At 23.9% G+C, this 124,200-nt stretch overlaps 2 protein-coding genes across 4 annotated transcripts; one reads left to right on the top strand and one right to left on the bottom strand.

Annotated features, from left to right (window-relative positions):
- Window positions 1-6,761: 6,761 nt before the first annotated feature.
- On the top strand, window positions 6,762-9,345 carry LOC132917970 (uncharacterized). Its single transcript, XM_060978995.1, has 7 exons — window positions 6,762-6,882; window positions 6,975-7,034; window positions 7,114-7,191; window positions 7,380-7,451; window positions 7,522-7,551; window positions 7,618-7,701; window positions 8,959-9,345. Exons 1-7 carry the CDS (start codon window positions 6,813-6,815, stop codon window positions 9,024-9,026), a joined length of 462 nt encoding a protein of 153 aa, XP_060834978.1. The 5' UTR covers window positions 6,762-6,812; the 3' UTR covers window positions 9,027-9,345.
- Window positions 8,881-118,761, bottom strand: LOC132917969 (tachykinin-like peptides receptor 86C). Of its 3 annotated transcripts, XM_060978994.1 has the most exons (13): window positions 118,630-118,761; window positions 114,791-114,910; window positions 114,652-114,717; window positions 93,811-93,900; window positions 67,435-67,768; window positions 40,420-40,633; window positions 22,495-22,629; window positions 21,827-21,907; window positions 15,567-15,717; window positions 11,322-11,518; window positions 11,128-11,258; window positions 10,336-10,471; window positions 8,881-9,142 (listed from the first exon to the last, which is right to left on the bottom strand). In XM_060978994.1, the coding sequence occupies exons 5-13, from the start codon at window positions 67,754-67,756 to the stop codon at window positions 9,076-9,078; spliced, it is 1,434 nt and encodes a 477-aa protein (XP_060834977.1). In that variant the 5' UTR covers window positions 67,757-67,768; window positions 93,811-93,900; window positions 114,652-114,717; window positions 114,791-114,910; window positions 118,630-118,761; the 3' UTR covers window positions 8,881-9,075. The 3 variants fall into 3 exon arrangements, with proteins under 3 accessions (XP_060834977.1, XP_060834975.1, XP_060834976.1); XM_060978992.1 differs by lacking the exons at window positions 114,652-114,717; window positions 114,791-114,910; XM_060978993.1 differs by lacking the exons at window positions 114,652-114,717; window positions 114,791-114,910 and having other exon boundaries at window positions 67,435-67,765.
- Between the last annotated feature and the right edge of the window lie 5,439 nt (window positions 118,762-124,200).

Below are 124,200 nucleotides of genomic sequence, written 5' to 3'. Positions count from 1 at the left end.
CACCAATTTTCACGTTACGACTTTTTAGGCTTAAAACACATATTTCTCGTATATAATTAATCCCCACAGCAATGCTAATAATAACCACCATTCAATACGTCTCGCTAGGTAGTCGCGATAACCGATAAGTACCTTAATTTATTTTAAGATATCATTATCTATTTATATCTACTATGAATTGATTTTTACTGTTTTATGGTATTTACAGAAAGATGTTATTTCGTTTTGAGCTATATAAGTCTATATAATGTTGTATAAATTATTATAATAATTAAATAATAATAATATAATAAATGCAATATTTATGGATAAAATTAACCATTCTACCGTAATTACTAAAAGCAAAGTAAGTATAGCTTTATCAAAAAAAAGATAAAATGAAATTAACTTAGTGATATATGCTGATATACCGTCTTCGTTCAGAATCGTTTTTCGTATGTAATGATATTATATCTTTGAATTTTAATTTAACACACACACACACACACACATAGTAACCCATTCGAAATCCGATGTACGGCGAAGGGGTACTCACTTGTCTACTTTTTTACTCGTAATTTTATCGTGAGCTTAAACAATTCGTATAGGAATTATAAATTATGCAGTAGGTACCATAAGAAGGTTATTGAGATTATTTCTACTCGTAAAAACATTACATAACGTATGAATGTATGATTCTAACACACTTATAAGTGTTATAACTATTAACCATGACATTGTAGTAATTTGTTATATTGCTTTAAATATATTGTATATTATTTCAACTAAATGATTCGTTTTATTCAAAAAATCAAGTTTAAAAAGTATAGTTAATGGAGTAATACGGATATAATTAGATTGGTCACGGTCATACATATTCATATCGCGGTTTATTACCTCGAGTGGTAATGATTCGCTGACAAGCATACTGAATAATATATCGTTATTAGGTTTGCAAGAAATAGTATAATTACTCTAAACGCGTAACGTTTTGTTATTATATAATTATCGTTTTATATTTTCATTTTACAGGTATAAGCATTAAATATATTAATAACGAAAATACGGTCGATTTAACGTGCTTAAGTCACCGTAAGTATATTTCCTTGAGTTAAAATCTATATAAACCGCGACGACAGAAACATTAACGATTACTACAGGGCATACGTAGGCTCGGTTTACTACAGTTGATTTATAATATCTCTACTCTCTATGGACCACGGTGCATATGAACGAATATAAGAAATCCATTACGATTTACGAGCTATTATTTGTAGGTACATTTGTAATACAACGAGCTCTAAATTCTAAGATAATAAATATTAATATATTTTATTGAAATTTACTTCAAAATGCCGAGGAAAGCGCCTGCGATTTCCAACAACGTCTCATTCGTCTCAATATTATATGTAACGGTTCGCGGTCTTCATTCCCTGTTGTAATCGGATGATCTTGGAATATTGCTGGAAAGCACTCCTACACACCGCGACTACATCTGATCACGTAAATAATATATATTATATTATATAGAATACTGGCAAAAACTATACGAGGTTCGGACCCCGGACGTGACCGACGACACGGTCTGCTCGAGAACCAGCATTTCGGTAATCCCATTCACATCCATTATAAAACGCATTCGTCGCAATTCGTTTGCCACTTTTTTACGTGCTCGTCCGCAACGGATGTACACATATACATTTAGGATATTATTGTATGTTGTCCCGGACAACTTTTCCGGACCGACCCGTACGACGGTCGACGATCATCATTCCAGCCGTCTTTCTAATAGTCGTCTGACACGAAATCCGTTTAGTTTTGATCGGCTGTAAAAATGAAAAAAAGAAAAAAAGTGTAACCGTGGTAACCGCGCTCTACTGTACAGTCCAGTGCACCTCGTCGATCTTAATTTAGTAAGTCACTATATAATGCACGATGTGTTCAATTTGAATTTAATAATACGAAAAACGTTTCTGAACGAAGACTGTTGTCAGCCTACACCACTAAGAAAATTTGATGATAAATGTAAATTTCAATTACAGAAATTTATTTTTCTTTTAATTATGCATTAGGTTGAATTAATTTTTGCCGAAAACATAACTTTAAAAATGTAATTATGTGTATATAAAATATAATGATATAGATACGGTAAAAGTTTCTAATTCCTATGATTGATATTTTTTAATTACAACAAAATAAATAAAATAGTAATTATTTGTTCAAATATCTATAATCTTACAAAATTTGAACTTAAAATGTCTATAAAAAAATTCTGTGTTTATAAATTGTTTTTGGTTACATAATGGAGTAGGTGCATAAGAAGAAATTTGTATTATATTTTCAAGCTTTAGCTTTAAAAATTGAATTTAGTAATATTTAATAAATTAAGTTATTATAAGATTCCATGTCAGTGCAAATTAAAAAAATAGTCCAAGTCAACACTTTCATCAAATCCACCACTGGTTATCCGTCATGCTCTTAAGTCTCGACAAAAAGCGCATGAGGTGAACTCAAGTTATGTAGTTACTTGCACCTGTAGCAGTATAGCAGCTGCGTTTCGATCGATTGACAGATGTGCTGGGGAAGGGTAGGAGGGAGGGAATTTATGAGAATATTTTTCAACCCCCCTCAATATAATATTTATGAATAATGAGGTTTTTTTGTTGTTTTTTTTTGCAACTGACACGTAATATAGTTATAAAAAACGACCTACGTTATAAACATTGCAAACCTACGCTGAACAATAATTAAAAACGAAAAAAAAAAACCACTTAATTTATTTTAAACGTGCACATAACATCAGCCACTATTTCCAATTATTCGTTACCGCGTATTATCTACAATGTTTATATTGAAGTTAAAATATTCATAAATATATACAATATTCAATGCATTATTTGCACGTATTTTTAATAGATAATGTAATAAAAATAGTGACTATAATATTGTATGTGTGAATAATACATTTTAGATACACTTATTACAACAAGAGTTTCATAATATAAAATATTGCGTATTTCCTTATGTACACGGAATTTTATGAAGGTGTAACATATTTCACAGATATAATAATAATTATTATAAGCACATTAGGTATAGTGAATTTATATTATTTGACAACAAAATAAATTAGTCTGCTGTTTTTTTTAATCGACGACCAATCTGTATCGGCCAATGCCATAGCTCATATTATGTCCATTAAACTCACGTTGACATTTGCGTTTACCTACGTTTACCACCAAAGCTAAAACGAGTCTAATGGTTACAGCGTGTAGCACCTTTTTAATTACTTTTCGGTTTGACAGAAATGTATGTATACGTGTATAAAATAGTCATAATATGAATACTTATAAAATACAATATTATCAGCCGATGTTGTTCATCTGATGTCAATATGTTTTTTTTGCGATCTCTGCTGATCTTAAAGTCTGCAGTAGTGGTGTAATTAGATTATTTGTTCTAATACTAATATTTTTATACAGGCCTACAGGGTAACCTAATTCTGTTTGGAATTATCAGCCCAACCGATTTGAGAAGCGGGCGAAATTACCATAATATTTAATTATTAATACGCAAATGTATACCTTGCCTGCTTTAAATAACACCACTGTTTAACGTCCTAAGCAAACTCTTTGAGATTTTAATGTTGTTTATCTTAGTAAATAGTCACTTTTAAGGGATTTGGTTCTGACTATTTTTGTCTTTGTCTAGCTTTGTCTAATACACATGGAACATGAAATTTAAACGTGCTCTTTACCAAATGTACCGATATATTTAGTACAGTGATAATAATTTGAAAACTGATTTAAATTTGTCGTTAGGTATACTGGACATATATTTTCTCACATTTTTTATTTTATCTCCTTAAATTCAAAAAAAGTTACATTAAAAAATTATCATGTTTAAATTTTCGACAAAATTAAAATGAAAATAAAAGAAAAAAACGCGGGAAAGACGATCTCAAGTAAACTTAACAACAAATTTCACTAGGTGGATACATTTAAAAAAAAAAAAACTTTTAACTTTCTATGTTCCACGTCTATTATACAAAGATAGAAATAGTTGTTGTTGAGTTCTCTTAATTTATTATGATGGTAAACCTATAAAAATCAATCGGTAATAAAATATTAAAATTGTATCGTATATACTTGCACTTTTTTCACCTATTTATTTCAACTGAATTTTTGTATTATATCGATATGGAATATATTTAAAATTGTGTTTAAGTATAGGTTATAGAATCTCTGATGACTGGTATGCGTATTTGATATTTTAATCTTTTTTATTTTAGCAACATTTTTATTATTAACTATTATTATTATTATTATCATTTGCATTTTGCACTATACCAATTAGATATAGGTAATTGATCTATTTAAGTTTTTAATTTTAGTTTCAATATTTAAACGTTAATATTATTTATTAGCGTGTAGTTTATTTAAGGTATAAGCTTTAAAATTTAAACGAATAGGTAAATAGTAGTTTGATTGTATTTTAGTTATTTAATGTCCGATAAAATTGATAGTATGTTTTGACAGTTAATTTATTTAAGACGTTTAGTAAAATGTTCAAGTTGATGAAACTTGTTATGTAAACATTTTTTAAATATTTTTTCATTGTTCCTGTCATGAACAGAATTATTATACGATTTTAAAATGTGGATGTTTTTATAAGAATAATATTGTTTATTTTATTTAGAATTCAGATGATTCGATACACCAATATAGTTAATACATTTTTTTTTTACATTTCTTAAGATTTTAATTATTGAAAATTTAGTACACATTAATGTCTCCAATAGACATTTAAATATAATACTTTTTTCATAGTACCTATTTGAAACCGGACTTTGTATTGTAAAGAGTTATGACTTATGAGTTAATGATGATTTTAGCATTGGTTTTTATTTCCTCATGTTATTTGTGTTAGGTAAATATTAATGTTGTGTTGTAAGTCTATTGCAGGATAATAGTATAATGTTGCTTATTATTTTATTGATTTTATAGATAACTACTAATGATATGTACTATTGAAAATATATGAATAAAATGTCAATATTGTAATCTATACATAAAAGTTCAAACAGAAAAAATTGTAAAATAATATGAAATACTTATAAAAATATTATCTTATGATCAACATTCAATTTTTATAATTATTTAATAGGATATCGATGCATTATTTGTTTTCTCTCTCCGACCCACGTGTGATATATATTTTTTTTTTTTGGTTAAACATTCTGAGAAAAGCTAATAGTGCATTGCCATCCTCTTAAAAAAGTATATTAATTGTACTTAGACAAATATATTTGTTGAGATTGTGTTAATTTTATTACTTGTATGGTTCTTATTAATTGTAAAATGTTCACATAAAGATGTAAAATGTACGTGACACGTGTTACTAATTATTATTTGTAAATGTATTCCTAATATAATGTAATGGTCGTAATAAAAATATGTATATGTTTCTAACGAAGAAAGGATAAAACGTAATGCTGAATTATTCTGCAGGTTAGCTAGTGTAAATAAACAAACATTGATCATATCATTTGTAAAATGTTTTAGCTTTGGAGCACGTACACAAAGAGGTTTTATATATAATATATTCTAAATCATTTTGTTTGCTTTAATAATAATAATAATATGCTGTTATACACTTATACTTATACACGTAGCTTAAGCCAATTTCCATTTTGCAAATGAAACAAAACTGGAAATCCTACAATAAACATATTGTAGTGGGCTTTAGGAATATAAAACACCTAATATCGATATAATTTTATAATAAACAAACACGTTAACACCAATTGTAATAGAAATAAGATATATTTAGTACATATGCTTGTATAGGGTATATAAATTTGTCTTGAAAGGGAAAATGTAACTAATATTATTTCAGCCGAATTAAGATGACTAGGTAATTAAAGTGTGATTGCATAAAATGGTACATACCTATATAAACATTAAACACAGCAATTTGCCGAGTGCGTTAAATAATGTTGCGAGAATGTAGAGTTAAATATAATATTATGCTAAACTACGAATATGAATATAATTTCTTGTTAACAATTAGAATTATACTGTTTTATGGGTTGAAAAGTACAAATTTAATTAAATCATAGTTTTATTTATAGAATGATTTAATTTGTTTTACTCAATTAGAAGCTCTCCTTGTTGATTATGCTTTTTGTATTGAATACCTATAATAACAATAATTATATATTTTGACATGCGAGTTTAGCTAATAAAAACTTAAAAGTTCTAAAGTTCACTAAGTCATGCATTATAGTTTAATAATAAAGTTACTTATTATACATATAATTGATATATATATATATACCAAAGTATATTGTTATTTTAAAGTTTAAAATTTAAACCTCTCTGCCCCACTGTTGTTACAGCTTGTTTACAGTTTGATGTTAATTAATAAACATAAATAATTTAAATGATCTATAATAATAAGGGCGTATACCACTTAGAATTTCTTCAAAGTTACGATTTGCATTACTTTAAGTAAAAATCGTATGCACATTTTGTATATCCTATAGAATTCAACGTTTTAATTTTACGGGTAAGGTCTTGGAATTGATATAATATATAGGCAAAATGGCTATACTTACGTCATCTGAATGTAAAAGACAATCCAATCGAAGCGGAAATAATGAGTAAATACTCAAAAACAATACGAGATAGAACTTGAATCGCGTAACTCTCTCGAGTATAATAAACTTTTTGCCTGTGTTTGATCGCTATGCGTATATATATTTATGTTTTGGTTCTTTGTAATATTCCTATAAATTGCAAAGTATCCTACTGAAATCTTCCATTTGAAAAATGAAGCCGTTTAGAGTGTGTTTTCTGTTCATTTGCTATTTGACTATTATAATCATAACATTCGTAACAGGTAACAATAACTATAATGATATGTATCCGTGTAAATGTAATGTATGCTACTATGCCATATTAATCTAACCATTTTATTTTTTATTTTACAAGAATCCGTCCAAGAAAAAAATGTTCAACAATATAGCGACACGTTTCTAAAAGACTTACCACGTAAGTTTTATTTGCTCAGTACTGATATAAATTAAAAAATATACCTATACAAATTTTATCAGTTCATATATTTTTATAGTTTACTACTGTCATCCTTCTCTTATCACCGATGACGGTGTCGTTGAACGAACCTGCAAAATTACATTTTCTGCAGATAGTAAGCCATTTTAGACATTAGTTATTAATAATAGTGTTAAATTTACCGTAGATAATATAGCTGCATAGTTAATGTTTTTATTTCAAACGAGTTTATTACTGCTACTTTTAATTCATACATTTTCTCCGAAAAACTATGTGAAACTTTCTGAGGTCAAACATTTTTTTTTTTGATTTTATGTAATACAGTACCTCAGTCAGCAAAAGCTAGAGCAAGAACAGCCTCTAGTATTGTTACAAAAAGAGGAAATCAATTTAAAAGTGAGTGGTTTCATTAGGATGTCATTATTATTGATTAATTATATTGCTTTCATAATTTGTGTTATTATAGATTTTATGTTGGGTAAGGACACTTCCAAAGGTAGGTACTTACAATATTTGCTTACATTTAAACAGTTATTAAATGATAAAATAATATAAATTGCAGATGCGAGTAATCGAGGTCAGAAAGGATCATATATACCAGTAAAATCGAACGGGAAAAGAGACGATTCGACTTCTACTGTTTATGGTGAGTTTGTAAAAAAAATAAAAATAAAATAACTGGGAAATAGGTAACTAGTGTGTTATACAGTAGGCGTTAAGTGTAAGAAAAATGATTCTAAGCGAAGACGCTTTGTCAACACATATCGTAAAGTATATTTCATGATATTTCAATTAAAGTAATTTATTTTACTATTAGAATTACGGTAGGTTTGCTTAAATTTTTCTGAAAATATTGTATTTATTTTACTATAAATATTTTATAATTATAATAGTAAATATTTTTATAATTTATTATTGATATTAACTTTTGGTTCAATATTGCCTACCGTAGAACGATGTGAATAGGTTCGTGGTATTAATTGACATTAGCTTAAAAATAATCTAAATATGTTTTGAAAATTTCATTGTGTACCTATTATAAAATGTTATAATAATATACGTAAAAATCTGTCCCCAACAATAATATTTTTGAACTACAACAAAATAATTAAAATTGTTATTGTTCAATTAAATATTTCATTTCGTCTAAATTTTAACTTCAAACGTTCGTAAAAAAATATTGTGGATATACACTCAATATTGTTAGTAAAAATAAAATAATGTCTATGTACATTTAATATTTTTAAATAGCATTAATAATAACTTATGAAGAATTTTCTATTACATTTTTAAGGCTTTTGACCCTGCGAAAATTTTTATATTGACATTTATAGAAATAAATTTTAAATTATCTATAAATATCTAAAAAAAAGTCAACATATTTTGAAAATACACCATTAGGTACATTACATTACATACATTTGGTGCAAATTTCAAGCATTTGTTTGTTTTTAATTACTACAAAATAAGAAAATATTTTTATGAAAAATTGTTAATAAAAACCCACGAAGAATCTTGTACCTATTTAATTTTCAAATCTTAGATATAATACTATAATGTATAAATATATATTAAATATCTTAGAAAATTTCAATTAAAAAATAATTTGAAAATATTTGTGAATTTAACAATACTTGTCAAAATTCTAACTTAAAACGTTTATAAAAAAATTATTGTGGACTTACTCGTATGGCCATTTTTTTTAATTCCTATAAAAACAATTTGTGGGGAATATAACCAACATATGTTTAATTTATCTATTTTATACTGTCATCTGGCTAGAAGTATTTTTCAAAATATGTCATGAAAGTGTATGTACAATAAATAAATAAATATATATATTTATATTTTTTACCGACATAACATTATTATTTAACAGAATTATTTTTTTAATATTTTATAGGTATTTACACGGGACCGAGTGACATGGACATTTTTCAAAAATGGCTGTCGTCGTATTATTTACAATAGGTCTTGAATTTTCAAAAATAGGATCTTCATACAATATTCATCATCGACGTCATTGATTATAGATAAGCTTCTGTGTAGAAAGTTTTCTAGTCTTCTGTAGTTTCTGAAGCCTAGAACTAATAGTAAAATATGTATTAATTGATTTATATTTGAATTGAAATAAAAATAGTAAAAAAAAGTTTGTTTTATTATAGTCGTAGTATCTTTAGTTATCTATACATATTTACAATATAATATAATATACTCTCAAAAGTACGGAGTTAATAGTTCTACTAAAAATAATAATATATATATTTGGAATAAATGGTAATGATCATTATTTTGTCTTGGTAATTATTTATAAAATCACAATTATTTAAAAAAAAAAGGTAATAAATGTAATAGGTGTTTATAATACTCATATTACCATATGGTTGGTGACAACTTGTTGTCGTAAAATGTTAGATATAACTGTATAAACATTAAATGTAAAGTTAGTTATTTAACAACATAATTGCCTATAAAGATTTAATTTTTTGGTTTTTTAAATAATTGTGTTATACAATATTCAAACATATTTCACTCGATTGTTCAATAAATAAAAAGATTCGATTTAATTTTTATATAAATATATATTTCATTTTTTTTTTGAGAGTTAATTTATTTCAGATCATTATTTCCGTTTTATATTTTAACTAAAAAAAAACCACACTATTGTAGTAGAAACCATTGTTTTCGAAGCATCTTAGATAATTAAAAAAAAATATTTTTCATGAAAAGTGTGGGTATTTACTACTTACTACTTATGGTATAAAATATGAAATATAAAATATAATGTAATAATAATATTTTATAGAAAAGACTAAAACATACGGACTTGAGGATATTATATATTAGAGTTGTATACCTGACGAAAAATGTAATAATACGGATTTGTCTACATAATTACATATTATTATGTTGTATCTCAATGAATATAAAAGTTAATACGTTATTTAATGTTCTATTTTCAGGTTTGTTGAATGTAATACAGTTGTCAACCAAAACACTTGATATAAAAATGATAACATTTTAATTGATCATTATTTATGTAATAAGAAAGTTGATGGTCACTGGCCAGTGTTATACTAATACTGTTTCTAGTGTCTAATTTATTATTACAAAGACATAGTTTCTACCAATAAAAAATATTACAATAATGTAATTCGTTTTTATTGAGTTCCGACAGGCATTAAATTTAATAATACATTTTTGTTATGTTTTGCATTTTTAGTAATGACGTGATTACTTTATAAACTTTGAAGTGTATTATTCACATTTTGTGTTTTACCTTTGAATCAACGTCGTTTCTTGATTATTTCGTGATTTTGGAGGATGACGTACTACTTCGCTGTAGCCTCTGGGTAGACATAATACTTGGGTTTCTGGTGGACGCCGTAAGTGTTGGACTCCCAATGATACTGGACCTGGTTAATCGTTCCACTATAGAATTTCAAAAGCTACTTAACTACAAAAGCTCGTGTGTATATATAGAACGCCAATGGCAAAAAACGAAGAATAAGTAAAAATACATTTAATTAAATTAAATAAATTATATAATTTTTTTGAATAATGTCCTACAAATATCTACGCTAAGAAATTGTGTAAGTTATGTCATAATATTGCGTTCTAGAATTCATAATTTGATCAATATTTAATTTTTAATTGATTTATGCAATACATTAAGAGTAATACACGGGTAATAAATTTATAGTGAATTGCTTATTAATTTGTGTTGTTTTTGAAAATAAGTATAATATTATTTATTTTAAAACTTTTAAATTTATGCATACAGTCAACAATTTTTCCTTCTATAATTTTATATTTATGAAATTGTCTATCCTTATGCATTTATAAATTGATTAACATAATTTATCTCCTGTTATATATAGTAATCGTTTAACATATAATCCCTCATGCGTTCGAGAGGTATTTTTTATTAGTAATAAATTATTACCATAAACAATTTTGTATTACCTATCTACCTTTTAATTTTGTGCTGTGTTATTTAATGAGTAAGGACTGAATTCTACAATATACTAATCTATTATATTACTTTTTTCATTTATTTTAAATAAGTTACCTGATTTGGTCCGGGTCAAATAATATTGAGATTCACCGTTCATTCGAATCACGTTCAGATCAATAGAAGCTTTGTCGCTGTTTCTTAAGCCTCCGCAGTAACATATGATTAACTTGAAATAAGCTCTGAATCTGTTTTCAAAATATTTATCGGTTATTCAAAAATACCGTGACAATTAGACAATTACCACACACCTAGGATTCATCCAGTAATAAATTATCGGATTCACCATCGAATTTGACATTGCTAACCAGTAGAAACTCAGAAATAGATCTTGCACATACGTTTTGATTACTATGCTTTTGTTGTGGTATGCGTATACGAAATACGAGTGATAAGGTAACCAACAAATTAAAAAAATTGTCACTACTACAGCGAACATTCGGACAACCTGGAAAACAAAATCAAACATTGTTTTTATTATCGTGTCACATTTTCCCCTAAATAGCAATTAATAATTTTATTGTTGATTTAATTGTGTTATACACTTATAATACTATTGTACATAATATGTATGCGCTTAGTCTTTGAATTAAATTAAAACTTAGTTTGCACTGCTCGTAGGATATGGATCAGCCAACCAAGAAAAAAAAATGTTAAGATACAAAAAAAAAACATTAGTATTGTGTCTTTTAACAATGGTTTTACATGGCAAAGTTACGACTTATATTTTTTGCCATATTAGGTACATTGTACATACGTGGATTAATAAAATGTAACATCGAGTGGAGGATCCTGTTGAGCTCATAAAGTTTTTTTTTTCTATTCCGAAATACAGGAATTATTGACCACGGAAAAGCATGGATTACATTTCGACCGTATCATAAACCAACTGAACCCTTTGTCCTGCAAACACCCCAGTGCCTTCGACCGGAATCAAGTGCGTCATAATATACTTGCGTCATTGATTTTTAAATCATATTTATGACTGTGGTTAACGTCTTGCACCGAGAGTGATGTTACCGGGGTATACTATGTTGGGATGAAAATAAATCACATTCAATCATGGAAACATGAGCCGATTAAAATTCACTGTCTTAGTTCAATTTAGAACTCCAAATAAAAGATTTATCAGTATTAGATCTTATGTTTCGATATTGTTTACATTCATAATATAACGAGAAAAATACCATAATATAACATACATTTCGAATGTACTTTTCGTATATATATGTAGTGTACTTTCATATCTATGATCGCAGTTAATGTAAAATTTAAATCAAAATAGGTAGAACAATTTTGATAGTAAATTATTTTCTAATAGAATTCCTATTTAATTATTAAGTATATTTATTGTTGTGATTACCCACGGCGTCATACATACCAATTAAAAAATCGAAATAGTTTTATTATAGGTTAAATTTACGGCAAAATACGTATTAATCTTTGCATAGTACCTATTGGTAAATTATTAATAATTTTATTAAATTAAAAATATTTTTCTTTAATGGATATCGTTAAATAAAATTTTAGGTATTAATTTTTGTATGCGCAAAAATACAAACTATAAAAATAAAAAATAATAGTTTTACTTGAAATACAAAAAAGGAGTGTTAATGTATGTACTTTTATTTATGTAAAAGTATCTTAACAGTTATTAATGGGTTTGTAATAAAAACATGGCAGAATACCAAAAACAAAAAAGTGATTTAGTAGTTGAATCTGTTATTTTGATTCTCGCAAAAAAAAAACCTAATTGTTTGAGGGCATTCTTTATCACTACTTTAAGAAAATAAATAAAGTACGTAGTAACTGAAGTATGAAAGTGAAGAAATTGTGATCAATGAAAAATATTGTAAACCATCATATTTTATATTATATAGATTATTTATACAAAAAGTTATAATATTATACTATACATATTATACACTAATTTGTACACTGTTATTTTGTTTTCCAGATTTTAAGTATAACATAAAATATAATGACGTATTATTCATATAAAAATTAATTTTATAAGTATGTTTTTAAGACGTAATTTAATATCATTTGATTTTAATCTTAACATGAAATAATAATCATTTATTCAATTTATATGCTGTTATTACAATACTTGCTGCTTTAAAAAACTTGAATTCTAATTTTTTTAAATAAACTTTTCTTCGATATGTGTTAAATTAGTAAAACTAATAAAATTTAAAAACTTTTAGTATGGATTTTTGAAGCGATATATTTTTATTATTTGGTTTGGTTTTAATTTTTAAGTTTGAAAACAACATACACATTAGAGCTGTAGGCGCAAAATTAGAGTTTTGTTTATTCTTTTGAGTGTTAAATTTACAACATTACACAAATTTACACTAATAATATGAATAACAAGGGTGATTTATGTTTTGAATTTAGAATAATTGGTTGTTGAATGAAGACTTTCACGATGATTGCAAAAACTTGAAACATGCCAAAAAAAGAATTTTTTTTTTATTCATGCAAATTGATTCAATTGTGATATATTTACATTAAAATTAGTGAAAAATTCTTTGGTAATTTTTTGGTCATTGCAATTTGCAATAAACATTAAGCATTAACTCTATTAATTTAAAATTATGTAAATAAGTTTTGTCTGAATGATAAAGTATAAACCCACTTTTATTAAAGGAGCAGCTAAACAAAATTAAAAGGGAAATATTACGATTTAAAATTCTTGCATAATATATCTAATATAAATATTTTCAAAATTAAATAACATAACGTACGGTCAAATTATATGGTCTATAATAAAAATACTATATTATTATATTTTTCTATTTTTTTTCATAATAATGTTTAATGATCACCGAAAACAATTTGTTTGCTTTAATATAATTCTTACATTATTTATACTTTAATAATAAATTCGTCAAATTAAAAAAATAAAAATAAAAATAAAAATTGAAATATTTCGAGTTTCGTGTCCTTTTTTCTAATCACTAAAATTCTAAAAACGACATATTTGATATTATTTATTTCGTCGAAAATTATGCCGATAAGTAGCCGATGTTTGTCAGCAACTATAGTTTTATCAGCCATAATCAGTATTTATAAAATTAATATAATTACAAAAAGAAGAATAAATAATAATTATGAATATTAGTTATGTCCAATTGATCACCAATAAGGCAATAACACATTAATGTACTACTTTTGACTGTATAGTACGCCGTATTTTGTGTATAAAGATATCAAATTGTTTTAAATACACAAAATTCATACGTTGGGTAGATAACAGGGGCTTATTAACATATTACGTTTGAGAGTTGCTTTTATCAAATTTATGTAAATATTCTTTAGTGATAATTAAGTTAGATTGTTGTGCTTATGTTGTTTTCACTTTTTTGGTTTAAATGTATCACAAATAAAATAGATAAAAGTTATAAAATTGATTAAAGTATAGTAAAAAATGTATTATTTAGTATTTGAATATCTAAATTTGAAGTTGTAATAGCACTTGGTGTGCTGAAACATTTTTCGAGAATAAAAAAAAAAAAAAAATTTAAAGTTTTTAATACAAAAAAATAGGTACGAAATAAATAAAACAATTAATTCATCATGACGAAAATTTCTAACTGATTAAGACACATGAAATATTTCGAATTTTGTCTACAACTAAACATTGAAAAATACACTTTTTAGAAAAACAGTTGTTCAATTTAGCTCTACTAGTATTCAACTCAGTTTCTAAAAAACATCTACTCAGTAAAGAATTTTTAAAATTATACATTTTTTAGAATGTAATTTATCTTTGAAAAATGTTTTTAACATATTGGATAAAATATAGTAGTGAGAATGGAAAAAGACTGTTGTATACATTTGTATTCAGATAACCTGATTATATAGTAAAAATGTAAATCAACTTTATACATTAAATATTTTTAATTTAAGATTTTTTCATTGAAAAAAAGTGCTTATGTTTCCTGATAACTGTGGGCTATTACGTCATTGAAACTAAATTTATAAAAAAGTGTTTGAAACTGTCTTAACCCAAAATCAATTTACATAATATAACACGCAAGTGATAAAGAAACTGCTCATTTACAAGGTTCAACTTAGTTTTTTCTTGCTTGTCATTATACGAATTCCAAAATAATTTATTTCCCCTTAGGAATTCGATAAAATACGTTAATTATATTAACGTGCGCGCGCGCGCACACACACACACACACACAAATATATATATATATATATATATATATAATATACATAAACTTGTACCTATTTCATTAGTATATTGTATTATTATTACAAATTATTTCATATTATAATTATTACTATCATTATTAATCACTGTATCAAACTTTTTTTGTACATTGGACTACCATCCATTTTTAATAATGGATAAATTAATTATTTATAAAAATTGTTTTTATCACTTGGTTGTGATGTGTATAAATCGGTTCTAATAGCACGTATTTTTAAAATAATATTACGTTTGTATCGTTAAAACAGCGGTGGGTAGTACTCACTTTTCTCTTTGATTTGATTGACTCCACATGTCTCTGTGTCATCTGTCCAATGGTTTTACTTCCCCATAGTTCTCTACCCATAATCGTGTAGCATACAGCCATCACAGCCAATGGTATTATATAAGTGACACACAGAAATAATATGTTATATCTGTAAAGTGAAAATGCATTGTATCATTAACGTTAAATTGCTAGTCATATATGCAATTTATTTTGTATAATATGCAATTGTGAGTTTAAAAATTAAATCTAAAAATCAAAATCTAAAATTATTTATGCATTTCGTGATTTACTTAATATAATGAAACTGTTATTTTTAAGTGATTTAGTGTCTATATTGTATACCTACTCGGATAGCGTATTTGTTCAACCAAATTAATATATACGTACATTGCGAATGTTAATAGATTGAATAATTTTATTGGCTTTAATTTGCTTTAAATGTCACATTATTTTTATGAAACACAATAGTTTAGCTTGTTTATTGTATAAAATAGAAAAAATAAAAAAACATAATGAATTATTCAAACATTTAATCTATTGTAAGTAATGGCGAATCAATATAGTTAGGTATTTCATTGTTTTATTCATGTGAAAAACACCATTAGGCTTTGTGTAAACATAAAGTTTTCAACATGTACAATAATGTATAAACATTAAAAATATATTGAGTTTTGTTTTGAGATTAGACATATACATTACTAAAATTCAGATTTAGTTATATACTTATATGTAGAGCATAAGATACTCAAATTTATTTATTAGAAATGCAAGTATAAATAAGATTGAGTATACTAGTTTTATAATTATATCGTATTCGTTTGATGTTAGCTACTGTATGTTTAAGATTTATTATTTTAATGATTTTATTAGAATCAATAAACTGATTTCATTATTTCTATGAATCTACAATATTTTAAGTAGTTATCTTACTTCACACGTTTAGAACATTTATTTATTGAATAATATCTAAATTATTTTTATTTTGCTTGATTTTAAAACTGTAATGATATATTGTCCTCTAAAACTATTATACACTAACTAAATAGTCATATTTATATTTTATTTTGTCATAGGTATATGTATTTATATTATCATAAACTGATGTACATATTTTTATCTCGTCATAAGTTACAAATATTTATAAATTATAACTAATTTTTATGTTTTTATGTACTATACTTAAAAAAGAATTGTGATATTTCTTTCAGTATTAATTATATAATACTTATTTTTATTAAAGACACAGTAGGTAATATTGTTTATTTAATAGATATTTTAATATTATAGTATATATGTATTATACTATATAATTGTGGTGTTAGAAGTAATGTTAAGTTGTTTCTGTAAATACATATAATAAACATGTGTACATTAATTATTATTTCAATGGAATATAACCTGAATATTTTGTATACATAATATATTATATTTATTGTGAACAATTTATAATATCTAGTTCTGAGAAATTCTAAAGCCACTTAGGCGTATATCGAAACAAAAGTTCTCAAAATGTATACCTATAAGGATGAATACATCACATTATAAGCGGATTCCTACTATGTGTTTAGTGGTAAGACACAAATAGTTTTAGCTAAGTTGTTTACTTTAAAATTTTTTAAATATTATATTATGGTATACAATAGTGTGCGTGCTGAAAGAGCTTAAGCAAGAGTTTGAGCTGTACCAAAAAATGGATTAATTTATTTAGAGTATTATATATTTTTATATATAACTAAGTTATATCTATACATATAATCATTAGGTAAAGGATAGGTTTTTTTTTTCATTTCAGTTCACTTAATTCGGTGTCTAGAACAATTTTAGCTCTTTGTAATATTTAAAACTTTTCCACCTACAAGGGTTATAATTACAACGTATTAAAATTATTAAATTATGCGTACTTTACGTTTTTACTCTTTGCTACTAAGTACTATTTAATAGCCTAACTTATTTTTAAACTAAAGAATATACTACAAAAATTTCTCAGGAGTGTTTTACTTTTCAATTTTGTTGATTTTATACCTATTAGAAGATTTCCAACATAAAATGTACCTTAAAGTGATGCTTATGTGTTCACTCATTAATTCTATAGTAAATATAAGTAAGTGTAATGTAACAAGAATAATTTGATGTTAAAATAAAATAATTTAGATGAAAATAAGATAACGATTAAAATTCGCTTTTAGAATAGTAACATTTATTTGAAACTATAATGTTCAATATGTTACTTATATTCGTAAAGACAATTTTGCTAAAAGAAAAAATAAATCGAAATTTAGACGAGAAGTATATGAGTTATAAGTATTTAAAGTTTTGGTGAGCTGAGTAGTATACCAACATTTTGTGGGGTACCCCGTACAACTTTACTCCGCTCATTTAAACTTTAAATATATCTACTTGGCTACTTATAAATCACAGACTAGGTACTCATCAAATTTCGATTTGTATACATCGGAATGCTCCGAAAAAATTCTTCACAATATGATTGCAAAACAAGTATGGGGTTCTATTTGAATTTCTTTAAGTTGGCCCCAACCCCCCTCCCTAAAATGTATAAAAATTACTGATCATTTTAAATATTTCTAAATAAAAAAACTTTCTTATTAAACAATTTTTTCTATCATCAATAATTTTTATAATATAATGTCTGTAACATAAATTTTCAATCACTCTATATATAGCATGTTATATAGGTACTTAAATGCTTTTTATTAAAATTTGTATTGTAAGTTGTGTGTTTCATTACAGTAAGAAAGTCGTGTTGAATCGTTTATTTATCAAAGTCGGGTACTATTGTTCTGTTTAAAAAAAAAGGTCACAGTTGTTTTTGTACATCGACCAATTTGGTTTTGAATTTTAAAATATAATTCGGTTTTAGACAGGTAAAAGATTGAATTTCCAAATTAATGTGTCATCCCTTTTCAGTACTGTCCAGTATTCGGAAACAAAACATTTGTTTATGTCAATATATATATTATAAAATTCAAAAACTTTCCACATCAAAATATAGGTTTTACCTTTCTAAAAATAATACAATAGGAATAATTTATTATATGTTTTTATTGAACAAATAAAAAAGAAGAAAATATATTATGTATCTAATATGAATATAAAACAAAATTAGTCGAATCAGTCAAATGCATAAAAATATATTTGTACATTTCAATTTCTAATGCCGTACATTTTATTACTCATTTGAAATTTAATTTGGAGTGTTAAACTAAATTTTAAAAAAGTTAACGAAAAAATATCTTAAATGTCTAATATATTCGGTAAAAGTTTTTAAATTGTAAAGATAGTTTTTAAAGTCAATACAAATACTGTGATAATGTAATAGATAAATTAGAACTAATAAATAATTAAATCGTTGTAATTTGTTTGTCTTGATATGTTTATAATGATAACGAAACGATAATGGTAAAACACATATATCTAAAAATATATTGATTTTATTTTGTCTTTCATAAATAGGGTAAAACAGTGAAACTGTAAATTTTAAAAATAGGGTTTCTCGATAAATGATAAAAATGCTCACTAAATATCTTATCTTAAGTTTAAAAACAATATTGCATTTAGTCACCATGTAATAGTTGAGTGGATAACAACATGCTTTTGCGATAAAATAACTAAAAAAAAAATTTGAGAAGAAATCGCTAATACACCTTTGAAGTGATAGTACAGACGTAGAAAATATTGGATGAAGATTAGAAGAAACGAGCCGGTTATCTGTAGAAAATCATTTTATTTTAAATAAAATATTATTATGCACTTCATTTGAATAATTAATATTCATTCGGTTTCTATGTTATAATAATTTAAATTTTTATAGTGCCTATACATGTAAATTTATACATTTTGAGTGTTATGCTATAATATTTGATGTATACAGGCTTTTATTTATAATAATACAATTTTAATTACATACAATTTTTCAACATTTCCTCAAAAAAATAGCCTCGCATGTCCTTTAATGTTACGTATTAAATATTTAATCCATTAGATAACACGAGGAACGTGTTCCTACGAGTAAGCAATTACTGTGGTAAATCGATTACGGACCATATTTGATATCAATGATATCTATTCTATCGTGATATATTACACTTTCACCGTTTTACATTTCTAATATCCTTTATTATAACCTCCTATAACTTACTGAAGTCATACGAAACGTTTGGTTAACCAATAATGGTATTCGAATTACTGCCAAAACTTTGCACCCTGATATAATGGAATATTATTACCTACAAATTACTTTCTAGCCTTAGTTCTGTAATCTTGTAATACTGAGCAATATCAGCTTACGGTGGATTTTTCATTATTACGATTACGTCAAAAGTCATAATAATGGTTTCAGAAACGTTCTCGCATTCTTACATTGTTCAATTTTTATTTTTTCTTCATTCTACAACAAGAAGTTATAATTTTTATTTTTATCAAGTTATTTTAGATTTCCCTCATCACTCCATTTAGAGAAAATATATTATGTTCTTGTTTCGGATAAACTTTTATTAAACTTTTACTTACTGTTAGTAACCACTCTTTTAACAATGGTTTTTATTTTATTTTATTGATATAATATACTAATTTCTGACAAAAGTATTGTCGTAAAATATAATCACTAAAAAAAATAACAATACATTTTGTACACTAACGATGTGCATAATATAAAACAGATCGTGCGTGGCACTACTGTAGGGTAGTAATAGCGGCGATGGCGTAAGCACAAATGCTCGAAATCGTATCCGACACCACAAAGGCACAAAAGCGTCGTTTTTATTTTAAAAAAAACACCCGGGTACGTTGTGATAATAAATCGAATGCACAGAAGTCAGTATTGCCTGAGAGACGACGTGGCGTTACTTTTTTAAAAACTATTCTTATCCTTTCCTATTTAATTCCGGCCGGATAATGTTCCCTTCCCTATACCTTGTTTGTTTAACCGCGCTCTCCCGTCGCCGATAAATGACGACGACCGTCTACCATAACCATTACCGCTCGTTCGTGTTGAGTCTCTCTCGGCCCGCGTATTCGTTAAAATCTCATTAATATCATGCGAATCCACCGGCAACCCGTAACATGGTGTTCAGGTGGTTATTTACTCGAAAATACTACGACGAGTGACGTATTTAAAAGACGTCGTCGTGCGGCGACCAGTCGACGGTCGTTTGTCTATGTCGTCAACACCCATCACCGTCCCACCCAGAACGTTTTTTCCCGTCATCCACTCCAATTCGTTGTAGTTGGTTCAATTGGCACCCGAAATAAATATGCGTTTTTTTATAGGTTCACGTTGGACTGACGTACACCACGATCGTTTATATAATACACAATATAATATATTAACGGTCACAACGATATTTTATTTTAATGGCACGCTGACGCAGTATAATGTAGGTACAGGACTGACAGGATTTTTTTTTGCAATTTAACCGTGTTATACCACATTGTTTGTGCCGCGGGGAAAATTTCTCGCGTTTCAAAAATTAATTAAAACAACAAAACAATATATACACAAAATATCACGGAAGTTTCAGAGAAATATATTTATCTAGCTTTGAAAAAGCTTTCTGGTTTCTGCTGTTGAGCGGTTTGGTCGCAGCAATTGAAAAATAAATAATTTCAAACCATTGAAATAAAATTATTGATAAAAATTATTATTATAGTTTGTAGTAATCGTTGGAAATATTTCCATTAAAAAGTTACGATCATTAAACTTAAATATTTATCCGCTTACTATCAAATAAAAGTACATAATATAATATTATGTATATTGTATAAATTATTTATAATAAAAGCATATCTTTTCTCTGTATGAATTGATAATTTATCAACTTTACTCAAGATATTTAAATATTGATAATTATTTCTTTATTTATTAAACATTCGAAAGAGTCATTTTTAATTAACGAAGTTTGATAAAAAAAAAAGCGAATACTAGTAATAATAATGTTTGTTGTGTTTGTTTTGATTTAAAATGTCTGATACAATTCATTAATGGTATTTTGCTGTTTATTGTAAGGGCTGATATTTAAATATTAATTAATTACATTCTGTTTTGTTATTGTGATCATAATTAAAAAAATGATTTGTATTTAAACGAACGGGTTTACTGATTACAGCGTTGAATTTTCCTGAATCGTATCAGTACCCAGTAATCGTTATAAATCATTTTAAATGAATCCGAATTGTGTCGTTAGGACAGATGACAGTGTAGTATAGATAAATATGTCGTGATTTATATGAATGGTACTAACATGTATTCAGTTTTAGAATTCGGATACCTTCCGTCTGGCCAGAGTACGTAACACGCCCTTCTCAGTTCTCCATTCATGTACCTAAAATAAGTCACAAAATGATATTAGAAAAACATTAAATAAAGAATGTTTACTTAATATAATACGTAGGTTTTCAGCGTTATGAAATATATAATTAATATTTGAAATAGGTGTATTTCGTGGAATACAATAAAATATTAATTTGGTATTAGTAGGTAGTTGTTTATATGGCGTGTATGAACTAATATTATGGTAAATATTGGTAATATACACTAATTTATTATTAAGCCAAAGGCTGTTGAACCAAAAATAAAAAGTAATTCGGGTTTATTGGAACCTCAGTACGTTATACACTACAATTGTTGATACAATAATACTACAAACTATTTTGAAATTCTAATATGTACTTAAAAATATTAAAAGTATGGTAATGTTTAAAAATCATAAGTAGTAAGCAAACTTTGGTTAAGTTTCTAGATTCCAAAATAGTTACTGTTCAGGTATACTATAAACTGTAAAGGATGATTCAATCCAATTTGTTAATTATCTATATTATTATATTATGCTAAGTATATTATACAGACTAAATATATGTATATACAAAATAAGTAATGAATATGTTAAATATATTAAAATTAAATTCAAACCTTTTTGTTTTAATGTCAGAGTATAAAATGCACGGCATTGCTAGAAAAACACTTATTAGCCAAATGAGAATAAGCACCGTTTGTGTTCTCGTCTTTGACCTCCTATGTCGAAGTGGATGCACAATGGCCATGTACCTGATAAAAGGTTTATTAAAATTTTAGTTCCAAAAAACAAATTATGTAAAAATTAAATAAGTTGTATTTTATTTAAAAAAGTAATGTCGTTTAGTAAATTGATAAATATATAACAATAAATAGATTACATACATTTTATTACTTAAAGAACTTAATTTTTAGTTATGAAATACTTAGATATAAGTATAGATGACTTATAAAAAATGTTTTGAGAGATAACTTTAAACCGTTCATATTGCATGACTGTAGATATAGCTATGTAAAAATATTCTATTTAATATTTTTTAGAGAAAAATATAATAAAAATTACTAAAGTCAAAAAAGTTTTTTTTAATAATCTCTATTCTTCAACATTTCTTGATTTTTAAAACTTCTAAAAACTTTTAAATTCAATATTTTAAAATTCTGTCTAAGAATTTACTGCAAGAACCATTGTTTTATGATAGTAAAACACTAGAGCAATTAGTGGCTCTTATGACAGGTTGTAAATTAAAGTAAAACTCCACTAGAATTTGTCCATTAGCAGAACTTTATTAAACTTGGTAAAATCTTCATATTGTTTAATATACTTTAAGTTGTTACGTTTAAAAATCACTGAAATGTATTGTTTGAAAAATAATAATTAATTTAAAACAATTGTTCAAGGTTTTAAGTTTGATAATATCGAACATGAAAACAATCAAAGCATAAAATTCACTAATAATTAAATATAGTAGTTATAGGTAGGTATATAGATCACAATTGAAATAGTATAGAACGTTGGGTTAACTAAAGGATTTGTGGATATAGTATTTTCTTTGGGTAAATATAAGAAAGTACTAAAATAGTATATTTATTTAATATTTATGTATCTACATGTCAGATCGAGCCCTACAAGAATACAATATGAATACAAGTTCCATAATTTAATATTTAAGACAAACGAATAAAAATGTGCAATAAATAATAATATAAAAAATAACACTAAACATTAAATGTTACCTGTTGAAATAATATGTAATGACTAATGAACTATATATATACATGGATTTAGAAATCGTACTTTACAATAAATTATTATGTCATTAGATTCATAAAAATGTTAGTTATATTTAATTATAATTTTTAAAAATGTGTCCGTACTATATGATTCATGTTTGTTTAATGTATAGAAATAATAAGAAAATAACAATTATTCCTTATAATTTTAATGTAATTTAGTTTAATTTCCGCTAGCTAGTATAATATTTTTAAGTTTTATTCGTCAATTTTAAATTATGAAATTTTAAAACGTTTTGTAAACTGTTTGTTTATATAGTTTTTAAATATTTTTTAATTATTGTATTAACATACATTGTAGTTGCTTGTCTTATGTATTCATTTTATAAATTGATTATAAAAGCAAACGACTATGGAACGATTCTCCTATGAGTAATATTGTATTGGATATTTATGTTGTGTCGAGACGATTTTAGATTATTTTCCTACCCAACATTGACAAAATTATTTGTATTTTCTAAACACGGTAAAATCGAACGCTAATTAGTAATTTATTATTTATTTTATATGGGTGGTTAAAAGGTAAATATCTGTCGAAAATAGTGCGTAGGATTCTTGAAGCGAACCATTAATAACATTAATTCCCAAATATTTACTGTTGTTTACAAACACTCTTGATGCTTTGTGGATATATGATTGGTTCAAATTTATTATTATTATTAATTTATTTACAAAAAGGAAATCGGGTGGAAAATTCAATAGAGTAATGATGAGAAACATTGTGTGAAAGGATTTTTCCACTCGGGAAAGTATATAGTTCGGTGGTAAATACCGAGTTCAATAGCCTGACGTCACTTGTTCAAGAAAATTGATGATCTAGCGCACGTTGTCGAATAAGCATATTCATAAAGTTTAAAGTTATGATGGGTCATAAAATGGTAATAAGATTCTCAGAGGTGAAATAAATAAAGCTCACGCATATAACATATTATCATGGCCACAATATCACATGGAACACGGATTTTGGTTGTTGTTCTGCGATAGGTTAAAATAATTTATGATTGATTTCTAAATAGGTATTTTAATAATTTAATATGAATTCGATAATTATTTGTACAAATTTAATATATTTAATTAATTGTTCAATTTCAATAATAATTTAATTTGTACGCTCGGAAAAATGTACATTATTTTTCACCAATAACTTACAGTGGATACGGAGTAGATTCAAGTGTAATCTATTTATTTTGGATTTTATTTGTTATATTTGTAACGAGTTATTATTAATTGCTATAAAACATAAAAGTATAGATTGAAATCTTGGTGCTTTAATAATACTGTCGAAAATTATTATTTATAAAAAATATGTTCATTAAAATACAAATTATTTGTAAAGCACTAATATAATATATTTTATGTAAGTACGTTATAATATTATATTAATATGTAATATCTAATAGGTTTTAAATGGGATGAAACAGTTAACTACCACCAATAAAAGCACATACAGCTGTCACACACTAATTTAAAAGTCAAAATTCGTTACTAGGATAAGACAGGGAACCCACACACGCCGCTCACACAGTACGCGTTCAAGTAGCAATAATATAACTCGATAAATTGGAGATAAACCATAATCGAAGTATTTATTGGAGGTCCTTATACAGGGCCCGATTAAAGGTTTTGCCATCCATAGGTTATAATTAATACATTTGTCATCTAATTCTATGTAGTATATACTGATATTTTACTCTAATAATACACTATTAAAATGTTGTGCCAAAAATAGGTCAAATTCAGATATTTATTCTAATGATTCATGACATAATAAAACATCTATTTTATTAACATAATATTAACTAATAATATTTGGCCCGTTATTGTCACTTATCATCATGTATATTTTCACAGCTCGCATATAAAATAATACTTGTTATAAAGTTAAATTCAGATACGGGTTCTAGTGTTCATTTTGGAGTGTGACTAAGTATGAATACACACACATACGTGTTTATATATATAATATTTACATAACTACGACTGTAATTTATTTTGAACATTTAATATTGATATTGTTTCATAATATCATAATGCATTCAAATTACTTGTGCTTATACATATTTTTAAATAATGTTTTACCATAAAAAACACGCTATCTTGTTGCCGTCGTAGGCTGCGGCCTAAACAGCCTAAGCTGTAATACGGTCTTGGTCTTATAACCATTTATCGGCATCTAAACGTGCGCTTTTCATGTTCTTGATTCTCGATTCTATTTGTTTTTTTTCATCAGCTTTCTTAACAAGTAGCACAGTCTTCTATAGATTTATTAAGTCGTACACAGTCATATAATGTATAATATTATACGATGCGTTTAAATTGTTTGTCAGTGTTCTCCCAAAGATTGGTTTCTTAATAAAGTATTTTACTGTTTTATCCTGTGTAAATTTCTATGTAGTTTGGTGAGTCTAGATAAACATTTTGATTATTGTTATATGATATTAACAGTATTTTAGAATGTCTTGATTTTTTTTTATTAGTTTTTGAATTTTTTTATCATTTGTATACATTTTTAAGAGAAGGAGTGTTCATAAAATTAAATTAATATAAAATATAACCGTTGGAAAATAATTTTTTGAAATTAAATTAATTTTATCATAGTAAGAAGTAAAGATTGTGATGTTCATAATTATGTGATTTTTTAAAATATTTTTATTCTTATAGATAATGGATAAAACTTAATATATAGCTCTTTCCTGCTATTTATTTAAACATAATAATGGGACCTCACTGAGCATCGTGTATGTAGTTCTCATATGCTTAGGGCTCGAGTCCAAAGGGTTTCGAGAAAAAAAGGTGGGAGATTCATCTTCCACCCACATCATATACGCAATTGTATTTAATATTTATTATTTATTTTGATAAATAAAATACTATCACTTATCAGTTATATTTATGTTTGGACGACACAGTGTAATTGTACCAGCACACACACATTTTTATACGCGTATATAAAATAAATATTAGGACGATGATGGATTTCATCCAAACGTAGCGGTACTCGGTGCAGCAGGTCGTTTTTTTTAAATTACTAACTATTTATAAATTATCACGAACCATTAACTGTTTATAAAACATTAAAACGAAAATCAATGAAAACCCATCAACATATTATTACTGTTATAATATGTATAGCTATTATTATTGGTTATCATTGATAATTTATTAATATTGATTATACGTTATGTAATTTACTTTAGTAAATATTACCTATACATTAAAATGAAGTAATATACTATCATAAGAAGAGCTTAAGATGGCTGAAGAATAGCTAAGCTCTCCCCCTATTTACGCCCATGCTGAGTATGCTCGTGTGGGATCCTACAAAGACTTATCTAACAAATGGTTTTCTTAATATTAATATGATATTTACACAGATCTTGAAAAACAAACAATAATTTGAATATTAATTCAAAACGAATTTAATATTAATATGATTAACATACAGTTAAAATAATATAGCATTAAACATTGGTAATAAACTAAAATCATGATAATATTTTTATAGGGTTTACTGTTTTTGAAGTAACCATTTATTTAAGCATATCTTAAGGTTTAGAAATTTTTCGTTTTGAATTTCTGTGGGCAGATAATTAAATGTATAGGTCCTTACGTATGAGTACGACGATTGAGTGGTAGTTTTTATTGTTCTAGGAATGATATTATTGTTAGTATTTACCATGTGTTTATTGTGTGATTAGGTGCTTTTGTTAAATTATTTTTGATTATAAAATTAATTATTGTTTTATAAAAAAGATTTTTGATTGATAATGCATTAAATTCCATAAACATATTATTTGTATGAAATAGTAGTCTTTATTAAAAATAATCAAATTATGTTGTTTTGTACTATTTGTAGATGGTGTAGGTTTTTTGAGGCTGAATAGATATTTTTATAATACTAAAGCATATTTTTCCTATTTGATATTCAGTAGGAGTTAGTCATTGATTTATATTATTCCTCGTAACACGTTATTTTATATCGCATCATTATACTCATTGTTAATATATTTATATATCCAAACCTATTATTATTATTTACCTTAAGCTTCTGTGTACTTCAACAATAATATTAAGGTAGGAATATAATATAATATATATCAAGGCCAATGTTTATTACGACCGATGCCAATAATTGTTTTTCTATATAATAATTGTATTTTAAATTTCTCAGGCATCATACATTTCATTTCTTCGATAAGTTATTCGCTTAATAGAATTTTATACAATTTATTTTACGACTGATATAATTTTATTATTTATAACTTTTTTAGCGATACTCAAACACGTTTGGTGTTAAATTTCAATAAATTGAAATTAATGATTTTTTGATTGATTTTTTTTCTCATAAATATGCTCTTTTGGCTTCTTTGAAATACAGTTATATATTTTGAATACAAATCAACGACAAACAAATATTAATAAAACTGAAAATAGTAAAAAATAATCAAGAGGTTACAACTTACAATTAAAACTAGAATTATAGTGTCATGATATATATTTTTATAATGACGACCCTTATGTATTGTGAGCTTAAAAAAATTATACTAAAAAGTTTACACCATCAAGCAATAACTATTATAATAATATTAATGTTGGAATGTATGTAGTTAATTAATATTATTTACCAACTTTATAAAATACAACGTCCCCAATGTAAAATGTTCCCTCGAGAACACTTCATTTGGTTACTGAACAGAGAGATTTCAGAGTTGGAAAGTTATTGAGAACATTTTTGGCTATTCAGTAGAATATTTTAATGATAATAAGATCCAGGAAAACTTTTCTATTCGAAACTTTGAGATGGCTAAGATAACAATGAAAGTAAATCGGCAATTTTATATTAACTAATTGAAATTCAAAATAGTTTTTTTAGCAGATTTAATCAATACATTTTTAGCGATTTGGTAGCTAAAATTTTAGCCATAGATCTAACCTAAATAAAATCTGAGAATTGATCAAATTGTAAATACTACGCTTAGGTTTATAGCATATTTCAATATGTAATATTCGCATAAAGAGCGAATAAATTTAATTAAATTACTTTTGGTACTATTTTATTGTTGATATTTAGTAGGTTATATACACTGTTTTAATTTTAAATATTTTTTTTTCTTAAAATTGACTATTTAATTATTAGTTTTTATTTGATAATTTATAAAATACACTTTTTATAACTTTTTATTATAACTTATTAATTAATAACTATTTGGTGAAAACTTTTGTCTAGAATTAAATTTTTATGCACGAATTCTTAAATTATTTCAATTAAAATAATAATATATAAAGAAATAAGAAGATTTTTATTTTTATTAACAAATATATTAATTATTAATAATTAATCAATATTATATTAAAATCTTTAATTACAGATTTAGTTAACCTGTATTTTATAACAAGACTTTTTTTTTTAAGTACGATAATTATTTTAATAATATTGTATACTATTTAAAAGAAGAAAAATATTTCCTTATTATTTATGATAAAAAAAAAAAACTAAGAGTTTATAAATAGAAATACTTATGTGTTAAGTCCATCATTTGCTCAAATTTTAAATTTTAATAGTATGTATGGCTTATTTTTAAACGTCAATTTTTTTTTCAATTTGAATTCTTATTCAATAAATATTTTACTATATTATTTTAAAACTAATAATTACATATTATTTTTTACATTATTTAAGTATACTTTATTGTATAGCGATCATCCAGGAGCATTCAACGCATATACTGTAAGACGGCGTAATGTATAGGCAAAATTAGTGTAATTACTTCCTGGATGACATTATTTACGTAGGAGAATTTTTATAATTTTTAATGTTTTTAATAGTTAATTCTTTTTTTTTTGTTAGTTTCAAGATTCTTAATTTGGTATGTTATTATTAATATGTTCAATGCAATACAGTATACGGTTTAATTTAGTCAAATAATATTATGATCAACGTACCAACGTTGATGCATTAGTAACTTATGTAAATTAGTTTTTTTTCTTTTATATCGTTAGTATTTAGAAATATTGTTTTGGTCCAGTTCTAGTAAATAATCTAACAATTTCATTCATTTTTTCTTGAATCTTATACTAATAAAAATGATAGATCAGATTATGTTTCAAAACAGGTAATTTTAATTTCTCAGTAGTCAAAGAACATTTGCTAAAATGGACATAGAGATTCAATTGCTTTCGTGCTTTCATTTTTTAAATACTATTGTTTAATATAACGTAAAAAATTATTTGTATTTTTAAAATAAAATCATTATTAACAATCATTATATAATTATATTTTTAAAAATATAAATGGCACTTAGTATAATTCAATAAAATAATAGAGATTAGAAAGATATTAGATATAATATAATTCACCTATAACTTTATGTTGTAGTATTGTTAAACTGATGTAATATTGTATATTATATTATAATATCAAGTGGTTTTTTTAATTTTATTATTACTAAAATATTTTTATTTTATCATTGTTTGAATATTATATTACGTGAAATTTGAATATTTTATTATGTTTAAATATCCATTTTGATTATTATATTTATATATAGTCCTAAATTATGATATTCTTAAATTTTATCGTGTTCTTATTAGAAATATAAATAATGGAAATATCAAAATATACAACCTTAATGTTAATACTACTTATATTTATTATGATCATTGATGTAAAATTCATTTGATTCGTAATGTAATATTTAGATTTACAAAGAAAAGTTAGGTAATAAATTGTTTGATATGTTTATTATTAAATCATGAATTTTATTCAAGATATTATATTATATATATGTACTACGATTCTGATTAAACGATTTTGATGTGGTTTCGACTGATTGGTTGGAATAATATTAACTTCTATAATTAAATTAAAATGTGTTTGCTTCATTGTTACGATACATTCATAACAGTAACTAGTAAGTGACTTTGATCAATTTTAATCATTAGTATATAAATTTTCACATAATTAAACTTCCTTTATGTTTTAAATATATTTTACAAACCTAAACTTGTATTACAATAAAATAAAATAATATTATTTGTCAGTATTCAATTAATTTTAAATAAATATATGATAAGTAACGGTTTTATGAAATACTCTTGTTCAAACTTAATCATTTTTAATCAACTAACTCTTTAAAAGAATATAATATTTAGTTGGAACTTATAAGACGTATATTGGAAAAGTACTCGTGTAAACACTGATTACTTTATTAATTTAAATTAAAATGTATTGCTAAAATAATATCGTAGGATTTTCATGCGTGTTCTTGAAATCATTAATATAATCTTTCTTTAAATATTTATACTAATATTTAAAAAACTTTTCTTGAGATTTATGTTATATTTATTAAATGATATATCAAAATACAATAGATAACTAATTAGTTATAAGAAGTTATATCAATTATTTTAAAAGTAGTTTGAAGAATACCAAATATTTTTAATTATTGATTACCTCTATGAGTTGAGAAATTTAATTTAAGTATGATAATTCATAACTTAGTGTAATATAAAAACAATACGAGTACCTACAATAATAGTATTATTATGACAAATAGCAAATTTAGCAATAATAATGTTTGAAAAAAAACGTAATATTTATTTAGCAATGGATATTTTATTTATTTTATTTTATGTGCACATTTGACATTTTTATTAGCTATTTAAATAGATTTATATATGGAAATTCAATCTCATGTGCTAATCGTTATGTATACAATATTATATGAACATAACGGACAATAGTTATAATATAAACAGTTACTACAATAGTGAATAAAGGTAATGGCATATTGTTAAAATGTTCAACTGTAACTTTAATCCTAAAATAACTTTGTTCAAAATAAAATTATATTATATCTACTCAGTAAAAATAAAAAAAAAGCTATTGAATTACGTATTCTAAGGTTTGCTGGAGACATTTGTCGTACAAATATTTTATTTTCGAACAAATTCTCTTTACACTTACTCCAGTTTACAATAAAATGTAATATGTATGGTATTTATTTATTTATTTTTTAACAATAATAATACAATGTACGCTCAAACTTCAAAACATGTTATTAGACATAAAATGTAGTGGGTAGTAAATATGGATTAAATATTGAAAGTATTAGGTATAACGTAAAAAAGAAACACACTTTTACATAATAACAACCTTAGTAATATGATGCAGATGAAAACGGTTTAGTCATGGCGTGACGTAATGACACATGGCGACAAATATAAAATGGATAAAGTATGAAAATGGGATTGGGTAGTAAAATTATTTTTGATACCCATTGATCACGAGAGAAAAATATGTCACGGAGTATAATAAGAGTAGGCTGATTGTAAGGCACGGGCAGCTATAATAATATGAATATTGTTATTTATTGTTGACTTATTGAGAACCTAATAATATGTGCGTGCAAGATGAGATAAACAATAATATCAGTTGAAAACCATATATTGAACTTTTTATCAAAAAAGGTACTAATATTTAACAAAATGTTATTTCAGTAATATTTTTTTAATTTTTGAACATAGAAAATAATTTAAAAATATATAAAATATGTGGTAACATATTGTGAAACATTCATAATTTTATGTAAATAATGAAAAATTGACAATATTTGGCTTATATGAATTTGATATAAAAAACATAGTACATAATTAAAAAGGTAGGAAAGTGCCTACTATTCTGTTGTACATTAGGTATCGAGTGGGTCACTATTATGGGTTTGTTAAATTTGAATTTTATGATATATCATTGTATAGCGTATACGAAAATCGATTTTGAGCGGAGACGGTCTGTCAGCCTATATCATTAAGTACATTTTGTGATGTATTTTGTTATGATGCAGCTATTAAAGCCATTTATTTTACTTTTAGTATTATGGTAGGTTGATATAATTTTTTTTCCGAAAATATTGCATTTATTATATTATTAGTATTAATTATTGTTGTGGACTGTAACGTTTATTTTAATGTTGGTTCTCGAATAGGAGTAATTAGTTTTAAAATGTAACGCACCTTATTTCAATCGCAAAATATACTTTATTCTTTATTACAATTCCGCAAGACGGTGCCGATTACATCGATCGTACGTGACTGACACAAAAGTCATACAATACAATATTATAAGTAATATAATAATAATAATGTGTTACCGGGATCGTTCCGCATTGCGTCTTTATCAAGACCGAACGAAACCGACACAAATTACAAATTATAAATACAAAATAATAATAAAATAAATTAATATAATACCATGCGTCAACAATTATTATAATCATATATATATTTATACTGTTATGTGGTACCTAAGTAAAAATAAAAACTTCGTCTATTCTCTGATACGGTGAAGCAGTGACAGTAGCAAACAGAGGAATATTAGAAAGTTTAGATGTTAATTATATTAGATAACACACTTAGTTATACTGAGTACAGTTTAATGTACATCGAAATAAAATGTTAATATAATATACTTGTGTATTTACTTCACCGATGACCTATAGTAGCAATACAGAAGCAAGTTATGATACGATATTGCTCTGGTACCTACATGCAATTGTAGCAGGCCGAAAGATTATATTTTTATGATTATTATTTATTATACATTTCATTAAGCTATCAAAATGTAAATAGTTTTACTTATAGGGCGGGACTTCGTGTTAATACAGAACGAATGTAAGATGACACCGGAATGACACACTTGTTAAACTGTCTTGGATATACATATGTGTATTAGAATAATAAAATATAAATACTGCAATGGTATTTCATATTATTTCAATACCGTATAATACCAGCTTACATACTCGTATTATGTTTGTTTGTTTTTCCTGATAATAAAAGAAAGTACTTACTGGAGATTTTTAATTATGACCTGTTTAAAATACAAACTAGGTACAATTTTCTATCCAAAAACCACACCCTATTTTGAAAATTGAAGTATTTTTTACTTCCTTAAAAAGGGTTTACAGATACTAAAAAATAAATACAGACATTATGAAATCAATATATTCATCAAACTGCACAGAATTTAAAAGTACTTATAAGTTAATATTATAACTTATCTATAATTATTAGATAGTTGAATTTTAATAAACTAATTTTAAATTATATACTTATTCCATGTACAGTGTAAAATAAGTATTTTTTAGTATTTTGAAATATTTAAAAATTAACTCTTTTCGCCACTGTACCTACATAATATATGGCGGTAACCCAATATTGGTTAAGATATATTTGAAAACATCATACCTAATGAAAAAATATATAGTATGACGTGTACAACTGTCGTCGTATGTACCGATTTAAAATGGATAATATTGACATGTACGATGAACACGTGTGTGTTCGTACAACTTTTAAAGTAATAAGCTGAAATAGCCGTTTGCGATGAAAATCTGTTAGACATGCTTAATATTATCAAATTAGTTGATAGTAAACAGTTGTAACTGAGGTAATAAGTCGTAAGTAGCTGGCAATAGTTCTGTTGCAAGTCCTCGCGGGTACTAGCGTTCCCATTGCAAGACTGGTTGCAATAAAAAACGTGATTGTCGCAGGGCCGAAAAGTTGTGTAACAGTAAATGTCACAGAAGAACAACATGTACAAATAAATAAATAATAATAATATTGTTGCTCTTTTAAACAAATTTTACATCATCTTTCAATAAATGTTATTTAGGAATTTAGGATTCACGTACATATATTATGCTCTAAAACAATAGTTACTCGTGTATTTGATTATTAACGTTAATAACGATAATTTCCACATTTATAGGTTAATAACGTTAATAACCGTCGAATAATGTTATTTTTTGTTTAACGTCATTTGTCGTAACATATATTAACTGCAATTATTAACAATGGATTAGGTCCTATACAAATAATTTATACATGGTAATTGCAGGAAAATGTTATTTGTCAAGTTAAATAATACACGTTTAAAGAGCTCTTCAGTTATCTACGAAATAAAATACTGATTTATTATGTAATTTATTCTGTTTTATATAAATTATGAATATAAAATAAATATATGTTATGTTATTTTGATATTATTGATGCTACTCTGAAATATGTCGATTTAAAGCATTATATCAAGTAATAGATTTTAATGTTGTGTTTTCGGCTAATTCTCTGTAACCGGATTTTCAGATTTATTTATTCATCGTGTATCTACACAGTATACACTATACATCTGGAATGTACAACTCTCGATTTTTTGTATTTGGCCCATTCTACAATTTCAATTTATTTTATATTATTTAAGTGTTTATCTGTATTTTATTTTATTATGTTTTTTAACATTAAAACATGTTATAAATATAAAAAATAAATGTTAAACTTCATTGACTTTGTTTTTGTTTCCTATAATTTTTTCGCTTGCTATAGATTTTAAAGTTATAACAATTGACCCTTAAGGCCTTAAATAACTTCGAATTGCGCATCCCAGCTATATAATATACATAATTGCATAAGATTTAAAATATATTTCTCTCAATAATAATAACAATAATGAAATATTAATGAATAAATAAAATTCTTAAACTGAATTGATAGTAGTCGAAAAAATTGAAATTTAATGATTAGTTTTTAATTTTCATATCCACGATAAGTATATTATTTGCTCATATTTACTATTTTTATAATTTACTCGTATTTTCAAAAATAAATTGAAAGTATTACATTTAACACTGACATAAAATGCACAGATATAAATAAATATTAAGGAGCATTAGTTTCATAGGTTATAGTTTATATAAGATGAATATTACATAAACATTTTTTTTTTATTATTATTAAATATTATTACTTTAAAACAGCGATATTTATAATTTGTATTGTAATAATGTTAGGTTTTGTAAGGTATAAAGAGTTTGTGAACATTATTTTTATTGACGAAAACATCACATCCGTAAATGTTTTAAAATGTATACGATTTTATTCTCAGAACGTGCATTAAGTAATATACAATATCAAAAATGTACTTTGCAATTTTTTGTTGCACTTGTATTAAGATAATAATTTATTTATAAAACATTTTACATTCAAGTAAAAATGTTATCTTATTATTTATCTTTAATAATATTAAATTATTAATAGCTTAGAAATTTTATTGATCTCAATATGCATCTCAAATGACAAATACGAGTATATATAATTTATGTTTCAAGAAAATAATAAGATAATGGTCCCTATTGAATATGTTTGTCGTTTGTGTGGGTGTATTATTATTTTAACGTTATGATGATCGATAAAAATTCTTTTTCGGTTTGTTTGGACTTACACAGAAATACAATTTCAAAATTTAAACTATTTTATATTTTTATAACTTTGTATTCGTTAAAAAAATTATTTAATTGTAGTTTTCATATACTTAAATTGAAAACATTTTTATTATTATACTTTAATGTAAAAAACAACAGTTATCCACTCTCTTAATGTATATTTATTGTACATTAGGATATTTAAGGTACTAAACACTTTTAAACACAATTTTAATGACAGACTTGTTAGAATCTGAATTTTTGTTATATCTGGAATTTTATTAATTTAAAATAAAATCCAAAACAACAGGCTATTCGTTTTTTCTCATTTTCTTCTTTCTTTTCAGGAAAAAAATGTTAAAAAAATGGAACATTCCAATATTGCAAATGCAAATGTTTTCTCCGGCTTTCACTGATATGGGTAAGCCTATAAAGAATAAATAATGCTGATTCACTACTAGAGGAGATCTGTTAGAGTTGCATCAGTTTTAAAATTAAATTTGAAAGTAATGAAATATCGGTTGTTTTATGCTATAAATAACAACATTGAGTAGGGTTTTTCATTCTTTTATTCGTGAACATTAGCAGTGAAAATTTAATGATTTTTCAATAACAGTATAAACAAATAGAAATATTTAAACTTTATTGAGCATAATAAATATTAATTTAAAGAATAGTCCATTATAGAATATAAAATTTAAATGATTATTAGTAGAACATAAGATAGGTATTAAATTTGATTGAAAATAAAATATGATGACTTTGTTATATAGCAATCATAAAAAATAATAAATCTAAATTAAAATCGTTATCTCTAATTTTAATCTATTTCAGCTATTAACAAAACTATTATTATTAAGTTATTTTAACGAAATGTATTATAAATTTATGTTTCAAAAATGTAAATAAAAACACTATATTTATAGTCTAAATAATATTATATGCATTAATTGTTATGTCGATATGACACAATTTATATTGCCCAAATTGAGTGGATTTTATTCATGGAATGTTTTGAAACTATATTTTAAATGTATGTTAATGATAAGTATATTGTGCACAATTATATAAGTTTAAAAAAATAATCAAAAATTTAGTTTTTTTCTAATTTCATTTTGGCTATTATGTGCGTGCTTCTCCATTTGGTATTTGTCTTTGAAATGATTACTTAATTCTTTGCATAATTTGGGTATATAAATATGCATATTTTAGTATATGAATTCGTGAAATTATGTTTGTATTATGCAATTTTCAAATTTTATTAAATAATAATAATAATAAATAAAAAAATATCTTAATTACATTATAATATGTAAGTATAAATAAATATAAAATTTAAATATTTGTAAGAAATACAAGACTTAAAAGAAACAACTAATTTTATGTATTATTATGTATACTTTTGTGTGGAGAATCAATATTTATTCTAAAACTATATCTAACATATTTTTTTTATATAAAGCTCGTAGAAAGCATAGCCTCCTTACCACTTTTCTATTATACAATTTAAAAACAATATGTTTCGTACTCAAAAAATAATTTGTTTCCGGTAAATAAATTGATTTTAATGTAACAAAGCCGTAGCCAAAAGACTAAAAAAAATTGTTTTAGTTAAATTTATTATTTTATTATATTCATGTATTTGTGAAAAAATTAATTGACTTGTCTATAGGTTAATGTTAAATCATTATCAAGAGTTATCGACCTTTTCATTTGAACAAAAACAATCTCAAACGCAATGATACAAAATCTCACTTGACAGTCAGTTTATTTATACTCAAAAGAATTCTTCGTGTGCTTTCGCCAAGGCCGAGGTATACTTAGGATAGTTACAAACAGTATTGTTTTTATTGTTTTGCATTTTATGTTAAACAGTAAAGTTATTACAAAAAATACACACTTATTTAATTAAATTCGTATTTATATTTAATCGAATTCCAACAATAAAAATTATGCACATACGTATTCAATATACTTCAATGTGTCATGAAAACTAAAATGTCTTGTTATTTTGTGTTCCAATTGACTATCGAGTCAATATTTACTAATAATTATCCATTTATAAGTATAAATATTATATATTGTGTTATGGGTCATTAAATGGATACGTATTTAAATTAACAATATTTATATTCACATAGAAGTAGGTACCTCCGATGGGAGGCCTCTTCCTTCTGTTTTTTCTGTCTGTTGTTTCTTCTTATCTCTCATAACTTAAGCTTATTGTTCTAATAACAGTAAAATATGGCATATTATAGAATTTTGTTAAAAAAAAAAAAATTAATATTATTAATTTTTGACGGAATTCAAATCGTTTATATGAGTACGTTTATATGATATTAAAATTGATTAAAATATTTATAATCAATGATATAAGTTTTTTATTAAATTACTAATTTGTAAATATTTGTTGAAAAAATTGGCTTTTAAGTAGACAAACAGCAATTGACATTTAAGTAAAAGTATTATGTAAATTTACTACCTGCCAAATTACTAAAACATATACAAATAATATTAAATAAAAAAAAAGGTGCAACTCGATGGTTTCTTTTATTGAGCTGCAGTTCACTGCTTATATTTATATTAATTTACCACAAGTATTATTATTGTACCTTATTCTTTGGTGTAAATTGTTTATTTATTTTAAAAACTTAGTTAAATTAAATAATACATTTCATTTTTAAAAATAATGTGATTTTAGAATACATAAATAAGTCTTTTAATTTACTGTTATACATAATTATTCTTTTTTTTTTAAATTGTATTACTTCCCTGGTCTGGATAAAACATTGGCTATTATAATATAGTATTATGGATATAAATTGTCTAAATGTTTAATAAAGTTTTTAATTGATGTAATTTGTTCTTTTTTGTGTGTATTTTAGATGTCTGATTAAATATATAGATTTTTTAATAAGCCAGCGAGTAACGTATTTTTTTTTAATGCATGTGCATTAACATTTTATACATTAATTACGTATTTTAGATCGGCAAAGATAATGTTAGGTTTGTAACATTATTATATTTTATTTATTAATAAATATTTTTAAAAATAAAAGCCATATACATTTGATCGTTAATGTATCAGGTCTTTAGTGTTTTTTTTTTATCTCTTATGATATTAGGTAATACACATGTATTATGATCTTATTTTGATAATTTAAAAGTGGTTATTTCGTAAAAATATTCGTAGCACAATAATAATTTTTCTTCGTGTTTTATTGTTACGTATAAATACATTTATCATACTGACTTATCTGCTTATTGTCAGTTACAATATAAATAATGCTGGTAGTATATTTTTCACTTTTAAAGTAAATTATGTTAATTTAATTTTATAATATAACCTAATATCTTATGATAATAGGATTTAGGGTAAATTAATGTATTTTGAGTTATACTACAAAATTAACAAATAATTTGAAAGCAAAAAAAATCAACGGATTCACAAAATTATGATTATATGAATTATATTTTTTAGAAAATAAAATCGCGTACGATCATAATGTTATCCAACGATAAGCTATAAAACTGTATTTGTAAAACTTTGTATTTGTTTTGAGGATTATTTAATGTGCTCGATATTTTGTGTTTAAACTCTGCGTATAATAATGAGGGTCGAAAATATACATGTCTTGTATGTGTAATAATGTAACAGGTATCATATTATGATCTATGACGGTTTATGTATTATGACGGTTTCTAGTGCAATTTACGGTGTTTTGACATATTATTGGTTCACACGACCCTCGCACTATTGGCTTGGGTACCTATGTGATAAATAGCTTTTATTTTCACCAAGTAAAAGCAAAACAACGTTGGTACATATATGTAATACGGAAAAAAATTCTCTTCTTATTATTTGAACAGCACTGCGTGCTTTTATAATTTATAGCGGGGTTTCGTTGTTCCGGAGCAATTTACAGCGCTCGGAGGGATATGGTATATACTACAGTGGACTATTATAAATAACGAAACAAAAATACGTTTTCAACGATCATCAACATTTTTGTTCGCGGTGATTTTTTCGCTTTGTGCTGTGACTGGAGTACAATTTATAATATGATGACGACTGTTTGTTGATTTGTCGACACCAAGATTGTCGTCACGCCACCATAATGTATTGCCCGTCAACCGCAATCAGCCTGTATAATGTTGACGATGATGACGTGACGTTTCGATGAAAAATACGATGTGATGTTTTTTGTAACTGTATAGCTATTATAGTAAGATTTATCCTGTAGCACCACTGTGGTATTTATCTGATAAATTGTTAAATATTTTAAATTTAAATAGAATAGTAATATGTTGGTATATGAAAATAAATGTTACCCCCTCATGATACTATATAATAATGATATCGTAAGATGTTTATTGTGTGAAATTATTGTTATTGATTTTAGCTTACGATTGCTGACGATGAAACTTGATTTACGGTGCATTTACATAAATTAGGATTATAACTATAAACTATACAATTGTATGTGTATGATCTTACCTATTGAGGGTGATCGCGACCAATGTAAAGACTGATGATGCGACTGTCCAGTAAGCAATGAAATTGGATACCATGCAAAGTTCCAAACCAAAAGCCCAATCAGAGTTGAGCATATAAATAAAGTTTGGCAGACAATTGAGCGAAGCCATAAACAAATCGGAGATACTTAGACTGACCATATAACAATTAGTAACAGTTCGCATTCGTCTGTGAGCTGAAAAAATAAAATATGCTTTTTGTTTATAAAAATAAAATTGATTTCTTATAAGATAATAATACAAGTCTTAAAAAAATTTTAATAATTTTATATCGATATGATTCATATTATGTTATCTTAACTTTATGATTTTTGGATTAATCCAATAATAATAAATCAATAATCAGAAGGAATATTAAAGTAGATTTATATGACTATAACAATTATTTTATTTATGTTAAACTCAATTTATTTGAGTAAAAAATTATTAGAAAATGTATACATTTTACACTTTATTTTTGAGACAGTTACTGAAATGTGTTTAGTATATATTAGGTATATATATATGAAAGAGCTGTTGATTAAAAGTGATTTAAATTTAATATATCACTTACATATTACTAGCACAAATTACGAGGGGCAAATCGATCTATTATTTTATTTATGTTTTTGTTAGTCTAGAACAGTATTTGGGTTTCTATAAATGTCTACAAATTTCATACAGGTCATAATATTTATTGGTAATTATGAATTATTGTCTTAAACCGGGGTTTTACAATATCTTGTATTCTGTAGATTTATGCTTATCAATGCATACTATTTTTTATCGTGTGACCACATAATGATCAACAAACAATAACGGTAAGTTCCATAATTACCGCTGCGGTCAGCTTTCATTGAACTATCTTTTTGTGAGTTATGGCGACAAACCGATAAATTCATGAATCACGATATGCTAATATGTTCGTATTAAATTCTGTGAAAACACGTGTAATTGGTGTGTATTATGTTTAGTAATATGGACACGGGACACAGGTGTAATTTAAAAACACAAAATTATATTGCTTATTGTCTATTGGTATTTGAATATCGTGTATTAATATTTTGTACGTGAGCGTGAAATGTTCCTGATAATGAGATACTATAATGTGGTAATGTGGTCAATTACAAGTTAGGTAACAATTTATTAGCGTGTTGACATTATACAAATCTACGGTACCTAGCACATATTGGATGGTAAGAGTAATAGTAGACGGAATAGTTGTAATATGTATATTGGAGCCGAAACATTCAATTTGGATAATTTCCAACAGAATTTCGACTTTACAGTTTGGTATGGAGTCATATATATAACGGCCGGATGATATATTCCCACAAATATCAACAAACCGGATACTATTAGTTATATAGTGTGTTGTAGCTGTATACATTTAATGGTTTTTGTAAGAAACAATATGTATAGATGTATAAAATTGTAAACACACGTTACAGTAATACATTTAAAATATTATGTTTATTGTTTAATTGTTTGTTGTGAAATTATCAACACAATCCAACATCATATTGAAGTCTGTACTTTATATTTTTCTCATTTTTTATCACTGTATTAAATTATATGGAAAAGTATTTAATATAATATGCAGTTGTCAATAAATATAATATTATTCCAGTTTTTTCTTAATTAAATATATTTTACTATCTGCATTCATGTTTGACATAATAAGAGCATTGGATAATAATGATTATATTAAACGACGATGCGGTAGTTAAACAAAAAATAAAAGACGATTTTCTTTTACTCAATTTTCAAGTTTAATTTGCTGTTGTATGTCTTCAATGAGATGACAGACAAAAGACATCATAATTTTCATTATACAAAAGTCATAAATATTTATATCTTAGTACGTATACCAATTCTTTTATTATATTAAGATATGTGGTGTTTGTATTTGAATGATTTGTGCGTAATTTAGTGGATTAACCACCAAAGATATTGGCTTTGTCAATTTCTGAAATAACCAGGGCCCGGGGTCCCGTTACAGAGAGTATAAAATATATTTGTACGTCAAATAGCAATTGCCACGCCTATCGAATAAAACTTATTGGTTATGATATCACTAAGGTTATATCCGTATTAATATGTATTTAAACAATTAGATTATTTAGAAAATTATGTTTCGTATTGTTGCAGGTAGATCATATTCTACTGACTGTAGATATGATTATTCTTACCAAAGTATTAACAGCGATAACCGTTATTATTTTTGCACATATTTGAGATGATAATATTATATTGATACCGTAAATATATCGTTATTGCAAGTTTAGCACTTAAAAACTTGAAATATAAAACTCTACCAACTATTTACAATTAAAAATTAATTAAATGAATAAATCTAACTTAGCCAAGTAAAAATATTTATTTTTCAATTAAATATATTTTTTTAAAACTCCTGTTTACTTTATTATATAATGAACGAGGTAATGATTTATATAATAAATGATTTAACTAAGAGGCGGTGCGGCAAGACTGTACTAATACTAACTTCTAAGTACAGCAATATCTGTACTATAAAAAATGTAATTAAATTAAAATCAAAAAAACTTAGTAAGAAAAGAGCCGTGTAGTATTGTAAACAATTTTATATTTTGAACATGATCACAAGATTCATATATGGTGAAATAACAAATGACTCAAAATACAATTTTGTGTAAAATAATGAAGATCTGTAGATCAAAGATTATATTTTTGAAGTGACTGAATGTATGAAATGTATTGCGTGAATTTGAAAAAATTAATTGAATATAAACCAAAATTTACTTACATAGTTACATAATATGACATTTTTATATTTTTGTTATTTTAAAATTCAAAATATAGACATATTAATGGTGGGAGGTGTGTGTTAAATAATGCTGGACTTAGAATGCAGTTTATAAATTGTTGGTTTTAGCTCGTTTACTTGATTTTTCCGAATTCAAGTACTTATTAAAACCGTAATAGAATAGGTAACTTTGATTACAATTGATACATTTTTGTGAAATAAAAATCACTTATGATGGATAAACTCAATATTATAAAATGTTTTTTAATTAATAAATATCAAGAATTGAATAAAAAGACATGCAAAAATGTTTAAATTTCTGTATTCATTGCTGTTTATTAATTATAATTTATAACTGAAAAATACTACTAAAAATGTCAGATAAATGCTATCAATACTAGAATAGTATACCATAAAAAAAATAATATATCGAAGGTTATAAAACGTTGGAATATTAAAAAATGTCTAATAGATTTTAATAATATAAATAATATTATTATTACAAAAAATAACTATAATAATTTAATAATATGTAATAATACATTATTATTCTTTCATTTTTCATGTTTTTTTTTATATTTATCATTCACTAGAATCTATAACTGAGATTTAATATATGTATTGCCATACGAGTAGTATTGTACAATTTGGTTAACTGGTAAGTTGAGAGTTTTCAAGTTTATGTGAGTAGGTAGGTCAATAAAATTAAAATGAAAAGAAAACCATGATATGTACATATTTTGTATGTAACAAAATTGTAACTCAATTTTTTAGCATAGTTAATAATTATGGAATAATATACAAAATTGATTAATTTAATTTTGATAAATTAAAATACATTATACGTAATAGTTTTAGTTGTGTAAAATTGAAGTTTATGACGTTTATGATAAGTGTAACTGATTGTAACTTGTACCTATTTAAAAAAAGGTTTGAACAAATTCTATATAATTATTAGAATTTAAGTATTTAATGTAATTAAAATAGATAATTTATGAACGGTTCTATCAAGATTAATAACAACTAATTGAAGAGAATTGTGTGCTTGAAAATACATGTTTAAAATTGTATTAACTATATATATTTTTATATTAAAACATTCAATACCTAAAATGCATTGTGGATAATTGTTTCATATAATTTATAATTTAAAGTTTAATATTTTTTTTAATTGTACTAGTTAAAATAATAATAATAATAAAAACAAAAATTGATTTTAATTTTCTAATGTAATATCTATTAAAGAGTCTTATAATTTATACTTGATGATTTATATACCATAAATTAATATTATTTATGCACATGCTTTAAGAGTTGATATGAACAAGTTAATATATAAATATATAATGTATGCTTAGAAAATAAAAAATGCCCTTTATAAAATATTACTGAAAATTAAATACCTCATTAATTGAGAGTGTTTTATTGGAGAGGTTCCAGAATTGATAGTATAAAATATGTTTTTTTTTGTGCATGAATAATATTGTAGCTAGTTGGTTATAATATAATTTAGTATTTTATTGGATAATTAGATAACTTATTATATGGCTTAAACATGAAATATAATAGTAAAAACAATTAAAAAGAAGTAATTGGTTTAATTTATCTGTTAGCCAAATCTTTAATCTGACCTTATGTTTCAGAAAATTCTTATTACTAATTATTTTGATACTATATATATTATGTTTTAATAATAAAATATTCAATGTAATATGACAAGCTACAAATATCGGTTTTATTCAGACATTAAAATTGTATTTCGATAACACATACTATAGGAAGTTGTATTTTGAGCATCGATCAATAAGATTAGATTTCGTTACTTATATTTAGTTAAAAGAAAAAAAAACGTAAGTAACAAAAAAATATTTGAATGTTTAATTTTTTAATCTAAATAGCAAATGATTGGAGTAAAAATAAAATATATGTCTATTAATGGAATGAGAGTAGGTAAATATTTAATATTATCGTGGAAAGCATATAAAATGACAGAATATAGACTTGCTTTAACGAAAAAACTTGTTATTATCGACACTTAAGAGTATTGCATAAAGTGCTTACATATTTTACACACTTTTTTTTTTGTTAAAATAAAAGTTTATTCAATTTATTGAAGTTGATTCAATATATGTTAAAATTGAAAGTTTTTATTCGATTGTAATGAATGACAGTTTGTAAGTTACCTATATTATTATTACAGTTTAATCAGCTTAAAGAAAAATACGATTTATTTAATAGTCTCATACTATTAATTTATACAGTTAAAAACATTTAAGCTAAAATATTTTAGAAAAATAAATAAGTATTTTATTACTATATTAATTTATAAGTTGTACTAAACATAAGTCATACTACTAAAATGATGAAAACCAAAAACTATATAATATTTAACTTAATAAAATGAGGTTATTCATACCTATTATTTTAGTTTATTCTGAATTTTGTAAACAGAAACTTTAACTCAATAACTTCAGAGAACTTGTATAGTTAAAGGAGTATTTATGATATGCCGGAATTGTTTTTCCACTTAATTTAACAAACGCTAAACCACTAAATTAATATTTGTTTGTTCTGTTTGAAATATTTTTACAAAGAATATTTTTGTCAAATCCTCCGAAAGATTTATTGAGTAACTTATATTTTTTTTTAATGATTTCGTTACTTTTGTTCATACACTTTTGTATATTTTAAGAGAATAGAACATTAAAGTTTAACACTTCAATATTCATCAATAAAATGAGGAAATAAAATGTAATATACTATATTACATTTTATTTGCGTATTAAAAACACTAATAAAATCAATATCTTTTATTTAAATTTAAGAAATCGTGGAACAATATATATTCTGCAGTGTTATAAGTTAGTATAACATATGGTCAGTTATTTATAATATATTATAGTTTATATTTAAGGTTCAATAGTTAAAATATAAATGTTATAATATTGTCTTTTAACCATTTAATTACATTTATTGAATTTACAAATACATTTTGAAATATTATATCATTTTGTAAATCATATTTATTTTCCTTTTTTATTTATTTATAAAAGATATTTAAAATCTGTATACACAGGATAATACAATAAGGAAAAACGTAATAGAAGGGAGAGTCTATCGACACTACTTCCATATTTATTTTCTATACAGTATAAATTATAAAGCATGTTATTCTTTGTGATTAGAATGTTTAACATTTTTAGCTAATGTTCAAAAATAAATACATATTTTACTTATTTTTAATTTATAAGTGAAAGAAAAACAAATATTTTTTAATTTTAGATTTTGTAAAAGCATAATAAAACGCAGTTGTCAAAATAAATGTATACAATTTTCTTATAAATAAATCATATTTTTAATTTACATAATTGTTAAAAATTTGAATTTCTGAATCAGTTATTAAACACATCATTTATTGATTAGATAATATAGAGTATAGTTATGATATAAAACAATACATTGAAAGATGGAGTATTATTGGGACATTTGTTTTGGTTCTCAAATTTGAATAACGATTTTGCAATTATAGAATATTATTTAATAAGGTAAAACAGTAATTAATTGGTCTGACTAGATGATGGTGATTCGAGGCAGATAACGTTATTTATAGGCCGATAATCATGGGGTGGATGAACTATGAACTATATAAACTATGTTTAAACTATATCCAGCATAGAAACAACCTGTTCTGCACTTTCAACTTTTAGTATATTACCTACTGTGTATAGAGACTTATAACTCTAGAACCAAACCTAATAATGCACAATAAAGCACAGAGAGGCATTTAGGAGGATTGAAACTCGTGAAAAGTCGTCTAAAAACTCAAGTACACGCACGGCTTTACTTACGATGTAATCAATACGGGGAAGGAAATCTTAAGATGGAACAAAAATAAATTTAGTGGTTAAAGTCTTATTTTTTATTTAGATTTATAAACTTGGTAAGTTAGTTTATACCATTAATAAATTATTGGTTGTGTATACATTTATCATTATATTATATCAACACACTTTCAGAAGTCATACATTTATTTTTCAGAACACCACTTAATAATTATTAATTCTATTATTAGAGAATGTTGACTTTTACATTTTTTCCCTTTAATCCTATAAAATGCTATCTTTGCTAAAAATTTGTTCCATGCTTTCTTGATCCGAAATAAATTAATTTTATATTCCATTTTTTAAATGTTTAGCTATAAATGTATTTTTTTTGTACGTTATTTGTTTATACTATGGGACATTTTTTGTAGTTTTTGAACAATTGTTGTACATTTGTCCCAAATTATATGTACTGATATACTCGTAGGTTTACCGTTCGTATGTTATAAATTATAACATGTGTATTATACTTATAAGACGTGTTCTTTATATATACATATACGCCGATCATAGTGACTATCGAACCTAATGCTTATCGAGTATTATATTTATAAACTATATGGAATAAATCCAATAAGCAAGATGAAGATTTTTTTTGAAAACATCAGACACATTTTAGTTGTAAACTATAACAAAAGGTAGGTATATAAAATGACAGCATTTTATTTTTATTAAGAATTTATTTAAATAATTGATTTATTTATTTTCAGTGATTTTCACTCAGTTAAATAAAGAAAACCAATTAAAATTTCTATTTTACTTTTTAAAGTATTTTTAATAATTTTACAATTTATATTTTAAATTACTCTGATACCCATTATCACACCCATATTTGTAATAATAATAATTATTTTTAAATTAAATTTTTTTACTTATATAAGTAATTTTTTTGGAGTTTTTAGCGAATTTTTTAGGTCATCAACCATCAAAATTCTTTATTTATATATTAGATATTATTTATTGAAAATACATTTGGTGTATTTCTTTGTGAAATTTAAAACAATAATTACATTTTTTTCGGTTTGTGTTTTAAGAATGTATTTTAATATGGGTAGGTAAAGAGTTAGCACATGTATGTATTTAAAATCTTAATAATATTCTTGATACATAAAACCTTTTGACAGTTGAAATATTTATCATTATATTTTTTTTTTAAATTATTTTTCATTAACAATTTAATTTATAATATTTTTGTTATTTAAATAATTATATGTCTAATTCGTATAATTTATATATATTTAAGTATTTATAATGTAGATATGTGTATGAGAATTTAAAAAATAATCATAATACTCAAAATTATTTAACCTATTCTATCATTATTAATCCTTTTTGATAGTCAATGTTAAGCATTCTAAGATAACACATTCATAAGACAAGTGCATTTTTGACTTATCAATATAGCTAGGTAAATAATTTATCATAGTAAATATTATATAAACTCAATTTCGGCGACCCATTATATTTAGTGCTATAATTTGAGTGGAATTTATTATTCACAAACCCTAATATCTTAAGTGTTGTTCCCTACACAATTGTCACATCATGTGCTGTACATGTTTTATATTTATAATTATTCACTTATTCTATTATATAGTGGCATCCTCCACATTATCACTAAACTAGCTAAACACATACATGTAAATCTTGTAAAGTATTATTGCTTAAATTCAGTAATTATCAGTTCTCATATACTATTTTAATTCTTGTTCTACTTTTATTTTTTACATTTTTTTTTTTTTAGTTAATTATTAATATTATAAAACTTTTAGACTTAATTAATTTTAAATTATATAGTATTCCAGTAATCAAATACCATACACGAGATAACAATTTTAAAAGATCACTAACATTTAAAGGGTACATTTTCTGGTCTTATAGTTAATTTAAATATTTATGAACAGTAAGCTCTCTAGCAAAACAATTTTAAATTAAATATTTGGTCCAAACATAAAATTTATTATTTTAGTTGAATATATTTCCATTTCATAAAAGGCCAAACAATCAAGTCTAAAGAATTAAATATAAATATATGTAAGTACCTAATTTAGTGGATTAACTAAAAGCAACAGATATTAAAAAAAAGGTTTTTGAGATTTTATTATAGATACACACTAAAATATTTTAGTTTTTACTAAATACTTCATAATTATTTTAAATTTCATCTTGAACATTTTTTTAAAAAAATATTCTTGAAATCGTGTGATAACTTATGCATTTGTATTGCACGAAGATAATAATAATAAAGTCTATTTATAAATTTAGAGATAATTTTAATCAGGGTTCAAAATATGATAAAATCAGCCGCTCAGTTGGCAAAAAATGGTCGATGCTCGCACACACACGGACACGTAAATAATAAAAAAAACTATTTCGACAAAATTGAAGTCTTTTTCACGTCAATCTCTGCTTTTACAGGTATTATCTATTTTTTCTTGTTACGACCAACACGACTTTATGAAAGATTTGAAAAATTATTAAAAACTACACGTTTTTATGTGTGTGTGTGTATGTGTGTATTTTCCGCTCGATAAAAACACATTTAAAAGATTAAACTCCTTGACTTCACCCAAGTTTACAGTTGGAATATGAGACGCCAGTTAGCTTTCTACCCATTATACTACGATATTATTTAGGATTATTAGACTAGAATACGAATCAATAAATTAATACAATAATGGCGTGTCGTGATTAGCGAATGATTGGGTATGATTTTGATTCACGTGGCCCGAGGTCAAACCAATGTCCGAAAAAATAAACATAAAAACCTTTTTGAAATGTTTACCAGTTTAATATGAGGCATCAGATTGACGCAGGTTGGTTGTTGATTTTATCGACCGATTATATTAATAGCTGCCGCCTGCCAAAGCTGAAAATCTAAACATTAATTATTGATCTTAATATTAAAAAATATTTTTATGATTTCTTTCTGTCATACAATTTTTTATACATTTTTAACTCGACACACTAAAAATATACTATGTTAATGTAATGCTAATTTTCTTTTTTCTTCAAATTAATAACTTGTGAATTATTTTCCGTAAAATGTATATTTAGATATTAATTACCAATATTATCTAATTACTATATCGTAAAAATAATAAAAATATTAGTAGAAAAATCGTAATAGTGATAAAGTCTGTTCAAAGGAGATTATAATTTTTATTAATTAATTTAGAAAAGTCTTACATAATTAGAAGCTACTAAAGACTTGTTTAATTTTGATGTTCTGTACTGAAGTTTTTAAACTTATTTTAAAGCGTTGTTATTTGCATACATTTAATGTATAGGAAATTATAACCTTAACGCCTTTTTAAATTGTACATTATTTTATATTTTATAATATATATACATAATACATATACAGGCATATCACTTATTAGTTTCGAGATTTTACTACGACAGAAAATAATATGATTATAATATGCATAATATATTATACCATGTTAGTTAAAAATGAGAAATAAAAATCTAAATATCGAAAGGACATCATAAATTCAATATGCTAAAACTGTTGCTTACCTTCTGTGGTTTGGATATTCTAAAAGCTAATTACATATTTACATTTTACAGCAACCAATTTTAAAATAATTAAAATAATAATTATTGTGATCGGTATTTCTTTATGTGACGTATCGTGCATGCATATTGTTTTTAAGCAACACGATGGCTTGTATTGCTGTATTAGTCATGTTTTATATATTTTAATCATATGTATAGGTACTATAGGTGTATAATATACTCAAATTTATATTAATAATATGATATTATTTTTATTATAAAAAATGAATAAAATATTCTATGAGATACACGAAACAGTGGTAACACTATTGAGTATAACCTCAGTTTTTTGTATTTCTAACTCGTGTTACTTTTTATATTATTATTACTATATTTTTATATTATTGAATATTTATTCTAAATGTTAATAAGTTAATGAATTCATTTATAATTATTTAATTTTATGTTAAATCATTTGAAAATAATAAGTTATAAAAAAATGATTTTCTTTTATTGTTACGTAAAGTTATTTGGTATTATTTGTTTATTAAAAAATATTTCTGTTGTTGCTGTTGATCTGTAGTAATTTAAATATTGGAATTTGGAAACTATTAAAATAAAAAACAAAATTTCTTTTGTAAGGAAAATCGATCATCTTATTATTAATCTTAAAGAAATATAATTATATACATTATAATGATTTCTTTGCTTAAAAATTATATAGGAAGTTAAAATGCTATATTAGACGTAGATGGATCGTATTTACGCATATTTAAATACCTAATGACTTCATTAACTGCGTTACACAAGTTTTAACTAAACTATTCTTTATTCAAGATATTGCACTATAGAATGTAAGTAATTCATTATTTGGGTCATCCCTACGTATTCGCTTGGTCAAATTAAAAAAATAATATAGAAATCATTAACAATAAAATATTTTTAATTTTAACTGAATATAAAGTTCCATGTAGGTAAAATTTCAAAATATGTTTAAATAATCTGCAGGGACCCAACCACAGAAGGATATGGAGATATGAATATACAGGGATGGTCAAGTACCAGGAACACTACGGTCAGATATACATACCTATAATATAAGGGGCAAAGTTCGACGATACAAATTCCTTCCTTTCCCTTTGATATAAATCGTGTATCGAATTACTATTACGAATTTTATATCAAGGAAGTTCCATTGGAACATTCATAAACGGCACTTATATGAGTTCTCCATGGTCTACCTCTCTTTATAAATAGTTCATAATATTATATCAACCGTTCTTTCCTATAAACAACACTTAAAAGAGTTGTTCATTGTCCAACCTCTCCTTTTGAATGGCGCTTTTTAAACTTGTACCTATTATCTATAATAATATTATTTAAACCACTTATTAATTATCGATTAGTATGTACTGTGATAGATATCGCTCCTCAAAGTTTATTACGAGTAGACCGTTTTGAATAAGTCCCTTTTCAGATTCTTGATAAGTTAAACGAGAATAATCTGAAATTCTCAACAATTCTAATGAAAACAAATTCCCCTAGAAATTCCACAATACTTTAACACTCAGATCGAGTATAGGTACCAAATAATAAGAATTTTATTTTCGTCATTTTGCAATTTAAATTATGAAGAATTCAATGCATATACATTAAATTTAGAGAATATGTTGCGATATTGGCTTAATAAACTATTTTGATATGTGCAAAATACAGAGTTGTTACTATAACTACAAGACTACGCGAATGGGAGTATACACATTATAGTGGCATACCCAATGAAAAATTTACGAAGAGAAAATTCTAAACGCTGAATTATTGCTGAAGATAGAAAACAATGTGTTAGGCGCTTGGCGCGTTGTAATTCGTTAAATATATAAACTATTAATATCGTATTATTTGTATTGTTAAAACCTATCAAATTTAAGTCGAAATAGTAAATTAAAATTCTTTCAATACAACATAAAGTTATTAAATAATCGGTATCTTAAAAACCAACTTTATTTAGTTGCAATGATATTAATAATACGTATATAAATAATATCCAATTAAAACTACAGTGTTGTTAATCTTAATGCAATTTATTCTAAATCACAAATTCACAATTACATGCCACATGAAATATTTGAGGTATTTAAACAGTTATAAAAACATTTGTAAGCTATTAGACTTCAGGTAACAATAATACTTTTTACAAATAATTAAAATTAAAATTATGTATGTAAGTATTATAATTATTATTTTAATGAAAAAATGTAGTACCATTTCCTATACATTACGTTGTATTTTACATTAATAAAGCAATTAACTATAGAAAACAAAAATCTTAAAATTAGCAATTGTGTATTTCAAAAATTACTATTTAAATTTCTACAACAAAATTAAAAATAATTATGCTGAATAAATAATTGTTTTTAGTGTGGTATAATATTATAATCTTTAAAAGCTGTATTTTAAAATTATTCTGAGTTATTGTTTAACTTTGTGTTTACTTCGTGTAAATATTTATATACAATAGATGTAACTTTTTAAAAATTACAGTATTTTTTCCAGATCTATCAATGAGTATTGAGTGGTTATAGATTATAATATTTGATTTTAAGACGTACAGAAATTATAAATGTTAATTAATTAAATAAAAATAAATACAAGTTAATAAATTCACCATACATAAAATGTGATTTCTTTAGACAATGTTCATATATTTTGTATTTTTTTTTCTTAATAAGTTTTTCCTATTATTATTTCTTTAAATATAAATTGTTCTGTAAATGTTAAACCTGAATATTGTACTTATATGTACATTTTTATTGTTGTGTAGAAATTAAAAAATAAATAAAACGAGAGAACATGCAATTAAATATATTATTTCCAATAAAATAATATGTTGATTATTTAACGATTAAATATATAAAATTGATATCTTATAAAATATTTTACTGATTGTATAATATTTATTTATAAGACTAAAAAATTATATGAAAGTCAATCATATGCTTTATTGTCTACTTACTTTTTTAATGACTTAACTAAGAAACCGCTTATTATAACCACCTTTTATTTATTTTTTTTTATAAAAGTCTCGTATATTATCATAAAATTGATTAGTTTTTGAATAATATATCGGTGTTTAAACAAAAAATAATCTATTGATGCTGGGCGTTCTTAAAAATTAATTATTAATTTATTTACATACAATATTTTAATAAGGTTTCAAATGTATTTTAAAGCTTGAACTCCATTATTTTAAAATTAGTTATCTCGATGAAATTTAAAAGGCTTATGTTTATTGTTGAAATTAAAACTTGTTATAACATGATATATCATATCTTATAACAGTTATAACTAAATTAAAAATACTTTAAAAAATAAATATTAAAAACGGTATGCAAGCGTTTATCGCTCTGTTGTACATTAGTCGTCGAGTGGGTCACTATTATAGGTTTGTTAAACTTGATTTCAATGATATAACATTTTATACGAAAAACGATTCTGAGCTGAAACGATCTGTTCAGCCTATAATATCACTAAAGTTTTATGATATTATGTTTCAATATGTTAAAAAACACACACACATCATTGTAAAATCAATACATGCATTACTTCTCCTAGAATCTAAAATAGATACAGACTACATATCCTGGAGAACTATAAATATTTAAAATAATATAATATATACAACAGTGGTGGGTTGGAGTGTATATTAACTTTTCAAAATCCAGCAAATACAACTAAACATAGTATAAATCAATACCTACTAAATTTGGATTTATTAAGATATTCATTGTTATAATTTATATCTGATAACGAATTAACGGCGAGATATATCTCTCTTTGTACCACAAAATAACATTTCATTCTAACTGAATTTCAAAACGTGATAAAACAAAACACTAAAAAGATAAGGTTTCTGAGTAGATTTCCATTTAATTCCGTTGATTTTCATTTAATTTACATACATTAGATTCTGAGTAAAGAAATGAATGCATTTTAATGTGTTGTGTTGTATTGTAATAACCATATTAGTTTTAATAAGTACACACTATGATAGTGAAATTCATATTATAAATAAAATGACACTATTAAAAATTATAAACTTTATTATTCTATGAACTTATTCTATCTATTTTTGATATAGTATAACGTATATTTTAGGCACATGCTATTACAAAACCTATAATATATACAATATAGATATGGTGTCCAAATGGCACAACAAAACTAGTTATATAGTCGATACGTTATTTTTTTCAATATTTGATTGTGTTGTTTAATATAATTAATAGTTATGTGAAATGCGAAGTTTATTATGTAACTAACTTCTACAAATTAAATCAAAACTTAGTAATTCGTACTATTTTTTTTTTGCGATGTAGATGTTGAAATAATTAATATAACATAATTATAATACTAATAACAGATTATTGTAGGCAATAAAAAAAAAAGCTAGAACTCTATAACATAGATAAATTGTTTTAGTTTAACCTCAAATTGTTTATTATACACGAGTATAAAAGGAAATGTGTGTTGTTGTGGTTTATAAGGGTAAAAACTACCATACCGATTCTGACGAATATTTCAAAGATTATTCTTAGAGATACGAGTAAAGTTTAGAAAGTAGTTTGAACCACATCAAATGTGTGGCGCTGAACAAACTTTTTTTAATATTTTTGTTGATTATATGCCATATAAACTACTGTACTAACAATAGTATTTACAAGTGCTGTATTTCAAAAATGTTCATTTTTACGAATGTAGGGGGATACGGGTACACCTAAACCAATTAACTCATAAAGTTATGATACAAAACCGAAATGTACCAAACAATGTATACTTGTATCTAATATTCTAATCCACTACGGTTGGATTGTCCACCTCAGTCGGATATGTCTAAAATGCGAGAAGGTAGGTACACTAATACTGACACGCCTGTGAAGTGTGTATCACCGAGTGTCTTATTTTATAACAATTTATTTTTCCGGGGAAAATATGGTGAACATAACTAGTATTTTATCGATTGGTTTGCAGTTCACTTGTATTTGTGCCTAAACATTATTGTATAAATTAAAATAAATCATCCTATATTATAATATTTTAAAATTTTTTTCCAGACTTGAATCATGATAGCATTGTAAGAACTTATCAGAAATTGGTTTCAGTAGGTACTTACTAATACTGATATTATATTGAGTATAATATTAAATATTATATATTAGATAAAGCGAGAACGAAGAGTCATTATCACCATCGTAAGAGCATTAAATCATTTACCGATTTAATGGTAGTCTATTCTTTGAGTTTGTCATATTTTTACTGAATGCAAATACACAGTTCATACATAAATATACGTCCGTTATTGTTAAAATGAATAGATATTTTCTGTGAGATAAATATTTTTCAATGATACAATACTTTTATAGATACACATAGACAGTAAAAGTTAAATAGTTTCACTTAAGATTGTAAAAAAAAATGTATCCACCTATAATAAGTCCGGTAATAAAACTGTACAAAAACCCATTTTAAACAAGACTATTAGCAAAACGTTGAGATAATAATAAAATATTACTTTATCGTTTTTTAAAAACTAAGAATATAATTCTGATTGTTGTATATTTTTGATGTATTATTGTTTTGTGGGTATCGTATAGGCGTTTTATAATCAAATCACGTATGAAAAACGAATATTCGTAGTAGAAAATATAATTGATTTTTGAGTTAAAAGCAGTTTAAGAAATTCGAGCAATGAAAATTCCACAATCGCTTAAATTTAATGGAATAACTTAAATTATTTCATTGTTTGCTTGTAATTTACGTGGTATATCAAAGAATCAATTGGTGGTATATATTACGAATGTCAAAAAAGCAAACATGAAAAAAACTGTTAAAATGTAATTTTAAACAATTGGGCGAAGGTCATAAAAACTATTACAATTTGATATATTTGAATTAAATGTAATTTATTTTTATCAAGTATAAATATATTTTAAATGTTTGTTAAACACAAAATATACGCTACATATTTAAATACTTCTATTCTTATTTTTATAAATATTTTAAAATACAAACTTAATACATAAAATTAAATCTTAGATTTCACTCTTAGATTTAATCCCAAATGTTATGATTATAATTTATAATATGTATAGATTTGCTTTACTGAACTCGGCCATTATGGTATAAAACAATGTACATAAAATTAACTAAATATTAAATTACATTATACCAAGTATTTATCTATAATTGAAAACATATTCGACTTAATCGGTGTGTAACAAAAACAGTTCTACCTTCTGACTAGTGGTTGCTATATATTATATTTTTTTTTATCAGAATATATTGAAATTCTAAAAAATGAATAAATACTAATATTTCTATAATAGTAGGTACACCAACAATTATTTGTAAACATTTTGATAAAAATAACGATTATTAAAAAATTTTTAACATTACATTTAATAAAATACTTTTTGTAATTGAAAAAATAATCTATTTTTACCACCCATTTCGTAAGAAAATATTAAGGTTTAAGTCACGTACTGTGTGCAGAAGATGTTGATAACTTACCACTGAACTATCAACAAGGGTTATAGTTGAACTAATACTAAGGTTTTCAGTCTACTGACGTCACCCGTCACATCGAGAGGTTTTAAAGAAATGAATTGTGTATTATATGCAAATATAAAATAAAATTACACGTATATAATCTGATACTGATAATTATTTTATTTATTTTGATTTGATTTATTCATACTACAAGAGTCAAACCTTAAAACATATTAAGTATACATAGAGCAAATTTTATAGCGAAAAATATTTTCAATACGAACGCCAACGTTCGAAACTTGATGCAGTATGTAAATCAACCGTGGAATAAGTCATAAATAATTTTACTCCGTGATAAGTTAGTATAGTAATCATGAAAATAACCAGGTATGAATAAACTTAATCACGGTATTTGTTATTTGAACTAAACAGACAAAACGCTGGATCATGGCGTTTGCAATGTTTGTAAACGTTTACTTCGTCGTTTAGCAAACAGACAGTCCGAATTTCTCTGTTATCAAACGTTTTCAACGTTTACCGCAATAGAATTTGCTCATAATATATTGCTTAGTCTTAAATGTAAAATATTTATCTAGTCGAAGTTGTGAAACAATAACATAATATTCTGGTCGATCATAATAAATTGTACTTGCATAGGTACACTTGCGATAGTAGTTGATAGTCAATTAATAGGTAATATGACATTATGAATAGTGCTCTAATATAAATCATTCTTATACAATTTATTTTCACTTACAAGTTTTAATAAAAATAAAATTAACAAAACATATCTGTATTCGATTTTTAAATTAGATAAGAAGTTCTCATTGAAAAAGTTATAATGCATATTAAATATTAGTATTTTTAGAAATAATTTAATTTGTATAAATTATATTTCTTAAAAGTTATTTTTTAGTTTTATAATTTAATTTAATTAAGTAATGTATAAATATCTTATTAAATAAAAGCGGATATTTATGATTTATATGTTTAATAAAGTTTTTATTTTAAATGGTTCAACTTATCTGGTTATTTAAATTTATTTTCATATTTTAAGAGACTTATTTTATTTTGCTTGTAAAAATAAATAAATAAAAATAATAATAAAGTGGTGAGTTTAATTCTTGGTATTAAAACTAAAAAAATAGACATAATACAAATTTGTTTATTTAATCGTTAGGCATTTGTTTTAATGTAAGAATGTCTGATCCATATAATTTATACTAACATTAATATTATTTTCGTTTTGCTTCTTATTTATCTTATTTTAAAATACGATTGAAGTAATTAATGTATTTGTTTTACAATATTACGTGCGTTTGTTTTTGAATTTGTCATAATCTTCTAACTTAGTTTAAATGCTTAACTTTGATGGTATTTTCTGGTAAAATATTGAAGCTAGTTAGTATTTTATGAAGTTAAAATTAAAATATTCCCATTTCTAAGTAATTTTCATAATAATCGGCAAAAAATAAAATAAATTAATAAATAAAGTTAAACAGGAATAATAGTACAAATTATAAATTTTCGTTTTTTTTTCTGTTTATGTATGTTAAAATTATTGTGATTAAAGACAATTTGACACAATATATACTATACATTATGTAAACAATTTATAGGTATTACTTATGATTCGTTATAAGCTTTTTAACTAAAATTAAATAAAAAATTAGTTTAAGCTACATACATTTGTCATAAGTGTCATAAAATCAAATTTAGACAATATTTATTCCAATGCAATAATAACAGTTTAATCCAAAACTATTTTTTTTGGTTATTATTAAAATAAAATTACTTCAAAGATTTCACATTAACTTGCTATTGTTTTTTAAATTGATTTTCTACAGTGAAATTCACAAAATATTTCGACTTATTTTAAGCTATAATAAGCATTTAAAATTTTCTATTTATTTAAGTTTATTTCTATAATGTAACAAAATAATATTGTATGCTTGGTCAAGATTTGAAAAATAAAAACAAGGTTTCAAAAAATGTTATGATTACAATCGTTTGATATTAAAATTATGTCAAAGTTCGTCAAAATCTTGATAAATGAATTCGTACCTAGTTAATAATGTAAATTTAGAATTTTGATAGTTATGGCTTGCAAATATTAAATGAGATTCCTTAAAAGTTTTTGCTATTGAAATCTAAAAATTATCCTGAATACACAGACAACATTTTTTTTATAGATATTTAAAGTGTTTCCAAAATTGGGAATTTAAACGAAACATTACGGTTTTAGTTATATTGTTTTAATTTAAAAGAATACTTTTTGTAGAGACTTAAAACTTTTTGTCATTGCCTATATCATTATAATTTGTGGACATTTTCATAAATATTTAGATTCATTTTTAGATTTTTATAGTTTATACCACGAACTTAAATTTAAACCGTTCTATAGTGTATTTATATTTACTTATAAATAAATAACCGCTATTTGCCTAGTAATATTGTATGAAAAAATATTATAAAAATTATTATTTATACTTATATAAATAAGCGATTTGTTTTTGGGAAAAATTAACTCAACCTACCATATTATTTTTAGAAAAAGAAATATGTAATGTAAAATATCCTTGGAAATATAAGCAGATAGACAGCTGCTCAAAATATTTTTTTCTCTTGCAATGGTTTATCATCGAATTCAAATTTAATACTTCCATGTTAGCAAATTATATAATGTATACATAAAACTTACTATACAACAGACATACTTTTCTGTTAAAAAAAATAATATAGGTTGATGGTTACTGGTTAGTTTAAAATTTAAAATTCAATTATACATTTCTAGTTAAAGTTAATTTAGGATGATTACCTACTGGTAATAATTTTATATCTGTAGCAACTGTCTTGTAAATTGTATTTTTGTTTTAAATAGTTTCCGTATTATTTGGTAAGTAAAACTTAAAGTGATTTTGATTCATGTTGGTGTACGCAAGCAACATTTTTTAACCAAAATTTGATGGTAACGACAATTGAAAACAATAAAAATATTTATAATCAGAATGAGATGGCATTTATTTAATTTTAATAATAAAATAATTTAAAAATGTGAAATATGAAGTTTAAAATATTAAGTCACAAATTTGATAGCAACTTGAAATAATTAATTGATTTTCAATCTATTCATTTAGTTTTACAAGTATTTTGACTAAAATAATTACTAGTTTTATTAATTAAAAATAAAATTTATACTATAAGTTTAAAGTATATAATTCATAATAGTACAACTAAAAAGTTTTTAAAAATGTAAAAATATTTATCTTAATGCATGTGTGAAAAAATCATATTATATTTTAGAGATTAATATACAATTATGTTTATAGTATTGTCAGTTTTAAATATATTGCTTCAAGTTATACAATTAATAACTCAGTACCTAATACCCATGTCATATTTTTAAAACAATAAATATTCGTGTATGAATTATTGAAAAATGTATTTCCCTTACGATTTGAAAATAACACCGTCATTATACACTGTTTACAATATTATACTGTTATATGGGTGTGTCTTATACGCTATTTATTTTGAATTTCTGTATGATAAAATATATCAATACAAATATTAATATCGAAACAAAACGATTAAAACAGTAAATTCAATAGATCTATGTCTTAGATATGTTTTACATTTTCCGGTCAGCTAAAATGATTTCCATACATCACGCTGTTGTGATCGCTTTATTTATACGCAGCAATTTTAACTCTCCTTATGATTGAACAATAAAGTAAGAAACTATTGTTTTAATTAAAAGCTTCGTGAATTTTAAAAGATTACCTTTGGTGGAAAAAAGAAGTATCAAAAATAAAACAAAAACAATGGAAGTAGATTAGAAAGCTCAAACGAATTTTCGGTTTCATATTCAAAATACTGAAAACAACGCAAAAAATCTAGTTTATTATTATCAAAAAAAGGGAGTTAGACTATAATTATTATTGTATTTTTACATCGAAAAGAGGTGTTCTCTTGATCAGGTTACCGAAAGATAAGGCTTTAATTAGGTACTGAAGATGTGCACTTATTTTAATTAAGGGGATTCCACACTATCGTTTTTTGGATAAAAATAGAACTAAGTTATACTCCGATAATAATTTTTAAAACATATTTTATTTTATTGTTAAGACAACTTTGGATCCTTTGAGCTACATTTATAATTTATTATTTTTAAAAAGAAAAATAATCTCGCATAATACTATAAATTTTAATGGGGAAAAAATACAGTTTAAAATTGTTTTCTTATCGGAGTAAAACTAAAGTTGGAAAGTTAGAACGCGTATAGGTCTATTTTTCTCCAAAGGTAGTGTGGAGTTTCCTTTAAGAGTTGTAAGTACACCCCCATCTGTTCTGACACTTACGCGAAAATATAATCTTCCCTAATATGTTAGGGAAATAGTTCTTTGATGTCGATTCAACCCTCAAATATTTCGCAATAAAATATTAGTTTATCACGTTATACTTTTATCACTAACTATACGTTAATATTAATTATCATATTAAGACAAGGAAGGAAAGTAAAAAAAAAAAAAAAATACTCTCTATGAAAATATGGAGTTCATTGCTTTTACACCTGATTTGTGAGAGAAATAGAAAATACTAAGTTAATTAATATGATAAATATGTTTAAATAATTAACAATACTTAGTCTCATGACTCATTTAAATGATTAATGCATGATACGCTTTGTATCAGCTGCAATATGAAATTCGGTAATATTTATTAAAGAACTTAAAATTTGAATGGTACTTTATTGACTAAAATAAGTGTATAAAGGATATAATATAATCTTGATAAAAGTATATATGTAAAAATGTATAAAAAATAGTAACATATTCATTTAAGTTATTTTGACCAACAGTATGTACAAGTGTGCTATAAAAAAATAATAAAAACATGATAGTGCAAATAATTTTATAATGTTGATAAAAGACAAGCATATCTTTAGAACTACGGGTTTAGGCCAATAAATATCATTTTTAATAATGAGATTTATTACTCTTGAGTTGATGATCAAAACAACGATCGTCATCACAGATTTTACTTAATAGTACCTAGTTCATAAGAAACTTATGCAGATAATGATGGATTAAATAAAATGTAATATTATTGTTATGTATATTATGATGTTCGTAGTTTTAAAATTTGATTAAACTATTCTAGTGCTGTGAAAGTTTAATTACGATTTGACGATATATAATATCAAATGTATACTATGAAATATGTACCTATATCAATAATTAAAACAAAATGTGTTTTATAATATATAGTATTTAGTTATTTGCGGGCGTTGTCATATACAAATTGGCGAAAATAATGGTTGTAATAAATTATCCACGAAATTAATAACAATAAGAGTAAATGTTAGTATTAAGAACTCGATAAATCTGTATTGCGGATAAAATGCAACTACTTAGAGTGGTCCACATACTGATGATGTTAAAATAGGCAGTATGAAGACATTTAAAATCGAGGCATAAAATAGCATGATGATTATAAACGATTATTCTGATTAAATTTATAATTTTTATATTGTTATTACACTTAATCTATATATATATATATATATATATAAATGATAAATATGTTTACTTAATTCATTTTTTGACATAAAATAGAACTATAGAAGAGAAATAATTATTTAATTTTTATCAATTTATTTTATTCTTATTAGATACTTTGAAATCGTATAATTGTTCTTGAGTGTTTTAAATTGTATCTCCCTATTTATTTTTAAGGTAGTTATCTATTTCTTTTTCTTTTTAATTTTTATTTTCGTATAAAATATTTCACTAAAGCTAAGTGATGAATCATTTAAAATATTTATATTTTCTAACCTAACAATTGTTACTTAATGACTTCTATTTCGAAATAATATCGCATTCCATTATAATATAAATTACTAACGTCTGCTAACGATTTATGTTAATACTAAATAATAATAATAAGAATAATAAGAATAAAAAATTATATTCTAAAATAGAAATATTGAATGTTTTTATATTTATTCAAAGTTTGAGACGGTTCGAGTATACTTTAATATTTTTTACAAGGTACATTGAAATAATTTTCTCAAAGTTTATAAGGCATAGTAATTTTATATTTAAGAGATAGACTTGCAATAGATATAAAATTTTTGTTTATTTTACAATTGTAACATGGAAAATGTAGATAATTGAATACAAATAGTTCAAACATTGATTACAATGATACAATTATTGTGTTTTTATTTTTACTGTTTATAAAAGTGGAATATTTATTAGTTAGTTATTATTGATAACTATTTTCTACGTTTATACATTAGGTATTACCACAATAATATTCTTATTTACTCTATTGATTTTTTTTATGGTAATCATTTAATTAAATTTTGTTTATAGGAATTAATAATTTATAAAATACGACTTTATATACTCATATGGTATCAGTATAATTTGCTCGCTCTATCTGCTATTACAGTTTGATTATTTAATCAATTTTTAATTGATTTTGTTTAATCTTAACTTTTATACTTTTATCTTAATTTTGGTTTATTTTAAGGAATTTAATTAGGAGCAATTTTTTTCCATTTGAAAGCGGTGAACTCTTTTATTAAATTTAGTCTTTTATTTAAAAAAGTATAACTTATCTTATAACTTATTAATTCTGTTTGTAATTAGACAATTTAAAAATGTTTGAAACGGAATGTATAATATGATTAAAGGTGTAGTTTTTTTTACATTATTTCCGAAATAAAATTGTAGTCTAATCAGAGTATAATTGTTCTGTTATTGTGTTTATAAGACTTAGTACATTTAAGGTCATACAAATTCATTTTTCGAATAATTATTTGTGTTTTTAAAGGATATGTTCAATTTAATTAATTATTTATTTGATGAATGAAACCGCAAAACATTCATAATATTTACACATTTGAATAAAGAACGACTAATGAGATTATATTTTAATTTACAATATACAATTTATTTTTTTATACTTCAAATGTTTTTTTTTTAATTAATAAGATACAATTTAAATATAAGATATTATAATTATACCACTATAACAGTTTTTTTAATGTGTTCTGTAATCAATCAAAAAATGTTCTTTTTTTAGTGGTATTGAACACTATTGATTCATTTTTATTTTTTTTAATTAAAATTCAACATTTTAATTTAGGCAAATTTATCACTAACATTACATTAATCACTACATTTATCATCTGTTTTAATAAGTATCAAAACCATTAAAATTGGTATTTAAATTTTATGCTCAATGATCGTTTTATAGTTGTATTTTAGTGTCTTAGTATCTAATGTTTATTTCACAATGAAACTAAGAAAAGTTTTTTATTTTAAAATATTTTTATATTTTTGATCCTTAATCGAGTAATCATTGTGTAAGGATAAGTGCTTAATGTTTTGTCTCGACGAAAAAAAATAAAGGTTATGGTGAAACTCACCGGCGTGATTGACAGAAGATATCTGTAAGCTTTGATTTATGATAACTCGTAAGTATTTTCAGTTCAATAGAAAATATTGTCTACGGCTTACAAGGTGTTTTTTTTTCATTTACCTACTTACAGTAGTTTTTAATATATTAAATTTATATTGTAAAATGTAATATTTTCTATACAATCGTGGTTATATATATATTATAGTTTTTTTTTTATGTCTGTTCCATATAAATTTAAATATTAAAATGTCGACGGAAAAAGAATTATAGTAATGTAAAAAGAGAGGCTGTGATTCTTAATTTGCGAGAAAAATACATTTGTGTTACTTAAAATAAGCCTCTAGTAACAAACATTTCAGAAATTATTGATTAAGTATGATTAATACATTTTTGTTGTAACTAAATAATACACATTCCATAAGAAAAATAATATTCCATTTAAAAGTTAAATTTATACATATATATTTTCGTACTAATAAAATATTAAATGTTTCCCGGTTATAGTATTATTTAGTATTTAAAGTTTTGTAATATAAAGTAATTAAAATTGAGTAATTTTAATAGAACTATAATTTTAATTTTATCCTCTTTTCTAATTGTTAAACTAGATCCTTTCCTTTTTTATTGCATTACATTGTTGATTTACTTGAATTGCATTTTTAGCCTAGCATGTTAAGTGCATAATTATAATATCGTATACAAATTTAAATATTTAGTAGGTATGCTTTGGCTTATCAGTTAATTTTAAAGACACGAATTGCCAAAGTAATTTACGTAACTAGATTTTAATATAGTTCTCTGTACCTAATTATTATTAGTTAATAATTTATAATTTTATTATCATACACATCTAGAATAAAATTAAATAAATTAATGATAACCTTACATTATGAGTTCTTTAATGTTTTTTTATCAATTGAAAATCGAAATATTTTTGTGTATAGTTCATTTTATCGAATTATGATTTTTTTGCGAGTACAGTTTACAAATTATTTTTTAACAATTGAACCCTCCTATCATTATCTATTTTAATGAAACAGAATGCATCATGAGGATCATAAATAACGAGTGGCGATAAATACAACTCGTTTGTGATTGAATATATAGTGTGAAAAACACAAATTAACAAATTAAATCAATCATGTCTGAAAAAAGTAATTTAATTATGATGTTCAGTCATTTTAAAATAACAATAATTTTTTTTTTTGAAAATGGAAGTTTATTACATGCGATTTCACTTGAAATACAAGTATTGAAGTTCCATAATATTAGATGAAATATTGTTTGTTGAAAATCGTCAACAGTATAACATTGTATTAATTTTACACGACATCTAAACATTATTTTTGATGACAAATTACTTTTTTTAATCGACAAAAACATATAATTTTAAATTATTTGTATTATAAATTTAATTAAAATTTATTTTTAGTTAAATATAAAAGGCACTAAAGGTATTTATTTGTTGTTAGTTGTTAAAACCTTTATATTTATGTTCGTTTCGCGTTTTTGGGCTTTCGATTAACAATATACAAAACTTGTATTAGTAGAAGGATAGATATTAAACATACATAATATTTTACATAAAGACAAGCCAAACTAACATTTAGGATGGGTATACTATTGTCAAATTTAGGTCATTAGTATTGTAATGAACGAATAGGTAAAGGTTGTATTTAAAATAACGAAAATGTTATTTCTATAGATTACAATAGTATGTTATTGTAACTATAATAATCATTTGATACATTAATAAATACCTTGTAATAATAAATATTTTATAAACAATGAATAAAATAAATGATGTTTTATACAAAATTATAAACTAGGCAAGATAGTGATCCGTTTTTTCTAAGATTTTTTTAACTTTTAATAGTTTGATAATTAGATACAGTGTTCTAAAAAATATAATAATAATAACCAGAAGAAATATATTTTATGTAATACTGTGATATATATATTATTATAAATAATAGTGTTAGTTATTCGTTGTTAACTATAGTATTAAATGTTAAAAAGATTACTTTTTATTTTATTATTACTTTAGAAATAAGAGTGTAAGACTAAATAGTAGTTTATTCAGTTGTATACTGTGAAAATGCACATTATGAATATTTGTTATATTAAATATAATTTTCTCAGTTATATCAGAATATTTATTTTTATATTATTATACACGAAATATAATGATTTAATATTTATGGTAATAAAAAAATTACTCACCTATGCTTATTTATGGTTTAATTCTATTTTAAAATTCAAATTCATTTTTACTCAAATAAAAATTGTATACAATTGAATTGTACGGTTTACTTTCAAATTTATGATATCATATAGTTGGGTATTTTATTTATTTAAAATAACAGTATCTATATGTGTTTATAATTTTAATATGACTATAGAATAAAAAGACCATTAACACTTTTTTGTCATTTAAATATTTAATTTATATTCATTTTAATTGTTAAAAAGTCTTATACGTATGAAAATAGTATTTGATAATCTATTCGATATTAAAGTTATTATAAGATTAACATTTAATGTTTCCTATTACATATTATTTTTTTTTTTTTTGTATATATTTACAAAAAATGCATTGCCTATAAATATAAATAATAATAATTGATTATTTCTTTCCGGCGTTAAATAAAATATAGTTTGAGATATAAATAATTTATAGTATATTAGTACGAGTATAATATTAATCGGTCTATTCTTCCGTTTCTGTAAAATTTAAATTTTAATGTTTTTCTTATTATAACTTTTGTGATTAAATGTATTTATTGTATAATAGTATTTATATGATTCTTTATAAAACAACGTACTAGCTTAAATAACATTAATTACATACCTGCCACTATCCATATGACAATTGAGTTGCCAACAATGGCAACAATTAACATGGCAATAAAAACAGTGGACCAAATCAACTTGTGCCACATTGAAATGTTATGCGAAGGTTCCGGTAGAGGATAAACGCAGTCATGTAATCGGTCTTTGGCCATTGTTCGTTTGGACATCGTCACATCAGAGGATTTTAACATATTTCCCAATATTGCCAAAAGACTGGAGGAATTGTAATACTCCAGTTCTTTTGACGATTTGTCAAATTCTAACGATAACACCATGGCTGTACAATTGCTCAAAATATTATCATCTATATGGCCTTCCATAGTCGAATACTTCTGAAACAAATTTAAATGCATAGGTATACTTAATACTTTATTATATGTATATATTATAGGTACACGTGTATTATTTTTATGCTTGTTACTATTATAAACATTGATAGTTCATCGTTGCTCAACATTAATTATAATAGAGAATTATACAGTTCGCAAAAATTAAAAAATAAATACACAATATAAATATAAATATGTATTAAATAATATAGGTTAATTTATAAATAATTATATGAATCTAATAAAGTTAGCTTGCATATTCAAATGAAACAAAAACAACATTTAGATATTCGACGATATAGATGATTAAATATTACCTTTACTTAATAAAGTCGTTAGAAGAGACAGGATAAGCTTTAAGATAGTTGTGAATTCGGGAATAATAGAAGTAAATAATGTCTCGGTATTTGAAGAAAAGTGTAGATGGTATTGGTTAGCATATGACGGTTTATCGGAATTCGAATTTAAAGTGGATTTAGAAAATTATCTTTGATTTTGGGAGTAAAAATGACACGCTACCTTGGTGGCTAGGTGACTACCATGGTATAGTGCCCACCTGGCAGGAGAATCTGGTAACATATTGCATACGTCAGATCTGTGTTCTTCCCCTCATATAATATATCTTGGATTTTGATCGCAGTAATTCTGAGTGTGCTCATAAGACAGGCAGCGATAACAATGTGGTGGCCTTTTAGTGAATAAGGTTTTTCTATAACTATTTTGGTGCGCAAAATAAATTCAATTTTGTATAAGTTCAAGGTTTTGGTGGTTCTTTAGGTAAAAAAAAAAAAAAAATAGAAGCAAACGAGATTTATCGGAAAAGCGCTTAATATTATGAACGGGGGTGACCTGATGTCCTAACTCCGAGAAAGCGGAAATAATATCTTCATTTGAAGTAGAAGTATGGAGATTACGAATCACCACCCGTAATGGACGTTTATCATATTTCTGATAAGATTGAAAACTGTAGCTGTTATCAATAAAATATTTAATAAGTATTCTGAAATATTCAAAAAAACGAGCGTGAATGATCAGGTGTGAAGTTTTACAAATAAATTCCGAAGAGTTAATATAATTAACATCAAGTTTGAGGTAAAATTGGAAAAATTACACGCGCCTTTGATATACATTGGTGATGGTTTAGGAAATGGTAAAAGTGTGAGTTTGGGTCTTGTTTAGAAGTGTATTTTAATAATAATGATAACTCCGTTGTAACAATACCAAACAAATCAAAATTATACATAAATTAACAATGGAATATAATATTGCAGAATTCCCTAAAAGTATAGCTTGTATCGGGGGAGGATAGCTTTTATCACTTTAAGAACACAATGACTTAAAAAACAATTTTATATTCATAATAATATCATGTGTTATAAATAATACATTTTTTGTCTATAAATGTTTAACCTTTCTATAAATTAATTATTTTAGACAAGTCTAAATATTTCAAATATATTTTGAATAACTTTAAATTATTAAAATGATTAATATTAATATTTAACAAACGACATAAATCAGGACCGGTATACAGAGCACTTTTTGTCTAAAAACTTTATGACAATTCAGTAAACGTATATTAACTTATATTTTAGTATTATGTTCATGATCTGATACAGGAATTTAATCTTTATGTTTAAATATATCTACTATCACAGCTAGGTTATAAATTATCTTAAAATTCTTTACATTCATTTTAAACAAAATTAAATATAATAAATTAAAATAGAGTAATCTTGTATAGCCAGAACTGAGTACCAATTTGGACTTCTAAATATATTTTTTTTTATCCTCTACCTTGACTACTTAGGTAAAAGCGAAGATGACAATAGATTTCTTTTGTTTGAAGTTGAATTTTTATATATTGCACCACGATTATTGAACGATTGGCCCGCCATTATACATAACAACATACATAATAAATGTGCATAAAAACTGATAATTTTTTTTTTGTGTAAATTAATAACAATAACAAGTACGACATAATTTATAAATTACTGACGAATACTAAAATTTAAGATTATATTTAATTTACTGTAATTTAATTACTAAGATGTAAATTACAACTATATAATTTGTTTCTCAGAACATAAATTTAAAAAATAAATGATATTCATATCAATATAGAGTGCTTTAATAATTTTTAATCTGATTTTATATTATTACCTACGTAATTTAACCTTTACAGAGATGCAAATAAACAACTCACTCCTCGTATTAATTTTTTATTTGTACATATTTCCGTTAATATGCGTAATTATATTTTTGATCCATTTTTATAGCGGGCTGGTTTTTATTTATTTATTTATTTATTTTTGAATTATAAACAATTATATTAAATTGTTGCAATAAAGTAAAAACGACTAAATAAATTCCTTTATCAAAGAATAATTATTGAAGACCGTAGTTTATGTAAAACTTGCTCCAGATGTTTAAAGCGCGGTTTTAGGGAACTGATCAAATACACTATGCGATAAAATTTTTGTAAAAAATATGAAAATCTCATTCACTGTCTTGGAAAATGTCAATCGAACTATATTTATCGATGTAATAATAATCAATTCAGAATTTAAGTATACAATATAAATGAAGTATAATTTGATATGATTAAATACACAATAGATTCTGACCTCACATTAAAGACTGAAAACTGATACGAATTAACTCATAAACTATACGAAAGCGCAATCGTACTAGAGCTATTTCTTTAGTGCACTCGAACTAGACTACTTGCAATCTAGATAGGTGGTCTCAATCTGAGAAAAAAGATGACACTGTCTTCCTTATCAAATAGTGGCAGGTGGAGTTATCAAAGGAATTACGTTTTTGCAAGGGAAATATTTTTTCTTCAATGGCACGTCCCTTTTATGACCTATCATACTCTTCGGCGTCGAGATGGAACGTAAAATATTTACCGTGATCACACTAGATTATAAGATATATAATACCACTTTATTCCACTATATTATATCACAATACAGATAGTCGGTGTGTTTGTTCCTTTTGTCACGGGGGTGAGTACTAATTTTTAGGGATATCGGTTCACTTGGTCGGCAAACTGGTCGATGATCATTACATTTAAAATAGGTAATTAATATACAAGAAAAATCAATATTAAGTATTTCGATGAATCACGCACTTATAGTATAATTATAATTTCATTATAATGTAATAAACAAAATATTATATATATTTAATTAGATCTCTAAATTATTTATGACCTACATTTTTCGTACAAGAGGTACTTGATTGTTATTACCGTATGTAAATTAATCACCATAATTATTTTAGCATTGACCATTGAAATACACAGAACATAAAGTGGTGTCCGCGGAAATGTTTTAACCTATAGCTCTACATATTATATTATATAATAGATGTGTATATGCGCTACTCTATGTAGTGTATTCATCATATAAATTGTTCGAAGAATGGTGAATAATAAAAACAAAAAAGTGTAACACCATTAAAACTTTGACAGCTCCGTTGTCAATTTAGGTACACTAAAGATTTTATTTATGTATTTTTGTAAAACACCATAAATTTACGCACATCATACATTTATCTCATACAATATATTATCTACGTATATGCGAGAATATTTTTTTACTTATATAAAATACAGACATAGGCATATGCATAATATTATTTATATAAAACTCGTCTATCTTAATTTTTTATATCTAACAGTTGATATTTTGTTTTAAAAATAATTGTCAAAATGTACCAACATTTTGACAGAAATTTAAATTAATTACATTCATCATTATATCATAATTTATAATATAAATACATAGATTATAACGATTAACAATTTATTATATTTTGACGTCATTAAATTATTATTGTCACAATACAGTTATGATCATTATAATATTACTCACAATACTGTTTAAAATGCACAGGAAATTCAAGTCCACATATTAAAACGTAAATTATCATCTTCTATATTTCTGAAGATATTATTGTAGTTTATGCGTAAAATGACTACAAGTTAATTTATTACTCATATTAAGAATTATCACATGACCGTGACTTGTCACTACTATTTGGTTGTAGTAAAGATTTTCCAAAATTGAAATATCTACTCGATTGACACATTGAATTTACACAGTTTTTAGCAAAATGTTTGTTTATATGTGCACTCGGTCATACCGTCGACCCTATAATATTAACAACAACATATAACTAGTCCACATAGTGGTTATACGAGTGTAATACCACTGTTGAGGTGTTTGCAGTAAATACACATAACGAGCGACCGGAATGAATCTGCCAGCTACCGTGGTAGTTGTCCATTATATATATTTAACCCAAATAACGCTTGGTTATATATCGACTATTCCGTGGAGAATAGGTATCTAACGCCTCCTCTTCATACACATAATATTTATTATACGACCAGTATTCGAAAAGTTTCCTAATAAAATGAATCTGTTTATGTTTAACACTCGAGGAATGGATAACTATTATTATAGTTGTAGTGGCATTCTGCTCGTTCTACCGATGGACAATTTTTCGGTTCTCGGCTTCTAACTGTTTTTTTTATTTATAATCTATTATATCACAAACTATATAAACATAACGTATTATAGGTAGATAATATGAATCACAAGGAATTTATTTTATATAAAACAGAAGTCTCTATCCTATTTTACATTTTATTATTTCCAAATAAAATACATTACTCATGAATAAAATTTAAAAAATTAAATACATTTGACATCTTTCTCATCCATATCTTATAAAAAAATTAAAAAGGGAAAAAAGTAGGACAATTTTACACTCAAGTTATATTTGGTCTTTGATTAGAAATGCTCCAACTCAATACAAATAGATACATATTTTTATTTCAATGTTTTTGTTTAGAAAAAATTTTTTTGCTGTAACATTTCTAGAAAAAAAATAAACTACATACTTCTATATAATAAATTCCTATTAGCACTTGTTTTATTTTTCGAACAGTGTACAATATAATGTTTCAAATCAACAGTTACGTTGAATTCCATATGGAGTTTAATTATGAGTAAGTGTTATATTGTTCATCGTCGCTTGTCGATAATTTCTCGCATTGCACTCGAAAGTCATTGTGTGACCGTTGCCGTTGAAGAACTCGAACTGAGTTTTTGTCGATATAGCATATGTGACATACAAAAAATCGTGCTTAGGTATTTTTTAATATTTTTAAATTTTTAAAAGAAAAACATGTGAAATCTTGACGCTATCCATAGCAGTGGCAAGTAAAAAATACAAACATTATTGTAGTCCATCGCCGTCCGCCGATTATTTACTATCATTTCGGGACACAAACAGCAATGCTTGTTTGACTCTACCACTTTACCCGATCGTGAAAATGATTACCTACTATTACGAGTAACAATGCAATTTTATTAGTATTTCGATTTAATGAAAATCTAATATTTATTGTATAATCAATTTTGCATTTTATATCTGTGTTTTATCCTCACTTTTCACAAAATACCAATTTTGACTGAAAAACGACAATCAAATATTGAATTAATCACAGTTATTCATATAATTAAAAATCATAGAGGAAACAGATACCAAATATGTTGAATTATAATTGTTTATCACTGTGACAAACGAAAATCACTCTCAAGTGTCAAAACGCTATAAAGTGATAATTTTCATCACATATATAAATATATAATTATATGGAAATAGTTAAAAGCGATTCTACCATTGCATTTTTTTATATGGGATCATATGTTTTTAATAATTATAACTAATAATATATAGTTTTAATTATATATCAAATATACGATATACATTAATTATAAGTTATAATTTATCATGTATTTATCACTATTGTTTTCATACATTATTTAGTCAAAACGAGAATATTACTGTTAAAAATACAAGATTTATTATTATTTATCCATAGAAGTATTATATAGGATTAAATTATCAGCTATATACAAACAGAATATCAAGACTAACATAATATATACTAATATTGCATATTGTAATTTATTAGAATCCATCTTATCTACTGTCGAGACAACAAAATACATTAATGTATTGTTTTGCATTTTTTAGAATAATTGATTTACTGCATCTTAATCAATTTGGGAAAAAAAACTTTTCGTTATTTTTTGACACAAAAGACTTTAAACACATTTATTATTTATTAATATAGCCATATAGGTAATGATATAATAATATAAAGAAATACATAACCAAATTTACTGTTTTCATACAGACATAACATATAAAGTTTGAAAATTATCCCAACCAAAATTATAACATATTCAACAATTTTCTAACCATCATCACCAGTATTCAAAATAATTTTCCATATCAACGACATTGCAATCAGCATAATAAATCAAGTTCAAAATGTATAAGTAAAAGCAATAATAATAAGAATATCAGCTAGTTTATTTGACCACTGGAACATTGAAAAATACACGGAAACAATTTAACCAACCATGACGATAAAAATACAGTAGTATCTGATGTTTCTAAACTGAAATACAATACAATAATAGACATAAAAAATTATTTACGCACAATATCAGGCTAAATCACTGGTCAAACGAAAACACAAAATTATGAGAAATAAAACAAAATGAAAATATATGGCAACGATTTAAAATATCTAGAAAAACAGAAATAATATAATAAACCGACCAAGATTCGGCAGTGAACCGAAATAATCTGTTTCAATTGCCAACCAGAAACGTCATCTAATTTCTCATGAGTACTTAAATAGAGAATTTTTATATTTAATACAATATAAATCGTTAAGTTTTTCTCTTATTACCATTTATATGATTATGTAAAATAGTATATAAAAAGCTAAAATAATCGCTACTGTCCAAGCTTAAGATTAAAAAAAAATAAATTTATGTAAATAGTTGTACAATAAATGGCCATTACATTTGTACACATTAAGTACCTACCTATTATATTTAACATTTTTTTTTTTAGAAATTTTAACAAAAAAATAGAATATCATAGCTATATTGTATCGTTATTAGTTTAAAGACAATAGATTTACTAGAACTAAATTGGAAAAATATAATTTAAAATAAAAAAAATACCGCTGAAATTGCACTATTGTATAGTAGGTGCTAATTGTATCTTGTCTTTGAGTAACTGATTGGAATGGATGAGTTAGCATTTGAATTCAATAATAAATAATTGTATACGATAAAAGCGTTTCTGAGTATGGTTTATCAGCTTATATTTTTAAGGATATTTTATTAAACGTTATATTGCTATTAGTAATTTTTTTTTTCGACGGTAAAAATGTAGATTGAAATAATATTTTCTAAAAATAAATCGTAATATAATATATTAGTGAATTTAGTTTAAAATATATATTGGCATCTTATTGTATAGAGTAAATAATAATATACGTAGTAATGAACAGTTTTAAGTCCCTACGAATTTTGGATAATAACAAAATATAAAAATTCATCCACAAATTTAAAATGTATGCATTAAAATATCATAAAACCAATTGCTTCGATCAGTATCTACATAACAAAAGACAAATATTATAAAAAACTAATAATCATATAATTTTGTAATCTATATAGGATAGAAACACAAAATTATATATTCATATAATATAATTTTCATAATTTTTTTAAACTAACATAAGTACCTAATGTTGAATATTTTAAGAGAAAAATGATGGAAATAAGATTCAAACATACATTTTTTCGATTTTAATTTAATTTGCTATATTTATATAATATGCAATACTTGGAAGTCTATTTTTATAAAATGTTTTGAGGTTTTTTTAATAGAATGGACGTGCCGGACGTACATTTTCAGAAAACTTAAACCAAAGTTGGCAATTCCGGAAAACATAAATTTACGCAGAACGTATATTTAAGAATTTACTATGGGAAAATAAAATATCAAAACCACAATAATATGGAAATAAATAGTTTAAATACCATATTGTGTACATTGTTGTATAAAATAATATTTAATATAGTTTTTGAATTTGAAATTTTTGATATTGTATATGAATCAATTTGTCAAGTAAATACTGATTTTAGGACTGAGAATAGTAAAATTTAATGTATTAAATCAAGTATTTGGTTGGATACGGATGTCGGATATAATATGATAAATATATATTATAATGAAATTGAAATCATTATGTAGAATAATTGTAAACCATTTCAATGTAAAAACAATTGGGAAAGTTTTATTTCAGCCGTAGAATAGGTTTTGAATGTACCTCATTATACGGATATGTTAAGGATTAATTTATTGATAAATTATTATTGCATCGATTATGAGTAGTGAAATTTAAACACATAAATAAAAAAAAACCAAAAAAAGTTGAAAATATAAAATGTTTATAAATAGTTTAAAATGAGACGAATAAAATATTTTGAAACTCGATTATCTCGTTTGGAAATTAATTATAAATATGTCTATAGTGTTGGTTTAAAATATCTATCCATAGTTATTCATTTCTGATTTACAACCAAATTAATAATAAAATTGATTTTGTTAAAAATGGGTATTGCATGTTTTTATGATTTGATTTTTTTTTTAGTTTCTTCCGATTATTTAGAAAAGTACTGAAAAATGAAAATTTTGTTTCTTTATCTCAAAGTACTAAAAATATATTTTTTTTCTCAAAACCTACACACAAATGAAAAATGAAGATTTTAAAGGTGACATAAACACACAATAAAAAATAAAACACATTGCAAAATAATTTTTATATTATAACAACAAAATATTTTTCAAAATACGTATTATGATATTATTACACAGATAAAGTTCTTTTTTATCTTGGAAAAATGCAATATTTTTGGTTTACTGTAATATTTTTCTAAAAATAATTTTTTTAGTGAAACTTTTTATAGAATTTGTTATGATTTATAAAACCTTAAAAGTTGTATTATCTTATATTTATTGTTATGGGAACACAATTGAGTAGGTTTATCATGCACGTTAAAACAATTATTACCCAATAGATTTTAATTTGAATAGGTACTGAACAGAACAGTAAAGTTACATTAAAGCGTCTGAAATATTTTTATTTTTTTTATTTTTATTAGCTTAATATTTTAGGAAGTACTTACTTAATATAAAAAAAATTGATAAATAATTAAAGATTGTAAAGATTGAATAACTTATGTAAAATAATTAAGTTACTTAAAACGATTCAAATAAATGTGAGCTAACTTTGGTCTAAAATTCCGAAATCACTGATTGGATCATCCAGGATTCTGGTATTCTGATTAGTGATCACCCATCATGACAAATACAATTGTATTTATTTAATATAAAATGTAAATTACAAACATATCTCAACTGTTGACGAAATTTATGTTAAATAAAAAATAAAAACTATCGTAATATTATGTACCGAATGTAAAGTTATTTCTTATATAAAATTTACACTTTTCTGCATTTTATTTAGGTGCATAATATACTGTTGACGGACGACTTTATTAAAATATTTGTAGTTGATTTTGTTTTTCTTTCAAATATCTAGTTTAGTTTTTCAAAAGATAGTAGAAAAATATTAATCATACCAAAAATGTAACTCTTATTGAAATTTCACAAGTAAGTAAATTATTAAATTAGCTTATAAATATCATAATACTTATAATATTACTGTGGAAATATGAATAATAATTTATCTAGTATTTACACAAACAATTAAATTAGTAAATGATCAACTTCTTTCATACGGCACCTATAATGTAGTTGAATGATGATTCAATATTGCAAAAGGGTATCAAACATGGTTCTACGTATAAGAAAAATACATTACATGCTTTTAGCGATTTGCATATTATTTTCAGGATATAATACACAATTTTGTATATACATATAAATATAACATAATGTGTGCTAGTTATGTAAATATTAATTATTTGAAATTGGTTTTACGATGTAAGTAGTAATCTACGTAGATATTATATGACGTACTTACAATAAACTGTAAGGTAATGACAGCATAAAATTGTTTGTGTATTCATTGCTCGTGGTATACGTAACAACAATAACGTATATATTATAATATAAAGATTAAAGATACAATCAGCTATTGTCTGAAAATACCCAAACAATAAAAAAACTGTGACACTATAATTTTACCATTGTTATTTAAAAATTGATTGAATGTTTTATGTTTACTGTTTGAATCATGTTATTGAACGATGCATTTCTACTATTATGATATACGTATATTGTTATATAAACACCGTAATTCGGATCAATAATATACAAACGAATAATAATTTGTGTTAATAATGATTGATATGATTATTGTTGATAATTTAATATATATGTTTCATAATACACATAAAGTTGCACTTGGACGTCAGATTATTTTTTTACGCAGACAATTTAATTTAATTTATATTATTTTTTATAATATGTTTAGGTTTATTAGTTTTTTTAAAGTAATAAAGAATACGCCTATGGTAAGTGATGGACATATCGACATTTCAATATCGTAAAATATAATACTATTTTGACAGAATTTCAGTAGCTGTTTTTATAATATTACTTTTATTATTTGAACGGAAATTGTTTTTACATTTTAAACATTTTTAGTTTGAAAAAAAATAATAAATTGGTTTTACACTATTTTTAGATTATGCATCCCTCTGATGTAAGTTTTTTTTATATCTTCAGACACTTATAGATGAAAAGATGCTCCGATGTTCAACTTTGAGGTTTCTGTTAGAAAATTGGCTCTAGTTGTTACAGTTTTTTTTACCCCTATGGTTAAAATAATAACTAAAAATTTCTCAGTAATTGAAAAATAAATTACAGAAACTTTAATATTGCAAGAACAATCTTTTTACAAAAGACACATATTAATAATATTCTAATATTGTAATTAATAAACAAATAAACATAAATCATGGCAATCATGCATTTTTAAAAAATATTTATACTAGCGTTTTTAACGTGGTATAATTTTCAAAATATTTTGGAATTTTTTGAACTATGTATAATATATGAAATTAATTTTTAATTTTTTGACAAAAATAAAATATAATTATGTTAAAAAATGAATAATAATATTATATTATTACGAGTTTATTTATAAAACGACATTTTAGAATACGAATTCACTGGCTAATTTTAGATTTAAAAATGAAATTAGAAAAATATTTCATAACTGTGTTTAACATTAAGTACTTTAGAATCAAAAGATTTTTTGTTTGGCTTTAAATCTAAAATATAAATATATCTTATTTTTAATGACAGTGAAACTTGATTTCATTTTTCATTTTAATTTGTTTAGTTTTTATATATTTAATTTAAAATTGTTTCAATTTTAAAACATAATACAACAGTATAAACACATTTTAAAGGAATTTCATGTGCATTTTACTAGGGTTATTGATTATGAATGTTATAAATTATAATTATAACTTATAATATTACTATTTTTGAATAAACTAGTACTTAAATAAAATAATAATCATAACTGTATTAACAGTATGTTAAAAAAAACATAGTTGTTTTGTTAATTAACATAAATCATATGTATATTTAGTTATTTGTATTATAATATTTATACTTTAAAATGATTGGAAAAAATGATTCTTTTTATGAGGAATATTTTTATTTATTTTTAGTTCCGTTAATTAAATTTTCTAGTATCAAAATTCGAGACTTTTGTTGTTATTATATAAAGTACTGTACTTTTTAATATAATATAGTACTTATAATATTTATTATTTTAAAAGTTAAACTCTTAAATCTTAATATATTTAATGTTTTATTTAAAAACTTGAAAAATATACATTATACGAACATTATGTACTGCGATATAGCATTTTATTTTATTATGAAACTAATTAAGTAAGCTTATTAATAAAATATAAATCTATTATTATTATAATCTATTTAATAAATATTAAAACTTTGTAAATACAATGAATTAAAGTAGAAGTGCATTTTGTATGTTAATATTTATCATTTTAACCAAAAACGGGGTTGTTTTATAATTAATATAATTATATTTTTACATTTTTACAGTTTGTATTTTTAATATATGTGATAATTCATAAAATAATGCGTTTAATATTTACAGGAATAGATTGGTAATAACCTAATAGTCGAAAAATGTAAACGATCAAATTTACATTATTTTTATTTAGTTTTAATGTATAAATATTTGTCTTTCTAATATTGGACAGTTATAGTTATACCTATTTATTTTCTTGAAAAAATTATGGTAATAACTGTCCCTATTCACTTTAAATAAAATCCTAAATGTAACTATATTAAACGTCTTATTTTTATATAGGGATACACCTAAAAGTTGTACTTTGACAACGAGCACTTGTATTCTTGGGTTTTTAAACACAAACATAACTGTATGAAAATATCGAGTGGACCATTAAGCAAATACGCTTGGTAAACTTACGGATTTTATATAATGCCGTGTGCAAGAATTCTCTCCTTGAAAGTTTATGACGATGACCTTGCAGTTGATTCGACCGGAATTCCTATGGTCAGTTCACCAAGCACGTAATGCAACGAAAGTTATAATATACTATAATCCTTACCGAATTCGCGGACTCAGGTTCAAGGTTGGTCACTATTGTCTTCTTCACACTCAGTATGTAAATAGTTCTTAGTAACAATAGGATACATGAATATTGTGATGTTTTAGTACAAAATTAGCATTGTCTATTGTAACATTACGTGTAGTATAATTCAAATTTCTACTAAAACGTTATACGTTATCTAAACCTTAGAATAGGAATGCATCAAAATACAATATTATTAGGTTAGAATTATATTGATTAATATATAAATATTTTTATTTCATAAAATTAAAATTAATTTTTCTAATATATTACAGTAAAAATAAATTTGCTTTTAGTTGTGTATTTTGAATTCACTACTACTTTAATTTATTAAAAAAAAAAAATCTTCTAGCAACGAATAGTGGGTTGGATAGTTTACTTTTAAATTTTTCTTTTATTATTATTATAATTCCATGATCGATAGCCATCCTATATGGTTATATAAAAACATTTTCCAAATTTTGTGACCCAAAACTATCAAACAACTGCTCGTATCTCAAGAAATATGTGTTCAAAATTTGGTACCAATTAATTCAGTAGTTTCCAAGTATTTACGCCCCATACAAATCTTCATTTATTTTTGTGTATACCTTCAACATTTATATTGCTATAGTAATTTATTTTTCTCATAGTAATACGGTAGGTTAAACTAATTTTCTATTAAAATAAATTGCATATGTTATATTATAGTCATCATTATAATATTATTAAATACAATATTACTAACTAGTATTAACTGCAGTGAGTCTATACCAACGAACTGGTCATGTAACAGAGTGAAAGGATTGTGTTATAATTAGGTTGGAATTAGAATAAAAATTTGTAAAATATTATTGTGAATAGTTTATAAGTTAAAAAATATAGGTATGGGATGAAACTTTTAAGTGCGTATTATATAATAATATTTTTTAATTTATAAAAAACTAACCTCAATTGTTAATTATTATATAGGTTTCATCAACATTCAAAACTCAAACTTTTGTAAAAAACTGTTTCTATAAATTTTCAATATTTTTAAATACACATAACATAAGATTATGAGAATCGTGTTTTACATTTTAAAATATTTCAACTGTTTTTAATAATTTTATTGATATTTATAGAAAAGAAAATAACGAAAAAAAAATTTAATTTAAATTTTTTTTAGAGTATCGATAGCCTAAAACAAGTAAATATATTTGTATTATTTATATATTATTCTTTATTTGAATTAAATATTTTGTACATGTTCAAAAATAGCCTTAAACGATAACGAAGAAAGTAAATGAAGCAGTCCATAGACGACACGTTTTGACAATATCATATTTAGGTAATATTTTTACTTTCAGTATTGTTTATATTTAATAAGAAATTTCATGAATAACTTTGATAATGTAAAAAAAAAAATATGGCATATCATATATAATTTAACCAGATGATAAATTAAATGTATTCTCTTTGACATATTCTGTGGTTTTCAAGTCTGTAATTAGTTCACCACACATTCCATATAGATGATATTTTGTGTTATAACATACATAAAATGTTATTAAATCCAAATAATAGATAATTTAAGGGCAAATTCCTGAATGCGACAACAGTTTAAAATATAATATCCCAAATCGTCTAACTCGTATTATCCACCAAAACAATATACTGCTATACATAGTCTTAATTCTTAAGTATAAAGTATATTTACTTACTATTTGATTTTTATACTATATATGTATATTGTATATACCTACTTAAATTATTTTGCTAATAAGTGTTATCCAATAAAATCGATTATTTATAAATAGTATTATTTATTAACTAAGACAAATATCAATAACAATTGCGTACCTCTCCGTCATTTTAAATCAAAGTATTCAACTATAATAATTAATTTTATGAGTAATTAAATTAATTAATTAAATGAAATAGGAAACAAAAAAAAAATTGGTGTGACATACGTTGATGTACCTTACATCACACATCTTATTCATTTACGCGAAACAGGTGTCGAATTTTAGTGGGTTGGAAAGTAATAAGGGATTGCAAATAAACATAATATATTATTATAGCCGTATACGCTAGACTTAAATATAATTATAATATAAAAGTAATTAATATTGTGATAATATAATTGTATACAAACAAAAAACGGGACCATCAAGCCTCTTAAATATTTATCTAGATACAATCCTCAAGAACTCAAACATAGCCGAAATTGAACATTATTTACAGGTGCTGATCTCTGATCGAGGGTGGTGCTAGTGTGTTATAGCATCGTCTTGGAATGTTGCTTCCTGGAAAACAAATACTCTGCATCTCTACACAACATAAAAAATACTAGATCTACCACTGGTTATGCAATCGATAAAACTGTATGTAAAATAACGATAAGCTAAAATTAAGTAATATAATTAGAAACTCAACTAAGAAAATAAACAATATAATACTGTATAAAATAGAGAGATTATTAAAGTGACCATTATATTATAATTTAGATTATTCGGAATAGCTGTTTATTGTATATTACATGAATATAATAATAAGTTTATTTGATATGAGTTATGCATATTTTACATGTCTCAAGTTAAATGTATTCTCATTATTGAGGTTTCAGCATAATAAACCACTGATATGAAGTGTTGATAGAAAATATTGTAGTTTTTATTATTATTCATGATACATAAAATCTGTTTTAGCATTCATTAGTACATGGTTTTTACTCATTCACAAAAACTACGATTGCTCATAAACAAACGTTTCAGCTCCATTAAACAATAATTTTAACTTAAATAATATTTTGTTTCATTTAATACTTATCATTTTTCTTTTTTTATCACCATTTGTTTTGGAGTTCGATTAGCATCTATATTTCATTTTGTTTTTAAACAGAATTTCAATACGATAATTTATTATTTATGTTTTATTATTCAAAAAATATGTGTAATATTAAAAGTTCTGTGAAAACAATAACTGCATATTATAATTGGATGAATAGTGGGTTTAGAAATAACTATAAAAATTGCTTAAAGATGACTTAATATTTTTATAACGTATTATACGTTATTATGTTTAAATACTGAAAATTGAGATGATTTAATTAAATTTATGAAACATGAAAAATAATTAATGAAAAATTATAGTTATTAACTACATACCATTTATAAGCAAATAATATATTTAAAAAAAACGTAGAAAATATTTATCTTTTATTATTATTAAACTTCAACAAAAAAGTATACAATTTTTGATATTTATTTTATTTATATCTTTTAATAAAAAAAATGTTTTCCATGCCAATGATAAATAAAGTAAATATTATACATTTATTAGTAGTAATCGCAACTATTTTAACTGGTTATTGAGTTTTTATTTAGGTATTCATATATTTTCACTCACACAAAGTCACAAATCCAGGAAAAGATTGTAAAATATTATTATAACTATAGATTTTAAATCAACGATAAAATGTCCTATTTGAAAAATAACACCGAGTAAAGCTCAGTTTACTATAGTGTTTATAACACGTCTTAACAATTTCAAATTCTAATAAAAAGAATTTATGTGTTAGGGTTTTGAATATATTTTTGTTTATTGAATTTATGGTTTTATATTCTTATGGAATCCTGAAAATTAGCTTAGTTATGTACTACCTGAGGTCAATTCGAAATATTTTGATTAATATTTCTACCAAAAAACATACACATTAGTTTATTTCTCATAACTTAAAAATTAAAATCAAGTCAATAAATCATTGAATTAATATACACAAAGTATAATTTTATTTTATTGTAGGTACTTAAAATGTTGAAAATCTCTGTAGTCTGTTAATTTATAGTATATATAGTGATTAAAAATAAAGGGCTTCGATATTAATATCTTTAAAAAAAAAATTGAATGTTTTTTAACTAGATTTTGATTTATGGTGAATGCGTTGTGTGTCCATTAAATCCACTCCTCGATCGATAAGTTTAATCACTTCATGATTAGGATTTAAGTTAGAAACATTGCTTAAGATATACATTGGTTATCCATGTAGGAGTATTTTAGGAGTTTATATATCACCAACTGGAAGTTTTAAACAATCACATGGAAAACAATGTTTGGTTATAGTAGTGAATGTATTTATTTTTAGAAGGTTATATTACGACTAAAAAAATAAAAGGTTTAATAATATAAAAATATATATACATATTATAAACTAGGTACATTAAAGAGGTTGATTCAATATATTTTTGTTTCGTTATAAATATCACCGGTTATTCACAACGGGTAGATACTTTTATTTTTATTATTGATATAGATATATATTATAATAAAATAATAAATATTAACGCATTTTATTGATTGTTCATTACTACCACATTTATTATTGTTTGGTTATACCTAATCTGACTTGGGTATTAATATTAAAACGTAATAACATTCTCAAGATTGTAATTTATTTAACTTCGGTACCTACTTCAATCTAATATCAACTAATTTCACAAAATATTCAATGGATTTATGTTCAAGATATTTACCTAAATTATATTGATCTAGTCAGGTATTCAAGAGTAGTAATAACTAATATTCACGAATAATCATTAAATATTATAATATAATATATCTATTTAGTTTCAGGTATTTAATCGTTTTAAGCTGCTGCTATTTACCAAAATTGGAAGATATAAATTGACTATGTATAAGAATAAAAAGAAGGATTTTACGACCAAGATTTTTATTTTATGTAACTAATAATAAAATTGTTGATCTTACATGAAATATCATATTGTTAAGTGCCTCGTTGAGCTAAACATATTGTGTCTTATATTTTAAAATATTTTGATGTTAAATGTTAGATTACTTTTAATGGTTATAAATGATTTATACATTTTATGAAAAAAAAATGACTATGACATTTATTTATATAAAGTTGAGACTTAGAATATCTTGACAATTTTGAAAGTAAATTATTGCAAACATTTAAAAATTTAATTTAATTTGAATGATAAATATTAATTTGTGTTATTTATTTTTTCTTTTGTAATATTGGAGTTCACTTAAATAAGCAAAATATTTACAGAAATTCGATAAATAAATACAATAAACTTAGCCATTTAATGAACATTGAAAATAAACTATTTTAACATTATTATAAATTGAACTTCTATAAAGTGAAAATTAATAAACACATACGTAAACATTAAACATAACTTGACGTATTAATAATTTAATCAGTTTAGAATAATATAATAGAGTATAGAAAGTCTACACAATCATGTTTTAGATATAGTTGTTAAATTATTAATTTTAGACAAATTTAGTAACATTGTAGTGGTTATAGTTTATAGTTTATTATACATTACTTTACGCTGAATGTTTATTTTATCGTTTTAGTTATTATACACTCTATTATGATAGTATATGACAAATTAAACTAAATATATATAAAATGTTGATTTTTGGCTGCTTTTTTTCACATATATGACAAGGTATATCACATATTATACCTGTAAATCATAGCGTATTGTATATTTTCGATTAGTAGATTTTTAGTTAGAATATATAAATTATTATAAACTAAAGTAAAATAAAAAAATATTGATAAATATGTTTTTGTAATTATAATCTTTTGAACATATTTGTAAATGACTGAATCTGAATGATATTATTTTAAGAAGTGTAAGTTAAGGTTGGACATGTTTTGCATGTTTTACGAATGATGACGAAGAGTTTTTTTTAAAGGAAACCTCTAGATCATGTTAAATTGACGGTTTCTCATTTTGTAAAGTTCATAAATAAATGACTTACACGTCTAGCATACGTCGACGTTTAAATAATTTGATTTAAAATATAAAAGAGCAAAAATGCGATTTACACTAAAAATGAATTTGAATGATTAAATAAATATGTCAGATGATTCATATACCAGAAAAAGAAAATATGGTGAATGGTGGTGTACAACAGTAGATAGGTAATTTGATTTAAAATTCTGTTTGTATAAGAAAACCGTAGCTCGTAGTAGCTAAGGTTAAAATTTATATGTTCTAACTTAGTTTTGAATATTCACACTGCATATTACATAGATAGATCTATGTACACTGTACGCATATTATAATACAGAGACATGATTTAAGTATAATATATGCTTTTTAGCTCAGTTTATTACATTCTTTTAAGTATATGTACAAAATGGTTTTAAAATTAAACTGCAAAATATTTATGTATATTCTTTCATTTTACTTAGCTGGTTTATTAAGCGACCAGGTATAATAATAAAAGCGCAGTTCAAGTATACATTTATTCATGTCAACGTGATAGTTATACATTGTTCATAACACATTTTTTAAGCCTCGAGTATTTTTTAAATATTTATTTGAGTATGAAGCTATTTATTTTAGTTTTAATGTGTTATTAAGTCAAATTGAGTTACAATTAATTCAACATATATATACATATTTATATTAGATGAAAACAAGTAAAGTATAATATGATTTTGAACTATGGATTCCTTCAAATGAATATCTTAAAATTTCGATGCTAAATTATTTGAATTACATTGTATTATTTATTATAAAAATATTCATTCTATACACACATCAAATACACATATTTATGCTCTAAGTGTATTTTTTTTAAATTAATTTTTGTTCTATAAATTTGAACAAATATGAGGGGGGGATTATTTTCCCAAAGTGCTATTAACTAGGAAAATGTTCAAATGTGTAATTATACATCTTAATCATACAAAATATTTGTATTATTTAATTATAAAATGAATATATTATATTAGGTAGGTACCCATTTCTGTTCGAAAAAAATAATGATCAAATAAAAAGAACGCTGACTTTTAACATTCCTCCAATTGGGTAATTCCATATAAAAAATTTAAAACTCTCGTTGAAAACCCAGCAGATGGCGGAACAGATATATTCCTATTTCTCCACTTAGAAAACAGAAATAGAAACATACACATACTAGACAAAGTATATACTTTAACAATACGTAGGTACATCTTCACCAATACCACGGTAGAAGTAAACCATTGTACTTCATTCTTGTGGCATTTTATTATAATTCACAATGATAATAACGTAGTCTCGGTACAATCGCTTCACTGGCCTGTATTACATTAATAACTTACTTTGCTATTTGTATATATTATCCTGTCTATAACCGTAATAGGGTACGAGTATATACGGTAGGAAGTTTTTAATTTCCACAAAATAACAAAATCGATTTTTTTTGCTTTTCCCAATTATTGAAAAAAGTATTTCAAATTAATCACTTTTAACCTCATATAGTACATACTAGATTCAATTTCTTACCAGAAAATTTATCGAAATCGACGAATAGAGCATTTTTTGATGTTTCAAAAAGTGGTGACATACACACAAAAATCACATATCGTTGTAAACTCAATAATATAATAAATATTATAGTTCCATTCAAAACTTAAAATCAATTTAACAATAATTTAGTTCTTCTTATTTCTATAAGCTTCTCCCTAAGTTAGGTTAACAGTAGTTAAGTCAGTAGGTTTTACATTAGTTAATGATTGCGGACTACATATTATACACAACGCTTAAATCCTGTGTGTTGAGTTTATTTATAAATCTATGGTATTCAATTAAATCATAACACGACCATGCCCCCAAATTAATTGAGACTTGTAACGTCTATAAAACTTTAAAAAAATTATACATTGAAAACTCAATTAACACAATTGATTATTTGAAAACATTCGAATTATTTAAATTGAGAATCAAACGTCTTGGATAATCGGAAATCTGAAAATATTTCATTCAATATATTATTGTAATTTTGGAGTTTGTTTTATTTTGTGATTAATTGTTTTTATAGTAATTAATGATAGGAATTAATTTTTAAATATTTTTCATTATCAGTTATTTTAACATTTATGCATTATCCATATTTTTTCATTAATACATTCATTCAGTTGTATCATCTATCAGTAATTTTTTATGATTTGAAATAATCTATGGAATATCCTATAATCTAAAAATTAGGTGCACATATTTTTTAAATTCATTTTTTCTACGTAACCCAAGTATACTCAGATAATAACGGTTACAAATACATTTTAAACACAGTCAAAGTAATTTTTTTTATATTGTAATATATGATTTATAAAATAATTTTATTCATTTATTCATATTTAATTATTATTTCTTTACCTAAAAGGTCTATGTCAAAATAAAAGTTGCCAAAATTATATATTTATAGAATTCAATGATTTTTTGTTGAATCTTTACATTTTTGTTGAATTAAATGCTAATTAATTAATTAATTAATTATTATATAATTAAATTAATTAAAACGACAATATTATGAACACATTTTATTTGACTTAAATCATGTGAAAATCCAGTGTCCAAACTCTCTTTTATAATCTATGAATATTAGAATCGAATAGAAAAGATGTAATGCAATTATCACTAATATTATATATACGATCTTAATTATCTAATTTGAACAATAAACTATATAATAAAAAATATAAAGGTAAGACGAAAAAATACATACTTGTATTTAAAATAAAATTGTGTTAATATCTAAGTAAATTTAAGTTTCATATGATACAATTTATTATTTCAGTTTTTATTGAAAATAAAATATATTATAAAGTATGTAAGTAAAAAAGAAAACTACACATCATTATAAAACCATACATCGCTCCGCTCAGAATTTAAAAACAATGAAGTACATTCTAATCATAATGTTTTTAGAAGCTGTATGTTCTAATGATTGTAACTAAACCTATATGCATATATTATATAGTTATAATAATGCATAATATAGTATAATTTAGTATTTACTGAATAAAATACTAGTAGTTATTATATGTCAGACTTTTAATTGGATTTAAAATTTAATGGGCTGAGATAGTAACATATAAAAAGTTCAGAGAAGGAAACTTTTTTTCTAATATATTTTTAAAAATTGAATTTTATTCCTTTTTAAACAATGTTAAGATTTTTTGTTGGTAGAGAATCATATATAATATATATTTTTATCCAGTACATATTACATTATATGAAACATACTTAATCATCACATTTTTTGTTTGTTTGTTCACACACCCTATGGACACCAGGTGCAAACATCATAGTCTAAATTTTTTTCCTCTAAATCATTCTCCTTAAACACGTCACAGTACAGACATATTTAATAATTCTAGAGAATAAAAAGTTTCATAAATCTTCTTAGACTAAGAATAATATGTGCAAATGTTGGTCTGAATCAAAACACAATCATTGTGACATTCATTTAAACGTAATAATAAAGATACAAAGATATTATTTTATGCAATTTGTATATACTTAAAAAGGTGAAATTTATTTGACAGCAATTTAACAGTAGTACATAAGATTTTTTCCTTTTTACATACAAAATATATTGATTTATTCGGAAACTTTTATAAAGAAAATTACCAAAATGTTTTTTTTTTTTTTTAGGTCAATTGTATAAAAAACATGAACATTTTCTTTTTAAAACCTGGAATTATAATTATAGTTAGTAGACGTTGTATACTTGTATGTTTATACGTTTTTATTAATGAAATATTGACATTATTTCGATTTTAGTGTTTAAAACTTCATTTTAAACTGAACATTTGTCATAAAGTAAATAAATGTACTTATGGTTAAAGTTTCAAAATTGATTAATAAAAAACAAAATAATAATTAATATTAATTATAGATAATACGACTATTTTCTAGTATTCAAGACATGGTTAATATATTTTAAATATAGGAACGTTATTAATGTTTAAAATGTGAAACCTTGTTTTACTATGAACTTTATATACAACAACACAGTTGTGCATTGCATACTATGTATATAAATATCGTGTATATTAAATAAACCAACATTACTAATGTATTTATAATATACAAAGAATATAAGTACCTAGACACAGTGATACGTTTTTCGTAATTGAATTACTAATCAAAAAAATATAAAATATGTGTTTATTTTTCAAACACTATGTAACTTGTAAATGTTATAAATTAAATCTTAGTTTTCATTCTCATTGGTAGTTAATAATTTTATGTATAATATTTTGTTATTAACCATGCATAAGAAACAACTATCTATATATGTATACATTATACAATATTTATTTACTATTATAAGCTAAAATCGTAAACAGTATAATTTATATGTACATTATAACAAAATAATAAATGTTGTTAATTTTATAATTAGGGTAAGCACTTTTTATAGGGCAAGTGTAAAGTATTTTGAATTTTCTTAAAACTAAAAATTCTGGTCAATCCATTGCAATATTTATTTAGTATATCTGTCAAAAAATAATCAGTTTTATCATTTTATTCAAAACTTATGTTTCCAAAAGTCAAAAACATAAATAAGAAAGATGGCGGTATAATAACCTGTCAATAATAGTATTGTACAGATAGGAAGTCTCATCAAGTCAACTTAGCTGGTTTAATGCTCTAATGAAATGTTTTACACCAAAGTTAAATCATAACTAACGATGCTAAATCGTAAATGGCAAACATCTGGAACCGTACGCTTTCCCTTAACCGAAAATAAGCTGTACTTGGTAAGGACTGAAGTTATAGTAAGCCATTCGGAATCGCAAAACTGAATTTAGAAGTAAAAAATATTGTGTATAATAGAAGCTTATGGATATTATTTTTTCTTCATAAAAGGTAATACCTGTTTAAATACAATAAATAAATAATTGAATACAAACTACAAGTGTTGATTATTACTTTACCAAATGTGAAGTATGTACTAGGATTCAACCTTTATTCTTATTTTAAAATATTTATTAATAATTCGAATAACAAATAGCAATCATATTGTTGTAAAATATTTTTCTTGGTTAAATTAAAATGTATTTATTATTATTATTATTAAAGTTCACAATATTTAATTTTTCAATGAACTCTGATTACAGTTTATATTTGATTGGATATTATATAATTAGAAGGTAATGTGAAATAATGAAATTTCCCCAAAGTTATAATAAGAGTAATAAGACTTATATGCATATAATATTATAATATATTATGATGTACGACTATACAGAGTACAATAATGGATTAAATAATTGTTTCAAGCTTTGTCATTGTCAGTTTGTTTGAATTAGCATTTACCAACTTGATGCCAAGGAATGTGGTGCTTACATTTTGAGCATCAGAGAAATATGTTATATGTAATAGTATTAATATAAACTCTTAAAATAAAAACTGGTAAAATGTTAAAGTAATCTCTCATAGAATAGGCTTATTAGGAAAACTAATATAGCCCCTAAAGTGAATTATTTTTTTACGCTAAATTCATTTTTAAAAACATAGCTTAAATATTATTAAGTTAAGCCAAAAAAATGAACCCTTATCTAAATATTTTTTTATGACTGTACAAGCAAATATTTTTAAATCTATTGTAACCGTGGCTAGGGATATAATATATACCTCTATATGCCTTGTACAGTGTATATGAATATACATAATACCAGTAACGAATAACTATATCGTTTCTTCGAGTATACATTTTTTGCGTTTTGACTACAATAGGCTATGATATTGCGTATTCTTTTATTTTCTTCAGAGCATACTTGTAGTAAAATTGTTGATTTTAAACAATAGTTAAAAGTGTCTCCAGTGCACTGTAGTTGGATTATAATGGAAAATCAATATCCATGCTTTTAGAACGTGGACTTCAATTTTTTTTTTCATAATAACTCTAACACCCCAGACGACCAACAGGTAGATATGATATCAAACATTTTTTGATGAAAACACGTCGTTGTGTTTACAATTTCATCATCATTGTGTTAAATTTCAGATAAAGTATTATCAATTTTCTGTTTTGGTTTATATAAATATAAATAAATATCACAGATACGTATTATCTTGAAACGAAATTATCTAAGTGCATGCTAATATAAATTGGATAGAGCCACATATAATATTAATTAATATATAAATACATAATATATCAATATATTGTTTTATACCATTTGACATTTAATTTTCGAAAACTTGAAAATTAAATACAAAATAATTCATATTTCAATAGTTCAATAGTAAAATAAATACAAACAGCATGTTCATTTTATAGAAGTACATTTTTGTATATTTCAAGATAACATTAGTTTAAACAAGATATATCAATAGATCTTGTTATTACCGTACCCCATGTAGTAGGATATGGATTAATTCAACTTTACTTTTTTGATTTGGCATCCATTGAGATTATAAACGGGCTATTGCCAAGAGAGTTTAAGTAGTTTCAGATATATACTAGACTAGACGATAAAATATAATCTATATTATATATCTTACTGTTAACAAATCATCGTAATACCAATTTATTCGTTAATAAAGCTAAAAAATATATTAATATTAAAATAATCTAATAATAAATGTGATATATTAAAATATATTATACCAAATAATAGTAATTATTATATAAATTTATTTTTTCAGATGTATATCTAATGGTATATTCAATAAAAAAAAACAATGTACATTTTCATCTCAGCACATATAGTTACAAACAGCCAAGTAAAAATCAAACGGTAAATAAAAACCCTAAAACAATGACTAACGAATAAGTCACAAGTTGATCTATACACTAAACTATTTCGTTTTTTGATGCAGAATCAAAAAATAATGACCATGACTACAGCGTGTAGTACATCACAAATCCTACTAAAAAGAAGCTTACGTATACGGATTGATCTTACTAAGAATGAATCAAAAGAACTATACAGATGACTGATAGACAAAAGAGGTACGACAAAAGTGCTAATTAAATTCTATACTCGAGGAAAGGATAAAAGGGTTTTATAATAGTTAAATAAAAAACGCGAATCGGGTATACGTCTTTTTAAAATAGAAGTAAATGGTCAAGTTTTGAACCTACACGTTTACCAAATGAAGCGACCTTAGTAAATATGGACAATACAGAAAAAGGGAAGCGATAAAAGAAAATAGTACACAAATTTAATAGAAGCTCAAATTTTAGGAATGTCAAGAAAAGTCTATTGACGTAGCTGAATCCTAGTTAACAGATGAGACAAGATCGAGAATCATAAAAGAAGAAAGAGTAATTTCTCAAGAATTAAGTCGATTGTCAAGGCATGAGAAAGTTTCAAATAGACTCAACTTATAAACGTCATAGAATTTTTTTTATAATATACCTTTTAAGATAAATATTATATAATGTATAATCAGCTAGAAACACATCTTTTAAGACATGATTACAAGTAAAATATTTTGAGATTATATCGAAAAATTATGAACACAAGTCAGTCATAATCAGTTTATTCAACAATGACATAAATGGTAAGCAATTAGTAATTTAATAGGTATAGTTACTAATTATCACAGTGTAAAATACACAAGCATTGTAGAACAGGTATTCATAAATAATTAATTGTTGTAAATGATAAGTCAATTGCTAGTTTACTAAGTTATCTATTATCTACATAAAGAAAAATACATGTTAATAATAATAAATAATTACCAATAAAGTGTACGGCAACAACGAGTATACGAAGATATTTACTTGTTACGTCACGCAAAGATTTTATTTTTGTAATTTTTGAGATGAATCCTGAAACATATAATTTGAATTTATCCAATTATTTATTTTTTATACATTCATTTTTATAAAACTTTATTGAAAAATTATTCATATTAATTATATATTTCTGGTTGGGAGTAGTTTTTCTAAAACACTATTATTCTAGTAATGGAATATAACATTATATAGTATTATTATTAATAAGATACCAGGTATAATCAATATTACCTGATGAAGAACCATGATATTTCAAAAAGTGTGGCAATAGCACTTTTAATGCTGAAGTAGGTAATTATTATAATATATTCAGGAGTATGGTATATAACAATGCTAGTGAACGAACTCTCTACTCGTCTACTTTAACACGAAAAATGAGCTTTCTCGTACGGCGCTGTATTGCTGTAACCATCTACGCAATGGCATGTTGAATTATTATAACATTTAGGTATGCTCCAAGTGGTGAATTAATTATGTAGTCAACGAGTGACGTATGTAGATGATTGTCTTATGTGTCATGGATGGGTTTAGGTTAGGTAAAATTAATTAAACTAGTAAAACGTTTAGTAATAAAAATAGTATTTTTTCAGTTTAAAACTAAACCTTAGTATTAGAAACAATAAAAAGACGTATATTACACATATTAATTCTTCTCACCTACCTATATCGTAAACATTTTTTAAAAATAATTTTACTTATTTAAATGATAATAGACATTTTTAGTTGAATATTCTTAAGTAAAATATATCATGTACTACAAATGTAGTGTTTTGATAATTTATTATGCATTAAAAATTGTATAACTGTATAAACAATTAATAAATTAATAAATATTCTGAATATTAATTCAGAATAATTTGGATAAGTTTAGGATTGTATTAGAATATAATATTCTATATTATACTAGCTAAAGTTTCCGGTTTCGTCCGTACGCAAATTTGAACTAAAATATAATTATTTATAAAATATATACTACATTTTATTTTTTATTTAATAACTCACTGAAAAAAAAATTGTGAAATTATTCAAATAAATTTGTGAAAAACCATAACATTTAAATACAATACAATATCCCTTCCTTTCTTTTCCGCAGACAAAAATCAAAAAATGGGCGATGCGAGGACATCCAGGAAAGTATTTAGAACAACTTTAACTTTGTAAAAAAGTTTGATATTGTCATAAAAAACTTGGCACATAGAAAAGGCCTGTTTTTTAAAGTATAAATAACAATAAGGATTTCGCGTGGTTCTCGACGAATTGTATCACTGATTCGAGTTTTTGTTTGTATTTAGGGAATTACGACAGCAAAACACGTACGAAATACGTGTGTTTAATATGGGTATTTGTATATGTATACTAAAATATAATGGTTCTTTGATCTGAGTAATAATATAAATATACATAATATATTTTATAAATAGAATGTTATTCCTAAATTAAACGAAACAACGAAACGAATTGAATAAATACACGTGTATTAAATCATATGCTACCTATGGTTAACCAATTAGTAACGTATAATTTATGTTATAACTTATAATTATTGCGACTATAAAATATATTGTTCGATAAATACCTATTTGTATTCATAAACAAACAGTGTATCTCGAAAACGTAGAAATCCGCTATTTATGTCGAGGCTTTATTGTTGCATAATATTATACAAATGGTACTCTATGTGAACTCAACTCCAAATTTAGAAACTTTCAAACTTTTTAGACTTGACATTGTCAATATTATATATATATATATATTTACTTATTTTTGCAGTGTTTACGTAGACTCTTTCAATATTAAAAAATCCGTAGTTTTTTTGTGAATAAAACTGACGTTAAACTTTAAGATATTTGATTAACTATACATATTTTTACTAAAATTGTTGTATAGCGTTTTTATATATAATATTAAATTTGAGGGCAATTGTTTTCACATAATTTGGAACGAAGCAATTTTGACTATTCCCTTGTGGAATAAATGGACCTTTTTGTTATTGATTCACTTGCATAATATCCAATTTTCAGGAATGTATACCGTGTGCAAATATAACTTTTAGGTTGTTCTAACCACCCAAATAATTATCCATTTTTCAAAAAAATAATTATAATAAAACACATTATTGTAAAACCAATAGCTTGGTTACAATTAATTACAAATCTAAAATACTTTAAGGTATCCATAAATATACGTTTGAAATGTGTTTTCATATACATATTATTAATATTGATAAAATGTGTGACACTTAGATGTAAAAAAAATATATATATTTACTAGTTGTTTCTATTTATTTACTTTTATATATTTTTATTACCATTACTTATAAATAAAACCCGATTTTACAAGTCATTTGCTATACAGTTCATCGACCAATAAAAGTAAAACTCAAACGTGTAGTAAGGAGTTATTTTTCTGGTTCTAATTGAATTAATTTGTTATCTTTTAGCAATATTGTGTTATCGAACATTTTAAAACAGTGTACGTATCTATATATTTTATATCATAATATTTTGTATTAAGTACTTACAATTTTATATTTTCAAGGAGAATATTAAATAGGGTTTAGTATAACATTAAATTTAAGTCAAACAATATAATTTTATTTAGTAGTTATAATAATAATTAAATATTAATATAAAAATTATGAAAGTAAAATGATCATATTATAGCGTCAATGTTTGTGTTTAAATAATACAACTGATATCGTTAACACTATCGTGTTAATCTGTTGCACAATAAACTTTGACAGATTCAAATCGAAGCGGGTAATTTATTGTTATATATTGATATATTAGATTAAAGTAATAATTTATAATATATTATATACATAATATAATACATTAATGTCAACCTTTATATCTTGATACCTATTTTAATAATACCCTATGAGGTGTATCAATACATAATGAAATACAAAATAGTTAATAAATTAATTTAGAAGTTTTTATATAGTTAACTATAATTTGCAAAACTGAAGAAAAAACGTGGGTTAGGAAGATGTAGATTTATTGTATTTCAAATATAATAGGGCAAAACTTCAATATTTTCTTTTCAATTAATCAGTAGTTTTTTTTTTACATACTATCTATCTGTATACAAAGTATGCAATTTTTAAGTATTTAAATCATTTTAAAATTAAGCTAGAAAAGTATTAAATTTATGTTTAAATAGAATATAGTAAATAAAAATACAATTTTTACATAATACATAGGTACCTATATGTACTTACTTCAGAATTATACTATAATACTATATTATACCTTTACATTTACTTTAAATAATATAATTATTTATAAGTAATTATGCATAATTATAAAATATTACTATAATATAATATGTATAAAGGCACTTCATGATGAAGTTGTTTATTTTATTTAAAAAATATATTTAATTATAAATTGTTTGCCCATTTTTTATGGATTTAACATTTTGTTATATCTTGTATTAAAATGCAGCGTGTGAAGTATTTAACGATGTAGGTTAATTAAAAAGGTTAAAAGTAAATTTACTAAGTATTTTGACTTTTATGAACGGAGAAGACTTTAATGTTGTAAAAAAATTGTATATGGAATATAAATACATGGTTGAGTTATGTTATTTCATAAAATAAATAAGTTTCAGTTTAATTTTTTTTTTCATCATAATGTCTGATCTTTATAACGTATATCCAAAGTGCAGACTTATTTAGTTTTGAAACAATATCAATTGAAATAAATTGTTACATAGAAAAAGTAATTAAGCTTAAAGATGATGACCAAAAATAAAATAACAATTTATCGACAACAGACCAATGATAGACAAATTATAGTTTTTAAAATTAAAAATTAAATATAATTTATCTACCTATAATACTTATTTACTCATTGGTTATTACTTTATTCATTATAATATCGAATAATAATAATTAAGTACATAATATATTGGCTTTTATTTTTAAATTAACGTAAATTATTCAGTATTATAATATTTCAACATTTTATTTCACCAATAATAATTAACATTTTAAATTTAATTAGTTATAATCCATATAGGTATCTGAAGGATTTAAAATTTTTTTATTTAAACTTCTTTATATTCAATAATAATATCTTTAATGTTTATCAATTTTGTTTTTTTATGTTCCATTTTTTTTTTTTTTTTTTGATGAATTTTTATTGTGTTTTACATTTGAACAAGTATACAATTTAATCGAAAGCGTGAAATATTTTCTTATGTATTTTGATTTGTATACCCTTGAATGTTCTGATTTTTGACAGCCAAGTAAGTCGGATAACAATTTAAGTCAAAACACGAGGTTCCAATTTAAAAAAAGTTTGTTTCCCTACTTCAAGCTGTTCAAAAACTTTTAAACATCAGTGAAATATAATTGTATATTATAAAATTCAACTATAAATACTTATTATATATTTTATATCTCAAGAACGTAATTATACTATACGTAGGATCAACTTAATTTATTATATGATTTATAGTTTATATTAAGATTATTTTGTGTTTAAGAATTATTTGTTACCAAAACGCTTAATGTGTGATTACGGTAATTAGTTATCGTTATTTGTTTTATAACTTTTAATTATTGGAAACGGGAAATTTTGTAAAAGTCTTATCCATTTGTAAAAATAAATATATTAAAATTTTAGTATGAGGTTTGGAATATCATTATTGATTTTGATGTTCCGAAATAAAATAACGGTTACTTATCATGTATTTATAGAAGGTTGTCACACATGCCTATTCATCACTTAATACTTTATTTAATTAACATAGGTAGGTATATTATGTCAACGGTAAGTTATCCTTTGTCTTATTTCATTTAGGACAAACTGTAACGTTAGCTATAAATTACATAAACTAGTCGTGCTTATATTAGCAGAGTGCTCGAAAAAGTGCATTTAGTTGTCGTTTTCACATTTATCTCCAAAAGTGCGGTACAAAAAGTAATGTATGGACCGGAAAGTATATAAAAAGAAATCTTAAATGCATAATTTATTTTCAAACTAAACGTGACCCATTTCAAATGATACTTCTAACCATACGTGACTCCGTACAGATCACATTATCGAAATCTTTTATTAGTATGGCATTTTTTTTTTATACAATTTTAAACTTTTTTAAGTTTACTTTTATTCTCTATTACTCGAACAATTGATTTGTTTTGAATTTATATACATATCTTAACCAATAGTTTAAAGCCGTAACCTTTAACCATATATTTAAGATCAAGATTAGTTTGGATATTTGATCATTCAAGATTTCAACTTTTGTATTATTGGATTTAAATATATGTATAAATATATAATATGATCAATAAGAATAGAAAACCATACTTTATTTAATATTGAAAATATGTATTATATTAAATGTATAGTGTCAATCAAACTTGTTAAAATGCGCGTGACCACTCATACTCGGTAGTGTATATGATAAGTAATAAATAATACTAATAATACAAAGCAATGCAAAAGTCATATTTCAATATAACTTATAACTTATTTTATAATAATTAGTATTTAGTTACAGTGTTGTGTTTCAATTTTAAATCGCATTTCATTTTCAAAAATAAAATACCTAATCATCATTTAGGTATAACGTCTAAAAAGTACAATTGTATTATTAATATAATAAATTGGTACTTTATAATTTACAATTTAACTTTGAGATTCTTTTGAATTTATTATACAAAAATTTCAAATGAAGTCTTAAACTTATGCAAATTAAAGAGAATTGTATGTACATTGTATAGTGTCTGAATGTATATATATATATCTTTCAATGACTAATTGAAATAATTATACTTGAAATTTAGTACATATTATCAGAAACAAGTTTCATTTAGATTTAATTATTTAATAATTACGTTATTTTAAAATATTTATTGTTTAGGTAAAATTTTTTTAAAAATAATTAATAATATAATTCAATACGTTTGAGGGATTTTTATAATATATGTCAAATACGAATTATGATCATATTATAATGTTTATATTACTGGAATCAGAACGCCCTGGATTTATAATAATTAATTTTATGATTTTTTTTTTTTATTATTATTCAATAGCTGAAAATGGTTCATATTTGTTAACAAATACTGTTTTATGATTCAAAATTAACAATTTATAAATTATTTTATTTATATGGCTTAATGCGAGTGTCAATAATATTGAATATAAGTGTGATTAAACTTATTTTGGTTATTTTTAGAATTTACATTAATTTTAAACACATACATTTTTCAGTAATCCTTAAAAACTTAATAACTCAAGGTTCTGTTTAAAACCAGTTTTATATTGCAATAGTTTACTATAGTCATATAATTTAAACTTAACCAAACGCCCGTCTTTATTTTTGTAACTGTGAAGCTGATAGTTTTTGATTTTATTACACGATACCTATTAGGTATGTTGTCCTATAAATATTTTAATCTATTATTTAGCACATGCTAAAATTTAGATTTTGTGCGGAGTAATGAATTTATTGATTTCACAATGACGAATGTTTTTTTTAGTACGTGTCGCAATAAGTAATTAGTCGATAAAATGATTTAATTTTCATCTTTGAGGATGATTTTGGATAGAAAATTGAATCTAGTTTGTATTCGTTTATTTTTATAATTGGAAAAAAATTAACAAATTAAAGCAAGAAAAATTCTTACAAAAATTCAAAATTTGACAATTTTTTTTTTTTCTGTAATTTAAAAATGAATAACCATAGGTACTTGAAATTATCATCAAATGTTTATATTATTATTATCTACTTAAAGACATATGACATTTTTATTTAGTTTTAATTTTTATAAATGTTGATTAAAAATTATTTTATTATAAATACTTATAATATTATGTTATTCGAATTTTAAATATGTCAGTCTACAACGTTTATGTATATATTTTCGCCACATATTAATTATGTTAAATTTCTATTTGTTATAGGTACATAAATAATATAAGTTTATATTTTATACTTGTAATCTATATTAATGCAATTAGTCAACATTTTATGAATATTATAAACTAATTGCATACGATCAGTATGAAATGCACAACCAGAGTTAAATAATATATCAAAATTAATTTTACATTCGCAGTTTTTGACATAAGGCTTTTTGAACTATTAAAATCTGTATACCAGAGGTCTTTGAAACTAATGAAACTATAATAGTTACTAGTGATATAAGTAGCTATGAATAAAAAGTACTTTATAAATAACAAAACCTGAGACATTTTTATTTAATTTGAAGTATCTAATATGACATAAAAACTTCGTGAAATCGATCTCTTTATAAAAATTGACCATTTCATAAAGTGGAAACGGCTTTTTCACATTTTGTGATATACGAGAATATTTCATAAAAACAATTGTCACTTTTTTCAAAAAATAATTACGCTAGTTTGACATCATGTAATTTTTTCACGATTTAATAGTTTACTTTGATTACTCAAATAAAACATTTACTACTCACATAAATTTCGATTATAAAATAACTTTTTTATTAGTTAATAATAATACCTTATAATTAATTTAAAGTATTTATTGAGTACTTATTCATGACGCATGTTCATTATTCAACACAATGTGAAATTGTATTAATATAAATGCAAGTTGTGTATATTTAAATATTATTCTAGTTAATATACATAGTTATATTATAAATTGATAACTATTTAATTTTATATTAAATCTTAATTTAGCCTGACAATGAGGTCGTGAGTACAGTTAATCTTTATATTGTCATTAAAAAATTATAGCATTATTATTTAAAATTGTTTATTTTATAATAGTAATAATACAATAATAGTCAGTAATTATAAAAAATAATATATTTTATTTTTTATATCCTAAAAAAAAAATGTTAATTTAACAGAGAAATTTTTATATGTAAAACTATGATTGTATTTAACTCCTAAGGACATTAAATCTGCGATTATCGTCAATGTTATTAAGGTTATTTGTCATCCTATCTTGTAATAAAACGACACGCTCATAGTTTTTATCAAGAAATTTCATTATTATTGCTGATCCTTTTCAAAAACTCTCACATTTTATTGAAATTCTTAATGGTAGAACCAATAAATTACGAGTATTTTTAAAGTCTCATAATGACATTTGAATAATATTATAGGTGGGCTTTTGGATTTTATTTCTTTTTCAAAATAAAATTTTATGTTTTTTGTTTGATATTATTGTACGTTTTTAAGTTACCTTTTAGAAAGTAAAAATTAAAACAAAAATAAACATTATCGTTTATAACTATTTATAAAAGTTAGAGTATTATGGTAAAAAATAATGTATACATATATTAGTACTACCTCGTTAACTTAACTCGACACGCACCAACACGGCAACAGGGTAAACAAAGTCGTGATAATATTCAAATTTTGGATTACATTTTTAACTTAGACTTTATGGCTTACATATATTATGAGTTTAAGGTCAAAAATGGTGGGTACAATAGATTGTTAATGATGAACGATCTAAAATTGCATTATGTACTAACATCCGGTCATTTTTAAAATTCATATAACATGAGTGCTTAAATTAAATTTTAGGAAAAAATCAATTTTGTATGATATTATTACTATTTGCTTTAATATAGGTTTAATTTTGATATATTCCATACAACTTATAACTTTATAAGTATTTATACAATATTCTATAAGTGATAAATTGTAATTGTCTTTAATTTTCTAAAAAATATTAAAATATAATCAAATAACTCCCATATTATTTCATAATAACTACTAGGTATTTCGGCAAACTATTGGACGAAAAATAGATGGAGTATTAATATAAATATGACGGTAATCAGCTGAATAATTTTAATTTTTTCATAAATTAAATAATATTTATTATCATAATATTACTATGTCATCACACGATCACAGTATTACACATTTTATATAATACGTATTATGCATATTGTTACAAATGTTTATTAATTATATTTTTGGTTGTCAACATTTGCAAAACATATCACGTTAATTTTTATTATAAAAATTCCACAACGGTTGCAGTTTTTCCCGACGCGCAACCTTAGCAAATACCGGATAATTTTTGACAGTTGAATCGAAATTAAATCACGGCTTCAAGAATATTCAGGAATAACTCAAATAAATAATTATATATACGTGGCAGTGCTGCGTATATTAACCTAACTCTGAACTTAGCATTATCAATGTCAACCATAGCTTTTTCTATAGGAAGGTATTCATTGTGACTGATGGATGTTAGCAACATATTATGCATATATTTAAAGAAAATTGTTTTTGAGTAAGTAAAAGAAGTTCAGTATTTTTTAAATTATAATATTAACGATACAGCAGGAAAAGAATACTTATTTTTCCTAAACATTTCTGATAATAATGTTGAATCTTAAATATGATAACTAAACACATGTGTATAAATAACTATTCATTATTCTATGTATATTATGTAACTATTCGTTTTGAATGTGGAAATCGATAAGATTTGTACTTTGCTGAGATGCGTCCATAGGTATTCTCGCGTATTACGTAATGGTAATATTATTATACGTTAACGCACAAACGGAAATACAGAGAGATGGGTATATACTATAAAAGTTGAGTTTTGAAAAGCTCTGATTTCACCTGTTTGACTTTCAAGATGGTGGCCTGTCAAATTTCTGTTACTGAATACTGATAATAGATGTCACTTCGATTTTAGTCATTAGCAATATTTCGTGCATTTTAAGTGCGTAAATAAATACTTTCTAGTAATAAAATCAACAATGACATGTTTAAGTTTTATTGAAATTGGTTCATCTGAGCAGGAGGAGATAGTGAAATAGTTTTTAATTTTTCATAAATTGACATTTGAGTTTATTTAGTCTAGGCATATTATATATTATATACTCGTATATATATATTGTAATAATAATTAATTTTGTGAAATATTGTAATTCGATAAAATATATATTATTCTATCAGTAATACAAAAATTTAAATACTTATTACTATTATAAATAATTAATAAACACATTTGGATAACATTCTTATTTCTTAAACATCCATTCAATAACCACTTGTTATATTTTGAGTTAAGTATATTTTATTAGGAGATAATATCTCCTATGGACAATTTTTGGTTCTAAATAATCATTCTGTTTAATTTTTTTTTATATACTTTATTTTGCGTTTATTAAAAGCATATAATAAACACTACGTTTGAGAATTTAATTTAATAAATATATTACAACATTTATGGGTAAATTGAATGACTATAATTTAATTTTTTGCGATCATAATAGTAATTACATATTTATATTTTTATAAACCTTTTGAAATAGTATAAACAAAAATAGAAACACGTTACTATGTTTTTTATAAATGAAATATCGAAGGTTGAAATAAGATGAAAAACAAAACCATAATCTGAAGAACTTATGGTGATATATTATTTTAATGTATACCTATGTATCTATTGAAAAATTATTAATATTTTAACAATTAGTTACAATATGTATTTAATATTCATATAAAAATGAACTACATAAAAAGAATACAATAAAAAAATACAATTTTAAAATATTACCCACCAGTCTACTTCATTGTATATTATAATATTAATATATAACATTTACATAAATATTTTGTTAACGAAGTACAAGATAATTCAATTTAGTCAAATGATTAATGATCAGAAGTATTATAAATCAACGTAAAGTACCTATCAAAAATAATAATATGCATGTTTTTGTCTGAATATTTGATAATATATAATCCTTTACCGAAAATCCTTGTAAAAACATTGTCCTATTAAAGAAATTCATTTCGCGGTCGATTTGGTAAGAAGTTTATTTTTTTGAAAGAGCGAGTTTCCGAATATGTACTAAACGTAAATTTGTTTATATAGTAAAACCAAAGTAAAAGTAACATTAAAAATACTGTTTATTATCATGATCATAATATAAATGATAAATTTTAAATTTTATTTATATTTTAAATTAAGATATACAGTTCACACAATATGTATTTTTTAGCTCGATAAGTAGGTATATATTATGATGAGAGAAGAAAATATGTACATGCATTATTTGAGTAAGAAGCCATCGAATGAAAGTTGTTTGGTTATCAAATTTTTTATAACAATTTACAACACCAGTTTCTTTTTAGACAACGCCTAAGTTTGTTAGATATGGTTTGGATGGGTAGAGAGATTCTTAATGAGTGAGTTTATGATGGATTTGAAGACAATTATGAAAGTTTTTTTAGAAGCTTACAGATTCTTCTGTCACAGTTTTTATTGAAAATATCTTATATTTAATATTTACAAACATAAGATACTTTAAATGTTACGTAATATTTAGAAAAAACCTCGCTAAAATTTGGTTTGTAATTAAAAAACTTTATATTTAATATCGCTTCAAAGTATATATAATAACGAAAAAAATGAAATAAAGTACCTACTTAAAGAACAATTAGATAAGATCAAGGAAATATATAATATTTTAAGGCGATTTTAGAAGAAATAGAGCTTGATCACACCAAAAAATATGTTGTACTCCTGATTACTACTATATATTCAGTTTTTAATATATTATTTAAATAACATTCTGAATTTATATTCTACTAATTGAGTTTACTGATACGAAACTGTTTAATGTCTAAAAATCTTGGAAATTAAGGTATATTATAAGAAATATTTAATTTATATAATTATATGTATAATATTATTTTATTTATATACCTAGCTTATTCTACTTGTATGGTCGTTATTTGTATGATAGCTGAAACTATATAGGATATTATAAATTCTTTTTTTTATATATAAGTTGTATTTTTTTTTCAGAAACTAAATCTCACTATAGATCATAAAAATGTACAAATTGTGCAACTATAATGATAATAAAACATTTTTTTGTGTAAGTTTACCATAAAGATAGGAACCTAGCAAACAAAAATATTAGATAAAAATAATGCTCGAGTCGCGTAAATCATTTTGTCATATAGGCCCATGCTGATTTAATACCTACTATAGATACAAAATATTATTCCTCTGAGGTACACAAATGTCAAGTAATAAATTCAGCAGTTGATCGATATAATTTTTTAGCATATCATCTTTCAAAACCAAATATGCACATAGGTGGAATATTCATAATATCAAATACATTCGAAGTAGATTATGTAATAATAATTCTTAATTTAAAGGAAATTAATCATATATTATAGTTTAATGTAAATATAAAAAATATGTAGAAAAGTGTGATAACTAGTAAACCTAAAAATGTATCATTGTAAACATTTTCTAAACTAACTAATAAAATGTTAAAAAAAAGGAATGTTATTACTATTAAATTATTACTGATAATGAAAATTAAAAATATTTTAACATTAACATTAGATTTGACTAGTGAGACTTTACTTTTCAACTCATGGTTGTATTATAGACATTATATTTATTAGAGTGATAAACATACACGTCGACAATAATTGCCGTTATAAAATCTGCGTCACTTATAATAATGTCATAAAATGATACATTATAGACATATTATAGTAAACTCTAGTCCATTCAAAACCCCTTTATTTGCCTTCACAGTTTTTTATAATCATAGTTTATAGTACATTAATAAACAATTAAAATACAATTCTAAAAGTTGTTGAATTTAAAATTTTCATCAGACTAATACAAAAAATGACAATACACAAAGGCAGCAAAATAAACATTTCCATAAAACTAACTAGCATTTATGGTAATATGAAATTAATTTCGATGCTGATTTAACTACATTCTATTTTTGTTAACCTTAATAGGATAAATTCATGGATTTAGGAAATTGTAATAATATTCTCAAAATAACCATAGTAAACATAAGCTATTTAAATAAGTATTGTTTAGGCCTCAAGGATGTTAATTCTTGAGTCGTTTTTAAACATTAGGAAAAATTAATTATACTTAATATCGGTACTATAGATAATATTATATATTAATGTGAGATTATAACATAATATATAATATAACCATTGCATTTCGAAAATAAATTATAATAGATAAGTTTATTGTTGTTTATGCATTTTACCAAAATTTTGATATTATAGGATTCTTGTTCTTTAGTTACTATTTCAATAATAGGAATTTCTTATTAATTTAACTACTTAAATCACAAGTAAAATCGTAATTTGATTATTATAATTGTATTTTTTAATGACTGCGTTGTGGTTATTGGTGATCATAGTTGACTAAGCAATAACGAATTTAATATATCATAATGTATATTAAATAAAAATAAAATATCTTTTATGCTTATGTTATTAAATTATGAGTTTTCCAATAATATTTTAAGATAAACGATTATAATGTTTATTAAATAGCGTTTTGTTAAAGGTCAAATACATCTAGGATAATTCTGTATAAGAAAATATGTTCATTATGTGTTAATACGCCATACATGTGGCTTATATAATTCCAAATTCTCCTATTAACCATTATACTATTCTCATAATGAGAAGTATTACAATTAATTATAAGTATATTTCTTAGACTCCATAATGTGAAATTTTATTTTTCTATAGTATGCACTTCTTAATCACACAAAATCATCAAATGTAAGAATATTTAATAACTTGATTAAATTTAAGTTAAATGATTATTTTATTAATTTAAATAAATATCTACGATCTATGAAACTTTTGATATTATCTTATTAGCACCATTTGTAGACTTTATAAAAATATAAAATGTATTAGTTTACAAATAGTTTATTTATATGTATGTTTTTCTGTAGAGTTTTCTGTTATGGAGTTTTATGAAAGATTCTAAATTAAAAATAGTTCTTTATTTTAAATCTACTTTTATTTGTACACCGAACTCTTACAATTTCTTCAGTGTGCTGATATCCAAATAAAAATCCACAGAGAATCATTTTTGAAATAATTTGAGTGGTAAATTTAAATGTTAATGTTTCGATGAAAAATAATACGTAACACATCCACCCTAGTGGTGCAAACAGTCCTAGAATTAAATTATTATTAACATTATTAGTGTTTTAAGCTTTTAGATTCTACAACAATACTGTACAAGAGTGCATAGCATGGAAATTATAATATAAACTTGTGGAATATAATAAATAAATGAATACTCTATATACAATTTACATTTATACACAAACCTTTTTGTATTAACTTTGCAGAATTTTAATTGATGAAGCCAAAAGCGTTGTTAGCAAAGAATCTATTGTATATATTAAGGTATATGACCTAATGTATAATAATAGAAAGGCAGCTAAGGGTTAGTTTTATACGGAGATCGACAGACATAATCGAGAATCATTGATAGTCGAGGCAAAAAAGAAATGTATGCAAACAGGAAGTGTAGTATTTATAAATATTAAACATGACATTTAATTTTGATTTGTGTATTGAATTTCGATGAAAAACATTAGGTGTAAGTACAGAGTACCTGCTCGTATCTACTGATTATTATTTAAAATTATTTAGATTTTTAATTTGAAATACTTTTGTTAGTACCTATAGCGTTGAGACTATATTTTATGATGTTTTTGATTATTTATATTAGTTATCAACACATCATATAATACAATTAAATATTGTGTATTGTAGCTATAGACGTGATAATCTAGAAAGTTTATTTATTTAATGTTTATCTATAGAATATTTTTTTTTATTTTTACAGAAAATATAAAATTTTATAAATGCGCCTTGCCACATTACATAATCATAAACGATGACATTTTATCGTTTAACGTTTAACGATCATGTATAATAATAATACATTTAAAGAATGTCTTTATATTAAATAAATGTATAGTTAGTTAACATTTCATTTTACATCAAAGATTAAAATAAAATGTTTTGATACATTACATTAGGTTAGGTATTATATTAATGTGGTATAAGTACTGAAAAATTGCTGCTTTTGAGTCAAAATTGAATTTTGACCCTTCAAACTAGAGTCAATTGAATACCAGGAACCTTCCTTAAAATTGAATATCGAAACTATTTATATTGTAAAAAGTGTCTGTAGCAAAAAAAAAAAAAAAACAAATTATAAATACATCATAGCAAAAACAATAGAAGAACGTTCATTGCTTCGCTCAGAATCTAAAAGAAAAAAATTACCTGAAATATATCTTTTCATTTAAATCATATATATTATATATTATATTTCTTTGTATAAGTATTATATCTATATAAGTTTTTAAGTTTTTTCTCTCCAAAAAGTTGTTAATACGAAATCCGATTAAGATAAACGGTCACTGCCAGCTGCCCGCAAGCGTAAACACGTTAAGTCGGTTGGCTAAATTCATACGACCCAACCTAAGTTTTGTGACCGTGAATCATTCGTACAAAGTTAACCACGAACCCGTAAATTAACTGTTTTTTAGCATATTAATACATAAATACATATTTTTTTTGTCTTCTCTAATTCAATATACTTTTAATATTAAACATTTTTAAATTGTTGGTGTGTAGGCAGTTTTTTTAATAGTTTAATTTGAAAAATAATTTATCTGGTTATAGGGAATTAAATATTATTTTGCTTTGAAAACAAATTCATTTCAATTTGCATTTTGGCTTCCAAAACGCAGAATCACTTATAAGTACTTATAGCAAATAACATCATTATTTTAAAATTAAAACATTTGTTTTATAAAGGAATATATATCTGTTATAGTATTATTCACCTTAAATCATTCAAATGATTCAATAACTGAGACCTGGCAAATGTTTTCCACAAACTGAGATCATACATTAAATGTTAATTTAATATTTTCGAACAGAATTGTACGAATAAAATTGGTATATAAATTACAAGAAGTAAATATTAGTTAATTATTATTTAGGTTTTATAAAATATAATGTGAATTTTAGATGAATCATAATGAATTACATTGTATATCTTATACTAAAATTGTTAGTCGTAACAGAATAATGTTTTAATTATTTATGTATTAACGACGGTCAGAAATTATCAGTGGACATTAAAAATATATTTTTGGAGAAACGTAGAAAAGTTTAAATTCAAAACACAACGTGAACATTATAACAATAATATGTATTTATTATATAATAGGCATAGCTACTTTAAGTGTCTAATTTAGTTTTAATAAAACGTTCAAAATATTTAATTTTTAAATGAAATATAAAATTAGTGAATTTAAACATAATATTATATCTCGCAGAAATGTATTATTATTTACTATATTACTACAAATTTTTATTGAACTAAAGAAAAGTGAATATTTTGGATTTTTGGTTATGTTTAGGTGGATGTTTAAGTTAATAAATCTGGATATCTGAATTAATTAATTAGAAATACTATGCCATCGAGCATAATATGATCATGATATTATGGTTAAACCTTTCCTTTAAATTTTTTCGATCAAATAATTCTATTATACCTAATTCGCCCTAAAAAATGTATCAGTTGACTAATGTGGCGTTGACGGGGAATTTGATTTGATTTGTGTGTTACAAACATATATATCATTAATTGTATTGTTGGTCCACAGATTAATCCACAACTATCAAAAATACTTTACAATTTATTATCCCCCCTCAACATAAGTATACATTTTGTGATTAAAATCAAATCGAGAGGTTTAAGAAAAAAACATTTTTTTCTCGAAGTCAAATAAAAAAAATAACGGATATACGTGATATTTTAAAGTCTTTAGAAAATATCTTACTTTCAATGTTCAATATTTCATGTTGAAAATAAATTTAAAAGTTTATTAAAAACATTAGACGTCGTCAATTAAATAAAAAAAGGCCATTTTTTCTAAAACTATTTAATAACGGGTATTATTGAAATTAAAAGTAATATTTTCCATCTGTACAAATTATTGCTTATCAATTAATTTAATTTGTTTGAAAGCTGGTTCCATAAAATACAGTCAAATAATAATATATTTAAACATTACGAAAATAATACAAAAATGGGGATGTTATAGCTGAAATATATATTTTTTTTTGTATTATTTTAAGAACTATTAAAAATATTTTAACTATTTTTTTATTTTTTTATTTTTATAATAGAATTTGTAAATAATAAATATATATTATATTATAATAAGTTTAAGCGATGGTGATTGGAGTGATAAAGAAGAACCCATCCAGTGTTGGAACTTAACAGTTTTTAAGCAAATTTAAAGTATTATTATAGTATAATATAATATGTTATATGGTTATAGCTTACCTAATTTTTAACAAAAAGTTTATTTTATTTTAATTGTAAAATGTGGCATATTTGTAAAAATATTGATTGCTTAAGTTTAAAGTTATGTCAATTTTTAATACTAAATAGGTAAAAATTCCCAATCATAATGCGAAGACAATTTTGAATTTATATTTGCGTTATTTATAGCACTAAGTTACTATTTTAATAAATATATTATTATTACCAAAACTTACTAATTAATGTGACAGTATTTTTTTTTTGTATACGTGATTCAAAGTTTATCTGTTAATTTAAATTTTTTTTTTTTTTTTAAATTAACAGAGATAGTTAATTATTTTATAATAAAAAAGATAATTTTAAGTTGTTTTTTTTGATTTTTACGTGTTAATAGTTTCATAGCAATTCTAATAATATTGTATAAACAATATTCATGTTTATATGTATCTATTTATAAATTAATTTTAATATGTATACTTATCTCACATTATTAAATGTACACATATTATATTATATTGTATTGCCTTTATACTAAAATAATTTATATTTTTATGACAAACAATTAAATAAATTGAAAATGCCGCTATTTTATACTATAATATTAGAGACTGAGGTAGTAGTCTGAATGAGTAATTTCGATTGTTCGCGAAAGAATAGCCTAAGATAAAGAGATAAAAAAAGATGTTTCTTAAACTATATGAAAAATATCACATTTGATTTCTCTATGGTGTAGAAAAATGATAAATTCTATACATTAACTAAAAAAAAAATGTTAAAATCAAGGTTCAATAAACTAAAAATATGTATTGACTTGTATAATAAAGCAAAACCTGCAGATAATCCGATCTTAATTAATAAATAAATAATATAAAGATAATAAAAATTATTCGAAATATAGTTATAAAAACATGAAATGACAAAATATATTTTTAAATGTATCCTTATGAAATATATACATTTTTTATAAAATTGATAGATCATAATTTAATGAAAAAATTTAGTTTCCAGCCAAATAATAAAAATATGTTAATAGAATGTCTTTGTGGAGATCTTCTAAACTGCAGTGCAATTTTTAATATTAAAATTTAATATTTTGAAAATTATTTAAGTTTTTAAAATATTTTTTTACACAATTTAGTTATTATACATTTATTTGAATAGTATCTCAGATTATCACACATAAAGGTATTTCTCATGAATCACAATAATATAGTTTATATTGTATTATACAGTGGACGCCAATTATAAGACTCACGGATATAAGATTCAGTCGTTTATTAGACTCAAAATCGTCTGGAACGTATCCAAATATATTATAAAAAATTCGGTTATAAGCTTCACCACTTCGTTTATAAGACTCAAATTTTGTAAAAAAAAAAATGGTTGAAAACAAACATTTTTGGTTCAAATTTAGAAACAAATTGGTTTTCAAAAATTACATGATTTTGTTGGTTATTACTGGTTACGATTCATGCTTTATAATGTGTGTACAAGAAATTTTATCGCATTTCACATTTATTCCTATTTGCTATTATCTTATATTAGATCATAATTCGAAACAAATTGTTTTCATTTATAATAATTAATACGTACGTATATAGGTACATACGTCATAATTTATAATTTTAATATTTTAATCAATTTTTTTTCATTTATTAACTAATAAGTAATAGTATGTAATATGTATATTGTATATATAATGTGCTGATCCCAAAGTGAGTCTTATTATCGGTGTCCTGTGTATTTTTACAAATAAAATATTATATTATTTTTATTTAAATATAAACAGCGTTTTGGTATCAAAAATGTCATGCATTGTATAATGTAGGTATACGTCATAAATAAACACATTTATAAAAAGTAATACTTATAAAAATATTATTATATTGATAATGTACATGCATTTAAATGTATTATGTGAACAATTGAAAAGAAAGATCTAATATGTAAAACTGTTATGGTAGTTAACAAAAAAACCCACAAACTATTATTTAAAGTAATACAAATAAATATAAAACCAAAAAAAAAAATCAAGTTAAAAGGCTAATAAGTTACAATTAAAATGTTCAAAAGTCTATCTAAATTCTTTTATTTATTTAATTTGTTCAATGTTGTTTAAAAAGTTTTAAATTAATTATAAACAAGTACTACCTATTTACGAACAACCATAAATTGTATTAATTTTATTATCTTTGGAATTGTTAAAATTATTAGTAATGCTATATTTTTAACTTGATAGATATTTTTAGATAAAATTGTGAAAATCTAGTGGTTTATTCACACCCCAGAAGTTAAAATGTTTTCTAGTTAAATAAAAAATAATACTCATAATAACATAAAATTTATTTTGCATAAACTTTTATTAATCTAACTTTCAGTTGAATCTACTTTAGTGTTTAAATGAATTTGTAACACTGTTTTTTTTTTTTTTTTTTTTTTTTTAACAATAATGATACTAAGAATATGTTGTTTGTTATTATAACCATTCGTTTTAATTTTAAATTTAAATTTAACTATCTAAAATGTCTGAAAAAATAAACATAATAACAATTATTATTACTAGATAGAGCTAGAGGGGCTTATATCATTTCAGGGTTATTTTATTAATTATAAATTCATTAACGGTATAATATTAATTTCAAAACCAAACAGCCGGTATACTCATAAACAATTATTTAGGTCCTACAGTTTTTATATTATGTATATTGTGTAACCGCCATTGCAAAGTAGATAATGTAAATACGTATGCATGGAATATTAATATACATACCTAATATGTGTATGAGCTATAAAGAATATCATTATTTTTAATCAGGGAAGCTCGAAATATACTTATAATTAAATTGCTGAAACATATTACAAACCGTGTTGAGATTGGTTTACACTAGGACGCGATAAATAATAGCCAGCCAACTTAATGTGAGCTTTATTGTTGCTGTAATGAAATTGTATCAACGTAAAACGAGTACCGTCACAGAATGCGGACGATTTTAAATAACAGCATAAAATGTTTGTTACTTTACGCAGGTACATGTTTTATGCAATAAACTGTATTATTCGTACGAACCCACGATTATGTTCGCTCTCTACATAATGTGTATACAAGGTGTTTCCGAGTGTTCCGTGCAAACGTTTAGAATGATATTATGGTAGTGAGTAAAATCGAAAACATATTTTACGTTTTGCAGATGTGAAATATTTTTAGATAGGTACATCATCATTTAATTATAAACATAGCGAAATAATAAATACACCACAAGAATTTTCATTCGCCGGTATCCCAATTATTTTTATGCGTCAAATGATTTTTGAAATTTCCGAAAACGGCTTCAAATCTTTAAAGAATTTAATGTTTGATTAAATAAATAATTTGAGCACTTGAAAATTAAGTATTTAAATTTGAAAGCTATCGTAAAGTACGCGAGTGCCTTTAAAAACACTGCATTTCGAAAACGCAAAATAGATATTTGATTTTTTCACAGAAATGAGACCATACTTCGAGTTTTCATTGAAAAACCGAGAAACACACTATATTGTACATTACTATATGGAATAGTGTGTAACAGTAAATTTTAATAATTAGTTTGGATTTAAGTAATATAATATTTACATCGATATCATATTATGACTTACTTTAATTATTATTGTATCCGTGGTCTGCATACTTCAACAAACACATACATCGCAACGGCGGTACAGCTTTAATATTATATTGTATTATTTCGTTATTATCATAATAAACATAATTGTAATTAGGATGTTTCCTCGTTACCTTCGTCGGAACGCGTGGTTAGTGATTATACGGGTTTTAATGGTTAGGTTTCAGAACAAAGCATTTGCTTTTGCTTAACTCAAATTCAAGCAGAGTGCTATGGAAATGTATATCATGTTACTAAAATTTAAAATATGAAATTGTAAACGGTATTTTTTAATATTTTGGTGATAATATATTTTTTTTTTAATATACTATTTTCAAGTTTTTATATTTTTTGTGTTTAATTATAATTTTAATATGAGATGGCGTAGATGGTAACCAGTAGCCACTAACCAAAATTTTATTTTTTATATAATTTTTTCCTTAATTATTGAATATCTAATAATAATAATTAACTTTATTTTAATGTTTTAAATTACATATAATGGAGTTTTTTAGTGTTATTTTGATGATTTCGTGTATTTTAAGTCTCCAACCCTGAAATAATATCATTAGTATTGAGTTGACAGTCAAACTCGTGACCTTTTATCAGTGTTTTAAAAAATCGGTATGAAAAAGAAATTTTTTTTAAAATTAATATTAAAGATACACAGAAATAAAAGTTTTGAAATTCTAAGTTTTGTAGATTTTTGATAATATTTTAATGTTTTAATTAAAAAATATACACCTATATATTTTTATAATTTATACGAAAATTACATTTTTCATACAAAACTATTCATAGTAAGATTGAGCAACACGTTATGATAGTTTCAATCATCCAATCAAAGTGGTATATCAATACAGAGAATGCAAAATCCAATAATGAAAATATGATAGAGGCAAGACTCATGTAGTAATATTTTTGCTAAAGATTATCAAAGCTGAAAGTAGAGTGAACCGAATCTGAAAAAGTTGTATTTTATGGAGAAAATTCATTTTGATTAGAAAACGAATAGTTATTTTCTAGAAAATATTTTTGTGGTCAATTTATCAAAGATATCATTAAAAAAAATATTTTTATCATTAAATAAATTAATTTTGTATCATGTAACACTGTATAATGGTCGACTAATATAAAATCGAGTATTTAGTTCTAAAATAGTCTGCAACTTTAAGAAGATGATATAAGTTTTGCAAATTACTCATTCTTCTTTTAATAAATGATAACCTAAATTAGTTTTATTGCAGTGACTAAATTTTATTGGGTTTCAATTGTTTAAAATAGCTAGGTATAATAAATAGGTAGTTTACAGAAGTATCGATAAATATTTTATAGCGGAACTTGATAGAAAATATTATAATGTGTTACTTAGGAACCTATTTTCAATGGCATATAATTTGCATATTTTTATAAAACGACAATAAGTATAGCAAAGTAAGTTAAAAACTTATTTATATCACAAATAATCACAATTTTAAATTTTGTTTCATATAACTTTGCATATTATGTTGTTGTTTACATATTTATAATAGTTTTGAAACAACAACTTTGTATTTTAGTAATGAATATATAATTTTATTTGCTAGTTTAGCAATAAAGTGCTTCACCTTTCACGTAATTTTATAATCGTTTTGAAATCGTAATCAAAAATAAACCGCATCATATTTTCTAAAAATTAATTTTTTATCCACTTTATTTAATTTAAGTCGTTTTTAACAAATAATTTATGTTGGGTATCTAATTTCTTCTTTTAAAGAAATTGTCAGTATTATTGTAGACTCACAGATTGTGTCACTTAATGTCACTTTGTAAAATGTTGTTAATTTTATTGATTATTTTTAGCGTATATATATTTTACGATAATTTATGATACTTTTTTTTTTAAATTAATGCTACTCTGTATACATATTTTACACTGTTAAGTGTTAAAAGCTAACAATCCTGTTTCTGATTATAACCAACGATAACTGATAGGGGATAATATAATACTTTATTTTACAATAATAATCCATCAATCAAACGAGAACGACTGAAATAATAATCTTAAGAATTTGAATCGTAATAAAGTACCTAGCCAGAATAACAAATGAAAGCCTTACATTGTTATTGTCTTTGTTTTATAAATTATTATCCTTATAAGTAAAGGATTTAAGGAACCTTATGGTCTGAACAGATAACCTGAAATATATAAATATAAGTAGACACTGCAAATACAAAAATGATTTCCAACAAGAATTTTAAATATTTTAAATACAGTATATTTTACAGTATTGTGATTGGCAAAAATATCTTATTTTGTTTAGTATGTTTCGTATAATAACTATATTTAAAAAAAAATATGTAATATTATATATTTATTATTATAAATATAATATAATATTATATTATTACAATATATTATTTTTGTTTTAAAATTAAGCTGGGAATAATTAATAACAATTTATCAACTTAAGAATTAATTCAATTTAAATACATTTTGTTTTTAATTTATAATACATAAATAATATTTTATTTGATTTAAGGATTTTTTGTTTGTGTTGTTTGAGATTCAAGAATTTATTGAAGGTGGTCGAATATGATAAATTTATAAATATTTAAATTGATTTTTACCGATGATATACGTTTAGTTAATACTTATTTATTAGTGTATTAAAGAAAAAAACATATTATAATTATTAAATAACGAACTTAAAAATACGTCATGTATATTATATATTGACCGTAAGCTTCTAAAACAATCATGTCATACAGAAATGGCACTAAGCATTAGAAATTATATTGAAATATATAATTTTTATGTTGATATTTTATAAATATACTGCAAGTTCAATATCTGTAGCAAGCATTGTGCAATTATATATTATATATTACTGATACTAACATGTGAATATTGTTAAAAGCACACACAATATGTTTATGTCCCCTCTTTATTCAATAAATTACAAAAGTTCAAATAATTTTATAGTATACATATATTTTTTTAATCGTCTTCCATTTGTATTATTGGACAATACTAGCCATAATCATAGTCAATCTTGATTTCAATGCCTAAAACGGATCGTTAAAAATTGAATTTATGATCCAAATAAAATATGAATATCATTATTTATGATACATAATTAAAATATTTTGAAATAATTTATGAATACCACTATAACGATTACTTATTTCCATATAAATTTATATTAGTAATTTTTAGTTCAACGAACAATGAAGGAAGTTAACACATAAAATAATGTGCATTATAACCTATAAACAGTATAAACATTTAAAAATAGGTAGGTAGTCGAAAACGTTGTTTGACGGGAGTATTGGTAATTGGATGCGGAATGAATAAAATGTATAATTTAAAAGTTATTTATTAAATTTCACTATGATACTTAAATAAATTGCAATATGTATCGGGCTAATCGAAACTTTGCTCAAAATTATTTATCATAATCAATATATTAATTATTTACTTTCGGTATGGTCTGCTAGCATTCTTCTACCTCATTATTAATAACTTACTCAAATACTAATAAGTCTGTATTTATAAACCAAATAAACAAATACTTAACACGTATTTAGGATAAAATACATATGATAACTTATAATACATACAAATTGAATGAACTTTTATTTCAAATTAATTATATTAATTCATTGTTGTGGAAAATGTTGGTAATATTCAAATACTATACTATTGAATTATCACTTAAGAACAAGCCAAATAATGTTAGTCAGGTTCAACATGTTTTGTTTAACAATAAAATGCATTAATTACAATTAATCTACGAAAATTAAAATCCAAAACTAAAAAAAAAAAAAACGATTATATTATTATGTTTTGAAATCGACCCATATACATGGGAACATGTCAATAAATTTATATGTTTATACTTATTACTTGGAAATCTATTTTAAACGTCTCTTAAAATTGTATATTTGTGTAAAATGAACACAACACTCTTAATATATCTATTGGGCTTACCTTAAAAAAAAAAAATAAACAAACAAACACCAAAAAGCGCATACGAAAAGATATCCATTAAGTTAGTGTTTCGTCGTCGGGGATGATAAGCGTGTTCGAAAACTCGATCGTTCTCACTGGGTTCAGCACGTGTCACGACTGGTCGTGGGGTTTGAGAGTTTCGTCGGTTTTTCCTACGGCGCAAGGTCACATTTGTTTGTCCCACTCCCTACACAACTCTTATTCACGAAAACCCTGTGAATGCGCGTGGGTACTACACCGGGTAGCAGAGCACTGTGAAATAACCATTCATGCCTACAGCTGAATACAGTTTAAATGTTTATACACTAATAAAATAATTGTTATCGTTATAAATACAACGTTTCTAGTTCTCGGCACCGCGTAGATATCTCTATGTTAGTTTAAAATCTATAAGTGTCTATAGCATAAATTAAACATACCTATAACTATTAGCTGAACAAAATGTTACGTTTTAAGCTTAAACTATATATATATATATATTATAATAAGTCAAATGTATGAATAAATAAATGAGTACGTTTGTATTTATTTTGATAAAAACGATTTTAGTACAAACAGTATATACGGTTCTAACAGTCAGGATAATATTATTATTTATAAGTAGGTTAAATATACTATATGTTCAATAATGTAATTTTAATAACTGCTAAGTAGCAACATATATTTTATAAAATACTAACAAGTAATAATTAACAATAAGCGAAGCTTGTCGTACTTAAAATCATTAGATCTGTACACGAGTTGATTCAGAATTGTATGATAATATTATATTCCATTCAACATAATTATATACATATATATTATATAATATTAAATGCATATAAAAAACAATTTTACCTTCATAATTTACTTTCTGTTAAATTTGCATAAGTACAGTATTTTAATCTTAGTAACTGTATAATAATATTAAAATTATTAAATATATTTATTTGATTATTATTATCTTTATTATCTTATAAGCTTATTGTAAATTGTAAATATATTATACATACATATTCATCAAAATTTAAAAAAAAAAAATTGATGGATGAGGTTGAAAATGAAGTTTGTATCGTCACAAATAATACTTTTTAAGCAGTAAGAAGATCTTAAGAATTTGAAAAATTGGTCCAAATAAAGAAGGGTGAGCATGTTTAACACGCTTAATGTTTATAATGAAGGTACTATATTATAAAAGTTTTATTTTTTTTCTCTTTTATGTTAGCAAATACATAATAATATATGTAGTGTATAATTATTAATTTAAACACGCGTTATATTTACATAACTATTCATTTGATGTCGAAAATCCACAACGTTGTCGTTGTAGTAATGTGTTCAGTTTAAACTATGATCACATATTTCTACACGATTCTATAACTGATAATAAATTATAATAAATATATATATATATATATATATATTATACATAATACATGGGAACCTTTGATAAAAAAAAAAATAGCTATAAAAAGTGTTATAACTTTTCTACTTGTTTAAGTAAAATGTCTGTTCTGTACAGCAAATACCGGCAATATTTCCTCTATATGTGTTTTCGTTACAAGAAAATCCAGCCGTTATAGAATTTATTGTCTAAAGTTGATTCCCTTAAATCTTACGACGATTATATTGTTATTACGACGGTCATTCCGTTTTGTGTCAATACGTCGTTAAAATTGAGTCCGTCCTGTATATTTTCTTAGGAAGTGTTAGTTGATATTTTTCTTGTTCATATTCTGTTCTTATCTAAAAGTTTATTTTGTTTCATTAACGTCATAATATGGTTTAGATCGTAAAATAAATCAAATTAGTTTTAGAGTATTATTTATGACGATGCTTCATTGGTTCAATTTTGTAGAATTAATTTGCATTATATGACAAGTCATATCGTGTGCAATATAAATATATGCTTATATAATCTATGTAATATATGTTATACTATATTAAATATATATATATATATATATATATATATACATAGGTAATCATATTAATAGTATTTCATTTAATGTCATAACATTTTACATTTTACAACATCTACACTTCAATATTAATGTTTATTACCATGTGTATATAAATATATAGGTATTCTATAAACTGTCGTTTTGGTTAGTCAGTAAATATTTTCATCCATAGATATATAATTTTAACATAGTTTATGTGTTGCTGAAAATGTATAACGTTATAGAAAATCATTTCACGTAACGCATAAATATTTTACATGGTTACATGTTTGTAAATGATGTTCTCATGATATTCAATAATATTTTAATTCATAATGAACAATTAAAGCAGTATACATTAAAGTTTGAAACGGTCGCCAAAAACTTAATAACATTAATAATTTTTAATATAAACTTCACGTCAAATATTAACGATATTATGATACATTTTGAAATTGTTTTTCATTTATTTTCAAAACAAAAATTGTTTCATTTGAGTTTTGAAAGTTTTCAGTTCCTACAACGGCGTACTTCTCAAATGGCTCTTTAAGATAGAATTTTCGTGATCACTGAAGTGCTTATATTATCTGTTTAGATGGCTTATTTTGTTATTTTCTTTGCGAGTTAGTTTTACTCAATTTCAGTTCAATGAAGATTCATACTGATGTTTGAATGTTTTTAACTAGTTCATTAGGTGCCAGAAGTCGAAAGTGAGACGACAATATTATATAAAGCTGCGTATTATCGTGCTTAGAGAATCAATACACTATATACCATACTATGCTAGTTTCGGTTGTAATGTCATAATCTATTTTGGCATTTTGAATTGACACACAGCCATACTCTGAGAATTATATTGTGCTGTTTTCTTATTGTTATACATTTTATACTAGACACATCAATTTCGTGAGTTATGTTATATGTATAACAAACATAGATTAACGCGTTGAAAATTCTTGTAGTTTCATATTGGATTATTTATTTCAAGCACAATAAAACGCATTTAATGGTTGTGAAAATATCTCTTTTAAAACATTATTTTAATTGTATTGTCTTTATTTAACCTTACCATTAGTTTAATAGTTGTGCGGGTATTTTTTTTTTTTTATAGTTTTTTTCCCAAAACAAAGTTTACCTTTTTTTGCTATTTTCAAGGTATACAATATTACAACAGTTTAATTATTATTTACTATAGAAATAAATATTCAAGTTCATAATTCATTACTAATTTCAAACAGAATATTTTTCCATAAATATTTTTTCGATTTTAATTACATTTTATTTATAAATGACTTTACAACAAAGTCACTATTTAAAAACATTTTCAGGTGTTATACTGCAGTATTTAGGGTTTTTTTAAATCGAGGATAATTTATTAAAACGGATAAAAATTTAATACATTCCTATTCATACCATTTATGAAACATAATGTTTTTACAATAATCTAAAATAATTCATAGTATTAATTTTAAATGCACAAAATAGTATTATTAATATAATTCAGCATATTGTTTATACCATTATCGTATAATACTTATATTATATTATTTTTATAACTTTTAATTATCTAATTAGAGTGAAAATAAAAATAAAAATAAATAATATACAAATACGCAATAATTTTTTTTATATTAAATAAGGTTCAAAATAATCAAAATTGTAAGTGTTAACAACAAATTTAAACTTGAGAACATCAATAATTAAAATAATTAATTAATAACGAAATAAATAATTTAGTAATTTCATTGTACAGAATTATTGTGAAAATATTAAAATGCTTTTATGTACATACAAACATAGAACATTGTTTTGCGACACCGCGTTCAATAACTTCACAGGTAGGGATATTAACGGTGCCTACAACATCTCCGCGATACCTATAGGTACTAATATTAAACTTCACATTACGGAAAATAACTGCTTTATAACATCTCTGAGAATCTTTTTTGCACACAGGGTAATCTACTTAAAGTTTACTACTTTCTGTTTGACAGGTTTAATTTTTTTGTAAAATATATATATGCATATATTTATGTATATATATATTATATTTGTATAATAATCACTTTACTGCAAGGTATTATTTATTTTAAATGTTTTTTTATATAAAGTATTAACAAATCTTTCGTTTATATTTTGATTCTATGCTAAATATGTTAACTAAAAACCATAGATCTTATTCTCTGAGTATAAATAAATATTATATATTACGGTTTGGATTCGTGGTATAAGTGAAGAAAAGTCCATTAAATTTAAGATTTAAAATAACAGAATTGTTTATTATAATAAAACGTTCTTATAACTATTTATTGTAATAATTATTATAGTTTATATGGAATAAATTAACATAATTATAAACTGTATTAAAAATATCTAAAGAATTCATGTTATAATATAATAATCATATTATAATAATATGATACTAAAAAAAAAAAAATATTTTGCAGAATGATATTTAGTATTTAAAAAAATCTATTGAAAATTATGATCAATTATTTTTCAGAATATTTTTTACTATATATTTTAAAACCTTTTTGATTAATAATAAATTATTTATGAATGATATTAAAATATAATTCAACTATAATGGTATTATTTATAAGTTTACATGTCTCTCAGTAATTAGTTCCAGGGAAATCGTGATATGAATTCACAATAAACTCAGTCAGACAGATTATGTATTGTTCTAAGGTAAAATATGAAAAAAATTATCATTTGTTATTATGATTACTTTTGATTATTATGTGGACTATTCATTTTCGAGAAACGGCTTGTGTGGCCGTAATGCGTATACAAATGGAAAAGATAAATTATTTTCGGAATTAAATCAAGGCGTGACTAACACAATAGGCGCTTTGGAAATCGACTAAAGAAATATAAATATTCCTGTTAGTTAAATGGGGTGGTGTACCTACGAGCTACGTAAGGATCGAGTATAATATACGATGACCTAGATATATGGATTTATTTTGGAAAGGTAGCCTAGACATAATATTTTTCGAAACACTGCACCGAAACGTAAATAGCGCCAAAATAAAATAGGATAATAATTTATAGGAACAAGTAATTAGTAACTACCATGCTAACATTCTGCATTGTAATTATCATATACAATAAGAATTGTTATTATACAACATAATTATGCTATAGGTTGAGTTAACAAGTGTGTAATAATGGAGAATAAAACGAAAATGGTGATTACTTAGATTTATTGACATAAAACTTAATAATACATCGAACAACATAGGTAGGTACTTGAAAATTATACTGTAATAGTTAGAACTTGTAACATTTAAGGGGCTGTTTTGAAAATGGATCTAAACAATTCAATAATAATAATTATGGTATTTAAATAATAATATTATAGCAATTATAATGATATTTCATAATTGGCAATTACAAAGTTTATTTATCAAGTACATCATTAATCATTTTTATTCTGTTTTTTTTCGTCTTAAAACTATGTTTATACGTTTTATAAGTTATGATGTGTTGGTATTTTATTTTATAAGTTATATGTTATATAAAATGCATAATATTCATATTATAAAAAATATTTTTGAAATATTTTTTCTGAATTTATTCAAATTGGTATACGTTATAATTATTTAGCTTAAATAAACACGAC

Source organism: Rhopalosiphum padi, chromosome 1 (assembly GCF_020882245.1).
Source record: "Rhopalosiphum padi isolate XX-2018 chromosome 1, ASM2088224v1, whole genome shotgun sequence".
Lineage (NCBI taxonomy): Eukaryota > Metazoa > Arthropoda > Insecta > Hemiptera > Aphididae > Rhopalosiphum > Rhopalosiphum padi.
This window is presented reverse-complemented; position numbering and strand designations above follow the sequence as displayed.

Excerpts from the sequence above, each read along its gene's own strand:
- LOC132917969 (XM_060978994.1), bottom strand. The coding sequence starts at position 67,756 with ATGGAAGGCCATATAGATGATAATATTTTGAGCAATTGTACAGCCATG. Across the intron at positions 40,634-67,434 it reads TGTCATATGGATAGTGGCAG|CTCACAGACGAATGCGAACT; the intron begins GTATGTAATTAA and ends TTATTTTTTCAG. Across the intron at positions 9,143-10,335 it reads GAAACGACGTTGATTCAAAG|TTCTAGGCTTCAGAAACTAC; the intron begins GTAAAACACAAA and ends TTTTACTATTAG.
- LOC132917970 (XM_060978995.1), top strand. The coding sequence starts at position 6,813 with ATGAAGCCGTTTAGAGTGTGTTTTCTGTTCATTTGCTATTTGACTATT. Across the intron at positions 6,883-6,974 it reads AATCATAACATTCGTAACAG|AATCCGTCCAAGAAAAAAAT; the intron begins GTAACAATAACT and ends TTATTTTACAAG. Across the intron at positions 7,452-7,521 it reads AAGAGGAAATCAATTTAAAA|ATTTTATGTTGGGTAAGGAC; the intron begins GTGAGTGGTTTC and ends GTGTTATTATAG.